The sequence below is a fragment of the Rissa tridactyla genome, chromosome 2 (assembly GCF_028500815.1).
Source record: "Rissa tridactyla isolate bRisTri1 chromosome 2, bRisTri1.patW.cur.20221130, whole genome shotgun sequence".
In the NCBI taxonomy this organism is placed as follows: domain Eukaryota; kingdom Metazoa; phylum Chordata; class Aves; order Charadriiformes; family Laridae; genus Rissa; species Rissa tridactyla.
The window spans coordinates 139,950,591-140,094,769 of NC_071467.1; the positions used below are offsets into that span (position 1 = coordinate 139,950,591).

Sequence of the window (144,179 nt, forward strand, 5' to 3'; positions counted from 1 at the left end):
CTATAACCCAGTGACCACACTTCGGCACTTAAGTAACAATTCTGGTCAGAAAATGAAAGAACAGAAATAAATAATGCGAACTTTTCTATGTTTTTATTCCTTGAAAATAAAGGAAACGCTTTACCACAATGCCAGCATTCCTTCCAAAATCCTTGTGCGACTGGATTATAAGGGGAGACACAAACTTGCCCTGTAGCTCAGTTCCCATTAGGCAAGCCCCATCTGTTTCCATCAGTCTGTATTTCAGTAACTGTGCCAAGCCACAGGCAACAGCAGAAAAGCCATGAACATCTCCACTGTCTTCAGCAACTTTCCCATTCTCTGCAGCTTCGGTTCCCTTAGAGCTTCATTAATCAATTAATTTACTTCCCTAGATAAAAGAAATTCCTGGAACCCGTGCAATGGGGGAACTTCCACCTTTGAAGGCATTTTGAGGAAGTTTAGTGTAGCCTTATGCTTTTTTGTTAAAGAGAAACCTCAGAGCATTCTCAATGGAAGTGAGGTGCTTCAGCAGAATGCTTACAAACTGTTTTATAAAAGGGAAAACATTAAAAGTGTAAAATTAAGGAAGAAAAAAAAAGCTGGGGAAAACTGAGCTAAACCCTGGTCCCACTGAAGTCCAGAGAAGACCCGACTGACTCATTTCAGCCAAGTCATGCTCATCAGAAATGTCAAACCTGGCTGTGTAATGAACACCTTAAACAGTTTTATGTTACCATATAAAACTGCATACGGATCTGCTAATGACTCCTTTAGTTCTTTTCATTTCCTCTCTCCCTCATTGTCAAACCCTACATAATAAACTTTGATGCTGGGAATATATGAAGTTATTTCCATAAGGCTACAAATGTCTCCAGTTTGTAACCTGCACCGTTCTCCGCTGCAAAACAGCAGCCTGTAGCCTGTCTTTTGCTTCTGCGTTTGTGCTTTTCAGATCATTTCCTTCTTAGCGTGGGTGTCTCATCACCTTGTGAACGGAAAAGATGTTCTATCGTTTCCAAATTTAAAGTACTCATGCCTCTGTCTGCTGTCATGAGATGGGGTTTGGGGGCACAGGGAGCCCCGAAACCATTTGAAAAATAACATTACAAGAGACTTTGAAAAGCAGCATTTGCAGTAGGACCTTCCAAGAGATGAGGGTGTAGGGCTGTTTTGGGCCGACAGCTGAACCAATACAGGAGTAAACAAGCATTGTCACTGGAATGAAAACTTCTTTGCTCAGTTTTTGCGTGCAAAAACTTTTGCTGGCAGTCTGTCAGAGGACTTCAAGACTATTGTGCAGTATAGGTTGCAAGAGTAGCATGTTTATTACTTTCCACGTTAACAAGTAATTGAGGTGTTGACTAAAACCTTGAATGACACCGTACCAGGATGACTTTGATATCTTCATTAACTCATTGGCTTTTTCTACATGCTGAAGATTAGCTGCTAGCTTTGTCCCTCTATTGCGTGGCTAATCATAGTAAGTTCGTTTGTGCCACGTGGCACATGGTGGGCTCAGCTACTCTTCATCCCCCCCATGAGACATCCCTCTAGGCACAGAGACTCCCAAGGCTCCCAGTGGGACAATGCAAAGGGAAGAGTCTCAGGTCTTCCATTCCCTTTGGAAGAGCCAAGTCATGCCAGTGAAGCACGCCTCTAACTGAGGGCTATATGCAGGTTGTGCACTTTCACTCTAACTGCTCGTATTTTTTCTCTGTTCAGAGAGGCTGTTCAGCAGAGGACAATCCAGCAAAAGTGTGGGACCTGATCACTAGAACTGTTTATATCAACATGGTGACTGTCTCCAGTTGGAACACAGTAATGTGTTTAATAGTTACCAGAACCTAGTGAATGTGTCTCAAAAATTTCCTGCTCTCAAAATATTACCCAGAAAGAAAAATTTTACAGATCAATGACAATTCTGGGTTTTCTCTCTGGTTTTTTTTCCATTCTTTCCTTCCCCTTTCCTCCCAAGAAAATAGATTGTAGTAGATGGTTACATTTTTCTTGTTCATCAAGGCAAGTAAGAAAATGAGACATGAGTTGACAAAGATTGTACAGAAGGGAAGTGATTAGTATTTTGCAACTAAATGTATTTTATGGAAGACATTAATTTACATTGTAGGAGGTGCAAAACTTTCCGGCTTTTAAAGGAAATGAAATAATATACATTTCCAAGCCAGCAGAGATAATTCAGAACCTTTTATTCTGTGTTTAAATTGTGAAGAAAAAGAGGCCATCAAAGAGATTTATGTTAAATATAGAAAACAATCTACATTCCTTGATTAAATCTGACCTTTGACTAACAGGGGGAGAAAACAATAGATTGGTAATACCTTTCAAAGGAGACATCTCCACTCAGGTTTTCTTTTCCTTTCAACGGCTTCATCTACAAACTTTTGAAGGCACAGAAGTCTTAATTCATTGCCATTAAGCAACACAAGAAACTTTAGAAGGACCTAGAGATAAGAAATGAGTCACTGTGTGACGGAGGACAACCTTTTTTACTTAATAGAGAATTTAAGCGTTCATATCTGTTATCTTTAATGAAAACATGGCAAAGGACAGAACAATTTGTATTATATTCCCAGAGTGGTATTTTTTTTCCTGACATATAATTTATTGTAGTTCTCCCAAACTTCCTGGAAAAAAAAAGGCACCTTTCATTAAGTTTTTTGGTTTGTTCTTTGACTTTTGAGTGATTTCTGCAAGGTTTAAAAGACAGGACGCGACCTTGTCACACTGGATATCAGTTCTGATATTGCACTGAGTCCTTTTCAGGACACATGGGAACCAAAACCCAGCCTGCCCTCAAGAAATCATTGTGACTCCTATCTCTGGCGCACACAGTTGGGATGAGGCCTTAATTCTGCCTTGCCGCAGAGTGCTCATGTTTTAGCGCTTCCAGGTCTACTGGCTCTTTACGCATACTGTTGTAACCTCTTACAGCACACAATTTACTATCTTTTTCATCGCCATCTTGTATGTGTTGTTCAGCACAAAAGGGATAGTTAAGACCCTGTGTCTTCATGTCACAGTTTGGGCAGGGTTGGCCAATGACAAGACAACAGATGCTCTCCCCCACCTCTTGCTCCCAGGAGAGGAAGAGAGATAGAGAGATTTATGAGTTTAGAAAAAACTAAACTACTTTAATGAAATATTAATAATAAAATAAAAAAGGAAATAACAAAATAGGTACAATACAAATGAATATATACAAAACCAGATCAAGTTCCCAGGAAGATGTCACTGGCAGGCACTGGGAAAGTTCCAGACTGGACTCAATGTCAAATGAGAACTGGAACACACTGACCAGGATCAAAAGGCAGATGAGCTGACAGGGTCCTCCTCAGACATCAGCCATTGAAGAAAGAGAGCCACTGAAGAAAAAAAAAAAACAGACCACTGAAGAAGAGCCATAGAAGAAGACACAACCTGTTCCCTTTGGTCCCTCAGCTTTTATACTGAGCATGGCAGATGGGATGGAATACCCAATCGGTCAGTCTGGGTCACCTGATCTGTCCACTCCTCCCCACAGGTGCAACCCCTCCATGGGAATTAACACCCAAGTCAGCTGACCCTGGTTGCCACAGTAATGAGTAAGAGCAGGAGCCTGAACTGAACAGAAATTGGCTCTGCTCTACCCCAAATCAGGACAGTTCATTATTACTTTGGTGCTCCATTACCTGAATTTTCTTCCCTTTCTCTTGAGCTTTCCATCGCACACCCAGTTGCTGCAATCCTGTGTGGGTTGGGAGCTACCCTTGTAAAAGCTGGAGTGTTGCAATCCTACTTTTCAGCAAGAACTAAGCAGTTCGGGTATAGAAAGGACTCTAGAAAACCTAACTTCAAACTCAGCCTGAGCTTGTTCTGAGGTGTGAAAGGGCTGGGGTCTTTTTATTCTTACAAAATGTTTCCATCTCTGAATTTCCAAGTTCAAATTAAGCCAGGGATAATGTAATCCTTCAAGGCAAGCTGCACTTTCCAGATTCCTAGTATATTGTGAAGGACCAAAAATCTTGAGACAGTTTGGATAAGGATTTGCTGCAGAAAATCATGATTTTGTGACTGTCTCGGCTTATAGTCACTCTAAATGTTTCTTGCCAGGGGCAGGAACCATCTCGTAGACCCTAAATCTGAAATATTTCCTCGGTGAGAAAAGGTCTTGACCTATTGAGTGGAGACATTTCTGTCATGTGAAGAATGTTCTCAGAGGCTGCCTTAACCCACCAGGATTCTGTGTGTTCAACAAGGATGGTTAGCCTCTTAGGTTCAAGTCAATGAGCTGTAACAAAAAAATGTCGTGGAAACCGGTGGCACCACGGGAGAAAATAAGCAGCATTCCTCAGGTGGAAGAGTGTCTTTCTCAGACCATTAGGTAGGTAGAAATGCTCAAGTAAACCTCACTACATCACTTGGTGATGAAATCCCTGTGCCTCACAGAATGTTTCAGTGGTGATTTAGAGGTAATCGAACTACATTAATTGGGACTTTACTTGTTATGTGATATCTTCACGTAATTTTAGTGTACAGTGGTAAGAAAACAGAAATTTGCCCACACACAATGTAATGATGCTTATTAGCTGTAATCACAACTACTTATGAATGCAAACTATAGTGCATTAATGAATACTCGAGGAAAATACCAAAAGCCAGACAATTTGCAGTTACGGAAACATCCTGTTTTACAGTGAGGCAATAACAATTCATACAGCACTTTTCCATGCTGCACAGTAGAAGAAGGCGCTGTTATTCAATTGACATGCAATGACCTATATGGGATTTTGTCTGTTTATGTTCAGTACCTCCTCCCAGAGGAAACATATTTCTGGAGAGATTTACATCCACAGATCTTAGCCTCTCATCTTTGGGGAGGAGCCCTCTGAAGGTGCCTGTCTCTTCTCAAAGACCACGTTGAGAGTGGAGATAACTGACATGCTAGATGCCCTACTTACAGGACGAAGTCAGGCAACAGGAATCCCTCTCTGACATTCCCTCAAGCACTTCGTTCCCACGTCTTCCCTTCTCCACGCTCTAGATAATTGTAATGAGGAATGTTGTGAATGAGGTACAGTTGTTTAACCTGCAAATGGTGCTGTGTTACTTTGTGGAAACAATTTCCCCGTTTCTTTGAAATGCAACCAAAATCTTAGGCAAAAAATCCTTTCCTTCTCTAGGAATGACAGTGACAACCCTTCGAAAAGTTTCATAAAAGATCTGTTAAACAATTTCACTTATAGTTCACACTCTAGGGATCCCACACTGTGAGCATCTATGTATGGGGAAAGTCATTTACCACATGCCTGCACCAGAAAAAAAAGAAATAAATAAAAGAGCTTGGAAAAGAGAGAGATTGTAATTTGCAGTGGATACTGTGATCAAGATGTGGACTGTATTGGAACTTCTTTTCTATTGCTGTTTTCTTGCTCTTTGCTCTCAGCATTTATTTTTAATCAACTCTTAATAATATGTATTTAGTGTCACTTTATTGGGGCGGTTGTCTGAAAAAAGAAACTTGGCTGTGAATGTTGCTGAAAGCTGATCTGCTTAAGCAAAGAATTTATCCCGTGCCTTTTTCTTAAACTTTCATGAAAGAAAGATACGAGTGAATTGCAAACTCTATGCACTCTTAAGGTTTCCTAGCACTAGTTTATAGGGAGCACAGAACAGGTTGCACTGAGATGTCATCTGTTTGTAGAACATAATAATTTCCTCCCCACCATGCTTGCACTTTTGGTTGTCACCAAACAGTTTATTAAAGGTCAAGCTCCCGAGTAGTTTCGGCTCTGCATTTTGTTATGTGAGCTAGATCCCTAATGTTGCTGAAGAAAGATGCATCTCTCTGGCGTTTGGCAGAGTACTCCTGTTCAGTCCCTTCCCCTGCCTGCGGAGATGTCAATGTGCATCTTCCCTCAGGGCGCTCCTGGGTGGCTGCAGGAGAAAGGAGGAGCTCTGAGTTCTTCCTTTTAATGTTTGACTTTGGGTAAATAGCTGGGTGGTGAATGAGACAACACATGGAATCACATTTCCAAACATGATGCCCAGCCTGGAGAACTTTTCCTTTGTCCTCACTCAAAATGACACTGTTTCAGGCCACCCTTTGCCTTTCAGTGAGGGCACTCCCTTCAGTGTTGGGAGATCGGGTGTACTCTGCTTAGCTCAGGCAAGGATCTTAACCAGGAGCAACTGCTTCTCAGCCACTGTTCTGTGGGGAGGAGAGCCTTCTCAACTAGCCTTTCTCTTGAGCTTGGCCTGCATTAAGTAAGTCGTCACTGAGACATAGAGTGAGAACAACCCTTTAGGTTGCTGGCTTGGGCAGTCACTTGGAAGAGGGGAGCACCTGGTTTTCACCCCGGGTACGCAAGTGCTGCTGTTACACAAGGACAGTCAGGACAGAGGGTGATGATACATTTCTCAGCACCTCAGCTAGCCTTTCATGAATGGCTACGGATCTCTTCTTCATGATATGAGATGTGAATTCAAATGTCTCTATAAAAGCAAATTAGTCTCCCAAGGTTTGGGTGAGTGTTATAACCACCTTTACTCTGCGGTCTCTTTGGGTTTGCTCTGTTAAGAAACAAAGTGGAAGACTTCATTTGAAAAAAAATAGAGAGTAAAATAAATAATATTTTTGGTTTTTTTGAAAAATAAATAATTTTGCTTTGAACTGAGGAACAGAAGGCAAAGAGTTCTTCATAGCACCATAGCTGTAAGCTGAATGTGACTTATTTTATCATGTACTACTGTAATTACAGTTGCGTCAGTGCTAGATGTTTCACCCCAGAGTTTTAGGTTGTTGCTCTCAGTGAACTCGCTCATACAAAAGTTGAACTTATCGCCTGCTGCCATGCCATTAGTGTTACTGCTTGGCTTTTTCTCTCTGCTGCTCTGTTACCTTGCAAGGTGATAATTATAGATACTTCTCCTTCTGTGAGCCCCAATCAACAAGGACTTTCTTGCTGAAGACAGAGCTGTTTTCAGGGTGCTTCTTGTGCTTCACCAGAATAAAAGCTTCCTGCCCCAGTATGGGGGAGAAAAGTGAATTGCATAAAGGTCTGCTTCAAAATTTGTTCAGACCTCTAAGATTGCAATGCAAGTCCCACAGACCGTAAATCAGGCCTTTCAATATGAGTGTTTCTTTTATTTGTTTTAAAGGCAGTTGAATTTGCTGGTCTGAAAAAATCTTTAAAAATACGTCTCCTGAGAGACTCAAGCTGATGCTTGCTCAGTGGCTAATGATCTGGAAAACTGCTGGTTCAGAACCAGTCACTCCCTGCATACCAGCGAAAGAGGTGCTTGGCCAGGCTGGTGAGAGAGGGGCATACGCTGGTTCATAGCAGAGAGAAGGGCTCTCCAGGTGCACCCTTGGCTTCTTTGGTGTGAAATACATTTTATTGTCACACTTCCCCTGACACGTACAAATGGACTCCTAGGTCTCCCAAATTATTCTGTTATGCTGATATTTAATCTATATAACACATTGGATCGAAGGGATTGCCTTTCGCTTCTGATTCTTAGAAGTTGCACAAAGATGGTTTTTTTCCCTCACTTAAGTGTTTTGGTCTAGCTTTACTTTCACTGGATTTGCTTACAGAGAGCTGACATCTCAGGAAAGGGTGGGTGGGGATGATCTGAATCTGTGGCAATGATACTAACAAAATCTGCCCCTGATTTGAAGTAAGCAAGGGGGAGACAGGTGAAGTGAAAGTAGGTTCATACAGATGACCGAGATTCAGGATACGCTGGTTTTGCTGTCAGCTTAACCCCAAAATTCATACCTGACTTGAGGTACTTTTCCTCATCACCTTTTTCCCCATTTATGCAAGATATTAATTCTAATAATTGTTCCATACCAGAAGAAACGACAAAAATATTGTTTCAGAAACTGGACTAATGAATACCAAGGAATCACCTGCTATTAAAATAAATGTAAATTAGGATATCAGAGTCGGGAGAACTACTTCCAGCAGGAATCAAAATTACACACCAGTACCACAGTCATACCCAAGGGAGTTACCTAAGGATGGGCTGCAAACCATCCCTATTCAGATTAAATGCACGTTTTACATGAAGCATGGATTTTAATGCCATTTAATTTGATGGGTCTTCACCTGAATGAGCTCTTACAGGTAGAAATTGGTACTTGCCAGTGATTAATATTCTGTGCTTATTGATACCAGCTTAAGTATGTGCAATTAAGGATCCTAATATATAGCAGCCTCCTGTCCATGCCTGTAAATCTTGCCTGGAGTCATCTAAAAGGTAGCTGTCTATTAAAGACTAAGGTAATGCTGTTTCTCATGATGGCATAAACCACCATTTCCCATGGAAAATCTGAGTGGAAGAGTCTGGGTGCAGGAACGCCAACAAAATACCAGAAAGATTTTGTAACTAAGAGCATAATATTTCAAAAAAATTTTTATTAAAGCCTTTTTTCCTGTTGTTTTTAAGTCGGTTATATAGCACTGTCTGGCAGTAGAAAATATAACACTCTTATGCTTGTAAAGTATCAAAATGCATTAGGTTAAAAGGGTATGTTCCATTTTCAGTAGCTACCATTTGTTTAGAAATTGGATAAAGAAATCATTTCTTTACTCGAGTAACCTCTCCTAAAAGGTCTATTATTTACTCCTTCAGACTTTATTAAATATACTGCATTGCTTGCATCCTGCAGGTTACTTACTTCAGCTCATGATTAGCGAGAAATGCAATTATCTTAAAAAAAATTTGATACACGTATACATTTTTGGAGGATATAACCATTGCCGTTATACTGGAAAACAGAATTAATCTCAGATTCTTCAAAACAGAACTGCCCAGAGATAATCACCAAAACTGATGATTGACTTCACTTACTGACTTTAAGCAAGTAAACAAATGTAGCTAGAACTGTCTGTTTACATACACCTTTGGGTGGCGGGCATGAATGACCGTGTTGCAAGGACTTTGGGATTTTTGGCCTCCTGTGTTATTAAGAAAATAAAAAAAAAAAAAACAAGACTGAAAAAAACCTGGGTCAAACTGTGAATCAGCAAAAAAATTAATAAGGTTTTCTAGGTATTGCTTAAATGATCAATATTTAAAACTGTAAGTAACTGACTCATCTCTCTAGATGAGAGCAAGGCTGTTCTTGAGCATTCTGGTATCGGATGCCTGGCTCTGCACACCAGTTTTCCAAGGATCATTACATGCCTGCAAAGGTTACAAGTAGTTTCCTCACTGGGGTAATTTTTTCACTCTTATGCCAGTGATGTATTTCCTGAAATACCTGTTCCTGTAAAACTCTAATTTAGTGAAGTAATTTATCAATGGCAGATGAGGTCTCTCTATATCAGATTTTGCTATGAGCAGTGTGCACACAGTGCTGCCTCACCAGGAGGAGAAGCCCTGCCCTTGAACCCCGCAGCTACAACCAGGTCTACATCCCTTGGCCTTTTCATGTCTTGGCCTTCATGTCCTCCAGAGCTGCATGCGTTTTTTTTTTTATTGAGAAAACTTTTCAATCTTTTCTCTCTCTTTCAAGCAAATCTCCAGGCTAAGGCCCTGCAAGTACTACATCTGTTTCTCACTGCTGCCCACAACTCCCCTTACCTTCCGCTTATTTCCCCACCTTCTGGCTCTGACAGAGGCTGGGATTTGTTTAAGAAATTCAGTGAGACACAGATGATTGTTTACTGCTCCCAGTCATCTGGTTCCCCTGTATTTGAGCTTTTATCTGCTCCCGATTTTGTGTACACAGTCTCGTCCCTCCTCCTTGTTTGTGCCGAGCAAGGTAGCTTTCATTGCCTCTGCGGTCGTGCGCTTCTGTTGCCCCCTGAGGATGCTTTCACCCATGAAGCTGCATGGCACGTCACACCCAAAAAGCACAGATTCCTTCCAAATTTAGGCTTCAACTCCCTCAGCCACCTATCTCCTCCACAACGTGGGTGAATGAAACACAGTCCAAAGCGCTGGGAAGGGCCTCAACACGTGAGGATAAGGAGTCAGCCCGTCCCCAGGCAGCACTGGAATGCAGCTGACCAGGCGCTCCGCTCCCTGCGGCCCCAGCAGTCGCATCCCCGGCTGCACCGGCACCAGCCCAGGCTGCTCACTTGCTCCCCAGCACTTCTCTGAGAAAGACAAGTCACTGCTGTAAAGATCAGTGGCAATGAGAAAAGCAAAAATGATAAACTTGCAGACCTTAACATTTTACATCCAAATCTTGGCCTATTTTTCAGTGGCGGGACTGAGATTACAGCCACTTTTCTGTGCTCTTTTCTTGCTCTTTTCTTTGCTCTACTGTCTATCATATGCACACGTAATCATTTGATCACAGCTTGCCTATAAGAACAAGTTTCTGTGTTATAAATAAGAGGGTATAATAACCAAGAAAAGGAGTTAAAGTATATTATTTCTAGTATCTGAGGAATATTTGATTACTTGTATAAGTGAACCTTGCAATCTTACCCACTTGGAAAACCTATCCGTATGGTGCTTATAGACAACATACCCCTGTGGGATAATAGTGCTGCTTACAAGATGTACTTACACATAACATACCTAGCACAAATGTTTGCTACCCTAAGATAACCTGACAGCAATTAGAGCATCAGAGTGTGGCAGCTATGGTAAAATTATTCAGAGAGTGTTTGCATTAAGAAAAGCTTGATAACACTGCTTCCATCCCTCCTGCTTTGCTGTCATCTCACTGTTCTGCAGGTGGAGTCCCTCGCTCACCCACACAGTTAGAATGAGCCTGGACCCGGCTCTACCTCTGTCCTTTTATCTTTCCCGATACCCTTTTTCTCTAGTTTACAGGTTTGCAACAAATGGTTTTCCTGCCCTCCGCTAATCCCCTCTCCCATCCTTGAAAGTGCATCAAGCTAAGCTGACAACAAGACATTTTCAATTTGGAGAAAAAAAAATGTCCACGCGTGATGTTATCCAGCAATAGCCGGGTGGCCCTACACGTTCAGAGGCTTCACCACAACCCCCGGGTGACTAGCTGGGATGAAGCTATCGGACAGACTCTCATCTAATCCGATTATTTTCCTGGAACACCCTCCAACACATAAAAAGTGCAGAATTCCCACATACTGGGAAGAAGCCAGAAAAGAGAAACAGCTTTGTAGACTTTTTAATGTCTTGTTTGTAAAAGTATTCTAGATTTCCACACCTAGATGAAATGAAGCAAGTAAATATGTATTTCATATATAAGAGAAAAGCTAAGCATTTAAATGTCATATTTTTTGTTAACTGATGGGGTAATCTGTTTGCAAATAAGGGGCGCTATAATTAAGATATCTGGCCAAAAGTGATTGGTGTAGTTTAATTAATCCTCACATAAGCTATTAGCTAGCACCTGTAGATGTATTTCTAATTGTACTGAAGCCGATATTTATATCTGTGATCCCAGTGTTCCTGTATGGTGGTACATTACCTATGAATTATTATTTTATAGATTCTGATAAAAAAAATTGCAATTAGTTAATTTGAAATTAAGTACATTGTATTTAGTTTTATGAACAGATAACACAATCCACTGAAAATCCCATCTCATTTGAAATTATGTACTCAGCGTGTAGGACACACTAGTTGCTGCACGAGCACAGCTACTACTAACCGGGTGAATTTGTATAATGTTCCCCATTTCTATTGCCAGGTGTCCCTTGGATAAGTTAGAACAGACTAAAACATGACGCTTAAAATCAGACATTAGAGATGTATCTTGCAAGCATTCACCCTGGCTGTCATTAGCAGAAACACACAGGCTTGATAAAGCCTGTTAAGCATCTCCAGTATGTCCTGTACGTGGTTTTAGATCACTGACTGAAATGCAAAAAACCAAAATCAAACAAGTTTTTGGGTAATCTGATATGCAGGTACTTTGTTTGACCCAAAAGTGAAATGTCCTGTTTGATTTTCAGAAATGATTCCCTTAAAAAATATAAGTTAAGTAAATTATGAAATGAAAGTCTGAATATGTTTTATTTATCTAAGAATTCACCAAAATGGATTAGACAAAGGAAACTTTAAACGTTTGTTTCTTCAAAGGAGTTGCTGTGCAAGCAAACTATCAGAAAAGTAGGTGGAGACTTTTTCCTATAAGAAATTCAAATAGCACTGGGCATGATTTTGTCTCTTCCACACTCCTTTATCTCCTCATGTGCCTGTTCAAAACATAGACATCAGTTCAAAATCAAAATCAATTTGCAGACCAAAGCTAACTACGAGACAGGAACAGCCACGGTGCAGAGAGGAAAGCCGGGGCACCAGTGGGGATATAAATGACTGAGCCGTGAAAGCCCCAGTGCCGGAGGGCTCCCCCCATCCCCTCCCCGCAGAGGAGCAGCCTGAGCCGCAGCAGCGCTGCTGGGGCGAGCGTGGAGACGGGCGTTCTTCCTTCTTCCCTTGAAGGGTCACCCCCAGCCCTGGGCACCCACACCAGCGCTCCCGGCAGCTCAATCCGGCACGTCTTTGGTCCGGGGATTCGGCCACCCCTTAGCACTTCTCCATGTAAGTTAAACGTCGAGGGTGACTTTACAAGAGGTTAGCAAATGATGAAAGACTGGAGGAGGAGATGACAGGATGGGTATTTCAGAATTTCAGAAGGCTTTTCTACAGCTAGTTAAGCTGTAAGGGGGCATGCAGAGAGCCCCACTGTTTCCCAGCCCTTCTTGCCAGAGCTTCTGTTCCACTGTCTCAAAAGATTAGTAAAACTATGGATAAAAAGCAGTGCAAGACCTATAGGGGCATATGCTGACGGATACTGAAAAGCAACAGAAAGAACAAATACGACACCTACTTAACTAGCAGATTTCCAGAATTTCTGAGGCATAGGTTGAAAATGGAAGTGTTACGAGAGCCGGATCCTTCAGAGCTGCTCTTGGACTGAGAAAACACAGTGCTTTCCGCCATGAAAAACTAGTACACTTATAAAAAACTGATTAACAAGGCATGTTGTGTGCATTCATCTGTCTGAACAAACTCAAATGAAATCTGGGGAGGAAAGTAATCAATTATTCCATGTTTTTATACATCTCAGTATCCTACCAATACTAGGTTCCCTGTGGAAGCCAGCCCACCCTGCCTGACAAACACTGGCACACGGTGGTCTAGAGCAGCAGCGAGAGCACTTCCCAAAAGAAATGAAATTGTGATGAATCACTATGATGAATAGCCTGGGGCAACAGCTCATCCTGTGAAGGACAGTTTTAAAAATGTTTTTCTTTTCCGTCAATGAAATATTGTCCCGTCAGAAAGCGCTGATGGATGGGTTACGCGGGATATGACCCATCACTGCAGCAAGATGAATCTGCCTTTTCCCAGGGAACGCAACGTGAGGCTCAGCAAGCTGATCCGTGACCCAGGGTGCTTCTGAAGCACTTTGATCCAGGCAAGCACGCAGAGCAGCCTCTGGCCAGCATGGCTTCAGAAGAGCCGAGCCACCAGCTCCCCGTGCAGTGAGCTGCAAGAGCCATCAGAACCATCGGGTGCAAAAAAAATGTGTTCATATAAGGAAAAACATCGGGAGGCTGGGGCTGTGAAACAAAGCAAAGGGCTGTAAACCTGTTCCTAAGTGAACTAACCAATACAAAATCAGGATCATGTTTTCCAAGGGCATGACGAGGCCTCGCAACGGAAATTAGGTCAGATCCGCATTCCTCATCTTAAGCAGAGCTGATATCTGCTTACCAGGGACCTTTGCAGAACATATATGCCTTTGTCATACATTTAATAAGTAACGCGGTTTTTGGAAAGTAGATCGAAACGGGGAAAAACACGATGCTTTTAAAGACTGGGGCACGTTTCAGACAGATCAGGTGCCCTTCAGCTCACAGCAAGAAAAACAGGATGAAACGTAGTCTGCTCATGTTGCAAAGATGGCTGCGCTTTTGGAGAACTTTCTTTATCTAATTTGAGCTAGACTGGATCCTAGGAATGTATAATAGGTTGGGGGAATTACCCTCATGTCTCTGAGACGCTAAAATTTAGAAAGAAATCATTGGGCATTGCTAGAAAATGGGAAAGGATGGGGCCTGTGTCTGCCTCAGGACAGCAATATTGGACAAGCCCTGGACTGTAATACCTGCACTAGGGCTAACTCTGTGACTAACGGTCAGTCACCACTGACTTCAGGGACAATTTCACAGCGCAAGGTCCTTTTCTATTTCTCTTGTAACTTAACAAAATGTTAACGCTTCGTTAATGTTAATCTGCATTTCACAGCAAATTTTTCATGTTCTTCCACTTCTCCTGACAGTCCATACTCCATTGTTTCTGGGTGTCCTGGCCAGGATCCTGGAGCTAAGAAGTAATTAGTATTTTCCGTGTCTGGAAAGATGGAGGTTTGGAGAACTTGGCATCCTTCACACTGCAGCTTTGGCAAAGGAGAAGGAGCTCAAACCACCTGCCCACCTTCTGTGCACCTACTCCAGCGCCATCCACACGGCTTCTGCCCAGGGCATCCTAATGGCACGGTGGCATCCATGGTGGCATCCCAAATGGCATCCCTAAAATTCACTGGATGGGGCAGAAAATATCCAGCCTGTCTTTTCTGGTGAAGCAGCGGAATTTTTAGATGCAATTCAAAATGACTATTTTCTCCTTTTTCAGAGACTTAGTCCAGAAAGAATCAGATGTACAGTGGCACCTTCATACCAACCACATAAAAATACCACTTTATGGTTCAGTTACCCGCAGAGATGTAAGGGGTTTGGATGTAAATTTGGACTCAAAGGGTTAGGATTACTAGGGATTTTTAAAAGGTACTATGCAGGTGAGCTACTTTTGTGGCAATATTGACAAGAAGCTATTATCAAAGGTAATTACAATTTTGCTGCTAAGAGCCTTCCTCATATGTTTTTATGAGCAAATGATGACAAAATTTCTTCCCTAAGAAGACAGGTTTGGGACTCCAAGCGTTCCTGCACCGAAGGAGCTCACCTGGCCTTGCTGCCACTGGGGAAGCCGTGCCGACTCCGAGGGGGGTTGTGCATAGGAGTGTTGGCAAGGGCAGAGATGCTGGTGTCTTCCGTGTGATTAATGCAAGCCATGCTTGCGAAAGCAGGTGGCAAACCCTGACCCGCATTAATCACATTAGGAAGGGCAATTATTTTGCCTGTCACCACGATCAGGCTGTGTCGGAAGGCAACTTTTTCCACGTTTGCAATTATTAATATTTGCTGAAATGCTTTAAAGCGTTATTTAATGAAGCTTCTTTTGACTATGAATAAGGCCCTCTCTTGGTCTTCTCACCCAGTTGTCTGTATCATGCTGATAAGGGTGCTTTTGTCCCACCAGCCTTTGTGAGGTTTGGGGGATTTTTTTGCTAGTTGTGGAATTTTTAGTGTTTTTTGATGAAACTGAATCGTGAGCTCTTCTAGTCTCTGAATTGTTTCGCCCTGTCATACAAACAGGAGGTAACAATGACACCTAAGGGATATTTGCCTTCACAGGGAGGAGCTCACGGCTGGCCAGAAAACAAGAATGCTCTTTCACACACAAAAAAAATTCACACGTGATCTGGTTCCATGCAGAAATTACAGAGATATATTTTCTAGAAAGGAAAAAAAAAGAAAAAAGACACATCAGGGAAAGCTTAGACAAGCCAGTGAAGACTGAGATATGCAGCATCAGCAGGAGTTTGAACCTGGGTCTGCTGCATTTCGGTCCTCAGCTCCCTCCCTCTCTCTGACCCCACCAAAATTAAAGCAAAAGATCGTATCTGAAGGGATGCCCTTCTGCAGGGATCTTCATCTTCAGCCAATCTACATTTTGCAATGGGAAAATGTTTCATACACCAAACCTTCAGTTAATTGTAATATTTCTAGGAAACAGAAGTTTTAAAATCCAAAACTAAACTGAATCAAGCTGGAGACTTTGCTTCCAAAGAAGACTTTCTTTAATTATTTTTTTGAATTTCAGCACTGATCCATTAACTTATCAGGGATAATGGAGAGCATGTTGCTTCTTGTGTTACAGTGCTAATGTATAGCATTTGTCAGATATGGCAATTTTCTCTTTACAGGAAGCCAACATTTACCAGTCATCAGCCTTTATCCTTTTCATCTTCTTGCAGCAAGGAGTGATCTGTATTTTGTCCAGTGGAGTCATTGAGATTTGCAAGCCTTGGATCTGATATTATTCACAATGGGAACACTCTCTCAAATTAACTTATTGGAGAAAAAATGTAAATCAATTATATTTACAGCTCTCAACAAACAGAATTAAAATCTTCCACCAGTCTGCTTCGAGTTCCTAATCATTTGCGTGATTAACCCAGTCTCTGGGATTTGCAAGAGAGCATGAGATGAATTGGTTTCTCTTCATTATCTGACATGGTTCAGTTATTCCTGAGGTGTCCTACAACGCCCAGCAAGCAAACAAACCCCCCGTTAAAATCATTACCATTTAGAAAGGGATAACACCCACTGCCGTTCCTCAGGACCGTTGCACAGCATATATGCAAGTTGGAAGGTCACGCTCTTGAGACGGCAAATGAAGCAAAATCAATCACAGGCCAAGGATAAAGGTCTGCCCAGCCTGGCTGAGGTCAGCCTGCCCGTGAGGGAGTGTGAGAGAGCGAAAGAGCGTTTGGCATCTGTTATATAGAAATGGAATTCTTGAAAATAATGAGGAACAGATGAAAAGGTGAAGCTCAAAGTGCCGCTCACCTCCCCACTACAACATTTTAATATTGTCCCCCTGCAGTAGCCGTTTCCCATTGATTCCACTTCTTTTGGACCAGTACAGCAAGGAGGCTTTGCTGATCCCCAGGGTCTGTCTGCTTTTGCAATCACGTTAAAAGACAATCCCTATCCCATATGTGTGATTTGGTTCCCGGCTCTGAAGAACCCTGGAGGGGTCTGCCCCACGCCACCCCACAGGTCCTGCTCCCAGGCTGACAGCCATGGGGGTCGCATCCGGGCTCCCCACCCCTCTCCTCTGGAGAGGAGGGATGTCTTTGGGCAGGTCTGAAAGCCAGTGCATGGGGATTTGCCAGGATACCAGGCTGGAGCTCTTTACCCTTCTCTACGGTGATGTATCACCGTTTTTAACACTACCACCACTTTTGTCTTCCCAGCGCTCGTGTGAGGCAGAAGTTGCCCCATCATACAGATGGGAGATTGAGGCACAGCCCAAGGCCTAAGGGAGCGCAGGCTCCCAAGGTAACTAGCTTCCACAGAATTGCATTATTTCAGGAGAATCTGGTGTCCAGGTAGCGCCTGAGTGCCTACACAGCTTTTCTGAGATGCAATGGCTGGGCCAACCCCACCTGAGAAGTCAGGAGGAGCTGCTGGGCAGGCTGTGCTTGCTCCACTGCAGGAAGAGTTCGACCAGACAGGAGCAAAAGGACCAAACCTTCACCCAGAGAAGAGATGAGCCCCCACCCAGCAGGGAGCAAAGGGACGAGCCTCCATCTCTGTGAGAACCCCAGCACACCCCACTCTGCCTACACCCAGGCTGCCATGGGACATGCGCTTGCAAATCATAGAATCATGGAATGGTTCAGGCTGGAAGGGACCTTAAAGATCACCTCGTTCCAACCCCCTGCCATGGGCAGGGATACCTCCCACTAGACCATGCTGCTCAAAGCCCCATCCAGCCTGGCCTTGAACACTCACAGGGATGGGGCATCCACAGCTTCTCTGGGCAACCTGTTCCACTGTCTCACCACCCTCACAATAAATAATTTCTTCCTAATATCTAATCTAAATCTACCTTCTTTCAGTTTGAAGCCATTACCCCCTGTCTTATCACTACATGCCCTTGTAAAAAGTCCCTCTTCAGCCTTCAGCTCAGTCTCCCCGGAGCCTTCTCTTCTCCAGGCTGAACAACCCCAGCTCTCTCAGCCTGTCCCCACGGGAGAGGTGCTCCAGCCCTCTGATCATCTTCATAGCCTTCCTCTGGACCCACTCCAACAGGTCCACATCCTTCCCTGCAGCAAAAGGCAGTTGCAGGCAGCAGGAGCATGATGTTCTTAGAAAGAGGAGTGTGCTGTTCTCAGCGGCCTTCAACCACTTCTGAATTTCAACAGCCCAGATCCTTCACATCCTTATGCAAATCACCGTTCATTCTAGAGTTTGACAAAATACATACCTTACGCACAGCCTGTACCAATATCTATAAATCCAGCATTTAATAGCTTGACACACTGATGAAATATCACATTATTTATGCCAACCTTATAATCAGAAAGTCAGAATTACAGTAAATGGAATCTTTTCTATCCTCTGTTTTAAAAGGTCTAATTATTTTATTACTCAATGTATGTACATGCAGATAAGTAATAATTATTCTGAGTATTATCCTGCATAATAGAGCTAGTTAATGCTCAGAGATAATAGCACAGAGACAGCTCATTATACCAATTTGTGCAAAAATAACAGAATTATTTTTTCTTCTGAACAAACTTGGTCTGCTTTGATAATAGCAAGTTTCATCGCTTCTTTATTTGCTGAAAGATTAAACTATGTGCATCATAGTGATTATTATTTCAATAATGAATCACCACGTGCTGGATTTATACTGGATTCAAAGAGGAATTTGAAGACAAATTTGTGTAAGGCGACACTAAAAGAAGGATGATCCTGAAATTATTGCACATCTGTTTAAAAACAGCCTTCTTACAGGAAGTGTCACTTATACGTTCATGCTGCTAACAGCTGAGAAAACTCGGATGAGCGTGGAGAGGAGGAAACGGTGATGTTTCCCAGTATCTCAGAACCACGCAAGTTCGAGGTGTAGAAAATCAGTTCAGCCACGGAGTGCGTTTGGTTTCGCCAAGGCTGAACTTGAAGCAGAACAACTGCAACACAGGGGGTGGCTTCCCTGCAAAAAGAAGACAGCTTTATTTCCTGATGAGCCATCTGCCCGGAATACCCCGTACTCTCTGGTGGACCTAGCACATGGAAGGGAAGTCCTGTGACAAAGCACGTGTTTTGTTTTTCCAGCCCTTTTTTCTTTCACCTCCCTTGATCCAAGCTCGCTTCATTCAGCTCCTCCTTACTTAATCCCTTACTCCTCTGTCACCCTGAAATAAAAAAACTCTGAAAAAAACCACCAGAAAATATAAAACTTTCACTTGCCACTCTTGGCTTCTTTCTCTCTTACTCTTGTTTGGTTTTTCCTGCCTGGAGGCCACAGGGGTGACATGGCCTGAGGCCGCAGCCAGGGCCACCGTGAGACCAGACAACCAAGCCCAGGGGACACGAAGCATCGGCCACCCCTGTGCTGCACAAGCCGTGGCACTGCTGGTGAGGGACGGAGAGGAGCTGGGTTTTCCCAGCCCCAGGAATTCCTCTTACTCCAAAAAATAGTCTGTGGCAGGGGGGCTCAGGGTGTGAGTACGGAGGGAGGCTGCCCGCCAGTGCCCAGGGGAGGCCAGGACGGAGCGGGACAGCCCGTCCGACGCTGCTAACGAGAGGGGTTGTGTTTCCCAGCAGGGACCTCCGGGTCACCGTCGGACAAATGTGATGAAACTGCAGAGAGTGGGTTTCCAAGGAAAGGATCAGGCGGGGAAATCGAACCAGAGGAGTGGCTGCAGGTCCTGGGGGTCACCGTCTGCGCCAGCAGCTGACACGTGTTTCTGATGAATCCCCGTGTCTGTCTGTCCGTCTGCTTAAAGGCATGATGCCACTGTCTCACATTTAGCCACCGCCTCCTCCTCATTAATCCTGTTTAGGAAGAGCTACAAATCTTTGCCATAGCCATTGTTGCATTCCTCGAGGGAGTCATTTATGGCTCTAAATTTATAAGTTCATAATCATTGCTAATTTTGAATAATTATTGAGGCATTTGTTTCTTCTTTAATACCAGCTTGATTCAGAGAGGGAGTTTGTAACGGGATTCTGGTTGGAAGTAAAAGCTGCTGTTAATGCTAAGCCAGCCAATGTCGCTGCCATGAGTTACCAGCAGGTTGGAAGGCACGCAAGAGGTCATGGAAGCGCTCGTTTGGCCCCTGCTGTATTACCAGTAATGCCCTCCCAGTCCCGCAGGCAGGTGTGGAAGCAAGCAGGACACCACAGCAGAGCTCCCGGGTGGAAACACCCCACCGCCTGCCCTTCTTCCAGCTGTCACCTCCCTGGGCTGGCAACACCAAAGCCATGCCCCATTCAGGAGCAGGGTCCCAGGAGGACTCAGGAGCCATAGCCACCTCAGTGACACCCACAGGTCACGGTGCATGGCCTACAGCAGAAGAAGAGCCTGGTCAACATTACCAACAGACAACCACCTTCATCCCACACCGTGTGCTGCATTACCAGTACACAGAGATTCCTACCAAACTCCCAAAACCCAACCTCACCTGCCAGCCCCTTGCCTAAATCCCCATGGATGGAGAGATCCCCACAGACAGAGCTGGGCTCACCCATCCCCTCCAGATGATGGGTTGGCATCTAATCTGGATAGTTGTATCAGAAACTGGCTAAACTTGGCTATTTGAGACTTTGTACAAGTACCTGATTTATTTTCAGTTTGCATAAAAATATTTTAAAAACCTCCAAACCCAGCAAATGTACCTGTGGGAAGAGCTTGGTCTTCTTCCAACTGAGGAGCACATGCATCTTTGGCTCTTGAGGGCAGTTTTGACCGGAAGATCACCAACCGCAGCATCCCCGCGAGGTCCCCTGGGATATCGCCTCAAAAGGGAGGCAGCTCACCCCCCACCTCACAGACCGCCATGGGGGTGGCTGGGGCTGCAGCTGGCATCTCCCCCAAAGCCAGCTCTGCCCCACAGCTGTGTCCGGGGAGCAGGGCATGGCCGGGCTGAGCAGCAAGGAGGAGACTGACCCGCCGCCACCTCCTTTTCTTGTGGGATGGGGGCTGCCAGGGCAGTGCCAGGGGCTGCTGGCACAATGACTTTCAAGGAAGAAAACTAACGCCCAGAGGAAGGACTAAAAATCTCCATGGAAAAGGAAAAATTTCATTTAAAGCCTTTCTGTCTTACATCCCTTGGAGTCCTGTCCTGCAGCGAAAAGAGAAAATCATGGCTATATTGAACACAATTTCATAGCTCAGTTCTGCTTTTGATGAACACTCATTCCTGTTTTGTTTTCTGCACCAATGTTTATGTGTGTGCCCAGGGAATGGGAAGGTTCCCTTTAACCAAATGAAATACTGTTCCTGCCTCTGGACAGACATTACGGATCCATGCAATTTCTATCTTCCAGCAGGGGAGGCTGAGACTCTGAATTTATTTGTCTATGGATTTGGGGTTTTTTTCTACTCTGGCTGCATGAGGGTGCATGAGTGATGCTGCTGCTCGGCCACAATCTGTCTCTGCTTTGACTGGAATTCCAGGCACAAGTGGTACCAGCCTGGTGGACCCAGTGAACTTTGCCACCTTCTCCCCTGAATCCGGGATTTATCGGAGGAACGGTGCTTGCCCATGTCCTGGATTCCAGCTAGTCGATGACGCTGATGGTTGCAAATCTTATTTCTACAGCGCTGATGGGTTCCTTTTCCGTAGATTACAAAGGGCATTTTTATCATCCGAATTGCATGAGTCAGCAATACAACTCACTAGAATATAGTACCTCTATAAATATTTCATAGAAAGATGCCAAGTACTATAAATTGTCTCATACAGCCACTCCCGAACGCCACTGGAGCACGGTGCACAGCAGAGGCATTGCAAAGCCTGTGGTCCGAAGCCTAGAGGAGGAGCTGCCCGTCCCTCCCATCTGTTGGCAAGGGGAAGAAAATACACTTAAAACCTTTCTCAGACAAAGTATTCACCAGCACACCACCCTCTGTGACAGCTCTGAATTGTCATGGCACACAATCTGGGCAGAATGTCATGGAAAGATTAGGAAAAAAACCTTAATAATTATGGCAGAGACTATGAGCCTAGTGATGAGCCCCATTCCTGGGGCTCGGGAAGCCTTCTCCTCCATGCTGAAGGAGGCTGACCAGGGACGGCATGGGGCAGGGGAGCGGTGTGTGCCCAGAGAGCAGCTGTACCAGGTGCCTCTTAACACCCTTTACAACCTCTTATATCTGTTTATCCCTCTTATATCTGTACATCGCTCTCCAAGGGCAATCTCGGTGCCTGCCCCCTCTCCCCCTGCTGAGCAGATATGCTTTTTACGCAGCAGATGTTGGTACTTGCTCTGAGGTAAGTAATAGATCTTTCCATTGGCACGAGGAGGGAGAAACGTTTCTAAAAAAAAAATAGAATAACCGGCCTGTTTTGGGGCTTATTGCCAATGTTCATTAAAAAGTTTATGTTATGTTTTTTTTAAATGTGGCATTTTAAGGGTATTCTGTTTAAAAAGTTGGTGCTACGGGCCTTATGTGGTGCCCTGAGGCTGAAAAAACCAGCCTGGAAATGCTCTGATCTCTGATGTGTGAATGCCGGAGGGGAGGCAGCGATAGCACATGGGCTCCTGAGTTGATGGACAAACAGTTCACAGGAACCCAACATCTGAGCAGCCTGTCCACAGCAGAAACTTCGAGTAATTTCCAGAAAGGCTCACCGGCAGTCCAGGACAGAGAAAAGGTACAAAGTTTCCTTTCTAATCCCCTCTGTGGCATGGTAAAAATAAGTCAGAAAGGCAACACGGATCCCTTGGAGAGATGCTGGAGGCCCCTGCTCGTCTTGACAGAGAGGACCTTTTGTGCGGATCCCGGTGCACTGAGTCACGAGTTTTCTGAAGCTTCAGACATTGCTGTAAAATTGCATCAATTTTAATAATCTTAACCAGGTTTGCAAACCTTAAGCAGGTTTGCTTATCTGCAAAGGGGCAGAGGAAAGGACTCTGTTTCTAGTCTAGTCTTTCAGTTTTTTCAGCTGAAAAGCAAATAGTTCTGAAAAGCAAATAGAAATGCCACCTTGGGACTGGAATAACCGTAGTCAGAACAAACACAGTTGGGACTGCGTTTGGTTTGATGCAATTTTCGGTTTCTTCCATTTTTTTCCCCCTGAGCAAAAGGTAGGGGTTAGCTGTGGGCACACCACCGCAGGCAGGAGGTGCTTCGCTGGTGTGTTGCATGGGGAAGACGCAAACCCTTTGCAGTCCAAACCTCAGCCCCCTGCAGGCAATGGGCAGATCCCTGCAGGATAACATTAGGATTTCCCTCAGCGGCTTTCTGTGCCATGACGGAAGTGTCCTTTCTTGCCATGCAGAGGATGGAGGTGGCTGCCCCGAGCCCCCTGAAGCTGGTCACACTGGCTGGGGAGGTACCAGGAGTGGGGACCGCGGGAAATGGCCCTGGGGATGGGTCACCCTTTCCCATATGGGGACACTCCCCGGCTCCCACCAGCACCAGCACTCTTTTGGGCCCCGGAGGATGCTGCAAGGGTGTGCCATCCAGTGAAACCTGATTTAGAAAGAAGCCAAATGAAAGCCTGAGAGTGGGGTTTAGCTTTTAATCACGGCTACGCATCACGCCTCGCGTTCCCAAAGCATCTGTGCTACAGCCATACGCCATTAATCATCACAGCTATTGGATCGCAGCAATCGAATCCCACAGGTAGCACTGATATTTCATGTTTATAGCTCTCCCCAGCTCCCTTTAGGCAGGGAACAAAGTTTTGCTCTTACAAATGACTACACCATAACTAATTACATAGTGATCCGTTTGTTTTAATAGAAGGGGTTATGTGGTAATGATGAGACCCAGAAGCGATCATAAATCACACGTAAGGTTCATGTGACGCATGCACAGAGCTGCCCAGAGATCTTGCTACATATATTATGTTCAAGAGTAAGCAATAACATTATTCATTTTCTAAGCCTTTTTTTTTTTTTTTCTGGAGTATAGCCTAGGCATTTTCAGATTTCTAACAGTTTAGGTACTTGTAGGAACTTTTTTGTAGTGGTCTTAAGAACCCTTACCATTAGTTTTTGTAACTATTCCTGAACTTGTAAAGAAATTGCTACAATTTTTAACTTACCAAGTAATTCTTATGGTAATAAAAAGCTGAATTAAGCAGAGTGAAATATGAAGAACAGCAAAGCTGGTCATCTGGGATCCCATACCAGAGGGTAATTTCAACTTTGTAGAATTAAACAAAATCACCACCACCACCCCAACTTTATAGGAATAACCAAGGAAACAAGCTGGGGCAAGATAAAGTTACTTACGTGGAAATTCATGCCACAGCTTAACTATCACAATGCACAGAAAGTTAGCAAAGCAAATCCTGCAAAGTTTGGGATTTGCTCTGAGAAGCCCCTTTGACTCCTCGGTCACTGTGAGCTAAAGATTTGTCGCAGGTAAGAGCAGCAGAGACAGCAGCTCCAGCCTGCGTGTGTGACCTGCTCTGCCCGGATCGCGCCACAGAGGAAAAGCACCGTACGTCACAGCAAGACAGAAGAACAACTGACTTTGAGATAGTATCAATGTCTTAACTTGCACTCGGCATTTGAAGACACTCGGGGGTTTGAAGGACCTGCTGCACATCTCCCACCTCCCTCTTCCAGTTCTCTAGATGTTTTCTCAGGAGCTGCTTTACTCTCCTTTCATTGAAAATTGATTTTTACATGGACTTTCGGAGCACATCCAGTTTTTGAGATGGGGGGAATTATATTGTGGCCTATAAACTTGTTGAATATTGGTTTCAAAATAACTACCTACATTGTAGGGTGTCAATAACATCTAAATAGCTTTTATGGGATTGCCTCTAACTCCAAGTACACCCTTGGCATACCAGGTCGATATTCCTTCCTTGCTTTGTCTCGCTGTATAGCTTTTAGTGAGCTTTTATTGTGATACCTAGTAAAATCACTACCACAGTTAGGGATTAGGAATCAAACTAGTAAATTCCTATAACATGTCCCCTGGCATCTCACTTCTGTTTGTTTTTTTTGATTCTGAAAGCCAATTAGACAGGCTTTGAATCACTGCCAGTCAGCAGAGAGGTTCTTACACCCTCAGCCGGGCTGCTTTTAATGCAAGGAGGCTATAGAAGATGTTTACGAACAGCCAGGAGGGGACCTCTTGCTTTGGGAGCCAGCTGTGGCTTTGCAGAGCCAAATGTGAACAGAGAAGAAAAGAAAATGGAGAAGCCGATTCCATCTGATTTATTTGTGCTGGAGCATCTCCATTGGGTGGGCTGCTGTTTCTGGACTAACACACACATCCCTGTGGGAAAGCACAGGGATTCATGTATGTCCCGCATCATGACAACCAGAAGAGGCTGCTGATGGATCCAAATGGTTTGGGATGGGGCTGTGCAGCTGCTGCCTTTGCTTCTTCAGCACGGGACTTCAATGCTCATAAACCAAAAGGGGTATTGCTCCACGACCCTCTGAAACCTGTTTGACCGCTGTGTTAGGGATGCCTTGTGCCTCCGCTCCAGGGCTTAAATCCTGTGACATCAAAATAGCTGTAGTCTGGCAGAGTCTCACTTTTTGGTGTGGATATGGTTTGTTTTTTTTTAAAGGGCAACCTATTATGCCTAAGAAGTGTCATTTTTTGATGTTTCAGAGCTACTTTCAAAACTGTGCCTAAGGAAATACTGCAATAATCTATTTATTGTAGCAATGTGACCAGACACGCTTCATGCTTTGATCTGCAATGGAGCAGGGTACAGACCTCATGCAGTGTCATCACACCATTACTGATCATGTGCCCACAAGGAACAGGTATGTCTTTGTGCCTCACTGCACTGCCGTGCAGTTCCTGCAGCGGGTTTTGCCTCAGGCAGTGGACTAGCAAGGGAAGGCCTCATCCACAACCATTTAGGAGAAGGTAAACTCCCTGAATCCATATCCCTCTTGTCCAAAAACAGAGATTATAGAGAAAATGTGGGTAGGTCTTATTGTTAGAAAGCATCATGCTGTTCTCTGAGCATCAGACTGTGACCAGTGCACGCGCTGAGGGGCTGGAGCAGTGGCTCTGGACGGGGAACACTGGATCCTCCAAAGGACATGCAACAGGTGGTTGCCCTTGTGTCCACTAAGGCCCTGGCTCCTTCTCTAGCCTCTTCCTAATTCCTTCTCTGCAAAAAGAGACTGTCTTACCACAAAGACTTTTTTTTTTTTCTTTTCCCGTCAACATTGTTTTCCTTTGTGATACTGCTGAGAGGTCACTCGAGTTGTCATCTCATGTACCAAAAAATCATGTCAGTGATTTTTTGTGTTCTTTTGTTGGGGGAGGGTGTAAGATGAAGGAGACGGGAAACAGAACAAGTCATTACTACATAAACTCCAGTCTCCATAGCAACAATGAGAAGAGTTTTCCTTCCTCAATTTTACAATTCCAAACCTATAGTCTCACCTGAGGCTTGGGTGAGCAGCGAGAGGTTAAAACATTTCCTACCTTACTTGCTCATTGCGGAGGGGAAGTACAAGGAGGGAATCCCTCTGCGAGCAAGAAACGTGAACTGTGATCAGCTGAATTAGCCTGCAGCTCCTTATTGCCTCTCCACAGCACCCAAAAAGGGACAATTCAGGCTCTTTCTGTTTGGGTTCCTCACCGATTCCCAATGTGGGTGATATTCAGGATGATACTCATCCTATTTTTGATGTGGGTTTTTCGTAGAAGGGAAGAGCGTGGCCCGTTCCCATTGCTCTGGCAGACCTTCTGTGCTATAGATTCTGTACATTATTCCACCACTGTAAAGCTCAGTGATATCCTCCCTCTGGTACAACCCCAACAGAGTACTGCCAGCTTACTTTCCTCTACATATTTTACTGGTTTTGCTGTTAATCTCTCAGGATAAACATAACCACTATTTTGGATTCTGTACTAGTTGGTTTTCCAGTCAAAACCAGAAATAGGGACCTTTGGGGAAAAAATGGTAAATATGTTAGCTCACTTAACAAATGATTTAAATTTCACTTCATCCCTCAAGGAGCATAATTGGCATAAACCAGCAGGCTCATCTGTGCTGGAAATGGTGTTGCAAATGGTGGGATATCAACAAACTACTTATTAAGGGCTTTGTAGCAGTCATACACACTTGTCTGGATGTTCCTCAGCATTTATAACAAGTTGACAGACATTCAGTAACTAAAGGTCATTTTATTAAATATGGGATTCTTGTTTTATAGTCTCAAGTACTAGCTTTGAAATTTTTAGAGAGCAGATTAAACACTGAACTCCCCCGACACAAGGATCCGTTGCGCAGCACCATGTATCACATAAACGGGCTTGTTGAAACACCTGACATGTACTCACGACACACACTGCTACAAGCGGCAAAACCACTCAGTTCTTAGTCATTTATACGTTCAATTTATACATTGACTTCTCGCTCTCAGTTTCAATGAATGAAGAATACTTTGTGCGAATGAAGAATATAATGGTTGCATCCAAATAAAATTTAATTCTCTGATCTTCACGTGCCTTAATCAGTAGACACAAACCACTGGAAAAGCTGGGAGGACTCAGTACTGTCGAGCCTGTTCCCAGGGCAGAGCCGTGGCCACTGAAACCGCTGAAAACGTTCCTGCCGAAGCCAGTGCTTTTGCAGCAGGTATGTAACCTCCATGAACAGCAGCACATCATTTACAATGCCATTATTGTCACTTCTAACACCAGCCATTCCATTCGCATCAGTCTTTACAGTGAACTTCCTGCTGTGGTTCAAAGGGGAGGATTCCCCAGTAGCACCACTCCTCACGGTGAGGCTCTTGGGTACCAAACGCTGGCAGGTGCAACCAAGGCTGGTCCAGCATCGGGACATGGATGGGTAGGAGGAGGTGGTCAGGCAGTTCTTATTATCCAACAAGCCCTGCAAAACCTCTGTGGCTGCACCTATACCCTCCAGCAGGAACAATTTACCTTGAAACCCTTTCCAAGAGGTCTGAAAATCAACAGTTAAGCAGGACGGCCCGTAGAGACATCTTTTGCCCTAGGATGGGAGATGCCTTTTACAGTGATTCAGCTTTCACCCTTCCTCAAAGGTACGTGGGCCTGCTGTGTTCACGCTTGGAGTAAATCTGTCTGCTGAGAGTCAGCCCTCCCTCTGCTAGTAGTTTGGCTACAGAGAGTAAAAATTAAAATAGATGATAACAGGCAGGGAAAGGCACAGTATTGCTCCTTCATTAATTTTCAATATTTTTACCTAGAAGCCAATGAAAACTTGGCCACTGACTCATCGGTGAATAACCAGCCTCTCATAAATACATATCCAAGACGAAGAAACAGAAAGTCCACTGATGATTCAAAAAGATTAAAGTAAGTCCAAATAGCTGAGAAATGAAACTCCTTCATAAATCCTACCTTCACTATGTTAAATTATTAATTTATTTTTAAGCGAGAAATAGCACATTATAATAGCTCTTGCTGGACAGCCAGTTAAAAAAGCATAAACCCACATGACAGAAACAGTAAAACACTGAAAGAATGACATTTTTAGTTGTTCTTTTTAAGATGTATAGCTTTGTATTTTGTATATCAAAACTGGTAATTTTTAATGAGACAGATTTCTGAAAATTGTTTGCTCGTTGATAAGACTTCAGCTCCTGCCTTTTCCAGTTTCAGCTCCCTCTAACTCCTACCGGCTGCCAGGCGATCACATTAAGTATTACCACAGATGAGGTTTAGCCAAATTAACCAGCAAATTTTATCACTCTCTTTTAGTTCTAGAAGAGCCAAACAGATTTAAGGCCAACAAAATACAAAGGATCTTTCTTAATGGATAAGCTGAATGGAGAGAGGTCTTTTAAGGGTGGCAAGAGCTTTTCAGTGTTTAATTGTACAACAGCAACCCATACCAACACGCACAGAACACAGCTTAAAACTTTGTACTCATTTCTAAAGAGATCATAGCTATTTTTCATTATAAGGTGATTAGTATCTTTTTTTCTAAGCAACTCTTTTGCCATTTGAAGTAGCACACTGCTTGTAGTTTTGAAGTGATTTTGATAGATGCTTTCATTTGCTCATTATCCATCAAACCCTGTGTAAAATTCCCCACAAAAAGTGTCCTATACCTTAAAAAAAAAAAAAAATAAAGACAAAGCATCTTTGTCACCCTACCTTTTAGTGGACAGGATGAGAAGCCCGTTGTCTGCCGTTAACACTTGTAAATCAAAGAATTTCACTCATGCACGGTGGTGTTGGCATTACAAAACTTCTGTGGAGCCACCTGTGCTCATCATTTGTGTAAGCGCTGCTTGGACCAGAGCATGACTTACAATTAGCACCAGCTGCCTGAAAGCCAGCAATCTTTAAAGATGTTTCATTCCTATTGTGGAATTTTGGCTTTAGGAAGAGTTGTTTTAAACAAGAATACAAACATTGTACGAAAGACAAGCTACCATGAAAGAAAAAGTTGTCGGATTTACTAGAAAAGGGGCCATGGATATAAAGATGTTTACCCTCACCTCCATCTCATTTTAGGTCTTATTATAAGTTTAATTTTTTCATACCAAATAGCAATTTTTCATTAGAAATTAATTTAGCATCTAGAAATGTGCATTATCTAGGTATATATACGAGTAGGCAGATGCAAAACAAGTATTCCAACTAGTTTCACTGAATGAACGACGAAGTTTCATTATACATGTTGATAAAAATAACTGTGCTCTAAATTGCAGTATATGAAATCAACTGGAAGCAATTTGGATATTGACTGGAAAGTAGGCACAGGTGTCCTAGCAATTTTACTGTCAAACACTGGTTTTCACATTAAATCTGAGTAGTGACAAAAATTAGTGGTTACTGTACATCTGATGGAAGTGCAACAGAATACATGCCCTAAAACTGGGGAGTTGAACAACATTTCTACAGCCTTCGGAGTTTAAAAAGAAAAAAAAAAAAGATTTAGGTATGTGCCAATGGCAGCATCAGCGACAATTTTCAAGCTTCCTGCATGCCCCCCCCAGTCTGCTCCCCACTTTGATGCTGGGGCAAGACCTCAGTACACAGCAGGCTACAAAGGAGCCACATTCTCTCCAACCATGCCCTTGAAGGGCCAAGAACCAGGACTTGTGAACCTCAGCCCTGCAGCCTCAATCTTCATCTCCACCCTTCTACCTCTGTTTTGGATCAGGCCCTTGAGGCTAAAGGATGTTCCTGCTGCTCAGGCAGCAGAGGTTGCAGCAGAGGAAGACGGAGCAAAGCAACCCTACGTTGCAAAGGAGTCTTGCAATCGATATTTTAATAGAAATGAACAACCTGCAACCCAAAATCCTAGCAAAGAACTGGGAAGAGAGGTAAGGGTTGCTCCCCAAATTGCCCCCAGTCAGGATCCAGGAGAGCAGCTATGGCAAACAGCATGTTGTTACAACTCGAGACAGATGGAAACGTGCTTACTTGTCAAAGCTGTTATCCCCCAAGAGGAAGGAAATTATGTTGTCTTGAACACGCTGTGGGCAACAGACAGGGAAAGGTCCAGAAATAGAAAGCAACTAATAAGATTAGTTTTTGGAATATGAAATGAAAGCTGTCTTTTGCACAGAAAGGGGGTGTTTCTTCTTAGCAGATAAAAAAGTAGGACTTTTTTTAGTCACAATGGTATGAGCATTGCAATAGGCACGCACTGTCCTGATGAAGACTTAACCTATTACCTATAAATTACAGAAGTTTGTTATACAGTATTATCAACAGGATAATTTCTGTGATTGAGGAGTTTACACATTCTGGTCTACATAAAATACTGAATAATATGACATACCGAGCTTTAAAGAACCTTTGAATCCCAACTACAGTACAACCAGCTCGTGAATGTTGGTTTTTTTTAAATTTTCGGTACTAACAGTAATCTGAGTCTAGCTTTGAAAAAAGTGCAGAATTTTCTTCATCAGCCAGTGATTCCTTCAAGGTCCATTTAATGATGAACTAGATCTTTTATTTCAAAGCACATTTCACAATAAAGCTTAAGAAGAAAACGAACTTCCAATTTCAACAGCAATATGTGTTTCTAGTACTGCTCATTTCTTTCCATTGAAGTAAGCCCACTCTAATACCACACTTTTGTTCTTCCTCTACTGAATCTACATCAGAAAACAGATGCTAATTGCATCTTTTCCATTAAGGCAGAGGATGATACACAAACAGAAAGCTGTTTTGCCCTATGGGTGCTAAGATTAAAAAAAATAAAACTCTATTTTTAAAATGTTGATTTACTTTTAGCGAATTCTTGAAGTCTCCACCTTCCATTATGTATCGGGTCTGACTGAGATGGAGTTAATTTTCCCCAGAGCAGCCCTCACAGCGCTGTGCTTTGTATTGGCAGCTGGAAAGGCGTTGGTAACACACCAGTGTTTCGGCTGCTGCTGAGCAGGGCTGGCACAGCATCAAGGCCCTCTCCAAAATCCCCCCTCACCAGTAGGCTGGGAGTGGGCAAGGTTTTGGGAGGGTGACATAGCCGGGACAACTGACCCAAACTGCCAAAGGGATATTCCGTACCATACTGACGTCTGCTGAGCAATAAAAGCTAAGAGAAAGGCGGGGGGGTGCATGCATTCATTATTAAGGAAGTTTGTCTTCCCGAGCAACTGCTACACACACTGAAGCCCGGCCTCCCGGGAAGTGGTTGGACATCGCCTGCTCATGGGAAGTAGAGAATAAATCTTTTGTTTTCCTTCACCTCCATGTGCAACTTTTGCTTTTGCTTTATTAAATTGTCATTATCTTGACCCACAAGGTTTTTTCCACCTTATTTTCTCCCAACCCTGTCCTGCTGAGGTGGAGAATGGTAGAGCGGCTTGGTGGGCACTTGGTATGCAGCCAAGGTCAACACACCACACATTAGGAGAAAAAAATATTGCAATTAACATAAAATTACCATGATTATTCCATTTTAACATTTATTCTTGCATAGAAAGCCAAATAGCCAGAGACATCCGTTTCAGACAAGTTATGACATCAGCAGCACCCATTATTCTACAGAAACCACATTTAAGTGTAACTGGAAAAGGAAGCCTCAAAATGCTTCTGTATGCATTAAAACAATTTTAAAATCCTTTTAGTTATTCTGTTCCGAGTCCTTAGAAATGGTGATTTTTTTATTAGGTTTGGTAGCCTCATCCATCAGTTCCTTCAGCTGCCCAATCTGTTCATCACGGAAGTCATTAAGTTTTTCTTCTGTGAGCTGGATTCCATACACAGTCTTTTCTCTCAAGTTTTGTTTGTCCTCATTAATTTGTTGCTGTATCAGTGCTGCATAGTTCTAATGAGGAAGGAATACAAAGGTCACAAAAACGACAAATGCAGGATTCAGGTCAACCTTTTTTAATGCCATTTTACCGTAATAACATACTCTTACTCAACCTTCTACAACAGTCTATTAACCAACACCAAATGACAAAAAAAAAATACACTTTTTATAAGAAAGAAAAAGTTATTAAGACATTTCTAGTATCTACGGTCAGTTTTAAGTAGATAGTTTAAAATGCATATCATATATGTACAGATTAATTTAATTCTGTCATCTCATGTACTACTACTGAAAACAAAACAAAATTTAATTATAGATCAGATACATCTACATAGTTTTAACTATTAGAACACGTTTTCTATCTACCAGGCTATCAATAGGATTCACTTTGTAAACTTATAAATCTGGAAAAGTATTATTCTTGAAGATATGTGTTAGAAAAAGCGATCTATAATTATACAATGTCCTTAAGCCTTTCTGCCTAACCACTCTCTGCATTTCTGGGAACTAATAAGGTTGTTTGCATCCAGCCCTGGACTGCTCCAAAGGTGGTAGGAATTCAGCAACTGTGAGACTTCTGTCGCTCCATCAGCTTTGGAAGAAATTAGGTATCGAAATTAAAAGTTAGGGGAGAATAAGAAGGACAGATACCTGCACATTGCATACTCATTCCCTGAAGGAAAAAAAAAGGATAACCACTTTTCTGTACTGTTTTGAACATAAGTAAATTTGTTCTGACTTACTTTCAATCCTGTTCTAAGAGAAAGCATTTGGACCACGTTTACTTAAATAACAGCACTTACATCAGTGGACAGGCAAAACGGTCGGTATGTTTTACATCAATACCAGGCTGGGGACCATTATAAAAGCAAAACTTTCTCAAGGGCAGAAATGGAAGTGGCCAACAGGTCAGAGCAGCAATGTGAGCATAGTTGGAAAATTGCATTCTCACCACTTTGGAGCAACCTTTGACCTTTACGACTTCTCTGAACTACACCACTTGAAAGTTTTGCAAATTTAATTCGGCTACCGGTGGTACCGCTGACACGGCTGTGTTCAAAGCCCATCCAGGGGCTCCTGTGCACTCCCCGGCCCCCTCTGCCCAGCGCCTGCCTCGCTGCAGCCGCTCTCAAAGAAGTTGCGATGAGTGAATTTGTCAAAAGCCTCACGGCATGCGTACTCACTGAAGTCACTGAACCTACTCGCATGTTTAAAAGTTAAGCCCACATTCAAGCACTGGGTTGGAAGGGAGTCTGAACTTTTATTGTTCCTACAAGGAACTTAAAAACAAACTCCACAATTAAGAAATCAATTTCAAAGCTTAATTTTTATTTGAAAAAATACAGGTTTCCTTCCTATTTTAGTAAGGCATCCTTTAAAGTATCCTTAAAGTTTCAGTTGCAGCTCTGAATATAGTATGAGAAATTGAACTAAAAAATCCATTCTGAATAAATAAGAATGATGACTGTGTTACGTGATAACATCTTTTTTTTTTTTTTTAAATAAAGGATTAAATACCATGAGTATTCAAAAGCATGGGATTTTGGCAACGAGATATAAGCATTATTTTAATTTCAAATTTTCAGCTGGAAGGAGCCTCATTATGGAATACTGAATTGTTAATCCAATTACCAGCAAAGTTACTAAAGCCACTGCTTCAGCTGTACGTCTAATAATTCCAGAGAAGTAGGCGAGAAGGAAGAATGTTATTCATAAGTACGTGATAAATTTCAAAATGATGTTTACTAACACAAATACACTACATTGTTTATAGACCATGCCAAGTCTCACTAAAGTCAGCAGGATCTTACCAGTCCTGCTGCAAAGCTTAATTCATGGCTATTTAAAGAAAATACATAGATAAAACAAACCCAGCCAACAAAGGCAAGTTTATATTAATACAGACTCTGAACTAAACTGATTCCTCATCTCTTTTAGAGAGATCTGTAGCAACAGAACTTTGCATTAAAGTTACCTAATAAGAAAAATAACGATTTTTATAATACCAAGATTCTTCCCCACATCACCTCTCCCTTTTTTACATTAAATATGCATTCAGGAACAGTGACACTACTGTCAATCCCTGCAGTAACTCTACACCTCAGTGGTATTGCCTTATGGTAGAGTTGGTCCAAGGTTTAGGAGGAACTAAACACAGTTTTTTCCCAATGACTGAACAATAGACAAGAGGAAAAGGGATAATGGGTTAAAAACTCTTCAACTTCGTGATTTACAGAACTTCTCATCAAGGCAGATGGACAAATGCGACCTCTGAAGCAAACTGCAGACCAGCAGCACACTGACATCTTGCGTAACTACTATTCCACCTAATTCTATCTTCAAATTTCTACACAGAACAGTACTGACTCTGGACTCCAAAGAAAGAAATTCTCATTCTACCAAACAAAAACATTCACAGCATATAATTCAGAAATAATAGCGAAAGCAAGCAACGTGAAACTCTCCATGTCTTATCAAGAGACCTGACTAAGTGTACAAACCCCGAGAACCCCTCCGTGAGATGTCCTACCACTGCAGGTTCCTCTATGGGACAAAATACCTCCCCACCGCTGTTGATCAACCACCTGGGAGCAGGTTGGGGCTACTGCTGCAGGCATGGGCTACGGTACCTAAAAATAACTGAAGTCCATTTTAAAGACTAGTTACAATTTTACAAACTTTGTTAACTAGAAGATCATCTTTCCCCAAAATATCAAATTAATTACTGGTAAAGAGTCTGCAATATTTTTTATTCTTTTTTAATCAAGTCATCACCTTTCACAAAGCATCAGCTTTAGAGAATTAAGATCTCAGAGCAGTGGTCCTCAACAAAGCCACAACACCCACTCTCACGGATGCCCCCCATCCAGACAACACAGCGATGGACTGTATTTCCCCACTCCTTGATGCCAGGTGTTCCACTTTACAGCATTCCGTGCTCCCATCTGGACATGTCACCACTGGCTCTTTCTCCCCTCACTCATTTTCTAGCTGAACAAATGTTTTGTACATGCCAGAAAGCCTCAATAGTTGTGGGTTCACATCGATTTGTAGCGTGAACAAAAATTCAAAATTGGAGCCTGAAAACATGCTGGGTTTTGGCTGGCTCATGACAGAAAATTGAACTTTCTCACCTCGTTTTACCAAAAGGCAGTGATGCACCAAAGAAAACATGTTTCAGCCTTTACGAAAGCGCTGGGAAAAGACCAAATATATGGCATATCCCATTTTCTCCGCCTGTGATGCCAGATGAGGAATGAACAAAGCCTGGGGTATTTAAATGTTTAACACATTACTGTTCCCTCAAAAATTCATACTGTTATTCCATGATCAGTGATTTGTGGAAAGGTACTACATAATTTGCTGGTACATAGTTCTGTAATGTAAGATTCTATACAGAAAATGCACCATTTTGCTAACTGCACACGAAATTTAATATGTTGAACTCCAAAGTTCAGTAATAGGTTAAAAAGCATAATGGGGGGGGGGGGGGAAACACCACCCAAACAACCAAACAAAACAAGTTAACATTTGTTCTTTCAATAATATACCTCTGGCCATGAAATATGATGATCAAAGTCCCTCTCAGGCAATAAGGAGGAGCAGCATGTTTGCGTGTGCTCTAGTTTGCAGTAGAACTTAACAGACACAGAATTTAACTATTTATGACTGCCATCTTCCCTACCAGCAGAACGTTTCAGTTCAAACCCCCATCTTAGCTTTCCCAAACAAGGAAAATTACTTTGCTTCTGCCTTTCATTTTATTTTACATATAACTACATCTTCCAAATGTAACAAAACTCCTTTTTCAGTCATGACACAAATCCCTGGTGGATATTTCAAGGGCATCTTATTCCAATTACGGTTCGCATTCTGCTCACAGAAACCAGCAACAGGGGACACGAAACGGGAGACAAGCAAACCTGCACCCTCGCAGAGCCAGGCTCAGCATACACACGGCTGGCAGAGGCACACAGGCGCTCTCCTGCCTTGCATGGATGGTCAAGTGTGACAGGTCAGGCAGGGACAACCTCTGCACCTCTGGGGTTTTTTTGGGTTGGTTGGTTGGCTCTTTGCAAGTAGCTCTTCGTGCAATGATCCACTGCCTGCCCCAGCTGTACATTTTCTAGGCACCCACATGAAAAAAAAAACCAAACAAAACCCAAACCACCAGCTGAATGGTAAAAGTCTTTGCCCCCTTGTATACGACTACCACAAAAAGCAAAGAGGATCAGAATCAAGCCCAAGTCAAGACAACCTCTCCTGAGCATTTACTGTCAAAAGATGGCAGATTTATCCTGTATTCAATCCCAGCATGCTGGCCATTCAAATCACAGACACCCTCAGAGTCCCGCTCCTCCCAGCATCCGTCCCAGTCCAAAAGGAGGTGCAGACTGGCCAGGTCCCTGCATTGCCACCTGTACGTGCAACCACAGAGACACGCCAAAACTCCCCGTATCGTCAGTGCAGAGAGGCAGATGCCTCACCTGAATGCCCTGACGAACGCCTTAGACGTGCTGGTTCTGCCCACAGGTCACGTTAGCATCTACAGCACACAAGCCAAATCTACCCAACAGGCTCTCTTAAAATCCTATGACATGATTAAATACTTGAACCTCTAAGTGAATCCTACAAAAAAAAAAAAAAAAAGTGAGTATTTGCTGTAATCAATAGCCACAGGGTTTTTTTATTTAAATTCATTAACTGAAGCAAAATACACGGTTTTCTTCTACTCTCTGATTCATAAGCATTCACAGAATGCACAAATTCATCAAAAGGGCAAGGGGATGGGTGACATTTGAGGTTTTAAATACCACACATTACAGAAAGGGTGTAAGCTTTGTTGTTTTCCAAGTTAAGAAAGGAGTAAATGCAAAAAAAAAAAAAGCAAAAGCCACACAACCAAAAGCCCCACTCCCTCTTTGCCAGATATATAGACTCCTACCTGGTCCAGTGCATGCTGACAGACATTTATCTCAGATGCAAATACAAAATGCTGATAGACATTTATGATTTAACTGTAAGATTAAATGGGTTAAGAGCTCATTTGCCCATTTTCACTGGGAAGAACAGTAATCATCATTTCTATTTAATCTGGCATCCTCCTCAACATGTACAATGCTACATTTTGGACAATTGCTCAAAAAAAATCTAAGATTCATTTAGATAGAAAAAGTCAGCATACATATGTCTGTTCACAGTAACTACCTGTATGATTCGCTTGCTTGCTAGATTTTCTCTTAAAAAGAGATCTAAAACGTTAATCTCCCTTAAACAGTTGAAGTATAAGGCCAATGTATTTATCCGTTGCAAAAGACTACCCCCACTTGCAGTCAAATTAATAATACTGATAAACAACAACATTACTGGGGCCAGATCAGAAACAACTACCCTGAGACATGTTAAACAAACAGGGCACAGTCAGGCACTGAAAAACACTATCAAATTATTTTTCCCCAGGGTCACATCAAAAAAACAAGGACAGCCTGACAGGCCACCCTCATCTCCCTGTGGAAGTTAACTTAAAATTGCAGCATTTCAAATTCTTCTGCTGCTACTAGGAGCAAAAATCAAACACATGCTGCGAGGATGGTAGCGCGAAGAAACAACTGTGAACGAACAGCACAGCAAGGAACAACCTGTTCTTGTTATTGTGGAGAGATATGTTGAATTAATTATTTTTCTACAACTGATTTTACTGTATTTTTTACTACAAAACTGGTCGGTCTGTTAAACTAATTGAGTATCATCAAAAGAGGAATTTTTTATAGACGTGATTCTTAAATGGGAGCTATACCTCATGAAATTCCAGAGCATCTTCATATATTTTACCTGAAGCTGTAAGTATAGTTAGAAATGTAGTAACAAACCCAAGAAAATTCTACCACACTTAAGATCAGCTTAATACACAATTTCAGTGGTACTTTCATACACTTGTGTACACATTAAGCTATAACAAGCTATAATTCACCCTACAAGACAACTTAAAATAGCCCACAAGCATTTTTAAAATTGCATAAAATACAATTACTGTAAAATGAATTACCCAATCTGAATAAACACCTATATGAAGTGACACATCCTCTAACAGGAACAATGTATTATCAGACCATTTCAAATCACTTTTGTTTTCGTAAAGGACACACCACAATCATTTTAAAAAAAAAAAAAGTCAATATACTATAAAGGGTGGTGTGTAAGCCTTCCTCCTGCTTTGGAAAATACCCATCAAATGGTATTTGAATGATACCAGGTAATGACATATGGCTGGCATTATCAGAGCTTCTTACATGGAAAATCCAAATAGTAATTGCTGGGAAAAGGGCAACAGGAGGAGGATGGGAATTTTGCTCTGAGGTACCCAGCACACCAGGGAATCTCTGAGGAATAAAGATGTCCAGCTCCTACTGCAAGTCTTGACAGAAGGTGAAAACACAACTTTCTCTTCTGGAATTTACATCACCTAAGCATACATCATATGCGTAACAGCAAACCAGGGCAACTACTAGTGAGAAGAACTCGCATGAACCTTCAGAGTTTTCTTAACATTTACGGGTCCTACAAAAGCTTGAATGATGCAGGACAAGTCGTTACTGCTGGGTGGCTCTGCAAAAAAAAAATTATTAACTGTAGTGTGAGTATGAGAGGGAAATCTCGAAGATTATTCTCTCAACTTTCCGAAAACACTATAGGACTTTATGTGCGACCCTGGAAAACACCAACATCCAGAGATATGAGGCCAAACTTTTCATTCACGGATGCTCCAGCTCTGGTGCAGCAACCAATGCTCGCATTCTGAGGCAACAGTCAGGCCTCTAAAACAGCATCGTGCTCCAGTTAAATAAAGCATGAGAAACAAACTCATCTTCATAAAAATAGGGTTAATCTGTAAAAAAAAAAAAAAAATCAACAAGCTTATTTATCATAGAAATCAGTGGTTTTTCTCATGTTTTCTTGTTCTAGCATCTCCTTCATTACCAATACCATAGCACAGAATCCATCAACAAGATGCTTAATATCTACTAAGAGACAGAGAGTTGTGCAAAGTAACAGTGAGTTTTCTGGTTTCGAAACCAGGGAGATTTTCCCAGCACGGAGATGTTAAAGAAAGCCACAGCACGGCCCTTCAACAGGGTGGTTTGGGCTAAGGTAGCCACAGCTGCAATGTCAGAGACCAGACACGGCGCCTATCTTGATGTATCGCTAAAATAATATTCTAATCCTCCTCGCATTCACACACAAACCTCTGTCACTCAAACTAAACACACTGTAAACTCAAGCTGTTTGGCTTGAGTGAAGCACCACGGTTGCTAACGGATGGGATACCAGCGACTATGCTATAGGCTACAGATGTAATTAGCTGTTCTGTTGCATGATTTATTTATATTTCATGAGAGCAATTTGGTTATAAGTGCCGCTGTTCTGAGATCTGTTTACCACCTTCTGACAGCTCTTAGACATAAAGAATAAGACACCTTAAACAAGCTAAAAAATCTATTTCTTTTTCATTTCAAATTCCAGCCACCCTTGACATTTTCTGTTAGTAACAGAAGAGTTCAGTTAAGCAGACGTTAGGATGTAACATTAAATAGGTACGTTTTACTCAGAGGTTTGCTATGTATAAAAGCATGAACAGTTAAAAAAATGCACTGAGTAGCTTATATGACCAGTCATAAGAACACTAGGTTGAAACTTTAAGCACACATAAGTAAGAGTCGAAAGTGTATCAGAAAGAGTGCCTTATTTTTATTGAAGCTGAAACACTATTATTTTTTTTTTAAGAAAAAAAAAGCATTCTTCTCAGAAATTAAAGGAAAGCACATTTTCATACATATTTCTGAAAAATTCAGACTATGTGAGAAAAAAAAATTTTTTTAAAGCATTTTTTTCTAATTCAGCAACAGTGCAAAATGCATTCCTCCCAGGACAAGACCCCTGTTCTTCCCTTGTGCATCGCTACCTCTTGAGCAGGGGAAAAAAAGTCCCAGAGCGGGGCTAAACCAGAGTAGGCAACTCATGGCCACTGTCCCTGTGCCTCTTCTGATGCGGCCACTACAATGGCACTCCAGAAAGGGAAGGAAAAATGAGGACTGCAGAGCAGCAGATAAACAGAGTCCGTTTAAGCACAAATGGAAAACACGAAAAGTACAAAAATAGTTTGCCACAAGTCAAACTGGCTCCTCAAGCACCCTTCAAGATCACAAATCCGGAGAACCCATCTCACTATGGAATGGAATACACGTCCTATCCCCGAAGAAAAACACTGCAGGTGAAATAAAACCCTCCCTTTTCTAACAAATATATCAAATTGTAATTACGGAGGTGCTCTAAAAGCAAGTTGTGTGAAGAGCAAGCAGCTAGGGTAAGCTATTTTGTATTTCGGTCCATTATTAGACGGAGAGATTTGCAGAGGCCATTTCAAGCCAAGAGAGGATAGCCTAGCACTTGCGATGGGATTGTCCATATCTAAATGCTACACGTCTAAGTGAAGCTAGAGACGCAGGTTGTCTTTGTGCTGAGCGTCAGAGAGAGACACTTCTGTCTTAGACATGACGTGATGACTGAATACAGGGTCCTCCAGAGATGTGAGTCTCATCACTGTGAAAGAAACTACATCTCTCTCTCGCTGGCTGTAGGTGACTGGCTTCAATCAACTTCTTCCTTTCTTACGGTAAAAGGAAAGTTTCAATTAGTTGTTTTGTTTCGCTGTTTTTAATTACGAAAGGCAACAAAAGTACCATTTCTCCTTTAATGAATCTACAATTCCTCCCCTGGAGTTTGTTTTCTCTTTGGGTAACCCTGCTGAAGTCAGACTGAGCAACATCCTGACGTGAAACACATGAAGGGAAAAAAAACCCTGCAGTTCCTTTTTATCCTTAGAAAACTTTGAATTACATGTATTTTAATTTCTGAGGACGAAAGACCATGTCACCATTTCTAATTACAACACAAAGAGGTAAAACAGATTTCTCCAGGACAAAGTCACTGGGTCATAAAAATGGGAACAACCAGAAAACTTCAAAGTTTTCTAAAAGTTGATCTGAAAGGAAAAGTCACAAGAACTTTAACAGTATCATGGTTTTTTCCAGGAGATTCAGGAAGACTGCTAGAATATGCAATTATCAACCAAATTTCAGGGTAGCGATCACAGTAACACAATGATGCACACACTACTACTACACAGAACTGTTACCGTGTAAGGGGTTTGGGTTTTTGGTGACTTGCTTGTTTGCACTTTGGGAGGAGAGAATAAAAAATTGTTCAGCTAAAATGGAGCCAGGTAATACAATTATGTAATACTTAGTAATCAGCACGGAGAATTATTATTTGATCAGGAAGGTATAAATGGACTACTTTTTTTGAACACAGTTTACTAATATTGTTAAACTGGAAGAAATGACATTTATTTAGAGGAATGTGAAAAAAGCTCAAGAACTAACTCAGCTTTGTTTATAGATTAAATAACATGTTATTTTACTGTCCTATTCTCATGTAGGATTTATGAGATCATAATTTGAGGTGAAAGTGGGAAGTTTGTGGCCTGATTGTCAAAGTAACAATATATCAATGCTATGAAGACCAAAATGGATCACATCGGCATTACAGTACATCAGAGTGACTTTACTGTCATTTGTGGAAAAACAAGCTGTGATTAATTATTTCTTTCTGGATGCACAATACTTAGATCAGTATTGTACATCAGGACCAAAATCTAGGTCACTAAAAGCTTTTTGCACCATCTGATAACAACCATAATCTTTAAGATCCTCTCCATTTATGTTAATAAACTTCATCTCAGGCCTTAAATAGAAAGCTTGAGCTCGTTCTAGGGAAGAAGAAAGGAAAAAAGAAATCATAACATACTTGAAGGAAAAACAACATTTAAGAAAGAAATAAAATTACCAACTAAGATCTGAAAAAGAGAGATCAATCTGAAATGTAGATGCACACAGGAAACGGGGCAGGAGGAAGAGATGGGAGGTAGAACAAAAGAGATGGTCACATGAATGGGTTCCAATGGCTCAGCAAGATCCTACGATGGTCCTCTTCCCTGGGACAGGCTGTATCATCCAAAGCGTGAGCTTTCTCCACTGAAAAAAAACTTCTTTTATGAAAGAATGAAAAAAAATATTCTCCTCTGAAGTACATATGAGTATTTGAGGGTCTTTTAAATTGGTACTGGAGACAAAATTCTTGGAAGAGAAATATATTTTTTAAAAAAAGATTAGGACTTAATATAGTTAACAATTTAAGAACAAAACATGAAAAATTATTCAGTCTGGACTTTTATCTGTAAAAACTATCACGAAATTACACTGTTTCTAATACCAAACTCTAAGACTACTGTGACTAGACAAATAAGCTACAGACCAGAAAAGTTAAACTTCTTTCAAGAACGTTGTTTCATAATTTCATACAAATCCTAATAAGTCCTCAGCAATTTGAAAGATGGTTATTTCTTGACTCAGTTTCTGTTTTGCTTTGACATTTTATGTTGTGCATGGCAGCTCTTTGGCTAATAAAAAAGTTGTCCTGTGCCCTTTTGTCTACTGCTGATGTTTTGTCTGGCAAACGTTATGCTACAATCTAACAGAAAATTCTAGGTTTTATCACGTGCTGTTAAAGCAGGGCAAGGGAAAAGACTAGAAGTGATAGTATCAGTTTGTTTTTAGGAACTTAACCTCCTCAATGCATTAGTTATATTTTAATATTTCTATTTAAATATTAAGCTAGGAAATCTTGGCGAAGTGCTTCACTGCAGACAATTCCCAGACAAATACTAAGTACAGACATTTTACCTAAAAAAACCTAAAGACTGTTTTAGCAACGTAATTACACAACTATAATTAAAGCTGACAATGCAAACATCACTTACAGACTCCCGCACCAATTCTCTAAATAGAGGACAAGCATCTTAAATTTGTGGTTATTTCTTTCATAAGTATTGCTTCCAGATTTTCAAGGAAGACAATGATTTCACATCTAGATATTCGCAAAAGGAAAATAGAGACTGTTTCCAAGACAACCACATTAGTTTCCAGACTGCTAGAGACTAACCAAGAACATGCAAAAGATTACATATCCCAGATGATGACACTTGAAAGACTTTCCATGCATGTTCTTCTACTCAATTTATACTCAATGAAGCATTTCAAGCATACATATATATCCAAAAGAGATTCAGTATTCTTATTTTTCCATTACTCATATTTCTACAGGCTCATTAGAGCCAAAACCTTAAACTAATTCAGTATACAGTAATGAAGAAAACCTCAAGTACAAACAAAAATTTAATCTGCAAATAGGCATCTTGCATTGATTTCACTGATACCACAAATAACCCTTCTGCTGAGGGTACACTGAATTTTTTACTTTAATGGACCTGTAGAAGAATAATGTGCTTGAATGAATTAAGTAAAAAGTCATGGGCAATATTTAATAAGCAGACCAGGAGATCATTACTGTAAAAGTCAGACCTGTCCCTCAGGACAAACAGACAGAAACTTCCCCAGTTTTAAGTGAACATATTCTGCGTTCCCTGTTCCAATACAATACATGGGACACTAATTTAGCAAAGCAAATTTGGCAGCAGAAAATACTGTCAAAGGCCGATTTTCTTGGCCATTCTTACCACAGTTCCCCTAGTAACACGGGAGGGAGACAAGCCCTACCTGCGTGTTTGTGGAGACGTTTAAAACAGACGAGCAAGAAGTCATTAAAGCTTATCTACCTGCTGCTTCAACATGGCATTAACATTTTGAGGTGTGTTCTTCACAGAGACTGTGAAGGAGATTGGTCATCAATAAAAGAAAGCCCACATACAGGTGGACTCGTATGATTTCAAAAATAATTTAAAAATATTACCACTGGGAAACACAGGTGAGTTCTTATAAGAGTGTTATTTAGATATCCAAGTATGGTGTTCAGTCTGGTACTTTTGATAGTCGTACTTTACAGAAATAACTCAGTGTATTTGACCACAATCATTTGTTTACAATTCAGTCCTTCTTGCTTTTCAATAGCAGCAATAGGGCATCTCTGTGAAAATAAATACATACTGATGTAACTGACATTTTCCTTAAGACAACTAACAACATATTGGTTTATATTTGTAAACTCATTCTATGGAAAGAAGGCTTATTACTGCAATTAACATGTACTTCATAGTACCTAATAAAAGGCAAAAAAAGATTAATTCATTTGTCTCTGTGCTACACCCAGTGCAAATGTTTAAAGTTCTTGTTGCTGCATCAAAAGACATTCAAGTTTTAGACCAGACATACACTTGGTATACGCATAAACATATCTCTGTCAAATAAAGTTAATAATATATATCGTTTAAAAAGTCTTCCATATCCTCAAAGAAGTAGAAGAAATCACAGCATTTCCTTCTTCTTTAGTTTTATTGCTCTCAAAATTACAACATAAAGTTCTTTACTCTGTTTTATTTTCCTAAAATATTGTGATATAACATATATGCAGCCAGCAAGTCCTCTGATAGAACGGTGCAGACAAAAAAGGTCAGAGAAATTAGAAGTTCCCATCCTGAACATAATTCTAAAATTGTGTTTTTAGCAGTTTCTTAAGGTCAAAAAACTTTAAAGCCTACAAAACTATGTATCTTACAAAGGGTTTTTAAACTGCAGATTTTTATACAATCTCAGAGCTACTTCAGAAGTAGCCACAGAAGTTAACTGAAGAAAACAAATGTGTCATTGGTATGTTCAAGAGCTGCTATAAAGGAGCGTGCATCTCTACTGACTACATCAGAGCCCCCAAATCTGAAAAACCAAAAAAAAATTCTGTAATCATCTGCAAGTCACTATCTATTTATCCCTTTATGCAATTGCTCTGACATTTAAGAGGATTTTTATAGCATCTGTCACAATACAGCAGGTATGGGCTGGGCTGTCACATAAAACTGGAGGGATTAGGTTGAAAAAAGAAAATTCACTGATCTGCTGAACAAGCTTCAAAATTCAATAAAGTACTGTAGAGACAGCTAATTTGAAAGCACTTCTGAAAAACTCCATAAAATATTCTGTACTGTTCTTGGGGAGATCAAATACATATCAAACTCACGCCTGAACACGTTCTCCTGTAATCTCTCTACAGCAAATACTTCAAAATTAACTCACCTAAATCTTATTCTATTCCTTCTTTTTTGTTTCTGCTATTACAGGAGGTTTTCCAACTATTAAAGGGGGCTTGCTTTGAATTAGCAAATGACAAGGAAAACAGGGTAGGGGAGTAATAAAGGGATGGAAATCAAGTAAGTCAAATAGCTTAGAGTTGTACATACTTCATTTTGAAATGAACACTCAGTTAATAGAAACTTAAGCTCTTGCAACAAAAATCCAGACTGCCTGCTTATTCCTAAAAATTCTCACCCACCTAGAACCTCTCCTTTTTCTCTGTGCAACCACAGGCTGTCTGGTCCCAAGCAAAAATGCATGTGGAACTGAAACAGAAAGTAATTTACCTCAATAATTTAAAGGAAAGCATCTTAAAAAGATGAGCCAGGAAAATACCAAAGCAACCTTTCAGAAACACTAACGCACCACATTAAGTTTGGTCAAGCTGGCTTAGCTCTGCACTCTGGCTGCCAACCTCCCAGGTGCTTTCCCAGCTGAGAACCACGGTCTTCAGCTTTGGGTAAAGCATTAACATTTGGAGCGGAAGCAGCCTGCCTGTATAGAAGATATCAAGAATGGAAAGCGCAGCATATTAGTTCTACTTGTATGTCAAACAACCCTGAGATAAACTACCTCTGCTCTGAGCTAAGCAGTACCATTTAATCATTTTGGTATGGTACATCCCACCCGCTCAGATGCTCTCTCCACACTAATACAATGATACTTTGATTATTAGCGTCAATGACAAACTGCTCCACTGTTTGTTTATACTGTATTAAGAAACAAGTCCTTTTTCTACTGTATATGATCAGGAAGAGAAAAGAGTTTTACAAACTGATTATATAGTAAGTTCTAGAAAAAACTCGGCTTGCTGTCCATTGATGATGCGAATAAATAGGTTGCCTCCAGGTTTCTACCAGTCAGAGAATACTAAAACTATTCAAAAGGTTTCATTTATGTTTCAAGACTTTTCAACATTAAGGAATTATCTGAACTTACATTTGCATGGCTTTAAAATGACTCTGGACTTGCCTAAAGCAATGCAATGCCATATGAACAATAACAACTTGAATTATTTCTGAGTTGTTTATATGTCTTAACGACTTTTCCTTGCTAGCCAAGAAACATATGGAAAAGAAAGTCTTGGGTACATCTGCCCACAAGCAGGCAGTTACATGAGAATCAGGATGACTTCTTGTCTCACTCTCCATTCTGCAGGATGGCTTTTAGAGCTACCTAATTAAGGTAAACTCCCCATTAAGCTACTCTGCTTTTTAATGTAGTCACAAGATTCCCTATAGAGTTAGGCCAAAATAGCAAACAGGAAAAATCTCTCAAATAAGTTGCCTGAAGACACCAGCAGAACAATCCTGAATAACATTTACATCACGTAGCAGCCAGCAATGCTTCACCTTGAACCGTACTGATGGTAAATTATGGGGTCTTTGTGAGCAGGGGTTTATTTCAGTCTTAAGGGGGGGATGAATATTATGCTTTGCTGTTCTGCAGAATCTTTCATGTGCCTCTGAAAAAAAAAAAAAAAAAAAAAAAAGAAAAATCATGCTCACTAAATGGGGAAAAAAAAAAATAGTAATCCTCCAAGTAACATCAATCCCATTGCGTTTGTGAAGCCACCAGTCCAGGGGAGAGCTTAAACTAGTCAAACTAAAACTGCTTGGTGATGTCGTGAAAACTTCTCCCACTCTCCAGTATCATGAAGATGAAGGTGGTGAGCACGGCACACAGAGGCAGCAGGTCACAGCTCTGAGCACAAGAAGGCATTGGATGGCAAGGGTTCTTCTACCACCGCAGTACATGCCCCATTTCTATCACAGAAAAGATGGGCAGATTAGAATAAACAGTTGTTTACACCAAAACCCACTTGTGGGCTGCCCCTACGGGCTAGACATTGAAGGCATCTGGATGGCTGGTCCACGGGCCATGGCCCAGTATCGCTTCGGTGTCCTGACTGTACTGCGCTTCCCAGCTCACCCCAGCTCCCGGTGCATCTCTGACCCACAGGCACGTGCACTACTGTAAATTCAACCATAAGTTGAGTCCACCTGCTGATATAGTGCAGGACTAGCCTTTACTATTGACTGCTGCCCTAGAAAACCAGAACAAAACATAACTCATCTCCTCTGTGTCAAAACATAACGTTCTAACATGAATTTTTAATTTCTTAAAAGAGGAAAACACTGAAAACAAGACCATACACCAATGGGAGGGGGGGATCAATGGGATCATTTGTATTCTACTGTATTTATTTATGAGAAAAATACAACAGATCTCCTCATCTTCAGTGAGCTGCTTGCTATATTCACTATGGCAGTGCAAAACATCCTCCTTTGCAGAACCCAGCTTAGTAATGCTTTATTTCATCAGGTGGGTGGAGAATTTCCCTGGGAAAGTTCTGCCACAATTGCTGTCAAAATTATCATACCTATTTGATATACCTTTAGGATCCTATCTTCCCTCAAAACCACTGCCTACAAGCAATCTAATCACAAATGAAAACAAACCAAAAAGTCCCATTGCTCGTGAAAAAGGAAACCTTTAGCAAGTAATCTGGTAACACGTGCCAGCGATAGATGCATCGCTCTACCAAAAGCTTTAATCAACAAATGGGATATGCTAAATAGTACAAGGGGTCATGAGAACTTCATCTCACACAACAGAAGTGAACATCTGAAGGTGAAAAAAAAGACAATGCCAAACAAAACAAATTAAAAGTGCTCATTCACACTGCAATTAAACCCATTACACACCGTTTCGTGCTTTCTGCTAGACTACTAAATAAATTCCAGTGAAGTACTGTTAGGTATCAATCTAGCTAATGCATCCTAAAATTGTAATGCCATGAAAGACTGGAACTAAGTCTTTTGGATGCCATGGAATTGATTTTCAAAAGAAAGATCTGCACAAACTCATACACTTAATTTATTCCTACCTATACATGTTACCATGCATTAAAAGTGTATATTTGTGTAAATAAGTGCACAAACAGTCCATTAAAACCAATACAATAAAAATTAATAATGATGTAGACAGCATTTGCACCCAGTATACTACTAGTCTCCAACTAACTTCTAACTAACTTCTGTCTCAATGTGAAAATCAGATAAACTAAACCAAAGCATACTGAACATATTGTTGAAATGTCAACACACAGCCAACATCACACCTACATAGTTACATTTATATATAAACTAAACAAATTATTAGGCAAAACACAACTCTGTGATTTACAGTTCTTTGGGACGTATTACTCCTGGATTGAAAACAAGTTATTACATATACCACAAAGGATATCAGTGTGTGTCAGTGATCACATATTTTCAGAGTACTCAGCACTTGTACTTCAGTCCCATTTAGTTGTGAATGCTGATTTAAAATATGACTTTCTGACTTCTGTCATTGTAATTTTTGAATTTTGAAAAATTTGTTCAAGTTTCACTTGAACACCAAAAACTTCGTGAATTTTCTCAGCTAGCATTTGAAAACTATACTGTAAGTCAAATCTTTTATCCACATCCTCTACACCAAACAGCAAAAATCAGAAGGATTTGTGACTGGACGAGGCCCTGAGCAACCCGACGTAAGATGGCCTGACTCTCAGTAGGGGGCTGGACCTCCCGAGGTCCCTTCCAGCCACAGTCTTCCAGGCTACCTCTGCTTTATTACTCTACTCATTAAAACGCCGAGATTAGTCCACGTTATATTTTGATGACTATCCCTAAGTAAAAAAAAAAATATTTAAAACACAAATCTCAGGCTACAGATAAAATCGGACGTTATGTTTTGAGGATTACCATATTTTTAATTTTTTTATATTTTCCAATACTAAATATATTATACTACAGCAAATGGCTGTTTCCACCCCACCCCCCAAGGCAAATGTATAAAAGTAACTAAAGCAACTACAAATTTCGCTTTAAGACAGACAAGTTCACGTACTTAAGAGATTAGTAGCAGAATATTATGGCCATTCAATATTTAGCTGATTTATTCAAACTGTATCTTTTGCTGAATGCATGCATAAGCTAGTTTCCATCCTATTCTTTTGTAACAAACTCAGAACTTCATTGGCAGCTGTTTCTCAGAAAAGAAACACAAACTGCATTTATTTTCCTTACTAAATTGAACAGTCTTTGAAGCATTAGTTGTACAATATGCAAGTGAAAAGAAGAACAAAAACTCCTTTCCACTTGAAACCAAACACACATTATGCAACAGCAACCAAAAAATATCCAATCAAAACTCATATGCAATACATCTTACAGATACCAGTTCATCCAATTAGGCTCAACACCAACAATAAAGCATAAATTAGAAATGCCCTAATCTACAAACTGGCATTACCCAAAGAGAAACAAAGTTTATTTTCCGTCTGCTTTTCCTTGGGTTGCTGTATAAGATGACAGTAGCTCTAGTTTTTCCAGGGAACTTGGGAGTTCCCCTATATCCATCATTACCCAAGCAAATTTAACCAGGCTTCTTCAGGTTGCTCGTCAGTCATACAACACCCTCTTACAGGCACTGCACACAATAAACTTCACAATGTCACAGTCTTGGCCATTGTGGCCTATGAAATCTTGAACTTGGCCCATGCCATTTCAGAAGTGGGTCAGTAGAAGGGAATGACGAGAAAGTGGGCTTAGCTCACTTATCAGTGCAAAGGGCAAGTATAAACGACAGCTGAAACTATTTTCTCAAGGGGACACTGAAAGGGTTAATATAAGTGAACGATCTCATTGCATTGAAGCAGAAATGAAATTTTAAAGAAATAGGAGAATTCAAATAACATTTTTCAGTTCTAGCATGCAGAGTAACAAGACACATGTCTGGCAATCCCTCCTGGTTAGAAAGACAGCAAGGGCTGGATTTGGGTTTGGGGTTTTTTTTGCTTTCTTTTCCTTCCAGGAATATATTTTCCACTTATTCAGAGCAGAACATTCACAATTGCTGCTGTACAGACACAGTGCCCAGGTTTGAGATGCTATTTCATAAAGGCCTAGTCTCCCCTTACGTTACCAGACCAGAACCAGAATAACATTAAACAATTCAGAACTTGCTCCTTGAAACAGCTCAGATCTGCACGCGGGTTCCAGAGATTTGGAGCAGCTTAGGTAAATCTAATGATTGAAGAGAATCTGATACTGCAAGAGAAAAAGAATCCAGGGGGAAGCAGCACTTGCACTTGACAGCAGAGGAGTCAGAGCTCTGTCTGCAGTTAATGCCTTAAAACGGTGCCAGGGAATGCTTTGAGAGGCTACCAGACCTCAGCCACCCACCCTGGGAGCTTGGTGCCACGCTCCCTGGCACAGGTTTGGATGAAGGGTAACTAGCTTTCTCCCAGACAACTCCCAGGCCCAGCCAGAGAGCTGGCACAGGTTGTGGACTGCTCCCAGCAGGCATTTTGGATGTGGCCACCCTGCTTTGGGGGGTAAAAGTGTAACAGCAGGGACAGGGGCTGCTCCACTGCCAGCTGCAGAGCAGCCCCAGGTACATCCCATCCAGCCGTACAGACACAGCTCTAGCCCAGCAGTGCTGGGGCCAAATGGTTAAACTGACAGATCCCACCACGCTCTGCAAGAGGTGTCTTCCCAAGTCAAATGCTCATCTCACACACTGCTTGGTTTTGGCTTAGAGTCTCCTCTGTGATGTGCAGTTTTTGTATTAGGATCGTTCTTTCCAAAACCTTATCACTCAGCCTGTGAAGAGTCCGGGTGGCGGAGTACGCAATCTGAAAGGGACAGGATTTAGCAGTATGTTATAATAGGTTATCAAGCAGAATTAATAAAAAGGTTTGCTTCGATGCAAACAGGTAAATGCTTAAGTTCTTCAACCGCAAAATTCAGACTCCCTTCCCTTAACCAAGTGCTCTGATACATGTATGACTTTATCTTTATAATTCAGTAAAAGAGTTGAAAGGAACATCATCTTCTCCTACAGCAAGCTCTCCACACTTCCTAGCAAGGTAAGCAATAGCTAGAGATTGCTGAGCACATTAATCCTTACTATTTTCTTCCTAACTACTGGTACCACAATGCCTCAACTTAATTCCAGTTAAAAATCCACTATTTTCTTTTTTCTGTTTTCCTTGTCTTTTCTTATCTAGTTTCATGTCTCATCCCTAAGTGTCACTTATGAGTAGTTTAGATAAAAGCTACTGTCTAAAACTGTGCTGTGTTGAATACAACAGCAACAAAAAGTATTTATTTACTTCCTTAAGCAAGATACAAATTGGTCTTCTATTTGAAAATTTTCAATTCTACTTAGTAAATAAACAAAAAATGCATACCATACCAAGTATTCCTTATATTTTACTGTATGTATTTATTTTATAAACAGAATAAACACATTCCAAGTACCAGTGACAAAACGGCAACAAAATTCCTCAAGTTTGTTCTCTGTAGAATATCTTGCAAAAAATAGGCGGTCTTCAAAAATGCCAGTCACTGTGAAATCAAGCACACTTCCAATAACAGAGTTTGAAAGTTCAATGTATGTCAATTTAGCAAAGTGAAAACAAAACAGCAAGAAACCTATAAAGTATTTCACAGACCCCCTGCAGACTTCTGTCTTTGTTTCAGCCAGCAGCGTCACAAACTGCAGCATGTTGGAAAGCTGATTATTTTGTCCAACATACTTTGTTCTACAAGAACAGCAATTTCAAGATTGTTTTCTTTCTTACTAACCTAAAAGCTCTTCAGACGGATCTCAGTTTCCTTCGGGAACTATTCCATAATCCGGGCAGACAACATCTCGTTACACTTAATTTTACTCCTTCGAATTTCACTGGCTACCCCTCTACTGGCATCACCACTGAACTGGCCACCTTCCAACCTAAAGGAATCATCAACGTTCTCAATGACAGACAATTCTGCCAGCATGAACACAGGTAAAAAAGGGGAAAATTTTCCAATTTTTTGTCACTGATACTACCAACCAGGTTGCTGTGACTCAATCACAACTGTGCTACTGTCCATTGAGAAGACCGTCTCGCACATCTGCAGTTTCAGAAGAACTCACTGAAATCATCTTATGATTTCAACATGCTTTGCTGCAGGTCATAACCATTAAATACTCAATGAAGTAGATTGTGCCAAATGCCTGAAATACACCATATACATAGAATGTGTATCTATCTATCTATATATATATACAAAAAACAAAACAAAAAAAACAATCCTAAAGGGTTGGAAGTAGTTAACATCTAGGAAATTGAGCTTGTGAAACACCTGTTAACACTGGATAGTTGATACTAGTCAATGCTTCAGAAAACGTCCTTAGGAGAAGCAAGTTTGTTGTAATGTCAAATGAAGTCAGAAAAACTTTTTCCTGAAAGTGATATGAATAACACGAAATGCAGACTACAAGATTTCCTAGGAAGAGCTGATGAATATAAGAGCAAGATCCAGAACCCTGAATAATTCCATATTACCCTTTATGAAAAAAGGTAAAGTAATTATTAAACAAATACTAATAAAAAATTCTCAAATATCTTTTGAGGCCAGACACACACAAAATTTCTATTTTAATTGGCTTGCCATTCTGCACTGGACTAAAACATTTTTAAGCGTCCCTTTATATTTTTTCAGTCGGAATAAGTTGAATATAAATGACCACAGGAATGAGTCTGTACCACTGGAAAAACATTCACTCATGACAATTAAAACATCCTAGTTTTAATTCATTAAAAAATACTATTTTTGAAACATCTCAGCAACAGTGTTACATTTACAAATAAAAAATAAGCAAAACAAACTGTTTTCATCTTACAATTACTGCTTTTCCAGAAAATAAAGTGCTATCAAGGTTGTAAAACCAGCAGCAAGGACCAGACAGCGGCAAACAGGAAAGGGCCGTATCTAAATCGACACATGGTCTGCTCCGATCCTGCAAGGTCTTGGGCTGCCTTTCTAGCAAAACCCAAACTATAGAACCCAAAATAGAATTTAAAGGAGCTCTTTCCCAGGAAACATGGAGGAATGCAATGATACTGGCACAGACGACTTTTTTCACAGTTAATTCTCCAGGGTTCAAATGGCATCCCCATATCACCACAGGTTTCCCACCAGCAACAAGAAAGTGATCCCCGTTATTTTTAAGGGGTAAGGGGGGAGAAACATATGTATACATAGAGAGAGAGATTGCTTGCTAATAGATCTTCTCCCACCAGGAACACAAAACTAAACCCTTTAGAACAAGACACACAGGTGAACACGTGTAAAAAAAAAAATATCAACAACTCGTTAGCCATCCCAGGAAGCCTTCCAATACTGGCAGAATGGATCCATACATATGGAAGGCGTTGGGTTTGGAAAGACGGCATCCATCACCTGAGTCCAGGGTCTGCTGGTCCAACCGTATTTACCAATTACCAAAATAGTCTTCCACTGCAGATGTCTGCAGAGGCCAAGACAGGCCTCATCCACATCCAAAACATCAGCTGTTAAAAAGATAGTGTGTTCATCTTTTTTAAAGTTTGGAGACAGCAATATGCCATTATTCATGGCCCAGGACATCTAATCACAGGACAATGTCTTTCCAAAATTTAGAAAAGCAAAACAACAGAATATTCTTGCACAGGATTCCCTTGTCTATTTTCATTGCATGGCTTCTTAGTTCTTCCTTGGCAGATGCACTTACAACTTGGCCAGCTGCTTTTCAATATGCCTAAGGGTTTTATAACGACTTGTCCTAGTGCAAGTCATTGAGACTTGAGCTTCTAAGTCATCCTCCTCATTATAGTTTTTCAGCAACCCTGATACAGACACCCTTCCACCACCCAAAATCCTTCCATAATGAAGCTTCCTGAGTCCTGAAAGATTTCTGGGTCATCCTCTATTCAACTAAAATACTGCTCTACACAACATTTTGAAGAACAAAGGCACCTTACTCTACATACTGCTGGTTTTCCAGCCCTGAGGTTTAATGCATCAGCAGGAAACAAAACTTCAAACAACTCCATCGTAAAAAATAAATATTTAATTGTTTATAGCACAGGTTGTTCTTATCAAAGAAAACAAAGACAATCCCAGGCAAACTGTCACTAATGTTTCTAAAAACAAAGGTCTACCACAACTGTTTTCCTCTATCTGGTCAAGTTTGGGAAACTAGTCTGCTGCTGAGGAGTGGCACCTGCTGGCAGGCAGGCACTCCACAAAAATCACAATCACAAATAAAATTTTTAAAAAATAAAGGAAAAAATAGAAAAAATCAGAGTTCACATTATTCACAAAGCAACTTTCACCTGCGGCTTGACTGATAGGATCATGATGTTTTTCTTAACAACGTAACTCCATTAAGTTACAGCGATGGTACTGAATTGCCTGTGAACCAGAACGACACTGCTAGCGCTGCCTATGAAATTTCTTTTCACTAGTCAAACAGCAGCAGAACTAGTGAACAAAACCATCAGTTATACAAGATCTCATCTTTGTAAAACACTAAGGACATAATACATGTTTGCTATCTAATTAAAACTCTTCACATTATGGATCTCTTAAATAAATTCTTACAATGACTCACTGTAACAGATGTTAAAAAGCTCGCTAGCATGCTTCACTGCGAACAATCAACTGAATTTAAAAATTCAAGAGCCCCAGAAAACAACTGAATATTCCGACTTGCTGTATACCTTAAAATTAATTCTAAGCATGAAACCAAATTTAAACTACTGTAAATGAAGTACATACACAGAACAAGTCAAGCCACTTCAACATGAATCAGAATATCCTTAATTTTAGAGCAACCTGCTTGTACCACAGCCTAAAGCTGATCTACAGTTTCCACCTGATGCTATTCTTTTAAGACACAGTTCCCATAACTGTCAGACTATAGCTTTTTGGCCTAAAATATCATGGTGATGACTGACATATGCCATATTCATTTTGGAAGGGAGAGAAAAAAAGAGATTCATTTTAAATGTTTCAGCCATTTCCAGGAATGAAAGTAAGAATAAATATGTTTTTATTATATTATATTTTCCTTTTTAAAGAAAACTTCCTACTCTCAAAAACACTATGCAATACCAATGTACTTTGCAACAGTATCTAAAATATGGCATTATTAACAATAAAGCTTTTATTTTGGTGAACAAAATATGCATATTGGGCATCTCCCCTGATACCACAGTAGCAAAGGTGCGCTTTTATGTCACTGAAGTATGACATCTGACATCAGATCTGCAAAGAACTGGCTGGTTATCCAACTACCATTATCCAATGGTATCTATCTGAAACATCAACAATCGTTCAATTGTCAGACTTAGAAATTAAGGGAGTCTGCTGTTGGTAAACACAAGCCATGCTCACAGACTTAGTCTCCAACTGAGCGCTGGTGTCCTTGTCACTCCACTGGGGATCTGGTCACAGCACGTCTGAACTCTCTTCAGCCCCACAACACTAGATGCCTACAGGTGGAAGCCATGCAGCTGCTGTGCATGTGATTCTCATCTCTGTGCTGAGTCCAGGATGTAGCCTAGGTACGTTCACCGACAGAGGTATGATGGGTCTTTCACGGCGCCAAGAATGCTTGCTGGAAAGTTTATTTTACTGATGTAGATTACAAGACATGAACTTGTAAAGAAAGACTGCAATGAGGAAAAATAAAGAACAAAATACTACATGGTATTTCAAGAATACGTATCTATTAGGGAGCACAGAAAGAAGACAGTAAGTTACTAAAAGTGCCAGAGAAAAGCTTGAAGAGGAACAAAAGAAGTAAAACTATCCTGTTGGACCATTTAATCACAAGACAATGGGAAAAAACACTCTGAAGAACTCCCAGACCTTGCCAACTGCAAGAAAAAAGGAACTTTTACCATGTCAATGTCTGTTGGAAAAAGTATAGTCATATGCTGATGAAGTTCCTAGAATGTCATTAGGATTTTTTCTTTAATTTTTTTTTTTAATATTGTGAAGGCTAGTGCAGGGTATTTATCTTAGACTGGTTCTCCATCACAGGTTTGATTCAGCTACAAATCCAATTGTGAAAAGCGATTTGAGTAAAAATCATCACAAAAGGAGAGATCACCACTCTAAAAATGGAAGAGCGAAAGAGGAATGTATGAGATCCTTTTGCAGAGAGATCAGAAATATTTCTCAAATAGAAAAAAGAAATAACGGGCTTTAGAAAAGCAAACTTCAGCACAACTGGGGAATGTGAAGTGCCAGCGAAACACCTAAAAGGATAACAGAATGTCACAGGTGCCCTTTTCCCTGCAAACTACTGGGGTACCTACTGGGTTTTGCTGCTGAGTTAGCAAACTACCCCAATGCAAATCAAAACCAGAAAGCACATCAAGAAATCATTATGGCTAAACCAGATGGAAACCACAGTAAAGTTTTTGAATTAAAAACGCTTTCTTAAAATCTGCAGCAGTACATTAATAAATCTATGTGTTTTAATAAATAATTTAAAAAGAACAGAATCTGAAAATTCTTATTTATATAAAAGTCAATATCCTACTTGGTTCTAGTCTAGAAGGAAGCCCTCTCAATTTAAGCATTTGCTGCCATCATGTGTACACTTCAAAAACTGCAGTCTTATGAAGGATATTTTCAGTCAAAAATCCACTATCGGACTACGCATGAGGGCATTACAGACTTCACATAGAAGGTGATGAAGTTTGAAAGGCTGCTCATGTAACAGAAATTCTTCCCTCAGTACAGATTGCAGAGCTGATAATATTACACATCAAACAACATACAAACTCAATTCAATTGCACAGACTATGCGCCTTCCGCTGTGATCGTAAAAAGCAAGAAACTGGTTAGGAACTAAATGGTATTTGGTGGCCTACAGAAAATAAACAATTTCTCTGGTTCATTCTATGCAGATATTAACACCACCAACACAATTCAATGCATTCAGTCATGACATCTCCAAAGAAGCAATGGTGATGGGGACGTGTCTAAAGTTCTCACCCTTCCACCAGGCTGCTTCTGATTCAGATTTAGAAAAAGAAGAAAAAAAAAAAAGGAAGAAAAAAAAATGTTGCAGTGACCTAATCATCTGTTCATTTCCTCTAAATTATGGAATAGAATAGTTCAGGAAGAAGAAAAAAATAGCATAAACAGCATAGAACTAGTGCATCAATTTTATATCATTCAGGAATTTCTGCAGAGCAAGGGAATGGGCATCTATGTTTTAAGGATCAGTTGCTACCACTCATGAAAGATGGGTGCAAGATCAGTTTAGAAGATATTCTACAGATTTAGGTAGTTACTGCAGGGGAAAAAAAGCTCATCCTGCTCTCTCTCATCTCAGTCTGCTCTGTCTCCCACTAATACTCCTGCAACAACAACAAAGGAGAATATTAACAGGACTCAAACTCCCCACGTATCATTAAGCTTAAAAACCAACACTCGGTAACTATTTCTAATAACACTTCTAACTCGCTTCTAATATAATGAACATTTCATTAAAAACATCTCATCAACGTTACTTCTGGAAGTGACCTTTAAAAACCTATAAATTCAAACACTTTATCAGACACTATGATTAACGAAGTTTTCCAAATCACATCCTTCAAAAAACACAGTTTGAAATTAGCAGTTTCAAGACACAGAAATAAAAATATTTCAGCAGAAATTTTCTGCTCAGTGTATTCCCAGGAGTGAGCTGCATAAACGGCAGGAAAACAATTAGAAGATGTATGGCTGTAGATACAGTCAGCTTCAGCGTTAAAACAGCCAAAGCACTTGGCATTATGAAAGACAGCTAAAACAACATAAAGATTGATAGAGATGCCACTACATAAGAGATTATCAAGTCGAAATCTGAGGTTCAGCTTCTTGCAAAAAACCATATTTGATTAACTGACTTTAACGTTAGTGAACTGTATAAAAAAGCCTTCATCTCTTAATCGGTCCAAATACATCAGTGTCTCCTAACTACAGGTCTATATTCAGATGTGATACACACATCTGGGGCTTTAAAAATCCTCCAATTTCTATAATGCCACTTGTGCAGACACCTCACATTAAGCTTAAAAAAGAAAAAAAAAAAAACAATTCTGAAACAATTATCCAGATGTGCTCCAGATTCCATTTTAACTTGCAGAAAATATCAATTTTGTGTCTACACAGGACAGAAAAGCACATCTATACAGTATGCACAATTACAGCACTCATAATATTATTGCAGTAATTACAAAATATGGTACTTGACAGCACTTGTGGAAAGTTGGCGGTGTTTATAGTGTTGATAGTGGAAATGCATTGAAGACATAGTAAAATCTACCACGCTTACAAAACACTACAAGCTGACAATATTCACACAAGTACCAAACAAATGCTAGAAGGAAGGTGTCAATAAAATACAAATAAGCAGAAATCCTTATAAATTCTCAGTTCCAATTTGTACTCAGTTTGTCTGTTTGCCCTACTACGTTGTCTTAAAATATGACACAGTTCAAAAGATTTGTGGATCAGTTACCTCAATATTATCTTCATCTGACAACCAAACCTGGTACGGTTCTCCAAATTCCACTATAAAATAATTTAAATAATAAAAATAGACAGTGCTGGAACATCAAGATGGGGGCAAAGCAATCGGAATACTCATCTCCTCTTTTTTTTTTTTTTTTTTTTTTTTAATTCTAGGAAGAAACAAGAAATCTAACAAGACTCATACTTGCACACATACAACTTCAAGACAACTTTTTAAGACATCATTTCTCTTTCTGTAACCTGTACCGAGCTAAATTCTTTGAAATGGCTGTCAAGGAACACTGAAAAAGCTGAATCAGGCTAAACTGCAGCAAATAAAATAAACTGTTAGATTCAAAGAGTCCTCGGGAATCTGGATGCACACCACCAAAATAACAGATTCCTGATCATTACAGCTCTAACTTGAAAAAATCTGAAGGCCCTGAGAATTATGTACTATTGTGTATATAATTTATACATAGTAAAGGCTTTTGATTTCCTAAGTTTCACGCACATATATAAGTAGTACAGTATGTTAGCTAGCATAGCTATGCATATGCTGTGTCTCATATGGCTTGGACAAAATTTTATACCACCACTAGATGGAAACCTGAATTACCTTTTAAACACAATTCTGTAAATGCTCCATTGCTCGTTCTGCTTCTACGGTGTCTGACCATTCCCATTTTCTTATTTAGAGATCTAATCACACGCTGGCAGTCTCAAACTTGTACTCATTAGAAAAGCATCCATGAGCAGGAATGCACAAAACTTCTATGGTGCCTTTGAATGTGAGAGCATCAACATAAATACTGGCCCTGTTTTACCTCACACCAGGACACCTGCTCATTTCCCAAGTCAGTGCTACTCAATGCAAGGAATAAACTGTTATGTTTATTAGAGATTTACCCCATTTCTACAACGATTTAAACTTCTCAATCTAAGTTATAACTAATAAAAATTGCTGTACTCTACCAACAAACTTCAGTTGGGATTTAATTAATGGCACACTTTAAATATCAAAGGCATGTTATATACTTTACAAATACATGCAACAATCAAATAGTCTGAAATTTATAAACCTATTTGCACACCATGTATTTATACAAAGTTACATCACTTTAATGGAATTTATCATGTGACGTATTATAAACCCAAGGTGACTGGCACATGCAAGTGACTGACGTTACTGCCTGATGTGACCCCAGTGACTCAGGTTTTATTTCCTGCTGTGTTAAAACAGTTGTAAATAAAAACCTCAACTAGCAGACAGGCACAGTTAACAGGACAGCCATCTGACTAGCTACATGCAATCACTGATATGATAATATAGAGATAATTGGCATAGTAACATGACAGAAGCATTGACAGTAATGATGCCACAGCTTATGAAATTTTGAATTTGGAGAATACGGTAAAGGTCTAAAGCAAAATCTCACATTTGACTTTTAAGTCCTACTTCCATCAACCCCAGACCATACCATTGTTGAAACAGAAAAAAAAAATGCAGTCTATTTACACATAACAAAATTAAACAAAATAAGTTAATCAAATGCTATCCCACACCAGTATGTACACAGAAAAAAAAAAAAAAAAAAAACACCAAACACCAACAAATCACTGGCCTAAGCAGTGAGCAGATGAATCTGGAAGAGAATGACACTGATTTCCGGATGAGAAGTACCAAATGCCTCTTCCCGTCGTGGTCGTGCGCCACACACAAGCCAGCAGGTATCCACCAGGTTACCCCAAGTCTCTCTGCATCAGGAAGCTCCCAGACCACCTGGATTCTCCATGGAAAAGAAGTTCCTCCTTCTAAACCCAAATTTGAAGGAGCACTGAAAGGGCAGAAGTGATGCCATAATATGAAAACGATCTTATTACCGTGAAAATTTGCTATAGGGATCCATGTGGTCAACCTTTGCCTTTATTTTTTTCATCAAAGGGACAATTGCATATGAATGCTGGTTCAGGAAACTCACCAAATCATGGGCGCACCAAGGCAAAATTGCCATCTTATACAGATAGACTTCAAATCTTATAGCAAAGCAGGCCACCATGAACGCCAGGTCAGAGCAGAAGGCTGATTTCCTGCGGCTAGTCATACCTGAATCCCACATGCTCTTCAATTTATGAGCCACAACTCCACAGCTCTCAGGAAAGTGAGAAATTCTTTCCTGCCTTTTGAGAAATATCGAAGAAAATAGAGGAAATTGCCTCCAATTTAGTTCTTACAAATTAATACCCAGTGAACACCCTAAGTGGGGGCTAAATACGTAAGTCTCAGTAGGAATTTGCTCTTAATAAGAAGGTTTTCATCCAGATAGCCATAAAAATCACTAAAAGCAAATTCCAATGTATCCGGTAATGTTACAATGAAATACTACTCTTAAATCCTATTTCACAACTTTTATTAAAGTCATAAAATGGCAAAAACCTTAAAGTCGTATTTCACTTCAAAAAAAAAAAAATCTATTTCTTTGTCAGGCAAAGAAGAGATCACTTATATAATGCACTTCACTGAAACTGAGAGCAGAATACAGAAAGTCAGTAGCAGTTTTAGACTTACGCAACCTATACATTTGCTGTAAGACAGTACAAAGGGCAACCCACACGTCCCATTCCTGTCCCAGTCCAACTCCAGCACTGGCTACAGCTTCCTCTTCCACCCATCCAACTTTCTTTAGTTATTTGCTCTTCAAATTCGCCTTTCAACACCTCAACGTTGAGTGCCAGAAGCTTAAAAATAAATCAAGAAGGGGAAGGAAGATCACACTAGCCCAAAGAATTAAGAAGTCAAAAAAATCTGTAAGCGTATCCACTCACGAGCAGAAAAAGATATATCAGGACAACTATGTCCTGGGAAATATCATGAGACCATCCCACAATCATCCCAGCAAACTAAACACTGCAAGTGACACGGGCAATTGAAAACAAGTTTGATGAATGACAATTATTTGTATCACATCAAATATCATACTGATTCAAAAAATTAGCCATTCTTGAGAGCCTACGTGACGAGGTTCCCCAGACAGAGAGATACAGCTCTGCCTTAATTTTACCAATATAATGCCTAGACTTGTTAAGAGGAATTAAAAAAGTGTCACCTCTCTTCTGAGCATACAATAGCTGATACCAGCTCCCAGGTCAGTTCATTTGAAAGCTTATAAAAAGGCTTGCAGAGTCAAGAGCGGCCAAAGCATTTCAAAGGCAATTTATTCAATCTATTCGATGTGAGAAAATGTCATGTAATTCTGCTCATCTCAAGATAGTCCAGACCTTCCCATCTACAGGGTCAGGCTTTTTAAACAAACTAAGTACAAAATGATCATTTTCAAAATTAAAAGAAGAATTAACTTAAATGATGTAAACCAAATGATTACTGAAATTACTTAGCTGAATATTCTGCATTATATCACTTGTAACCTGGAATAAAGTAATCGATATTATCTTAATATTACCTATTCTTAAGTAGGCATTCTCATCAGCTACCATATGATTTAGAAGATTCTTGAACTAATTCACTTGTATCCTTCAACATTAATTTGATAGCATTCCAAGGTAATAATCACTATCAATCTAATTATATCAGCCATCTCCTGTAAATAAGTACCAATTATTTCAATTACAATATTAAACATTTAGAAAATAGAAAGGAACACATATTAATAATTTATATACTTAATTTGAATCTACCTGAATAACCCTAATTCCTGAACAACAAAACTTGCTTTCTTTCTATCGCCCTCTAATACTTTCCAGAGGGTTTCAAGGCTCAAACCATCGATCCAACACCAATGATAGGAAAAACGCAAAATTTACTTTGTTCTACTTTTATATAGAAGTATATGTGCTTGCTGACTATTTCTATCAGTCTCATTCACTTATGAACTCTTCCAAGAATATTCAAAGGATAGTTTTCCTATTTTGTAAACGCAAACAGGTCAGTTCAGAGTTCCCATAAAAATGACATCAGCCATCTACACAGCTGGGTTCTAACACAAAACTGCTCAATTCCTGTACGTGGCAAACAAGGGGCAATGTTAGAAGCTACAGTTGCTTGAATGCCCTGTAAAATTAAGACTCCTGTAACAGTTCTTTTTAAAGCTTTTAACAGTAAAATCCTACAGGTTTTTCCCCATGTTTCTGAAGAAATAAAGGGAATTTGCTCAGCTTATTCTCCTTGATAAACAGTCAATGTGCCCAGTTCCCTTGAATCAGCATGATTTAAATACCAAGGGGAAAAAAAGAAAAAACTATAATGCAGTTAAAATGCCAAGCCTGTTAACTAAACAATTAGCAAATACGAAGCAAGCTGGAGGATAAGAAAGCATACCACAAACGCAGACTATGAACTAGTATATTCAAGCACACACAGAAGGTTTGAATATCCTAAAAAAGCCTGAAGAGTTTTAACAAAAGTCAAGCAGTCTCATATTAAAATAAGTCATCCTTGCAAATTTTCATTCAAAAAGCATGCAGGGTGGCTTATTAAGATTACACTTCATAGTGAAGTCCTTATTCAAAGTCAAGAAACATTGATGCAATCATCATAACCATAATCTTTACCCTCTGGTGAATAAACACTAAGATACACTATTTTAATATAAAATAATGAATAATATTTTTCTGTAATATGAGACATCATGCCATTCTATACCAAACACCCTGCATGAAATGCAAGAGATGAGGAAAGAACTTTTGCAGATATAAGTTGAATATTGACAACACTGAAGTGCATACAGTAAGGTACACACATACCTTAATGAACAAGCAAATCGGGAAGAAAACCGGCTGGCATGTGCAACATGCCGAAATACTATTAACAGAGCTGTAACTTTGCATTTTTCCCTACAAAATGGCTAAAACTTAACAGGGAATATAAACATCATTTTGTATTAATGTTGTAGTGATTTCTTTGGGGTTTTTTTTTGTTTGGTTTGGAGGGGTTTTTTTTATAAAAATAGATATAGAGGCTAGAAGTACAGTTATGGTTCACGTATGTAAGGCAGCATACCCCAGCTTCGTGCATTCCTAACTGTGCGATTCATACGCCCTTCAAGAACTGGTGTATGCTGTGTTCTGCAAGAACCATTCTAGAGCCTCCAGCCTATTTCTGATTAGAAGAGTGCCCTGCTGCCCAGGAAGGTGCAAAGAGGACTCCAACATGAATTGGAGCATCTTTCTCTGTTACCTAGTGCAAGTCATCTACAGTCCACCTTCCTCAGTTACCTAGTTCAAGCCGTCAAGGGGCTGGGAACCACAGCAGAGCGTAAGATGCAGAGTGAGTCCCACAAACCAAAAATGCAAAAGTCGGATTTAAATTCCACCCTTGAAACAGATTACTATTTGGAGGAGAAAAAAAATCCCAGAACAAAACAAAAATTAAAGATGAAAAGAGACATATTAACTATGTGCTAATACCTCCCAGCATCTAGTTAGAAGACAGACATATTTGCAAGGTTCTTTATATGCACACACTCAAAACAGTTATTAAATTAGTTTCCTTTCCTTGAACATATCATAGCTAATGGCACTAAATGTCAGGTTTCAAAATTCAACTTCTGTTCCTTGTAGTCTAATTTTTTTCCCAGTTTTCGCTATAATCTACTTTTAAAACATTTTAAAAATGAGAAACATTTTCACTATTTGTTTGCTTCACAGAAATGGCTAAAAATATTTCAATGTAAATATCTTCTTCCTTTTCTAAAACTATTTTAAGGAAGATTTTAGCACTGAAAATAGCAACCTGTAACTTGTCTTTTTAGCTCATGTTAAAATTGGAAGCAGCGATGTGGAAACATTTTGGCAATATCAAGTAAACGGCAATTGAGAATTACAATAGCATGAGGCATTTGAGAGGTAGATACAAATTTTCCCGACTTCAGGATCTATTAGTTGGCAAGAGGCAATTAAAATACACTTATTCCTTTCCTCAGAAGGGAATACCAGGCAGTGTTCTCCCTGCTGGTTCCTGATGCTCTGGCGCAAGGGTAATGGAGCTGTTTTACCCCCAAGATCTCAGCTACACTGGGTGGAAGGGATGGGTCAGATCTCACCGCATTACCCTTCCATTGACAACCTGGGAAGGCACTGGGCGCTGCCTATACTAACCAGCTTCCAGGACAGAGCAGAATACTATTTTCTTCCACAGAAAGGAAAACAGGTTTGATATTCAAAAATAATACCGAACCAGTAGTCCAATGAGCATGAAAGCTAATGGGAAGCTTGTCTACAGATGTCTCTTGCAGTTGTTTTAATGCTTTAATTGAAGTTTTTCCCCTATGAAATGTCTGTAACATTTATCTATCGCGTGGATTTTCGGGGTCTATTAATACGCTGGCACCTGCTGGAATTCAGGCATGTGGGGAAATCACCTCAGGAGTCTCCCTCCTTCTGCTGCTCCTGAAACTTCTTACATCCTAATGACTGGTGAGCCGTCTGCTCTGCTGTCCCTGGGGAATCCAGCCACTGAGCTCAGGGGGAGAGGACACGATGTCCACGCGAGACTCGCCTCCTCAGGAAACACTCTGGAAACACATCACTCAGAAACGAAATACAAGTTCACAGGGAAGCTATTTACACCTATGTGTGTAGCTAATTATAATTAATACAATTAGCTGTGCGTGCAGTTATAAATCTATATATACACATTTATATAATGTATTATTTTAAGTTATACAGATAATTTTGTGTGTGTACTTTTACATATGTATATATAGCTAATTGTATAACTGTTGCCATTCTGTTATATATACTTGTGCGTGCCTAGTTAATAATCACATCCAGATGAGGCAAGGAAATAAGAACCCTAAAAAGATAAGCTGCCCAAAGACGCAGAATTACAAGGAATTTCCTAACTCTGCCACAACTCGTGGGTCAGCGGAAGCCAGTCGACACCTGGGCCAACAAGCATGTTCTGTCTCCCTTTCTATGACACATTTCCTTCAACAACGGGTAAGGGCAGGGCTGGCGAGGCTACGGCCGCAGAGGCCGAGCCCCCCTTCCCGAGGTGGCCTCCTGGGCCACCGCCGGCCGGGGGAGGAGGCAGGCGGCGGCCACCGGCAGCGAGGGCCGGGCCCGCCACCCCCCGCCGGGCCCGCCGCCCCCGCGGCTCGGGAGGCGCCCCCCCCGCCCCGTCACTTGCCTCCCATTCCCGCAGGAAGCGCTGGGCCTCGGCGGGGCCGGCGGCCTTGTGCTTCCTGAACTCCTCCTTCACGTAGCGGTCCCCCAGCGCCCGCAGGGCGGGCGGCAGCGCCCGGTGCAGCAGCAGGATCCGCCGGTACAGGCCCCGCGCACCGCCCAGCATGGCGGCTGCCGAGCGGGGCCCGGCGGAGGCCTGAGGCGGCAGCGCCGGGGGCGGGGCGAGGGGGCCGAGCTGCGGGCAGGGCCCGGGGCGGGCCGCAGCACCTTAAAAATCTAAAATCAGTTAATTTTTCATTTCTGTTCTCACCGTGAGAAGAAAGAGCTGTGCACTGTGTCCAGCTTTGGAGGCCTCAGCACAAGAAGGACATGGCCCTGTTGGAGCGGGTCCAGAGGAGGCCACAAAAATGATTAGAGGGCTGGAGCACCTCTCCTGTGGGGACAGGCTGAGAGAGTTGGGGTTGTTCAGCCTGGAGAAGAGAAGGTGCCGGGGAGACTTTATAGCCCCTTCCAGTATCTGAAGGGGGCCTACAGGAAAGCTGAAGAGGGACACGTCCTTTTTACAAGGACATGTAGTGATAAGGCAAGGGGTAGTGGCTTCAAACTGGAAGAGGGTAGATTTAGATTAGATATCAGGAAGAAATTTTTCACTATGAGGGTGGTGAGGCACTGGAGCAGGTTGCCCAGAGAAGCTGTGGATGCCCCATCCCTGGGAGTGTTCAAGGCCAGGCTGGATGGGGCTTTGAGCAGCCTGGTCTAGTGGGAGGTGTCTCTGCCCATGGCAGGGGGTTAGAACCAGATGATCTTTAAGGTCCCTTCCAGCTCAAACCATTCTATGATTCTATGACTTTATACCTGGATAGAATGTGGTGCAAATTAATTAGTCCATTAAACCCAAGCTTCATAAGCTTAAATTTGATTTATCTGCATTTTTAAGCATGGGTGAGAAATGAGAGAAGACATAGCAAGAAATACGTGGGGCTCCTTGGGACTTTGTGCCACCACCTTGTTACCACTGAGCTCCTGCTTTCTGATACCTCCCACCTATACAGCCCCAGCTGCAACTCCCCAGCTCTCCATGAAGTTTTTTTCATCACATCGAACCCACCCACATGGAAATATCCTCAAATGTCAACAGTTGTGGATATTTTGAAGGAAGAAAAGAGTCTGAAAATCAGGTGGTGCTGGCAGTGGCGATGAAAGTCCTGCCTCATCGTGGGTGCTTGTTAAGTTCCTTCCAGCCAGTCAAATCATTGACACTTCCAAGCAAACGGAAATATTTCCATAGTCCCAGTGAGTATTAAGCTTTCCCAGGATACTCAGAAATGTCATAATAATGTATTGCCACATCAAAAGCCCCAGTTGTTGTATGTGAGCAACAGAGGAAGGAGCAAACTACAGACTATTTCACTCAGTACCATTTCTTTACGTTTGTTCATTCTCCCAAGCACTTTGGTGATGGAATACTGAAGTTCCCAGTAACACAGAAGTTACTGAAATAAATGAAAATGGTTATAGTTTCACTTTTTCTCACTGGCAGTTCCCAGTTCTCTTTGTGCCTGTAATGCGCTTGGGATGGGCCCTGGCAGGGGCCTGATCCTCAAATTGATTGATCTCAGTATGTTTTCAAACTGGATTTTCTGCAGATGTTTCTTTGACGAAGGATTTCTGGACCTAATGCATTTTGTTTACCCCTGTGCCCTTCAACATGTTCAATTTTTTAAGACTGAGGTTAAAAAAATGATTTGCTTTATCAGTTTTATTTGCAGTGATGCAATTCCACACTGAATCATCTCAGGGTGCATTCATTTAAAGAATTTATTTAAATCTTTTTTTGCATAATGACCACCGTACTTAAGTTCCATGTTGACAGCTTTCTCCTTGCTACATCCACCCTGTGTGGTTTTTAGGAGCCCTCTTCCTTTTGTGGCCTGCTTAAACCCTCTGCTGGGCGCTTGCTTTGTGGCTGAAAAAGGCTAACCAGGCTGCATCAGCCAGATCTATGACCTTCAACATTTTTTACACCTTCTCTTTCTGCCCACAGAGACCAAAAGCCATTTTGCCCATCCCGGTGGTTCCTGCCCGACAGAAGAGGAGGATTCCCTCAGCATCTGTGCACCTCCTGGGCTGCTTCAGCTGCGGCTCTTGAGCCTCCTCCTTGCACCTTCCCTAGGCACTGACAGAGGAGCGAGGGATTTGCCAGTAAATTCCCCATGGAGCAGAAGATAGAACTGTAAGCTCAGCAAGCTGTTTGACAACGTGCTAAGTTGTCAGCCTTTGCCCATTAACAATTTTTATATCCCAAAGTCCTCAAAGGGCTCTGCACTATCAGGGAATGTGGAGACGCTTCAGAGGCAATTGAATGCCATATTACTTGTGTATGGGCACAAAAGGACTCACCATGAGAACTCTTTAAGATATAATAAGATATTAGAGGTATTATTTCCATATAATGACCTCTCAATCATCAGTACTCAAAATATCCATGCCACTACTTGAGTCCAGACATAATTTTAGCTAACGTACCTGAGTTGAACTGCTCTGCTTGCCTCTTGCAGACACCTGCCCGTGCTTCCAGGCAGTGCTGCCTCTGTTGGGGACCCTGGGGCATCTGTGCTGCAGCCCCTGGTGCTCCACAGCCTGGGAGCACTTCTTGGCTTGCATCAAAGAAAGAGGCACCTCAGGAGAGGGATTTGTCCCACCCTTTTTGGGCAAGTGGTGGCGATTTATCCCTACTTCTTTTCAGCTGTCCACAGAAGGATGTACTGGGGTATATGTGATTTAGATACCCCATAAAGGGTTCTTCTGTATCCAGCTGAGCTTTTGAGCTCTGGTCAGTGTTAGTTATGCTAAAATCAGAGAGGATCCTACAAAGACACCAGAGTATCTCTGTCCCGTACTCCATACTGCCTTTGGAGCTGGGGAGGCAGCATCAGCTCTGCCATAGAGCAGCACAAAGTCAGGCAGAGTGGCTTAGACAATATACTACATCTTTATTTACATGGCTAGGACTCTGTGAGTAGCACCTCAGCCTTTTCCCAAGGATACACAAGAAATCTGTGATAAAGCATAGGTGCAAAGTGCTGTAGTTGCTTAGCCATCCCTCTGAGCTAGCAGCAAATCAATAAAAAATAGAAGACAGATTTTGGCGCTGTGAATCTGACAGAGTGGCCATGTTGTTTGATACGGTCCTAACTCCAAATGTAGAAAGACTGGAGGAACATTTCCATGTTTATTTTTCCTTTTATCGGTGATGTGTTGACTAAAGAAGATGAAGCTGAAGTATTTATTGAGCTGTTATAATTGCTATAATTTTTAAAATTATCAAGAGCATCCTGAGAGGAATTCTTTTTGTGAATCAAAATAAATTTTTAAATACAGAATGCAAGGACGTGATATTCCTTTCCAGAACTGTTGGTAGTCCTGACAAAGCTAAATTATAATGTTGTCTGTTAAAAAACAGGATCATCTGCAATCTTCCTCTCTAAACTGTGGGTAAATGTTAAAGTACAGTCTAATTTCCTTCTATTAAAAAAAAGGAGCATATAGTCCTGTCCCATGTTTCCTGTCCCATCTTTCTGCATGTGCAGATCACAACAAAATTGCATCTCGTACTGCAGAACTATGAAGTTTTTAATAAACTCCATAAATATTCAAATATATTCAAGACAGTTCCTTTTTGCATACTATTCCAGACCAGGGCAGACTTTTCTGAATCAGAAGCCAAGCCAAAGATTCGTTATGACGGCACAAATTGCCTGCTAAATATTCTGCGGCATCTTCCAGTGTGCCTCGTAAACTAAAAAGATGCAGAATTATCCCTTCTTTGTGGGAAACAACTGCAAAATGAATAGTTTCGTAAATGACTTAGAAAACACTACGGATAATTGGAGATTCACAGGATGCTTCTGCCTCTGTCGATGTGGAGTAGAGCTTTGTGCTTGATTCAACGGGAGCAAAATTAGTCCTAGCATGGGACAGTCTGCTTCAAAACCCACCAAAATGTTGGACATGCAAACTGTTATACATGGATGCTGTTGAAAAATGGACCAGCTCTTTCCCCAAGGCTTGGGGAAATACAAGTTGATGAAGATACCAGCCATGTTTGTTGTAGAGACAGCAGCCTGTTCCATGCCTGGCCCAGGTGAAACCGGCGTTCTTCACACAGGCTGTGCTTGGTGTGCCCCAGGCTGGTCAGCAGGGCATGGTAGTGAGAGCAGGACAGATGGTTTGCATTCAAAAGCTCCATTTCGGCGAGGAAAAAAGGTGCCATAATAAGTGCTGTTTGGTGTAACTCACCAGGATGTCTTCAGGTACTCATGTATGCATCTCATAGTAAGATGAAACCAAATAATAGAAAGTATTTCTTATGAAATAAATAAAGCACATGACAATTTTGAAAGGGAGAGACAGCCAGCTGTTTCTGGGCTTCAGTCAGTTGCATGCTTGGCGCGTTGATAGCTTTTGGATGTTAAAAGGAAGTTCTGCTTTGGTTCAGCTTATGCTTGAGCAGCTCATTCATTGCAGGATTTCGTGTTCTTTCATCTGAAGCGTATGATCTGTATCATCCAAACCACATTTTTTTGACAGTCAAAAGAAGCAATTCCTGAGGAAGCTCTGCTTGCCTCCTGCAGACTTGGAAGATGCCAAGAGTATTGGAAATCTTCTGAGAATCTAGCTGCCAAACTCTATCAAGTTTCTGCTTGAACATGTGTGAGCAGAGCTTTGCAGCGAGCCAAATATAGGCAGCTTGACGCCAGCGGAGTGCTAGGCTTGTATGTAGACCCCCCTGCTCACCATCTCCCCACCTTCCTCTCTCTACTCCAGTGCCAGATTGCGAAGCAGGGAGGCACCAGCACTTCTCAGGTAAGGGGTTGTGAAAGAAAGGGAGAAGGATTGCCAAGAACCTGTGGGGGTTTTCTCTCAGATCGTTCTTTATCTACTATTCAGCTGAAATTTTCTAAAAGAGTTCAACTCGGTGAACTGATCCAAAACTAAAATTTTGGGGTAGAATGATTAAAGAGCATCAAAACTCTTTTTTGAGTTTTTCCCCTAAAAATATTTTTAGGGGAAAATTCCTACACATTCCCTTATAGGCAACGGTGCCAAATCAGAGTGTGAGCTGGAAAAATCATTTTTGTCCTTAAGCTTTTATTGTTTTCAGCATTCAAAGAAAACACCCAAAAGATTGCCTGTATTACAGAATAATTTTTCTGGGTTTGAAAATTCAAACAGAAACGGAAAATGTCAATATTTAGAATCACTGTGTGTCTTCTCCTTTTATGAACAACTTTTTTGGTAAATACGCTGCTCATCCACTGGGTTACTCTGCCACATGTGCTGTTCTGTTCAACCGCATTAAAATTCTATAGAAGATGCAATATTCTCCTGTTAATTCACATAAGAAGAGTTTGAAAGAGCATGTTTTGTTATTTCAAACGTAATATAAAGAGTGCACCATTCATGGGTAAAGCTTTGTTTTCCTGGTCTACTTAGTCAGTCATCGTAAAACTTAAAGCCATACAAAGATGCTTCCACAAATCCATTAAAATTCCTTCCAGAAGAACACAAAAAGAGCACAGAAATTGTTATGTTGATGGTTGGAACAGAGGGGGAAAACAGAACAAGGGAGAAGATGGCCAAACTAAATAAATTAATGTTTTGAAAAGCTGCAGAAAAGACCGTATGTGTGTGTGTGAATGCAAAACCATAGCTCAGCCTCGGGGCGTCAGGAGGGGAGCACAAGCGAGACCCTTCTGAACAGCAGCGTCCATGGATGCTGGGAGCTCCAGATGACACGCCGTTGGGCCCCGGAGTCTAAGCTCAGGGAATAAAACTAGCTAGGCTACATCACTTCTAAGCTTTCAGCCCAGCTTCACATTAACCCAAGGGGAATTTAAAACACAACATAAACATGTGTTTAAATGAAGTTAGAAGAAAGCTTGTTGTCCTGTCTCCTGTTTTAATTAAATATGTTTTATATGAAAAGCATAGCTTACAAATGCAAGCTATGTGGTTTCTCTGGCAGCATTGCAGCTCTAAGTAAACACACTATAGTATTATTTTGTTTGCTTTCTTCCCTAATTAAGTTTTAAAAGTTTCCTCAGCTCTCTGTGTGGCTGCTTCAGTTTTGGCAGCAGTACTGTGGCAAAGGGGACTGGGAAGAAGACCATGCTTTCCCTTTCTCCTTCCCTCCACCAAGTAAACCAATTGCAGATCAATTGGAAATCCCTTCTGGGTTTTTTTTAAGATATATAGGTGACAGAATACGTGCCCTATGGGTCATACCAGCAGGAGAGCCCATACCCTCTCAGTGGGAGAGCAATGAAGCAGTTGGCTGCACTGGTCATGGGAGGCACAGCTGTGAGCGCCCAGACAGTGCTGCATGTTTCAGAGCAGAAATCAGAGCTGAGCCGCAAAATTTGAAAACAAACAATGAATTTTGTCATCCTTTGAAGGTGTTTGGATCCCTCCTTTTACCTTTCTCAGAGGCTATGGGTTTTCAGGTTCAAAGCTTTGCTATAAAACTGTTAGCGTTTCACAAATCTGGATCATTGACCTCTGTTTAAAAAGAAGCATGCGTAATCCAATGTCATTCATCATTTTGGCATAAACAATATGCTATCAGCAAAGCACATTTCCCATCTCGGGTTCTTCCTAGCCCTTTGATAGCCCTCTGAATGCATCCGCTCTGTCCAGGACAATATAAGAGACTGGCCAACTATTGGAATACTTAACTGGCCTTGCATTAAAACACTTGGCATCACCTGTGATGTGAAGCGCTGGATAGGCATCTCTTGTCTCTATCCAGTTTCTGATGTTGTAATCAATCAGGAAAATGAATCCAACACGAAACTGTGCAGCTCTGTAACTTTTTGTGTCTGCTTGTGTCTGTCCCCTACCCCTAAATTCAGCACCACATTGCAGGCTGTGGGGTATCTGGGTGGTTACTCATCCCGGCTGTATTATTCACTGGATCTGGTAATATTTGAGGTTACCTTTCTCAGTAGTCAGGATTTTCCTTTGTGGTTTCTTGATATAACATCACATATTAATGGTTAGGATTCAGGATGGAACTATAGGATACCACATGAAAAAAAGGTAGCTTTAACATAAATATTCGAGGTTCCTTAAACCTGTTTCATCCAACAGCACTATCACAGTTCATCAATTCCTCCCTCCGCCCCCTTCCCAAACCACCTGAAGGCAGGATCGGTAGTGATCAAAAGACGAGCTGCATTTCTTAGTATTGAAATGATCGCATCTGTGAAATATGGTTTTTAATAATGAGTTTATTGCTGTTTGCTCTGTGAATTATGGCTTTGCACTTCTCCTAAACCATAACAAAAGTTATTTACAAGGTACCACAGGAATAGTTTTTGGACTGAAAGACAAGTAAGTTAGTGATCATAAACTCCTCGTTGTTCTGTGAAAGTGGCATTTGGTTTTTTACATCTTTGAGATTTAATTTTACACTGAGATGTTGAATGATAATTTGTTCTTGTATGCTATAGAGCAGTAGCAGCTCCAGCTGCTTAGAGAGCACAAAGCCCTTCAATTGCAAAAACAAGCTGTAGGAAAAAAAATATTATCAACTGTTTCAATCTAATGTGTTAGAGGGTAGGATAGTGACAATCTCTTCAAAAGAAAAGAGATGGAGACTTTCCACTGATGGGAGATAGCAACTACAAAGTGCCATAGCATCGTTTAGTCTCCTTTTTCCTTTTTTTTTCACCGTATTATATCATTTTTATATTAATTAATAGGGTACCAAAAAAATCATGTATATTCTAAAATCCTTGACAATGAGTCTTGAAAGCAAAGTGTTTAATGGTTCAATGATGTACTTCTGGAGCCTGTGGAGAAAACAGCATTCTGTAGGACAGCTGATTTTTCTGTGAGCTCTAAAATTGAAACATTTGCTGCATCATGTTGAGAAATTGGGGAATGCCGTCCAGGTCTAGGGTATAGTCTGTATGTCAAATGTCAGGTTGTTTAAGAAATAGATACCCAAAATGAAACACCACCTTTAAAAAATATCCTGGCATTAATATCTGACAAGTCTTACTGTGTTTAAGGGATCGTTTTTTCTTCATGGAGGAGCACAAGCATACCATGAGCTGTACTGGAGGGGATCAATACTTCAGTAACTCTTCAAAAGGACAAGAATTGTATCCCTCTGTTGTTCATCTTCATATATCAGCTCTTCACAGCTTCCAGAGGGCTTTGCTGTGACTCATTTACTGTCTTCCTGCACTCTGTTTTCAAAGTTATGCCCTGGGAGCAAAACTTCTCATTTAAGACCTGGATTTCAAAGTGCTCTAAAATCCACAGGCATCTCCAACATGTTTTGAAAATTGTTATACCTCATCAGAGCCAGGGGCAGCATTATCCATGCAGGTCTGAAGTCAGTTGGTCTAGCAGGTCTTCAAATAATACCCTTCTTTTCAACCTTCCTAGGAGGATTTCATTTACTACGATCTGAAATCCACTGGGATATGATGATTGTCTTGAAAACTCAGTCGTGACAATGACTGCAGGACACTCCACAGTGGAAATCTGGGGTCATTCCTCCATCCCTGTGGAACTCCTTATAGCATTTTTTGATTCTTGCTTTTTCATTAACAGCTCTGAGAAATCTGAAGGTATGAATCCCATGGAATGTGTATATATTACAGTCTGATGCTGAGGTCAGTTCTTCATCTGACCAAACCGACGTTACTGAAATTTGGTAAACAGACAGCTTAGAAATATTTAACACTACTGATTGATTAGAAAAAGAGTAAAACAAAGTAAAAAATTGCTTTTGTGATTCTAGAACACAAATCATTTTTCTTGCTGTCAGTAAATGCTTTCGATTCCTGCTCAGCTATTGTCTTTATGATACATGTGCGGTTGTACAAGCAAAAGAATAGATATGCCATAGATATGCTACAGCAGTAGTGTGTGCATATATATGCGTGTACCTATTTTTATATGAATGTATATACATACACATACACCCACATGCCCCTCCAAGCACACATGTGTATGCCTATACACACACGCACACACACGCACACAGAGGAGTGCACACAAAACTGTTTTGTTATTGTAGCGGCCTGAAGTAATGTACCAAAACCATATTTCCCCGGTTTACTTTGTAATCAGGTTTTTTAAGGTTTTTAATACGATGACTCTTTCTTTCTGGTAACTCATCCCAGTACTTCCCACAATATAAACTGTACCCTGTGCATGTGTACTTGACACTCACCAACTGCTCTGCATGCTTGCATTTCAAAATGAGCCTCCAGCTACATTAGGATTGCCTGTGAGTGCTACCTCCCCATTCAACAGGTGGGAAACTTGGGAAACGGAGATATCCGGCAAACCTAACATTCAGTAAGACAGTGGCAGAGGTGGTAAAATAAGACTTTCCTAGGTCTCAATGCAGCGCTTTAGCCAATAGCTCATATTGTCTTTGAGGTTTGCACAGCTTTGTATTAATCCACATTGTGTCAATGTGACGGCTTTTACTAAAATCTTCTTGGACAATACCTAGTCATTGCATGATAAGTTATCCACACAAAACCAATGTAAACTCTATGGGAAGTTTAGTACAATCTTTCTATATACACTGTAGAGGCTCACTCGACAAAGGGAGCACGCAGTTATCGAGGTTTGAAGTCTTAACCCTAAAATGAACTGAAAGATGTTCCCGCAGCAGAGTTGCAAATGCCCCTAGCAGCAAAAGACTTGAAAGATACTGATTGTCTCTGATTGATGTTGAGTAACAGAAATATGTCTTAAGGCAAGATTAAAACACTCATTAAAGAGGGAAAATAAAACAGCATTACAAAAAAATGAGGTTTCCCCCTTGCACTTCGGTAGTTACAAAATATTCTTCAGGCTCTTTAATTGCAGCTTGCAAAGGCTCTATACTGAGTCATTTAGTTTGTGTAAGTAACAACCCTGTCCTAGCCTTCTTATTGGCATTTACTCCTATGCCACCCACATTGAACTCCAAATCTGGATCCAAGGATTGCTGAGCTGTGAAGACTGTATTTGTATAATTCTGCCAGTAACCACCCATATAACCTCAGAAGAATCAAAGAGAAGTAAAGATATGCTGAAACATTCAAAAGTCATTTAAACACCACTACCGGGAGATGCTCACAGGTTTAAGGATATTTTCTATGCATCCTATTCCGTTCTCTGGCTGTTTTTTTCAGGGCAGAAAGGGATGGGAAAGGGCCAAAGATGGCTGTTTGTATTTGCTCATTTAGCAAAAAAGGAGTTTTGTATTCCATCCATCTCACCTCCAGATGGTGGTAAGTCAAAATCTCAGCACAGTGCCACACTGCAGGACCAAAGGAAGGCAGCGGAGCATTGCCACAGGGCGAAAAAGCGTTTTTAAAAGGAGATGAGGACTAAAAGCTGCTAAGAATAATTGGCATGGCTACGCTGTTTACCCATTCCACAGTTTGCTCGTTCACTACCTAGTAGTCACCCCTTCCTCAGTGGGTAAACGTCTCCTTTTTGCCTGCTTTCTAAAGAAAATGAAGAGATTTACCCAGGGCCAACCAGAGGTCAAAGCAAGAGCAGAGCAGCCTCAGCATCCTCTCCTCCCTCTCCTGGCTTCACCCCTTACCCGAGGAGTTCCCACGTCCAGTTTTGCATGTCCCAGAAGACTTCTGACTTTGGGCTTGACAGAAGTTGCTGTAAGGCTGGAAACAAAGTCTTCATCACTTCCAGTGTCTGAATTAAGTGACCTGGAGATGGCACAGGCTGTGTGATCCCGAAAAGCAGATTCTTCCAGGATGTCTCAAAGTGAGCGCCCAAAGGTGAATAACGCCAGCTCGCTCGTGAAATGTGCCCCGGGGGAGACTGCAGCTCTGTGTGCAAAGCTCTCCGGTTTGTCTCTACACACGAATGTGAAGAACACACACCTTCATGCATCCACATACACAAGCAGACCACTGTATTGAAAACGAGACAAAAATTGACATAAAAGGCCTTTCCCCATTCTGTTTAACTGGCAATAGCAGAGATCTGGCTCACCTGAGGACAAATGTTCTTCCATCTGTGTTTTTAACGAGGGTGCTTAACCCTCCCACCTTTATTTTCTGAGACTTTATAAACATTTTTCAAGTATTTAACTGCCTTTCTGTATTTCCTCATTCTCCCAACTCGGACAAACAAAATGGGTTGATTGGTTTCAGGTTTAAGTAATGAATTTCTCGTCATTTTCTCTCCCTGACTCCCATGCAGGAGCATAAAGCTGCATTGTCTGGGATGCGCTGGCCTGCTGGAAGATGTTTATTTGTAATAAAGATATACCAAAATCCCCTCTATCCACTGGAAATGATAAACATACGAATATCTCCACAAGTCTTTGGTTTGTTAAAACCCCCTATGTTTACAATTACTATCTTTAGGTCCCAGTTTGACATCACAGTGTCTCTTTAAACAAATAACTCAGGCGATGCAATGCTTTTTGGAGGGGGGGCAAAGGTTACCACTGACTGTCTTCTTGCTGGTCAAGAGATTCAGCAGATTTTTGGGGTTTGGATGGAAAAAAAACCCAAACCCCAACTTTTATTATCTGAACAAATGTTTTTTTCTTAACAGTTCCTATGTAACCAAGTTCATGGGAGATGTAAGTCAAAGTCAAACGAGGGAAGAGAATAACTGGGTGGACTCTGGAAAGTGTTTGATTGTTTGATTATTACCCAGAATTGTTGTGGAACGCACCTGTGGACACATACACATGTGCACACACCTGCCAGCGTAGAAGGCAGAAGGTTTGTATTAGCACTAAACAAGGACACGAGTGTCACATTTATAGTTTTCAGGCCGCATCTCAGTTGGTTACTGCAGTAAGAGAACCATTAACATACATGACCACTTGCAGAAGTCACGGATGGCGTGGTAATGCAGGACAGCAGCCCGGAAATCTGCATCTGATCTATTTTTTTAATCATTATTAGGTGTCACGGTGTTTAACATGAAAGTTCACATCCCGCAAGAGCTCTGTTTAAAGAAGTTACACATATCAGCAAATATGGAAGACATTTTCTTGCTCTTAAAATTTTTTTTCCCCAATACAATACAGCCATTCAGAACCAGAACCCAGGATGTCATATCCAAACAAGCAGCTTTGCAGACGCACACATTCCTGTTTTGTCCTGCATCCTGAATGCTGCCAGTCAGGAATCAAATGCCAATTCTGACGCTCTGAAATTATTTGAGGAGGGAAATCCAGCCCACAGTTGTTCCATTGCTAGCATCCCTGCATCCTCTTCAGGGGATGTCTAAATCCAATGTATAGAAGGATACATCTGCTATATATGGTCTGGTAAGGACTTTCTGTAATATTTTGACTGACAGATCATTTTTATCACAGATTTCTGGTTTTTTTGCTACAAGGAAGACCACTTTTAGATCATTATAATCACAGAAAACTATAACACCTTATCATTTTTTTCTTTTCCGTGTTTTGCCTCTTCTCCTCCCATTTCCTCCTTCTCCCCCTTTCCCCTTTTCTTTTCTTCCTTGCAACCAGCACTGTGAAAAGCCCATTGTCAAGCAGTGGGGTTGTGGCATTAGGGTCAATTCCCTACCCCTTTGCTCATATTCCCTCTTCTGCTCTCCAAGGGATGAAATCTAAGTGAGAGAGTAACGCACGAAATTGTACAGAGATTTGGACTTGCTTATGTTATACCCAGAGCCTACAAGATGATGCTTCACTTTGAGTGACTCCCGCTAAAATCAACGTGCAACAGTTGATTGGACTCAAGTCTCCGTGGGTTAGGGTGACTGCCTTTAATGCAGAGCTTTATAGCGATGCGTTGCTCATATCTGCTGCACTTGCTTCCATGCACAATATTGGCCCTTTTTGGACAGCCTGCATTTTGTTCTCACCACCTAGAAACCTGTAAAACCCTGGACTAGATCTAGTCCATGCTGTATCCCTCAGCTCTGGATTGATTTGCTTCCATGAACTGGAGCCAAAGCTTTCCTTTCAGCACAGCATATTCCTCTTCTGGATGCTACGCTGATACTGGAGTTGTGTAACATTTCCAACCCAGTGTCGCTCACTGAATAAATTGGCACAGCCTACCCGTTTTAGAAAGCAAATATGATGATTTTTGGAGGTGCCGGTTCTGCTGAACTGCATCATCTTGTTGAGGCAACAGAACTAAAAATTATAGGAGCGGAGCTGATGGAAGACAAGGGATTTCAAAATGATACACTTGGAACATAAGAAGTGTGAGCTGGTAGGAAATTTATTCTCTTTGCTATCGTTAGCATTTACATTTTCAGAAACAGACATGTTTTGATTGCCTCCTTTATTTATTTTTAATAACACTATTTGCAAGAGAAATACCTTTCTGCTGGAGCACCGTGTGTTTGGGGTTGATTATGTATAATTTTCTGCAAAAGACTTATAGATATTGCATCATGCTAAGAGAAAAATGCACTAATAGCAGTGCGGTGCAGAAATCAGAACTGTGTCATTTTAGGATATCAGAAACCCCTGCTTACACATCTCTTTCAAGACCAGAGGAGACACGCTTGTGCATTTTGGGGTCTTGTTTGTGGATTTCAGCTGGTTACACCCAGTGTAAGTTGCTTTAACTCCTTTTTTTCATCTGACAGCCATTACTGAAGACAATAGGGGAGCTTTGCACCATCAGAGGACTTGGCCAGTGTTTTGCTTGTTTGTTTGTTTTTCAACAATAAACAAGTGGTACATAAGTAAAATACCTTATATTCTGTTTTGCAACTTCCATTGTATTACTTGAGATGACTGTGGATGTTCTGATTTATCATCCCGCCTTTCAGAAGGATGACATCCCCTTTCCTCGCAGAGCCGTTTTCTGCATGTAATCCTCCTGCAAACACTCCTACAGCCATCTGCATTGACCAGTAGATGTCATTGTGTTTCCACCGCAGGAGCACATCGAACATATTCATCTGGCTGCAAATGCATGTCCAGTCCTGCAAACAATGCTGTTGACTATTTAGGACTTTTTCTACCCTGCAGCAAAATATTTGTTAAAGATGCTTAGCCAGAAGAGTGAAAATTAAGTTCCAAGCATTTGATAGCTGTGACTAACTAGCCAGAATAGCCTTGGTCTCAGCTAATACAGTGCCAATGGTGTTATACAAACACAGCTTACTCAACAGGACATAAATCATTGTTAATAAACTATTACAAAAGATGCCAACAGAAGAGGACAGAAATAATGTCTCATGGAATAGTCAGCTTCTTTAAGTAACCAGCTTGCTTTGCTGTGAGGTAATCTGCACTTCAGTACTTGAAGAGGTAGAATTGAGGATTTATACTTCAGAACTTTTTAGACCTTCAGAGTGTAATGAAAAGTGGCTGCAGCCTGTTATTTTTCAGCTATTTTATCCTGGACTATGTTAACAGCTTCCTAATTTGCATGATATAATAATATTTGTGATGTAATTAGAAAGTTCCATTTGAGGTCAAAATATGGTAGCAATAGAGAAGCAAACACTTGGCAGTCATCCCAGAGGTAGGGTTTTCCAGAAAGTCTGACATATTTTTTATCAGCAAAAACTCAAGAGACATCATTTTAGGTTTTATTTTTAGCCGTCGTTTCATAAACTTAATGAATGTAAATGGGCTTTGATATCTAAAAAGCTACATTCTCAATTGCAGCTCATTTCCCAAGCTAAAGAAGAAGCACAAGATGAACAGAGGGTGAAGTCTGCTTGCGACATCCACGCCAGAAATGGCATGTAGGGCCAAATTCCTCGCTGGCAGCAACCAGCGAGGCTCCGCTGGCTCGAACAACACAGGAGACCCTTGACAGATTCAGCAGAGAGCTGGCCTTTTGCAATGTGTTTTGAGTCCCAGGGGCCGGCCACAAAAGTGAGTGAAGTCAACGGAAATCTTTTGCTTGCCGCAATGGGCCGCGGACGAAGGCATGAATCAGGTTTTCTGGAGGCCGGGCGCAGCACATCTGTGTTGGGGTGAGGCAGCCGAGAGGCGCAGGTTTGGATTTGAAAGGACGAGCTCCATCTCACGAGGGCTCTGCTCGAGCTTAACTAGCTCAGGAATAACCTGAGATGATAAATGACCTTCTTCCCCTGCAATGCCTATGGGAGCTATAAGGAAAGTGGCTCATCCTCCTGCTTGCTCATGGAAACACCAAAGCCCCTTTCTGGCCTGGGAGACTTTTGCATGGGGAGGAATCACAGAATGGTTTGAGTTGGAACAGAACCTTTGAAGATCAACACCTCCAACCCCCTGCTATTGGCAGGGACATCTTTCACTAGATCAGGTTGCTCAAAGCCCCGTCCGACCTGACATTGAACACTTCCAGGGATGGAGCATCCACAACTATGGATGGGAACTGTGGCTGTTTCCAAGTTCAGATATGAGGCATACGCTGTAGGTAGAGAGACCCTGTAACTGAGGAGCCCTTTGGCTGTCTAGACCACCAAACCTTTCCACTGGACGAGCAGAAGGGTGCCCAGTGGGGGCCCATAGGTACTGCTGCAGTTTCCTCTGGGCTGTAAGATGCGTGGGGCAAGAACAAGGATCAGAGCAGCATCACCTGCAAATACAGGAGCGATCCACAGCATAGAACTTGTCTTTACTAATATTGCAATGACATCCCTCATAAAAAAAATAATTGTGTGACAAAATATAAGCCTAACACTATTAATGATTCCGGCTACAGGTGACATACCCATTTCCCACACACGACTCCACACTCTTGTCATACATCCTACTGCTGCTCACTCTCCGAAGCACGCGGAGAAAATTCCGCGCTCCTCAGCTGAGGCTGGGCTCGGGCTGCTGAGCTCCCAGTGCTATGCTTCCAGGCTTTCACATTTACCTGGGATTTCTCATCGGAATAAGATAATTTAGAACTGCCCTCGGGTAACTTTTTAGATCTACATCAGCTGAGCCATAAATAAGAAACATGCAGCTGCTGTCTCAAAAAGCTGTATTCCCAGCTTAGTGCTTCCCCATCTGATTCCTCTCACTCCTCCTCCCTGTCCCACGCAGCCAGGGCTTGCTGGCACATTGAGGATTTAACCGACTAAAAGCACATCAGGGACTTTTTTACTTCCAGGTACACACAGTTTTCAAGCAACCTACGACTTCATTACAGTGTGATGCTGTCAAACATACACAAAATGTAAAGGAGAAGAAAATAGAGCCCTGTTTTTCCATCTGCCTGAGGACATCCACATGCAGGCAGAGACGGTGGCATGTACGTTGCTGGATTGGATGTGGGAGCCCAAAGAGCTGGCTTTAATCTGGACTCCAGCAAGTCTCCTCTGTGCCATTTTTCCGTCTCAAACAGGGGAGGTAATGCTATTCATTATCTCATTTCACCTGAGGAAAAATGTTATCAAGGTTAGTAAGGCACTTCCATACTACAGAGACTAGAAAATTCCCACGCCTGCAGAAGATCATGAAGAAGCGACTGACTCTACTTGTTGTACCAAGTGCAGAAGCTAAGGGAGAGGATCACTAATTTAAAAATTACAGTAAAAATACTGACCTATCTCACTTCCTAAGCATGCCTTGGGTATCCTCGCCAACACAAATGTTCCAATTAAAAAAAAAAAATTAGCAGTTGATGATGTAATTAGAGCCTGCGTTAGAACACACTTCCATATGGGAGGTGAATGAAGACTTTTTGAATATTGCACATTTGGATAAATCCAAGGTTTGCTGTATTTGGAGCTGCCACTATCTTAATATTCTATAATTTTGAATGTAATCATGCACGAGCTTGAGTTATCTTTCCTCGCTTAGAGCAGATCTGAGCATGGGAACGGTCAGGTGGAGGTGGAGGTTTTGCAGCAGGGTTCGGGGAACCAGGGCTGCCCTCCGCAGTGGCCGGGGAGATGTGTGATCCTGGGGTGGCTGCGCTGCTGGCCTGTGTGGATGGCACTGCAGGAGCATCTCCAGTGGGGTTGATTCCCCCTCATCGCAGAGGCCCCAGAGAAGTACAGACCCTCTGAGGAACTCAGGGATTTCCTGAGTCTAATCCAGGAATCCCTGGCTTTAGACTCATCACCTGGGATTCCTCTGCACACCACGGAGGCAGCTCACGCACTGCACACCCTGCCTTGCACAGCCATGAGTCTATAAGACATAGCACTGAGAGGCATAAAAAGAGGTGTACTGGAGGGTTGGGGATTTTTATTTTTTTTTCTTCCATGGTATTTTGTTTCAGTTGCCTTTCTTTACCCCTCTGGGTGCAACTAGGCTCTCCTAACTTTAGCTGCCATAAAGTTGGGCAGGGAGGCTAATTCACTTCTCTAGGCTCCCTCTGCAGTTGGGACCACCATGTCCCAACAAAATCTCATCACGTCTTAAGAGACGAGTCTAACACTGATGGTTTAACCCCCCTTTGGCCCCTTGAGGCATCTGGTCATGTCACTGCCCAGCTCAGGCACTTGACTTCTGAGGGACCAAAGACAACGGAGTGACTCCTGACTCCTGGTGGGTGCTGTGCCCACCTTTGTGAGCCATAACGGCAGGCTGTGCACTCACCAGGCTCTGCATCCTCCAGCCTCGGGGTAGCTTTACCTACACCTTGAATCTCTTGGCCATTTTTAAAAGAAAGAAAATATCGAACTTTGCAACAGCTGAAAATTTAAGCAAGAAAACCTGGTCGTGTTCATGCATAATAATTACTCTTCAGCAGGGTTATTTTGCATTCTACCTGTTCTTAGTACAGTATCATCGCAAAACTCTTGGTGTGCTCAGTGTGGAAAGTCAGTTGAGATGCTATAATGATGTCGAAATGAAATGCTGTCAGTGCAAATCCATAAAATGACATAACGGTGTCAGAAATGAAAGGGAATCATATCAGAGTGTGTTCCAGCACCACTCAAAAATTTGTGAGAGGAAAGGGTGCCACAATTTGGGGACAATGTTTGTTATGACAGAAATGCTCAAACAGCTTAAAAGGGAAACTGCGTTTGCCAGCCGCATCACTTTTTAATCCAACAGATTTATCAAGAAGTTCTGCTAATTTCCTCTATAAATATCTCTGTGAGAGGAACGGTGCTTTGTGTTGCACAAAGTGGTTTTTAAGTAGTCGCAACTCCGGGTCTCTTCTGAAATGGAACAGGAAGGTTCATTGCATTGTTCACTTAAATAGATGGTCATTTCTCTTCTGAGAGAAGGAAAAAGAAAACACCTCTCATCCAGTTATCCTTCTTGAGGAAACCCACATCGCCATGTCTGTCACACCCACACCATCCTAAAGAAAGGATTCTCTAAGCATCACAGGTAGGACAAACCCAAGCCTGTTTTTTCTACTTTGTCATGGTTACAAGTGCCTAGAAATTCCCACACCCTTTGGGGAAGGGTCTGTATTTTTCAGCTGTTCACCTCCCTACCATGTAACATCATGCTCGGAAACAAAGACTGGGGCAGAAGAAGAAGAAGGGGGGATGGGGAGCTGGCTTCCAAGGTGACCCGTGTTCGGCGACTGGCTGGGCATCAATCTGCCGGTGGGAGGTGGTGAGCAGTTGCCTTTGCTTTGCTTGCTGTTTTTTTTTCTCTTTCCTTCACCCATTAAACTGCCTTTATCTTGACCCGCGAGTTTTCTTGCTTTTGCTCTTGCTATTTCTCCCACTGTCCCACTGGGTGGGGGGAGTGAGTGAGGGGCAGCGAGGGGGTTTACATGCTGGCCGGAGCCAACCCAGCAGGGAGGTGAACTGACCGGCACCGCCGAGTAAAACACAGACCTCACAAGCTTTGGTAATACTTTGTATTTGCCTTATTAAGTCTGCCTCGTAGGCTTTGCTAAGCTATCTCATAACCAAAACTATTTCTAAATACTTCTAAAGTCATCCTTAAGGCCAAGCGCTGCGGGAGGACCTAGCAAAGGGTGTAATAGCGTGCTGCAAGGGCAAGCAGCCAGCCTCATCTGCTGCAGCACAGGCACAAAAATTCGGCTGGTGGCTCCTGTCCCTGCCCCGTCCAACAACTGATCTACAGCACATCACCGCAAGATGAGAATTTGCAACGGCTCAGCGCTGACCTGACTTTGCTTCTGGGGAAGCCCGTGGTAAACCTCCTCTGGCACCAGTGGGAGCAGCCTGACTCCAAAACGCTTTTGACTTGGTTTGCTGATGGTAATGACTTTTACTATGGCGTCTGAGGCTTGATTACCTTCATTATTAAAAAGAAGCGGTATCATTTCTCTTTGGAGCACTCAGACTTCAGCTTCTCCTGCCTAAAATCTGGGACCACATCACGTTTGTCCCTGTGTTTGAACAGCCAGCCATAGTGGTTGGAGCAGCAGACGTGCCAGGGGATGCTCTGGTTACCTAGCAGTTTAAAGAGTCAAACATTAAACTCACGGCGTATGCGCACACAGAGCAAAACCCCCTCTATCTGCTGGTTCTCAGTGGATCTCCTGGATTATATGCAGCTACAGTGCTAAATACTCAGACTGTATTAGAGACGGTCTGCAAAGTACTCCTGACAAGTCAAATTAATGCAGCTTGCAGTGCTTATATCAGCGTCCACAAGTATCCTAAATACTTGGGTTTGACAATGTTCTTGGTAGAAGCAACAGATCAGGTATGTAGCGACACAGCTGTCTCGTGATATCTCTCCTAGGAGAGAGTGACCCCTCCTTGAGACACATCCATCCTTCTCCACCTCAGCAATGGAAGCTGAGGGTGCTGGCCTGGATTTGAGAGACCTGGATTTTAGGTGGCTAAAATAAGGCAAGCTGCAAAGACCATGTTAATGAAGCTTACTGGCCAGATTGCGTCCGACGTTTGCTGGTAGAACCTTCAAAAAAGACAAAAGAGGTTGTCTTGTTCAGCTGATTTAAGAAATCTCAACTGATGAGAAGAATTTTTCTAAGTGCCTATCCACTGTAGGGGCTTACACTGCCTTTGCCAGTGCTTGATTTCAACAACAAAGTAGGTTCTGATTACTTTTTTTCAGCCAAAGTTGTCTTTCAATAAAAACTGTAAATTTGCTTACTCAAAAAATGTTCCGTGACTTGATTTAAGAGGGTTTTCTCTTCAACTGCTCATACTGAAAAAAAAAGACAAAATAGTATGGAAGCCTAAAAAGTCCACACTGATGTTTTACAACACATTTTCATTCTGTGATTACAAAGTTTCTTTCGTTTCCTTTATACAGAACCAAAGACCTTAAAGAAACACTCAAAGCTGAAGTAAAATGTTTAATTTCAAGTCAAGAAAAATGTTTTACATGACTTGAAAAATTGGTCAGAATTTCTGATTTCTGCAACATTCAGAATAATTATTGAATGATCATTCAAAATAAGTTTTTTAAAAGATCCATCAGACTTTCCAATGAAATAAAATCCTGCCTAAAATGCCTGGACTTTTTGAAAAGTGATTACCTCATATTAGCAATATTGCTAATTTCAAGGGAAAGATATTTTTCTGCAATGATTTTGCAACTTATTTCTTCAATAGAAATAGTGGTAGGAAAATTTCAATTTCATTTCTAAATAGGTATTCAAGCAGATTAAAACTCCTCAGGAAATCTCTGAAGGTGCTGCTGATTTCAACTAAATAACGTTCTTCAGATATTTGCAATTTTGACAAAATCTTTCCATTTGACTAGGACTAGCTCATTAGGCTTTCATTTGTGTAAAATATGCTCCCCAAAGTGGTAAAAAAAAGAGGAAAAACATGTTTCACATTATGGTAAAATGGGGATGTGTTCTAAAGCACTTCAATTAAAATTTGAATTTCTTCAAGGAAGGTTGAATATTCTTTTTTCCCCTGTATAAACAGGATTTTCACTCAAAGGAACTCTCCAAGTTCTTCTGTACATTCATATATTTAAAAAGTAAGTCTATTACTATGGCAAATGTGTCTCCGTGGAAAAAGCTATTGCCTTTTCCATTCTATTGCTTTAATTTTCCACTACTCTCGTACGTTGGAATACTCCAGGTGGGTGCTGCGTATGCTTCTGATTATGCTGTGTTACACAGCAGGGAAACCTCTTATCTCAGACGGGTTGCCTGGTTGAGAAAAAAACACATTTAAGGTAGTAAACACAGCTGTGGAAGAAGTATTTTCTATTTCCTAGCTGTTTGTTTTAATGTACGAAAATGACATAATTATGGAAGTTTGCAAAAATGCCAAAATGTAAAACACAATAATAATTTGGTCTATGTGTTTCTATTATAGCCTATATGTCTTCAGATATAGCTTTGAACAGTCCAAGAAAATCTTTAGAAATGTCTTTTCTGCTTTGCGCTCTATTTTGCCCTGATAAATAAAATACAGAATTTCAGAGAAAAGGAATTTAGAAGTAATCTCATGGTTACACTGCTATTAAGAAGTTTTCAAATCTTGTTCTTGTCGTTTTTCATGCCAGCTTGGAACTTTTGGCTTGAAGATTTGTGTTTCTATTGTTTCCTTTTTGACTCTGTGCAAACACTTTAAAGATAGGAAATTTGCAGATCTGTGAATAAAATAAAAAAAAATAAGAATAGAGGTTTTGTAAATCTAACCACCGCAACTTCATTTGAAGAAAATGAAATGTGAACTCTGAAAGAGGACAATGACTTTTTTTTTTCCAGCTTGCAAAGAAACAGAGTAATGCAATCCCTTTTATTTCCTATTTAAATGAGGCTGAAGCGTTTTCATCTGTGGTGTGTAAAGTCTGCTTTGCAAAGAATAAATTCGGAGCGCACACTTTGTAAGTATTTGCTGAGAGCACCGGGCTTATATTGGTTGAGTAAACAGCACAATACTATTACAATTATAAAAACAAAATGTGGAGAAATATGATTGTCACCTTTTTTTTTTTTAACACTCTATTACTTTCTGAAGTCCTAGTGGGGAAAGATTGAATGTGAAGCCCTCAAAAAGGAGCTCTGCTCCATTCGAGCTGCAACTGTTCTCCATCACCTATTATTTCACAAAAGAAGAACCAGATTTTGATAGAGATCCTCAGTCCAAACTCTGCCCGCAGACACCCAAAGCCATCTCCCCTGAAATCCTATGTAAGATAACACTAACGATGTCCTGCCTGCTTCAGCCTATGGAAGATTTCATCTTTTATATCACGACATGTAAGAACACAAAGGACTGCATAAAGTTCGTTTGACTGTGGCTGGAAAGACTCGCGCTGGCACCAGCACGCCCTTGGATCACACTGTACCGTCCTTTCGCTCCCTCCACAACTATTATTTCGCTGCCCAGAATTGTTGTAATACGACTGCCTCCCTTCACAATCTCTGCATTTTATCTAGCTTCTTTTCCAAAGCCAGGGAGCACAATTGTCATCTCTTGTATAACACAGCAAAAAGGCCGAGGACAGGCTTTGGAGCAATGGCTTTCTCTGCTCGTCAGTCCACTCGTACCTTCTCCAGACCATAAGTACATTGAGGCAAAGAACAACAGCAAGCACGACGAGGATTTCTGAGCTGCCTACAACCAGTAACGAGTGCCAGAGGAAGAAAATATTTCATGTCCAACTCATCACAGCAGAATCCTCCAGCAAAGTGGGATGGAGAAGAAAGAGGGCAGGTGGGAGCCTCTAAAGCATGGGTATGGAAACAGGTAGGATAAGGCAGAAGCTACAGCTCTGTGGTTCAAGGTATTGAACCAGAAGAGGGAGCGTGGGCACACAAAACATCCATCTACCTCCACTGAAGCCAGCAGGAACCCTTTCTATTGTTTTTAGCAGGACCTGGGTCGTCTTGGTGGGTTATATCAGGTGGGTTCCCCATGGAGATGAGGAAAAAGGAAGAGGCAGCCGTGCCCACCTTGTAAAGAGCTGTAGGATTGACTGCTGGTCCTTCAAGTGATGAAAAGTCCCAAGCACAAATCCAGGCATCATCACGCACCCACCATTTCTAACAAAGAGGGATTCTGAAGTCAGGGTGGTGGCACACTAACCATGAGGACTTTATTTGGCAGCACATGAGAAAAAAAACAAAGTGTTTTTTATGAAACTGACAAAAAGATTACTGAAGATATACAGATTTGAAGGCCAGAAGGGACCACAGTGATCATTTGCTCTGATTTCCTGCATGGCACAAGTCATACAACTTAATTTGGTCACGTCTGCATCATTCGTTCATCCTCTGCTTGATCCAAAGATCTCACTTGGAAAGGGAGGCATCTTCTTTAAAAAGTACAGGTCATGCAGAAGCCACCACAACCTCTTTTTTCCAAAGTTTAATTTACACTTTTGAGAAAGGAGAACAACGAAAAAAGATAAAACATGTCTTATTTCTAATCCAAATATATTTTCAGCTAAATATCTTTAATGAAAATTCTTCTCCTTCTGTAGGTGTTCGCCCAGGTGGTACTTTACCTCAAAATACATGCCTGTCTCAAAGTCTCTTAAGAAAAACACCTTATTTCTCATTCCCAAACCAAGGCATTTTCCTAATAATAAAAGAACTAGCAGGCTCGCAGAAGCACAAATGATACAGCCCTAAGAGCTATTTTTCAGTCACTGACTAGAGAACACCCTGATGAAGAAATCTGAGCTGAAGAAGAAAATAACCTCTATTTTTCCAATAAATGAAGATCTTCACAGGAATGTAAAATGAATCTTAAAGCAGAGCATCTTGATGCTTCTTGCAGCAGGGCCTCTTTCCAGGACAAAGATGTAATTCAAACATGGAGACCAGGAAAAGAAGAAAAGTCTTTTCCTCCACGCTTATGAATATGACAGTGACCTTACAGAGCCCCTTGAAGAGACAGCACTGACAACGCAGCCAGTGACATCCAGCTTCCCTGCAGGGCTGCTCGCAGCTGCAGGCTGGATTGCGAAAGATGAAGGAGGAGAAGGTTCCCCTGTGCTGCATAGGAAAATTTTTAGGAGGCTGAGTTCGGATTATGGCAGCGTACATTTTAGTGAAGGACACAGAAGCTAAGGCAGAAGGTGAAATACAATTAATACAGCCCTGGAATGCAGTCACAGGGGAAGTCCAGCATATATATATATATTTGAAAAAAAATAATAATAAGGCTAAGCTGTAACATGAAGTGGGTTTTATGACAGAGGCAAGTTATTAAGTCATTTTATAGATATTACCTACTCCTAGCTAGCTTATATACTGTCAGTGAGTACATATCGATAAACTTAAAAGGCGAGGCCAGATAGATCATGTAACATAAGTAATGAGGACAGAACCGTATGACAAGAGACGTGCTTTTGCTATTTTCACCTTTAACCTGCAAGGTGTCCCGGCCCCTTGTTGAACGTGGCTTCTCGCATTCGCTGCTCGAGCAGCCTAATTGCTGTGTTTCATTTCTGCATGGGTTGATATGGCTTAACGTTGCCTGATTCGAGGGGTTGCACAGGCACGCTAAACCCCACACTAACCTTAGCGTTAGCTTAACGGGAGTTTTGGAGAGTTTGTGCTAACGCTGCCATCATCCGCAAATCCTTTGAGGCCCAAATTATAAAAGTTTGGCTGAGCTCTGTCGAATAACAACATATTAGGTCATTATTAAAAGAGTAAAAGGAAAACGGCGAGGTTAATTCCCCAGGTTCGTAGGGGGAAAATCGGCGTTGCCCCCGCGGGCGGGCTTCCTCCAGCCCCTCCGCCAGCAGCCCCAGCCCTGCCCCGCTCCGCTGAAAACACACCAAAGGGCTTGAAGAGCTGCGCCTCAAATTCTTTGACCGGTCATCTTTTAACAGGGATGTCAGAGATCTGGGAAAGCATTCCTGCGGCATTGGGATGCAAAGGGATTTATCTCCCATCTGAAGTCCTGCAGAGAGGCAGCGACCCTGCTCCTATCTGAGAGGCCGAGAAGTGAGTTACGGCTGAAGGAGATGTGACAGGCGGGAGAGAATAAGCAGAGTGAAAGGCTCAACTGGAGACGAATCAACCCTCTTCCTTGAGGAGCAACTGCGCTTGGCTACTCGGAGCTAAAAGCCGCAGTAATAAATTTTGAGGCCTGAAAAGATCATTACAGTCATCCAGCCCAGCTGCCCACTCATCCGGGATGCTGGGTTTCCTCAAGTCATTCCCTCCTGCCCCTCCCGCCACCACAGCCAAGGTCGTTTCCTCCTCTGCTCTTGGTCGGAGGCCCTCCCCCATGTGCCAGCTCCACCACCGCTCCGACTGCTATGCCAGACCTCTGCAGTGCCCTCCCCGCAGTGGCACCGCAGTCAGGCAGCAAGGGCAGCCAGTGCGAATCCCTAGAGGTATTTAAAAGAGGGGTAGACATAGTGCTTAGGGAGAGGACTTAGTGATGTTTTTTGTCAGAGTTAGGTTGATGGTTGGACTAGATGATCTGAAAGGTCCCTTCCAACCTAGCCGATTCTATGATTCCATGAAATATTTTCCTGGAGTATTTCTGGCAAAGAGACCTCTTACACCTGGCTCTCCAGACATGCTGGCTCACACTCTGCATCAGAGCAGCACCTCCAGCAGCAGTTTTGCCCATGGGGCTCCATGTCCATGCTCAAACATCTGTTGTGGACACCTCAGGCAACTGCATGGGGAGCCATGATCCTGTAGCTCTTGCTGCGGACCCACACTGCTGATCTGAAGGTGGCTCCATCTGATTTGTGTCTTGTCTTTCTTGGAAACCACAGGGCCTCACATCAGTCGAAAAACCTACAGCTTCTGGAATAACAACGCCCAGCTACCCGGGAAGAAGGCAGGCAGAAGAACAACTCAGTTGGGAGAAGCTGGGTATACTGATGATGTTTCTCTGCTGGCCTCCATGACCTCAGAAAGTAGCTGGTGTTACACCACAATGGAAGCACATGGGCTGGAAAGGGGAAGAAACCCACAGACAGGATTTTGCTTGTACATCCTGCCCATCCCTGGGCAGGTCTCCTTGTTCATAAAGATGGGTCACGTCCATGCTGAGCTCTTGAATCGAAGAACATTGGGAGATCCCCGTCTGCCCTATGAGCTCATGTGGGCAGAACTCCGAAAGAGAAGGGAATGGGTGAGTCCATTGAGTACTTCCCATTCTGGAGGGGCAGGCCACGGTGGCTGGACTGTGACTGCCAGGCAATGCCTTGCCTTGGGAAAGTTATGATGCATCAAGAAACAGCTAAGTAACCCCACAGTGACCCTGGCAGGTGCATCCCAAGAGAGGAGGGAAGGGGTGCTGCAGGCAGGAGTCTTGCATCTCTTAACATCATCTCGTCCCGCACATTTGGCTCAGTCTGCTACAGCTGATGCTAACAGGGAGCCCTGGCTCCTCCCTTCAGTCAGGTCGGTGCAATTTGGGGGAAATAGGTGCAAGTGTAAGCTCCTCATGTCAGCTCTTTGGCAAGTAAAAGAGACAGCCACAATTTGCCCTAAAAGGCAAATTCTAATTCTTAACATTGTACGTCATGGTTTTTATGCGCAGTGCAATTTACAGGCCAGACGAGCGAGGCCAGCGGAGCCCAGGCTGCGGCCAACCCAACAGTGAGTCCATCAGCCGTGGAAATGCCGAAGTGACAGGTTTCCTTCGTTAACTAGAGGCCCAGTGTTTCCTGGGCACGCGCAAGCAACTGGAAGAGAAAAGGTTGTTCCAGGGGTGGGGGACAACCGGAGCCTAGTGAACACTTCAGGATGGAGGGCAAAAACAATGCCTGCCCCAGTGCTTGAGAGACCAGGCAGGCTTCCACCTAAGGTCACATGTGCATCCTTCCATGAACACAGATGGTGACCTTCACAGGAACACAAAACCTCCTTTTCTTTTGGAGGGACCTAAGTTCTCCAAAGCAGGGCATGTCATGCCTAGGTGGAGAAATGCCCATTTTCCTCTCCCTGAACCAGCTGTACCTGGAGGCTCTGCAGAAAGCTACTGAAATATGAGCAAAAAGTCCTAGGCTCTTTCCCTGGGTTTTCTGTTGGGTTTATTTCTCCTCTCCTGCTCCCATTTGGGTTTTTTCCAAAATTCTTTCCTGCGTTTTTCCCCTTTATCCCTGCCCTGTGAACATCCTTCTGGGTAGTTCACTAGTGCTCTCCACTGGATTCCTGCTAGCTTTTGCCCAGACTGAACATGACAAGTTTTATACTTTGAAGCAGATGTATTACTATTTTTTGCCCAGCCTTTCAGTCCCTTTGCCTCTTCGTTCTGAAAATACTCCCCAAGGTAAACAAGTTCTAAGCCTGAGACGATGTAATGGAGCACCAGGAAAGCTCTCAGTTGTTGAAGTTTTTTGGGAATCACCATTTTCTGCTGCTGTAAAACAAGAGTTAATCCATGTTTCCACTGTGGAGGGCTGTTTGGGTTTGTTTGTTTTTTTTTTAAAAAAGAAGGGAAAAAAATTCCTTTCATTCTTTGCCAGCAATTTCCATGGAAATAAGGTTTCCAGCAAAAAAACTCGGTGCCCAAACGAGAATATTTTATCCAAAAAAGTGAAAGATTTTTCTCTGAACAATTGCAAGATTTCATCCAAAAGTCTGAGAGGCTTCATCCGAAATATTTCGCTCGTTGGCTGGAAACAAAAGCGCTGCCGAGCGAGAGCGGCCGGAGAACCCTCTGCAAAGCGCCCCCCCACCACCACCCCCCGCCCCGCTTCTCCAAGGCCGGCCAAGCACCGAGGGAGGCTTCGGGCCGCGGGGACGCTCCCGAGCCAGGACCGGGTCCGGGGAGACAGCGCCCCGTCCCGCCGTGGGGCTCGGTCGGGGGCCGCCTCCGCGGCATCTCCCCGGCGCTGGGCGGGCGGGAACAATCGCCGCCTTGTCCGCCCCGGCGGCTCCCGCGCCCCCGTTTCCCCGTGCCCTGCGGGGACAGCGCTGGCGGGGCCGCCCGGCTCCGCGCCCGCCGCCGCCGCTCAGTCTGGCCCCGGCGGCGGCGGCGGCGGCGGCGGCGGCGGCGGGGCGGGGGGGGGCGGATGAGCGGGAGGCGCGCAGGTAGCGCGGCAGCGCTGCGCCGCCGCGGCCACGCCGTGGCGCTCTTGTCACGGGCACGGCCGCTGCGCACCTCCGCCGTGGCCGCGGCCCTGCGCGCCCCGACCGGCCGCAACCGCGGGTACACCCCCCCCTACCACCTTCCCCCCCTTCCACCGATTTAGCGGGGTTTGAGCCCGAAAAGGCCGCGGCTGGGCGCGGGGGGCCCCGGGCAGGCGCTGCGGCGGGGCGGCGGGCATGTGCCGGTAAACAATGACCGTATTGTGAAATAGAAAACAGACTCCGGCTCCCTCGGAAAGGCTCGCTCCCCACCGGATGTGTTAAATAAAAACCGCTGGGGGAAAAAGAAAAAGAAAAAGAAAAAAAAAGACCAACAAAAAAAATCCAGCAGAAAGTCAAGAAAATCGGGTTCGGGCTGGGGAAGGACGGGGGGCAGGAAACCCGCAAACAGCCGGATTTGTGTGCCCTCGGCTCGGTAATCCTCGCACGGACTGCAACGGCTGCGGATGTCTCCAAAAAAAATCAGCTTGGGGGTTTTGCGGTTGTATCTGGTGGATTTCTGTCTTTTTTTTTTTTCTTTTAATATCGAAACTTTTTTTTTTCCTTTCCCTGCTTTGCCTCTGAATAAAACAAGAGCGAACTTTCTCTGCTGCAGGAAACCGACCCAGATTTCCCCGGTGAGCTGCAAAAACAGCTTGTCAGAACGGCGTGGCCGGGACCCGCCGCGGCTCCGGACGCTGCCGGGGCTGGGTGCGACACCAGCGCCCAGGTCCTCTCCTGTTTTCTCCCTTCAAACGGCACCTTCCTGCCCGGACGTGTTGAAGTACAGTACCCTGGAATTTATGACACAAATGGGCTTACCCCCACCACCACCCTCTCCCCCTCTTCATCTGTTTAAAATCTCTACCGTCCCTTCCAACTGGACGCAAATTGGGAGCTTTAACAAACTTACTTCCCCCCTCCCCAGTCGTAAACATATATCCCCCTCCGGTTCCTCTCTTTAGGAAAAAAAAAAAAATAAAGGGGGGGGGAGAGATATTCCAATGGATTTAAGTAAGTGATTCATATAATGAAATGCTTAGGGATTTGTTTAATGTGATTTTATATGAGCTGTGGACATTTCCAAAGCAAACAATAAGTTCAAGTACAACATGCATGGTTGTGTTACAAGTGTTACCCAGCTGGCTAGGAGATCTTCGGTGAGCAAACAGGCTAAATCTGGAGAGTAAACAACTTCAGAAAAATCTACAACTCCAGGTCACTGAAAACAGCCTTTTATTTGTTTTCCTTAGTGTCTAGTAAAATCTGATCCTTTTTCTTTTTTTCTTTTTTTCTTTTTTTTTTTTTTTTTGCAATGCTGCTGTAAAATCACCAGGGACGGGCATCACCAGCCCGGCCGCCGGAGCCCATCGCCTGGGACCTGGGCGCGGAAAAGCGGGTGCTGGCGAAGGAGGGTACTGCTGGTCGGGGTGCAGCGGGAGGGGACACCCCCGCAGAGCCTCGGCCACTTTAGGGGAGGGGGGGGCTGTCACCTGGTAAGCGGGGTCTTCCGACGGCCTTCAAGAGGAGAAGCCCGCGGCGGCCTCCCAGTGGTCCTGCCCACGCGTGAGGGTGGTTTGAGCTCCCCCCCGACGAGCATCCGACCCTGGGCCGGGGCCGGGGCCGGACTAGAAGGCGAGCATCGCCACGGGGCGGCGAGGAAAGGCCACGCGTGGGTCCGAGGGGCCGGGGGCTGTCCGCCCACGGGCACCGTGCCACAGCCAGGTCGCCTTTCGCGAAACTCGCGGGGTGGGTGCCCCTAGGCCCTATGGTGTCACCAGTGTCCCCCCAGCGGCTCCCCCACACCCCCACAGCAGGGCGTCCTGCCGGGAGACTCCCGCCTGGCTCCGGGCCGTGCTAGGGTCTTCCACGCAGGAAATGATGTAACTAAAATTCAAGATTTTTTGGGGGGTGAGGGGTGTAATATGATTTACTTTCTTTAACGCGGAGGTCCCGGACGGCGTGTCCCCCCCTCCAGAGCGGGAGGACGATGGGAGTGAAACAACCCTGGTTAGACGCCACCAGGTCAGAAATCGCGTTGGGAACCAGGAGCGCCCGGTGCGTTGTTCCCAAGCCATCAACGCAGCCAAGAGGGACCGGACGGGCACATCCGAGCGGCGTGGCCGCGGCCCTCCCCCGGGCGCTGCGGGCGGGAGCTGCGGGGGCACCGGGCTGCGGCCCGGGGGCGGCGGGACCGGCCGAGCCCCCGCACCGGCTGCGGGCGGGGATCCAAGGGGGGAGGCCCGGAAACCTCCCGATCGCGACGCTCCGGCTGGGAGATTGCTGTTGGTATTCACTTTAAAAGAGCTTGAATGGGACTTTTTTTTTTTTTTGGACTTTTTTTTTTTTTTTTTTAAGCCAAAGCTTTGTTGTGCTAAACTAGTTGGACGAGTTAGGGTGTCGCTGCTCCCGATTGCTCTGGCCAATGGAACCCGATCCACCCTGCTGTGCGTAAGAGCGCAATTAAGGATTTAACCAAGCCTATGCTGCGCCCCAGCCAGCAGTCTGCCGGAGACAGACAGAGCGCCGCAGCCTCCTCCCCCAGACATGTCTGCTTAGACCCGAGCAGCCCCGGCAGCCAGCCCCAGCCCGCCGCCGGCCCCGAGCTATGACAGGAGTATTTGACAGAAGGGTCCCCAACATCAGATCCGGCGACTTCCAGGCTCCTTTCCAGACGGCCGCAGCCATGCACCACCCGTCCCAGGAATCTCCCACTTTACCCGAGTCCTCGGCTACGGATTCCGACTACTACAGCCCGACGGGGGGAGCCCCGCACGGCTACTGCTCGCCTACCTCGGCTTCCTACGGCAAAGCGCTCAACCCTTACCAGTATCAGTACCACGGCATGAACGGATCTGCTGGGAACTATCCTGCCAAAGCCTATGCAGACTACAGCTACGCCAGCCCCTACCACCAGTACAGCGGGGCTTACAACCGCGTACAGAGCTCCGCCAGCCAGCCAGGTGAGAGCCGGGGGCCGGGGGCGTGCGGGGGACGGCCGCGGCCGTGGGGAGGCTGGGGGAGCGCGCCCCGGCAGATCCTTGCCCCGTGGACCGCGGGGATGCAGCTTTCCCTGAACCACAGGGAGGAACAAATAAATACATTTAAAAAATTAAGAAGGGGGAGGGGGAAGGAAAATTAAAGAAAGTTAAAAAGAAAAAAAAAAGTGGACAGCTGTGTCTAGTTTTCCTGACCAGCCGGCACGGTCTAAAACACAAATCCTAGGACTAGGGATTTAAAGAAGCAAACACCGGGCAGCTGCGTCCGGGCCCCACGGCTGCCTCCCTCCTCCTTTTCCCCCCGCAGGAAAAGGGGGGAAAATAGCCGAGCCTTGTTGCGCGTCTCAAACTCAGGTTCGCGGTGGCAAAGAAAGTTTTCCTTCCCCCTGTGCTGGAGGGGCGGGGGAGGAGACTGGAAGGGGGAGCCCAGCCGTGGCGGGGCTGCGAAGCCGGGGGGTGGGGGGGGGTTTACCAGAAAGCGCTGCGTTTTTAGCTCTTTCCATTTACTTCTTTGAAAGTTGTTGTGGGGAAGAAAGAAAACAAATTTAAACAAAAATTTTTAAAAAAAGAAAAAAACCAAAAACACCAAGAAGAAGGGGACAGAAAGAAAATAAAGCGAGCCCGTAGAAAACCGAGCGGCTGGGGCTTGGCTGGGACGAGCGCGGCCGCGGCGGCGCTTGGGGACACGCCGGCGGCGGCGGGGGAAGGCGCGGGGGGAAGCGGTGGGTGCCCTGGGTAGGTCTCCGCCGCGGGCCGGCCTCTTCCCAGCAGGGCACCGATAATCCTCCTAATTCCCACGGCGAGCGCGCAGGGCCCCGCGCTCCCGCCCGCGCAGCGCTGCGCGCCCTCCGCGCAGAACGCCCGGGGCGGCGGCGGGAGGCGGAGGAGGGCCGGGGATGGCCGAGGATGGCCGAGGCCCTGCGCGGAGGGAGCCCCCCGCCCCCCCCCCCAAGTCTCTCCGCGGGGAGCCGGCGGAGGTTGCGCGGGGCCGCCGCCCGGCGGCGGGAGCCCCGGGGGGAGCCGCGGGGGCCCGTCGGGACGGCGCCGTTGCCCTGCCCTGCCCGGCCCGCGGGCGGGAGGCCGGCGGCGCGGGCTGCGCGGGCGCGGAGCGGAGCCGTGTCCCGCGCCTTAACGTCTGCGTCTGTGTCTCTCTCCCGCCCTTGCGCCCGTGCAGAGAAGGAGGTGGCGGAGCCCGAGGTGAGGATGGTGAACGGCAAACCAAAGAAAGTGCGCAAACCCCGGACTATTTATTCCAGCTTTCAGCTGGCGGCGTTGCAGAGGAGGTTTCAGAAGACCCAGTACCTCGCCCTGCCCGAGCGGGCCGAGCTGGCCGCCTCCCTGGGGCTCACGCAGACGCAGGTACCGCGCTCGGATCGGCCCGGCGGGGCGCGGAGCTCCGGCTCCCTTCGGGGAACGGGCCGGATCGGGCCCCGCGGAGGGTCCGGGAGGGCGGCGGGGAGCGGGTCCCTCGCAGCCGCGGAGCGCCGGTTCGCCAGGCGGGCATTAATGGTGTCGGTTTCCCTCCCCCCTCCTTCTTTCCTCCTCTCTCCTCTCCTCCCGCCCCCCCCCCCCCCCCAGGTGAAAATTTGGTTTCAGAATAAAAGATCCAAGATCAAGAAGATCATGAAGAACGGGGAGATGCCACCGGAGCACAGCCCCAGCTCCAGCGACCCCATGGCCTGCAACTCTCCACAGTCGCCTGCGGTTTGGGAACCTCAGGGCTCGTCCCGCTCCCTCAGCCACCATGCCCACGCACACGCTCACCCTCCAAACTCCAACCCTTCCCCCGCATCCAGCTACCTGGAGAGCTCCGCTTCCTGGTACCCTGCTGCCAACTCCATCAACTCCCACCTCCAACCCCACGGCTCCCTACAGCACCCGTTAGCGCTGGCCTCTGGGACAATTTATTAGAGTCTGACCCTTATTATTTTATTTTTTTAATATTTTTTGTTGTTGTTGTTCCTTGGACTCCTGTGTTTTGCTGTTAAGGAATAATATCGAAAGGAATGCATATGTGGGATTTTTAAAAGGGAAAAGAAACAAACAAAAAGATTAAAATGTGTAAAGCTTGTGCATGTAATTTATTGCATTTCAAAGGAACCCCTTTTTTATACAATACGGACATTTTTTGGCTCAGCTGTGGACACTATCAATGGTGCCTTGAAATCTATGACCTCAACTTTTCCAGAGACTTTTTTTCAATGTTATTTTAACCCTGTAAATAATTGTAGATAGAGGAATTAAACTGTATATTCTGAATAAAATAAAATTATTTCGACCACGAGAAACGTTTCCAAATTACCCCTTCTTCTATTAATAATAAGAGGGGGGAAAAATAAAAATAACAATGCCAATTTGCTTGCAGAGACCGACTGAGGAAAGAGGGATTTTGAGGGGCCAGATCCTGGGAGCTCACGCTCGGTCGCCGTGCCGTGTCGTGCCACCGCAGCCCGGGCGTGTTGGCAGGATCTGGCCCTTGTAGGTCCCCACGGGCGAGCCGAGGCGCGACGATGCTCCGTTCCCGCTGGGAAAGGTTTTTTTTTGCAACACCGTGTAGACCTTATCGCACCGTGATTTAAGCTGAAGCGAAAGCTGCCCATCCTAACGCTAGAAAGCAAATCTCTCGCCTTAAGCCGCCCTGAATCCTTTCCTGAGAGCAATTAGCGTCGAGAGCTGCACACTCCACAGCCCATCAGTCGCCCGTGTGCGCTCGGCTAATTATACAAATTACGTTTCCGTCAAAAGGAGCCACTAAATATGAGAAAAGGATAAAATGAGGGCCCCGCTCCCCTTGCTCCTGGTAAAAGCCTGAGGCGGCTCCGGCTGAAGGAGGGACTTTGCGGAGGTACTTTTGTTTTGGTTTTCTTACCTCTATCTACACGATTTAGGGGAAAAGCCGGGCGGCGGAGCCATGGCTAGCGCTGCCCCGTGCGCCGGGGAGGGGATGGGGCTTCAGCGAGGTGGCCGGAGCGGTGCCCACGGGCGCGGAGCCCTGGCGGGGCGACAAGCACCGAGCGCAGGCCCCTCTCCCAGCAGAAACCCCGGGTTCTCCCCGCCAGCAACCGGCCCGCGGGGCCCCCACGGCGGCACACGTTCCCCCGGCCCCCCCTCTCTCTCCCCACCGCTCTCCCCGGCCGTCACGGGGAGGGGGAGAGAGAAGCCGCGCTGGGAATTCACGGCCGTGCGGGGTGAGGCAGCAGCAGTGAATGTGACAAAGGCGTCGCTTGAAGGATCCCCCAGATAAAAAAATTACCCCCTGTCACCCGTGGATGGCGGGGAGAGGGATGGCAGGGCTGGGAGAGGAGGCCTGAAAAGGCACGCTCCTGCCCTGGGGCGCACTTACCTGTCTCCAGTCTTCCTCCCCGCTGCCCTCCCCCTCCTTTCTTCTCCCTCCGCTCCTGCCTGCCATGTTTTCTGCGTGTGTGTGAGTGCGTGTGCGTGTGAGTGTGCGTGTTTTCTCCCCAAAGAAAGCAGCCCCGGGTTGCTGTTTTGTAACAGGTTTGGGGGTTGGTAAATGGCTTGCAGTACAATAGACCAGTTTGTTCGGTGAAGCTGTTCCCTGCACGCCGGGGAGGGGTGCGTGGGTGCCGGAGACAGGGCGGCGGGGGCCGCCGGCGGCTGCCCACCCCTGCCCGCTGCCGGGCCGGCGCTGCCGGCCAGCGGGCCGCCTTGCCGCCGCGTCCTCCCAGCGGCTGCGGGGACCGGCTCCTTCTCATTTCACTCGCAAGGTTTCGGGGACTTTCCGCGACTCTGGGGCTGCTGAAAAGCTCGGCTTTGTCTCTCCTGATAACTTCCACCCCGTGCAAAACAAAACAAAACAAAACAAAAGCCCGACCTTTTAATTTTCTTCCATTCTTTCGTTCGCCTCTAGACAAGCATTAATATTTTTTTTTTAACCTGCAGTACGAGATTCTCCCCCTCTCCGAGGTCCCTTTCCTTTGCAGACAGGCTTGGACACAAGAGGTGGAAGTCTATTTCCCAGGTCGGTCCACTCCCCCTTTTCTTTGAGGAGCTGCCGTGGGGCTGTTCGGTGACGGTAACCTGCAGGGGCCGGGAGGGCTTGGGCGGACAGCGCAGGAACAGCTCCGGGGAGGCGGGATGCCGGCAGGCAGGATGCCGGGCAGGGATGGGAATTCGCATTGCCAGCGCTGGCCGGGCTCTGGCACCGCTCCCCTCTCCGAGCCAGCTCGGTTTCCCGGTTTCCATGCCGGTCCCTCTCCCTGCTTAATTTCTTCTGCCAGCTCAGGCTGGTGTTGGGCAGGTCGGGGAGAGTCTGGCACCCCTTCCCGGGAGAGGGTGGCCAGGCCAGGTTAGGAAATGCCCCTCGCCGGAGCTCCCCGTCGCCGTGGCCCGTCCCCAACGCACACACAGGGTCTACAGCCGCCCGCCCCTTCGTGACAGCCCCGGGCCGAGGGCGATGCTCCTGTCCCCGCTGTCCCCGTACACACAGGCAGGCACACCCCGGCGCCTCTCCCCGCCCGGGCGCACCCCCGGGGCTCCGGCGGCGGCCGGAGAGAGCCTGGCTTGTCCGGGCCTCCCCCCTTGCCTCCCCGGGAAAGGGATGGGATGAACTGTCCTTTGTCTGACGCTGGGTTTCGGCTCGGCGGATTGCTGGCTCGGGGCTTTTTCTTCCCCCCCCCCCCCCCCTCTTCCCCTCCCTTCTCTTTTCCTGGCGGCCACTTCCATGTGGAGCCGGGGCAGCTCGGGGAGCCGAGAGGAGCCACATTCCTGTGGGTGCCGAGCGGCTCCAGGGCTGAGCCACAGGGCCTGACACACACACAGACACACAGACACACACACAGAGCAGCCTGCAGCCCCAGCTGCCCCAGATCGAGAGCTCCTGAACACTGCCTGCACCTCTGGGGCTCCCCCACCCACAGCAGATCCACCCCCCCACCGCGCTCCCCCCCCGGATGGAGCGAACACCCACAACACCCAGACACACGCAGATGACTGTCTGCCACCCCCCACCGACGGACACCGGGGGAACACCTTGCCCTCTTCCCCCCAAGACCCCCCCGCTGCTCCCTGCCCGGGTATCGGTCGGCGGGGCAGAGCCTCCGTCCGGGGGAGCGCTGCCTCCTCCCCAAGCCCCTCGCTTTCCCTCCCCCTCCTCCCTGAAGCGGAGTTGGGGGGGGAATACCCAAAAAACCCACCCCCTCCAACCTGTCACCGCGTCAAGGCCGCCCGCTCGTCAGGCATTTCTGTCGCCCTCTCGCTCCCCTCCGTCTCCCCCATAAATTCATGTCCCCGCCGCGCGCGCTGCCTGCGCCGTCCCCCCCCGCCGGTATCCCCCCCTTCCCCCCGGGCGCTGCCCGCTCCGCCGCCGGCAGCGCTGTATCCCAAACGTGCATCGCACATGTGGCATCGATTAAAGATTTCTACGACGCAATTTTGCGACTGACAGACTTTAGGTGGTTCGGTTGTGGATTACGGAAAGGAGATCTATTGCTTCAGGAAAGTCGGGGCGGGGAGGGGGGGGGGAGGAAGAGAAGCCCCTCTTCTTGCTTTCAGTCATTTGAGCGGTTGCCTGCAGTAACGCAATAACCTGTTTTATAGGTCAGACAAGAACCGTGAAAATGGGAACCGCGGAGTTTACATTAAACCTCCCTTTCTCTCTCTCTTTTTTTTTTTTTTTTTTTAGGGAGAATCTGTGCTACATCAATTAAATATTTCTGCTCTTTATTCGGCTGTTTACATGCGACTTGGGAGGATAAGCAATGGTTTATCTGCCAGGAATACGGACCCGAGCAATCCCGACACGCACCCCCGCTCCGGGTGTCTGTGGGAACACCTTCCACGGACACGACCTTCAAGGCCGCGGGAAAATCTCCCAGGCCCCCTCTCCTCCCTATTTCCCTTTAGGTGAGGGCCCGGGGAGCCCGGCCCGGACAGAAGCTGCGACAGATTCAGCACTTGGGCAAGGAGGAGCTTGGGAATGGCTCCTCACTCTCCTCCCGCGGCCGCCTGCCCCTCGGCAGCCCCGGGGAGGTTGCCTAAACCTCATCCCGGGCTCCGCAGCAGGGATCAGCCAGCCTCGCCGGGCCGGATCCTGACTTGGCTCCCTGCTCTGCAGCGGCATCGTCTGCCTGCCTGCGGAGCTGGCCCTCCATCCCGGGAAATCTTTACGGTCTCCACGATACACACCATATAACGCGTTTTATAGGGCTTTCGCCTGGCGGTACGCACTGAGCTTTCCTTCCCCTTTCTTCGCGTTATTTTTATTAATTCCCGTGGAGGAAAGCTCGCAGAGGAAGGCTGCGGGCTGCCAGGCGCGGCTGCAGCCGGGGGAGGCCAGCAAGGGCCGGGGCCGGGAGCCCTCCCGCCCCTCGAGCCAGCCCCGGCCGCCGCCCCCTCGCACCCGGACCCTGCCGGTACCTGCCGGCGGCGCAGCAACGGCGCTTTGATGATTTGGCCCATTAAAAAAAGAAACGGGTTTGTGTATTTCGTGTCCAGGGTTAATAAAAGCTAATCAGGAGTCGAAAGCGAACTAGCCCAATGAGTTAACCTCGCTAGCTGCAGGTAGTCCTGTTAGCCAGGCTCTTTTGGTTAATTAATTACCATTGAGTCGGTTCTGTGATAATTTCCTTAAGGACCCCTGACGACTGGTCCAGCGGGTGCGCGGGAGCGCAAAAGGCCGCCGGCTCCGCATCCTCCCGCAGAGGGTGCCCGGCCCCGGCGTCCCGCACCCCGCACTCTTCCCCCCCCGCGTCTTCCCCCCCACCCCCACCCCGCGGTTAGGAGGCTCCCGAGGCTTCTTGCCCGAAAGTGACGTTCAGTCACCTGAGAGGAGGCACACGGCAAGGGCGAGCCCGCTTTTGGGGATGGGTGGGGAGCCCGGGGATCCTTCGGGTACCGGGGAGAGACCGCCGGGAAGAGCCGAGCCGGGAGGCGGACGGATGCGGGCGGGAGCCCGAAGCATCAGCCCCTGTCTGCACATCAGGCTCGCTCTCCTTGAGATTTGGACACGTAACGCTGCAGACCACTGATTTGCTATTTTCTTAATTCCCGCTCTTCTCATTCCCTATGAATCAAACAGTCTTTTGTCCTTCAGAGTTTGATTTGATCGCTACTGTTCACATTTCACTTTTGTATTTTTCTCTCCCTATACCATTACTCATTGAGTGCCCCGTGAAATTACAATCGTACATTTTCAACTCAGCAACCCATTTGCAGTGCGAAAATAGGGTCTAAATAATGGCTGAATTAGCCCTACTGGACAGTTTCAGATGTAACACTCTGTAATAATTATATTGCAGGCTGGATTAGGATGCTATTATCATAATCTGGACGTTTACAATTATCTGTAATTTGCAAAGATGCGCCAGGTCTTGATTACAGCAGTTTTTTTTTATCAAGCTAACCATCACTAAACAGTGACAGTAATAACAGCTAATTTTGCTGGCAATATAAGAGGTGCTGGGGTGTGCAAACAATTTCACACCTGGATGTGCTCACTCAACCAAGAATATAGAGAAAGAGCTTCTGCCCTGAGACTCAGAAAAATATTCTCCACTGCTTCTGTTCAGTATAGATTTCTAGACCCCGATCCTTGCTTAGCAGATTTGCACAGGGGGTAAGTTTCGGGGCTCGCTTGGGTTTTGGGGGTCGGTCCGTGGCTGCTTCGTGCCTTCCCCTGCGAGACACGCTCCTTTTTTCCTCGTTCCCCCACTTTTCGCGGTCACTCTTGCGTCGGTGCTTTCCCTCACCGGGCCGGACCCCGACGCCTCCGCGCCCCCTTTTCCCCCCTCCCCGGTGCTGCCGGGAGCGGCGGGGGTTGGGGGGGCGGCGGGGGTCCCGCCGGGCTACCGGAGGGGCGTCGCGGGGCTCGGCGACCGACGGCGAAACCGTGCGAGCCCCCGGGGTCGGGCCGCGGCCGCCCGGCCCCGCAGCGGGGGCGGCTGCAGCGCGCCTTTCCGCGGCTCTCCGCGGCGCCCCGGCGGCCCGGCGGCCCCGGGGCGGCGGCGGCAGGTTGGGCGGCCGGCGTGGGGAGCTGCCGCCGCTCCATCCATCCATAGATGACGCTGTTTCACGAGAGTCTCCCGGGGCGGCAGCCCCGCGAGTGGGAGCCCATCCGCTCCCACCCTGCCCTCTGGAAGGCCTGCCTCTCGCACCTTCTATTAAGCTATCGGGTTTTTTTATTGTTATTATTATTATTATGATCATTTATTTGTTTGCTTGCTTGCTTGCTTGCTTGTTGCCTGGGCTTTATTTACGCCTATCTGAGAAATCACTCGTGGGGGAGGAGGGCACGGCGTACCGAGAGGCTTTCCGCGCCGGCACCCACGCTGGCACCGGCGAGGCGAGGACGAGCCCCCCGAAAGCCCACGGGAAGCAGCGAGCTCCCCTCTCACACACCTCCGGGCCCGCCAGCGGCGGGGGAAGGGACACACACACACCACACACCTTCCGTCCCCACTCGTGGGCTGCAGCGAAAGGGTTAAGGCGGCTGCGGGGGCCATGGGGGCCGGGACCCGCCGGGCCGGGCCGGGCTCCCCGGGCTGCGGGGGTCCTTTCTGCGGGGGGCGAGGGTGAGCCCGCACAGGGGCCAAGCTTGGGGGGCAAAAAGCGGGGTTTTCTGAAAGATGCACACACACACACAATGCTGTTGGTTTAAATGTATGGTAGCTTTCTCCCCAGTGTCATTTGAATAATTCAGTGAGCCCCACTACCAGCTGTACTTCTGAAGCCTCTTCCATTCTTTTCAGCATTATAATTTTGGTTAATTTTCAATTTTAGGCCCTACGTCTCTGCAATTTGTGTATGAATAACAGAATAATTTTCCTCTTTTGTTTCGCCTTTCCTGTTCCTGAATCTAAATAAAGATGGCTTTTTAGTATTAAAAGTGGAAGAAAATTACAGGTAATTATCTTTGACGGTAAAAACGCTGTAATCAGCGGGCTACATGAAAAATTACTCTAATTATGGCTGCATTTAAGAGAATGGAAAAAAACCTTCTTGTGGATAAAAACCTTAAATTGTCCCCAATGTCTGCTTCAAATTGGATGGCACTGCAGCTGGAGGCTTTGTTCAGAATTGATCCTGGGGAGCTCTGAACCCAAAGTTTCACAGTGGGAAGGGGAAAAAAAGAAAAGAAAACATTTTTCCTAATGTAACAATACGAATGGTAGAAAATGACAAGACTGATCGGTTTTAAACCACTCTGAAGACTGACTGAGCGTGGAAGTTGCTCAAAAAAAAACAAAAAAACACCCCCCAAAAAACTGGTATGTTGGTAAGTAGTCTTTGCTTTGTGTCTAATTATAGTGACTGTCCTTTTGCACGACTGTATGTAGCTGTCATTATATGGAGCACTCTGAGGATCTCTATTGACTTCTGATAAATGGCTCAGTGGTTTCAAGGTTCATAATTTGAAGGATGCCCAGGTCTCTAGCCATTAATTCTCGCAGTATGGGGCACCCAGCTTGGATGAGGAAAGGGCTTTTCATTTGCAGTAGTCGCTGTGCTTTCCACAAGCTGGTGAGGCTGGAGCTGGCTGGACAGCGTGGTGTGTGCCTGGGCACCTCTCAGGGCTTTGCAAAACATTCCTCAGCTTGCATTGTCTGCTCTTTAAAAACAAAGGAGGGCGCCTCCTTTCTTAATAATTTGGAGTCTCCAACATTTGGGAAGAAAGGCAGGGCTCTCAGCTTTGCCTCGGCGAGAAAGCTCAGCTCAGCTGAGCAGCGGAGCAGTGAAATCGCAGCAGAAATGGCCGGGTGATTAGAAGCGTCTTCTTAGGATTATCTTTGCTGTCTCGATATCTCCTTGTCTTAGTCGTAGCCTTAAAGCTAACCAAACCACCATACCCCCCCCAACATCTCTTCGCCCCCCCCTCACCCCCCCCCGCCCATCTTTTCTGTCTTTGCTCGCAGATGTATGCTCAGGTCGCGGTGTCTGTGCAAGGAGGGGGGGACAGTGTCCAGCTGCCTCGGCTGAACTGGAGGGTGGGGGGGGGCAGGTCGGGGGGAGGTGGGGGTCCGCTAAGGCTGGGAGAAATAGGAGCCAGGCGGGCGTTTTGTGGCTTTTACTCTATATATGAAAGAAGACAAAAACATACAAAGTATATGTACAACTAAAATTCAACAATATATACAGAAAGGTTGCTCGGGGGAAAGGTCCCTCTCGCTCAGCGGGTGAGGCTGCCGTCAGGCAGCGCTGAACCTTCCTTCCCCAGACGGCGGCGGCGGGTGTCGCCGCCGATCCCTCGCTCTGTCGTTCCTGCTCGTCTCCGGGAGTCTGTCCGGCTGTGTGCGGGTGTGTGCGGGTGCGGGTGAGGGGGCTCTTCGCGGGAGAGACGATGGTTTCTTCTGAGCCGCAGCCCATTGCATTTTGAGAAAGCATGCAGGTTTTGCTTCGTGGTAATGTTCTAATCTTACAGTATATTTTCATTTTTCAACCAGTTCTCCTTTTTTCCCCCTCTTCTTTTTTTTTTTTTTCTTTTTTTTTTTAAAATCCATTCTTCTGTCTTTTAATTTTTTTCCCCAGTCCGGATTTAGTGAATAAAAATGAAGGAGCTTTGACTAGTCTCTCTTTCATCATGTAATGTCTTTAGCTCATTAAACAAGTAAAAACGGCTGCCATGGTAGATTCAGGTTCTTCTTGTGGGCAAAGTCAGTAAAAAGTTTGTTTTGACGTATACTCCACAGAGAAAGAGGCTGGTGCCTTGGAGTCCAAAGGAAAATATCCTAAAGAGAAGTGTCTTCTGTGCGCCAGAATGAAAATTGTGTCTTTCTGTTCAAGATCAATCGCTGAGGTTACTTAAAAAAAATAAAATAAAATAAAGCCACTCTGTCTCTTTGCCGCATCTACAAGTTCACACAGAGCCTGTTAGCTGGCACGGCTTGGCAAAGCAGGGGAACTTTTTTGCCATGTCGAGACGAGGCGTTCTTGGGAGATTATTTCTCTTGGACAATTCACATCATTTGTGGTCTCTGCATTGTGTCTTGATGTGGAGAAGAATACCAGTGAGAATAGCCAGGCATGTAGCTGTTGGGAGGCATATTGACTCCCTTGGCAGAAGCTGAAACGTCCCAGACTGGAGGCAGAGCTGGCGAGCGAGGGGAGAGGGCGGCGGAGCCGGGCAGAGGGTCGCTCTCGTGGGGGTTGCTGCCCTGCTTCAGCAGCTTCTTGAATTTGGAGCGCTTGTTCTGAAACCAGATCTTCACCTGTGAACCAAACCAGCAGCAGATATTGGTTAGATTGCCGTCAGCACCCCGGGCGCGGCAGGGGAGACCCCCGGGGGCCGTGGGTTTGCTCTAGGGAAGGTGGCGAGAGCCCACGCCAGCCGGGTACGGAGCTGGGGATGGGGAGAGGGGAAGGAGGGGTGGCTACGGCCGCTCTCGGGCTCTGGATGCAGCTGGAGAGAACAGGAGAGGCAGAGCGGAGCTGGAAAGCGACAGGGATGCAGGTTTTAACCCGGAAGGTTCTTTTCCCTGGGCAGGCCAGATTGATGGAGCTGAAAGAGAGTACGTGCTCTGAGCTCTCTTGCTTTAGCGCCTCATTCAGAATTTTGGAGGTCATTTGATCATTTGGGCAAACTGTTGCCAAACACTGGCAATCATATGATTTTGTGCCAGGATAGAAGAGCCAATAGACAAAGGGCATCTTACAAAGAAATCGCGCAGCCGAAAACATGCATGATCAAGCGGTCCTTGGTGATGTGACGGGGCAGGAGGCACAATGAAACCAGGATTGTGGCTTTATTTTAAAAGTTGTCTTTAAAGAAAGGAAAATTCTCTTTTCTCGGCGAGTAATTGGCTATCGAGATTGCTTTGGGTCTCATCCTGCTCCTAATCCAGCAGAACTCCCGAGTAAGGAGCCTGCACTCGATGAGGTGTGCAGGGATCCGGCCCACTCTGGCTGACCGGAATTATTATAAAAATTACATACATGTAAGACATACATACAAACATATTTCTTAAAAATCAATCAAACAAAGAAAACAACTCCCACATGTGTATTTGACCTTGCAAACTTTGCAGACGTAATGTCAGGGCATAAGCAGGGGTGCTTGTCTAGCTGCATGCTCAGGATCGGGCCCCTGAACCTATGTGTGTGAGAGAGAAAGCGAGACAGCAGAGAGACAGAGCATGCATGCTGAGGGTACCAAAATCCCATTTGTAAAACCATCAGGTCTATTCCCATGATTAATGTTTGCTGAGTATTTAAAAATCGCTGGCTGGCAGCGACTGTTATCAATGACAATGATAAAATCCTGAGGTTATTTGTTAAGCTCATAAATTCACATGATTACATTTCACTCGAATTGATCCCATCTATCCATGCACTTCTCCGCAAACCCCAGCCTAGGAAGCCTGTGATGCCTCATGTGTCTTTCAAGCTTAAATTAGCAGAATGGCACAGCTACTCCAACCACACTTAACTATGGCTTAACCTGCCATAATTTTGTACACGGCTGTCTTTGATCTTCAGATCTATTATCACCTTTCGTACATATTGCCCAAGGGTAACCACTGCATTTGCGTTAGTCATCCAGGCTGAATTAACTATTGATTTTACAGGTATTTCCTAACGTGTTCCTGCTTCCCCTCTACCTATAGGTTGCTGCGAGGCAGCTTTGCTTTGCTTTTAGCTCTACCTCAGGCCCAGCGATCCCTTGCCTTTGTTTTGTTCTCCTTTCCACAGCTGGGCGTTTGCATCTCGGTGCTGGAATGATCCGAAAATACAGGCAATTTTAAACTGTTACGCGTGGCATCAAAGGGAGCGTTCGCTCGCCAGACGGCGGAGGGAAGGGCGCGTTCAGCCCCTTCTGCGGTAGCCCGGTCTCTCTGTCGTGCATTAGATAAGTCCTATCGCATATAGATGGGGGGGGGACCGTGTGCGTTACCTTTTCTACCGTTCCCACACAGAGGCCAAAACGTTTAGGGAGCATCGTACTTTGCTTGGCCTTTATTGCTTGAGCAGGATTTCAGTGATTTGGGATTCCCAGTAATTACCTGTGTCTGGGTAAGTCCTAATGAAGCTGCCAGTTCAGCTCTCTCTGGAAGTGCCAGGTACTGAGTCTGCTGAAAGCGATGATTTAAAGCCTGGAGTTGTAGACTAGAGTAAATGGTTCGAGGCTTCCGAATCTTTTTCCCTTTTCCATTGAATCTGATTTCACCGTTTTCAATCACTGTGGTTTTTTGCTGATCTGCAATCAAAACAACACAGCTGAAACATCACCCTCCATAGCTGCTTAACGCGGGCATTTTGGCTACCACGGCTCCTAAAAAATCCAGCCGCTTGCCCCGACGCCTGTTCGGCACCGTCGCCTGCACACAGGCTCCGGCTCCTTAAGGGCACGTCGTGACACACGCTGCTGCTTGGGAGCTACCGGAGGGAAAAACAACTGTCCGGGCATAGTGGGCACGCTGCCTTTCCCCAGGGGGCGGGGGGGGGGAAATAATATGAAAAAAAAAATAATTAAAATAAAGTGCAGCACCGGCTTTGTGAAGGGATGCCTGGTTCCAGAGTCATCCAGGTTTTACCCAGCTAATTGACTTCGCGTCGCCGGTTTGGTGGTCAGTGAATCACCAGTCCGAGACTTTTAACAATGCTTTTCTCGCCCCCCCGCACCCTCCCCCCCCCCCCGCCGTGCCCCTCCGGATGAATACGTACAAATGAGCGGCTCCCTGCAAAAAAAAAAAAAAAAAAAAAAAAAAGAAAACCCCCAAAACCATAAATCAGACGGCCCCCGAGCGGAATGCGACCCGCTCGCCTGGAAACTTTCACTCCTCAGGTGTTAGCAGGAATTTTGCTTAAAGCCGGTACCGCCGTAACAAAGGAGCGCCGAGCGCAGCCCCCTGCTCGCCGGCCGCGGGGCGAACGGGGAAGGCGCCGGTGCCCGGCACAGCCGCGGTACCGGCGGGGGGGGAGAACATCGCAGCGGCCCCGCCGCCGGGTACCGCGGCTGTAGGCCCGCGGAACTAGCGACCCCGGTTCTCTTCCCGCCGCTCCGCGCACCCTGGGGCACGGCGGGGGTCGTTCTGCAGATGCCCCGGGGGGTGTCCGGGAAGAGGCCCGGGGATGGAAGGATGGGGAGGGGAAGGGGGGAGAAGCTGGCAGCGGGTTAGGGAAGCGGTGCCGGGCTCACCTGCATCGTCCGCCCGCGTCTGGCTGGCCGCGCTGCTGTTGTGGTAGGACTGGAGGTAAGGGCTGTGCTGCGAGTGGCTCACGTAGGGGTAGGCGGCCAGCGAGCGGTGGTTGTAGGAGCCGGCGCTGCCGGAGTAGGGCGAGCTGTGGTGGTGATGCTGGTGGTGCGGGTGGGAGCCGGCGGCGGAGTGCAGGCAGTGCAGCGGGTAGTGGGCGCCGGCCATGGCCGGCGAGCTCTGCTGGGAGTGGGGCGGCGGCGGCGGCTGCGGCGGCGGCGGCTGCTGCTGCCCGAACTCCATGAAGGCGGATTTGGAGGAGTCTTGCGCGTCCAGCCCGTCAGCCATCGTAGTCATGGTCATCATCAAAGTTTGGGAGGGAGAGCGCGGCGCTCCCCGGCTCGCCCCCCGCGCTCTGCCTCCTCTCTGCCCAGCCACCGCCGCTCCCCTTACCCGCCGCGGCACCGCTGGAGAGGCGGCGGTGATTTAATTTAATTTCTTTTCTTTTTTTTTTCCCCCCCCTCTCTTTTTTTTTTTCTTTCCCTTTCCGCCTTTTTTTTTTTCCTTCCCCCCCCCCTCCTCTCCGAGGAGCCGTTGTGCGAGGGGCCCTCGATCGCTGAGGGAGGGGAGGAAGGGGAGGGCGGTGTGCGGGGTGTGTGGAGGGGGAGGGCGGGCTACTCCCGGCGCTTTTTTGCGCCGCTCTTTTCCTTCATCCCCCCCACCCCACCACCCCCGCCATCCCCCCCCGCGCTCGGAGCGTGGGGTGGGTTTTTTTGTTTTTTTTCTTTTTTTTGGGGGGGTGGGATGGGGGGAGAGGCCAGGCGTTAGGGGGGGGGGGTGGGGTGTTTTAAGGTGGGAGCCGGGAAAGTTGGGGCTCCGGCGCTTCGACTTGAAGGGCAGGGACGCGCACAAGTCGAATGGTTCGTCTCCGGAGGGCAGCGCCTCCCTATTGGTCACTCAACCCCCTGACGTCACCGCCCCGCCGGCAGCGCGCGCGCTGCCCGTGCCCGCCCCCATCCCCCCTTCCCCCCCCCCCAAATCACGCATCCCCCCCTCCCTCACTGCACGACCCCCTCCGTTCTTCCCCCCCCGCCCCTTCCTTGCGCGGTATTTTCGCCGCGGCGAAGCGACGCGCAGCGCATTTTTTTTTTTTTTTTTTTTTTTTTTTTTCCCCCCGCTGAAAAGCGGCGGCGGCGGCGGCAGCTCCCGTAATCGCTTTCAAATATATGCAAATGGCTACGTGCGGTTGGCGGTTTTGGCAAAAGCTTGATTAGGATATAAACGACCCAAGCAGGGGAAAAAAAAAAAAGTGCCTGCGCCCTAAATTTGTCTTTAGATTACAATTCCAGTTGATTTTATTTTATTGTCAACATTGTTAATGATAAAAATAGAGTCGTTTTACAGTTATTTTTACTTTCTGGAAGGAGGCAATTAGACTTCTAATCAGGAATACACAAAAATCTCCCATGATTAACTGCAGTACTTTGTTCAAATTGCTGCTATAAAATTCAGAACAATTTGCCTGTAATGATTATGGACTGGGTTTATTTTGGGAGGTGGAATAAAAGTGGATATAGCATAAATTATCCTCTAATTATACACCAGTGTCGCCTCAATTATCCTCTTATCAAAATGGTTGTCTAACTGCCGCATTTAGTTTCAATTCTCTCCTTTTTTCTATAAAAAGAACTTCATACCTTGTTATTATTAATCCATTTATTATTTGCAAGGGGATTTATATCCGAACATCCAGGTGGTATTACCACTTCTCTTTCAAAGATGGACTGGGGAAAGACATTAAGTTTGATCCAGCACGGCGGAGGATCTCTCTCTCTCCCCTCTCCTCTCTCTCCCCTCTCTCTCTCTCACTCCCTCTCTCTTTTTTTCCCCCCCTTTCCCTCGCTTAAATCTCCTGGCGTCCAGCTAAGCATGAACTCCAGAGACAGACCCCACCGGAGAGGACTGAGGTAGGAAGGACCCGGCGGAACTCGCTAAGCCTAGAGAAATCCGAAAGTTGCTCTGGATGGGGAAACGGGCTGGAGGTTGCGGGCTTTGAAAGCCAACACCGGCACCAGCAGCCGCCGCTTGCAAAACCCCGCACAGCCCAGAGACATCCCCAGACCAAGCACAGGTCCTGACACTGCCTCTCACAGCGACATTGCCTGAGGACTGGTTTCTAGATTTTGCAGATTTTTATATTTTTTTTCCTTAACGCGTCGCTTTTGGAAATATTTAGAGGGTTTTAAGTTTTCTTTCTGGGATTTTTTTTTCCTTTAGCTTTCTTTATTTATTTTGGGTTTTTCTTCTCCAAAGCCCGGTCATTAGCTCTGGGAAGACGGGGGATGCGAGCCCCCTGTTTGCATACTGCACGGTCCGGGGGGGGGGAGGGGGGGAAGGGGGATGCGAGGCGATGCTCGATCGGTGGCAGGGCATAACCCATAGCCTCTCGGCGCTTATAATTCATCTGGCTTATTTCAGGGGCTGTGGGGTGTGTGCGTGTCTTTTTTCCTGGGCGGCTGGGATGTTTTGTGCCCACTTCCCCACCCTCTCATCGTTGTTTCACTTCTTGAGCCCTTGGAGTCGGTTCAGTAACTCTGAATGCAGTTGTAAGTGTCTTGCCTTGTTCTCCTGCTTTTAACAAGAGTTCCACTTTAACACGCGAATAGGTAACCCGATCCAGGCGTTTACAAATCTACAATGAATAAAAATATAGAGAAAGGGGAAGACAAGGGAAAGAATTCCTACTGGGACTGTTTATTCATAGGTGTAGGTAATGTACTCAATAGGAACAGGTACATTTGGCAGTTTTATTGCTTTATACCCTCCAGCTTGCTGTTAACATCATGAAGGCGTTTTTCGCAGGTGCACATACTAGCATTTTCTCCAGCAGCAAGAGCATGCATAACAAAAGGTGTCAGAAAGTGGTCTGGGGAGTGTTTGCAACACGTTGCTTTCTTATTTCGAAATAATTCCTGCCGCATAATAGACGCTAACCCGGGAACGGGGGAAAAGTGGGGCAGGAGAGAAGACCGGTCTGAAATGATACCTAGATGCCGCCTTAGCGAAGGGAATAAGGCGTCTGTGTCAGGCACCATGAAACAAAAAGGAGGAGAAGAAAAGGCAGGGAGAGCCTGCAGGAGCTGCTCCCTTCGATAGGCAACAAGCGGAGTTAATGTCCATCCCTCTCTCAGCCTCGCTGAGGGACCAGCTGCGGTGGTCGCACCCACGGGGGGGGGGGCAGCGGCTGCGGGCTGGGGGGGGCGGCGGTGCCGGGGGGGGGCGGGAGCCCCCGCCGAGCCCTCGGTGGGCGCCAGCGGGAGGGAAGTGCTGGGTACCCGGCGCTGCTCAGACATCCTCGCCTGTCGTGAGGACAGTTGAATCCATCCAGCCTCACACCGATAATTTTCCCCAATTTAATTAGGCAAATCTCTCCGTATGGAGCTGACGGTGATTGGTCGATGTTAATGACTCGGCTGCAAGGAGTCACGCTTCTTGTCAATATTTATTGTTTTCTTTTCTTTTTCTCCCCCCCCTCCACCTCATCCCCCTTTTCCCCGTAGCCTCTGGTACGAAGGATCCGCACCCGCGGGGAGGGCGAATGCGGCAGGACTGGGACACGGCGGGTGGCGGGGACGGGCTGCGCGGCTCGGCACGGCTCGGCACGGCTCCGCTGCCCGCCCGGCGCCCCGTTGCCCCACCGCCCTGCCCCCTCTCCCGTTACCTGCACCCGGGGGCGGGGGGCAAAGGGGGACAGGGGTGGGGGAACTAGGGGCCGGAGCCGTGCCCTGGGGTATTTCTTCTCCGAGGGGCAGACAGGCACCGGGTCCCAGACCGGGGCGGGGTGTGCCGGTGCGGCCGGGAGGTACCTGCCCGCCGGGAGCCCGCGCTGCCGAGCACTGGCCCTCCCCCGCTCCGGCTTGTGTGTAAGCCGAGCTCCGTTACCGGCCTCCTTTTGACGAAATTAGACCTAAATCTATAGCTCCGGACGCACCAGACCAGTGGGGTGCTCGTTGCCAGGGTGGGTGACTCATGAAAGGGGGGGCGGACACCCCGCACCTCCTAGTGCCCTCGCACTGAAGTGCCTCCGAAAGCCTGCTCGGTAGCAGTCACGAGTGGGGTGCGTACCTGCGGGGGAGGGAGCCCACAGGGGGAGCTGCCTGGCCTCGACCGAGCTCCCCGGGAGCCGGGCGGGCTGGGGCAAGGTGCCAGTTAGGGGGCGGCGGGGACTGCCCTGGGGCGGGAGCCCCCTCATCGCCGCCTGGGAGCACCCGCCCCTCCCCGGGGAAAGGCAGTAGGAGCTCATCGCCTCTGATACCCCCCTGCCTGGCTTCTCTGCTCCTTCCGCGGCCGAACCCGAGCTCCCGGAGGGGGAGGCTGCAGCCCTGGCCGAGGGCGATAAGGATGCGCCTTGCGCGGTGCTCCGCGCCCTTCCCGCGCATCCCCGGCCGGGCTTCTCCTCTCCTCACCCCCCCGGTTTAATCTTCCCTGGAGATGCGCTCCGCAAGTCACCTTCGCTCGCCTGGAGGACAGGGAGGCCTTGGCATCCCGAACGGGTTTAGGGCCGATCCCTCTCCTCCCCCCAGGCTGTCTGAGAGCCGCGGGGGCAGAGCGGCCTTCTCCCCGCCACGCCGGTACTCGCCCGCAGCCGCGGTGACGGGCGGAGAGTGTGGCACCGCGCACCGGGCTCCCTGTGCCCCAGGACTGAGTGACTTCGTGCTACCAGTCCTCTGTGTCACCTTAAACCCCGTCGCTTTAATGATGTTTGCGGGTAATACTTTCAAAAGACCAAAGCGTGTGTGCGTGGTTTAAAGTCACATTTGTGAGTCGAAAGATATCGCACAACAGACACAACAGTCAGAAGGAGCTGACGAACAACAGGAAACGGGGTTCTATTTTTAGGGTATAATAGGAAGTTAATATAAGCGGCCAGAGGCTTCCTATATGCCTCCGAGCACCTTCTGTTCCATTCATTCATTCATTCATTCATGCGTTCAACAATAACAACAGGGGAAAACAAACATTCCCGTTTCAATTCTCGTCCCCTCCTTCGCGGGAAGTCCTGCTCTGGTGTTTGCACGGGTGGGCTCTGCAAGCGGAGTCCCTCTTTCGGGTGGCTTTCCGTGTTTGTTGGTTCGTTGCGGGGGTGTGTGTGATAGCTGCTGGCGTTCATCAGGCGAGGCTCCCCCCAGGATGCTCTCGTTGGGGGGTTCCTGCCCGCAGAAGGAGTGCGCAGGGGCTGAGGGCTGCTCTCTGGGAGGGTATATCCCTCCTCCCCAATTCACACCAGGGTCCGGGAGAGTGTTTTTCTGTCCCACTCCGACCAGGGTGGCTGGGAAAGTCCGAGAGAAGCTTATTTCAGGAATGATGTTAGTGCCTGTGTTTTTTTCCGCGGGAAGCCCGTGTACACGCACGAAGCGGATCTCGCAATAGGATTTTTTTAAAGGGGCAGAGAAATGTTGGGGGAGGGAGATGCAAAGGTTAGTGTGGGATCCCCTGGGGTTTTTTTTAGCAACAGAAAGGAACGCACAAAGCAGTCGAAAAGGGCTCTGGAGAGAGTGGGGGTCTCCTGCAGAGCGGCGGTGGGAAAATCTCGAGAGAAGTGGAAACCCGGAGAATATTCCCGCCGGCGGCGATCCGCTCCAGACGCATTTTTGCGGAGAGGTTCCCTCCGCAGAGGCACGGAGCTTTCCCCGCCCGGAGGGCGGCTTCGCCGGTCGCCGAACTTGGGCCCCCGCCCCGCGCGGCCGTGGCGCTCCGCGGGTGTCCGCGGCCGCACGACGCGGGTGTTGCAAGGATGCTGCCCGGTACGGCACGGTCCTGCCCTGGCAGCGCGTCTCTGCCCGCGTTATTTACAGCTCCCGGAGGGGCTACAACAAAATATCTCGCCTTGCAACCGCCGATGGCATTCCCCCCGCCCCCCCACGGTCTCTCAAGCCTGTTTACCCCAAAACACATGGCCTCTTTTCCTTCTGCCAGCATGTCATATTGCCATGGTCTTAACAGCAGCTGAGTGGCGAGCAAAGGCTCCCGCAAAAGGAGGTCACCTCCTCAAGCTGGAAGCGAGCTATTTTAAGGAGAGACTGGGGAATTTGAGCGCTGCCAGTGCGAGAGCAAGAGCGGAGCGGAGGCTCCTCTGGATTTCAACCCACCAACATTATAACAGACAGGCAGGCGTCAATGGCTTTCCATACCGCGAGTGTGAAGGAAGTGGCAGGGAGGCGGAGGAGGGGGGGTAAACCCCAGCCCAGCCTCTCAGATGGATCACACACGCCGCTCTCTGTGTTGTAGCGTGGGTCAAAATAATAGGACTCAGAAGGGGAAAGATCCAGAGGGAACCAGCCACTGTCTCTTGTACAGATTTGTAGCGAAGCCTTCGCTGTAATTAAAACCTTACAGCCAGATTCATTCAATGTGTGGCTCTGCAGAGAGTCGGGGCTTTTTGTTTGGTTAGTTTTGTCGTGTTGTTGTCGTTGGTTGTTTTCTCTGGTGGGGGGGTGGGGGGGTGGGGGTGGTCCGGAGGCTGAATATCTGCTTTAAAACGGAATTAGGCTTCAGGCGAGCGGCTGCTCGGCGGGGGGACGGGGACCCCCGCGGGAGGCCCGTCCGCCCGCCTCGCCCCGCACCTGGCCAGGTGTGCATCCACACCGCCTGCACCGAACCTCCTCCCCCCGAACGGGTCTCTCCCGCTCTGCTCACACGGCGAACCAGGCTCCGGCGTGCGGGATCCCCGTAAAGAGCCTGAGCGGGTGGGTTTGCCCTCCTCGCCCCTCCTCTGGGAGCCTTGCGCGGGGGGACCTTCCCCTCCGTGGGTCAGGGGGAGCCTCCCCGAAGGCGGCCGCAGGTTTGCAGACCTCCGCCTGGGAGGCTTTCGCTTGGCAGGCGTCCCCGCCTGCTCGGGTGCAGCTGAAATAGAGATGTTGGTTTTAGCGGGGACTTTTGTTGTTTTGTTTTCTTTTCAAATGAAAGAAAAAACAACAACAATTAAAAAAAAAAAACAACAACCAAAACCAAACCCTTCTTCTGGCAGAAGAAGAAGACGCCATCCAATTAAAAAAACAACAAAAAAAAAACCCCAGCGCTCCTAAGTGCCCATCTTGAAGGGCTCGGAGGCGAATGGAAACTCGAGGCTCTTTTAAGTCGGAGGAGAGGATGCAATTTCTCCTGCGGCAGCGGCCAGCGGCTCCCCGGAGCTGGGCGCCGCGCCGAGCCCTCCCTAGCCCGCCCGCCACCGGCCGGGCCCCGGCTCCCCACGGCCACTCGCGTCCTGTCCCTGTGACACCGCTGGGAACGCGTCACCCCGCCTGCGCTCGGGAAGCCTCCGATTCCGGCAAGCGAAAGCTGAGGCTTTAATTGCGGCAAACGAGTGCGATTGTCCCCTCTCTTCAGTCTGTTTCGCCTTCGTTTATTTTTAGTACACTTCAAATGCCTACACATTTCCCTTGTTGAGATCAGTGCAATTATTTACTCTACCTTTAGGGATGCATTTACCCAAGCATTGAATGGAAATGTAGTAAACACTGCGCAAAGTCAATGCAGTTATTGAGGTTTATTTAATAGGAAAAGAAGTAAATATCTCGGCTTTACTTGTTTCTTCAGGCAGCCTCGTTATCTAGAGTAGATTGCAGGGAGAGTTCTTCACTCGTTCCCGTGTAATGAGATTGCTTTATATGTTTATCTCGTATCTGTATCTAGCTACAGCCTCTTTTGCCAGGGTCTCAACGGACTATACAAACAAACCTAAAAGTTGATTTAGAAAGGTAATCCAGAGGGATCCATTATCTGATCTCTCTATAGAAACTCAGCTAGGCGAGGTCCCGTGTCTGAGGGCGTAAAAAGAAACAGACAAACAGAGCATCGCCTCCAGCAACGCGAATCCCGCCTGCATCCACCGTCCGGAGCGGGAAAGCTCTTGACACCGAGCGCGATTTCACTGGCGGAGTGAAACCGCTTTGCCCTATTAACTGGTCCCAGTCTCACCACGACGCTCTCCTCCACCCCGCCAAGAATTATTTTTATTTTTCGCCAGTGGAGATGGTCACCTTTCTCCACCTGTTTGCCCTGACCCCTCTTCCCCCTCCCCGAGCATCCTTCGCAGGGAATAAACGCAGGAGGAAGGGACGGGGTGGGGGAGGCGGTAAGAGCACATTAAATATCTGCAGCATAAGACGCGGGAGGTATCCCGGGGTTCTGACAGCTGGATCTGAAACAAATCAGATCTGGATTAACTTGCCTGTTTTGCGAATTGTCTGAATTTGAGCAAGCAGCCCTCACCCACTCCGCTTCTGGCAGGTTTTGTTGCACGTGCCTCTATAAATATATTATCCCAACCCTCTTTCCTCGTTGGAGCTCTCTGTTCAAGAAAACAGAAACCAGAACGAGGAAAAGCGATTTTCTTTTTTAAATGAAGACATTTATAAGTAACCTAATTTCGTATCGTGGAAGTAAATTTCATGCTAGGATATATTTTGCACAACATGTAATCTTTTAGAGCCGGAAGACATTTAATTAAAGCCATATTCGGAGAAGTACAGCTTAAAAGCAGTCATACGACCACATACCTCATTCATATTCAGGATCCGTCCGCGAATTCATATTGTTTTAATGTGGGACATCGCCTTTACGGCATAACTCTGCGAGGCCTGGGCAGCATGAGAGATAACACAAAGGAGAGCAGACAAGGAACGGCACGGGGGGGGGGGGAATTTACCAGGCGGAGAGGTGCCCGTTTAACCTAAAGACCCCCGCCTTTTCCTTCCCAGCTCCCGGCTTTCGATCGGAGGAACTTCCAGTAACGCACATGCCGCAGCTGGGGGATCGGGGTGGGGGGAGAGGGAAAAGCCCACCGAGGATGGGCCGGGGTGAAGCGTCCCGAGCTGGGTGCTCCCGCTTCTTTCTCGCACCCTGCTCGCCCACTTCGCCTCGCCTCGGGAAACACGTGCGTGGGGGCAAGGTTTGATCACGCCCTTTGGAATGTCCCCCCAGGAGAAGGTCGGGGATTGCTTGGCAGCCCCATTTCCCAGCAATTCGGGCAGGTCTGGAAGCCGGGACACAGCCCCACACACCCTATGGCTGAAAGGGGATTTTTGGAGAGAGAGGGGACTGCTGGCACCGCTCAGGGGCAGCTGTGAACTTTTGATCGCACCCGTGCCACGCTTGAACGGAAAACACGCTTTCTGTCCAAGTTTTTGCCCCGTCTCCTGCTCGGCCGTTCGATTATTCGAATGGAGACCAGGGACCCCCGAGGAAATGGGGGTGCAGGGAGGGAAGAGCCCAGCCCCGACGGGAGCGCGGAGCTCCCGCCCGGCGCCCGGCTCTCCGTCCCGCCGCCGGCAGGGCTGGGGTGCCGCCTGCCCCCGGTCCGCCCGGCCCCGCCGGCGGGACACTCGCTCTTTCGTTGAAATAACTCGTAGAAACTGTCCTGAACTCGGTGCCACTCGGATCGGCCTCCCCCCCCTCGCCCCGGGGAATTAATTCTCCCTATGGTAACTTTGGTCTGAGCGGCTCCTTGCTCCCTCCAGCCTTTCTCGCGCCGTCCCCGGGGCCGCCGATGACAGCGGCTGGTTTTGAGGGGAACGGGGGACTTGTACGCTCCGGGGTCCTGTCAGCAAGCGCTTTTATTTCCCCCTTCTCCAAAGGGATGGCAAAATACTTCCAAAGGCGCAGGGAAACGCGAAGCGAAATAAACCGAAAACAATTTTTTTTTGATCCCCAAAAAACCAAATAACGCCCCCGTCCAGCCCAAGGTAAAATAAACCTGCAGCAAAACCAGCCCCCCCCGGCCCGGCTGCTTCCCTTCAGAGGGGATAAAATTCAGCGGCCAAATCAAATCAGAAAGGTTCTGGTTAGTTTCCTTGTAGTGGTAATTAAAAGTATTAATTGGTTGTGTCGACAGCTTAAAAAGACAGGTGTTGCTAAAAAAGCCTCATTAATCTTCCAGTCGTTACCAAGCGGCGGTGGGAACCGGGCTGGGAGAAGGAGCCGATTGTTTACGAGGGTCTTTCAAGGTTTAAGAATGGAGATTATAATAATACCACTGCTAATCGGACGACTTTCTCCATTCCTTTGAAAAATGGAAATAAATCAAATGGTCTGCCCGCAGCCCTCAGCTAGAGCAGGGCAAGAAGTCTTTCACGCACTTCGCCGCCTTCAACATAAAGTTCAAAGGCTGCGCCTGATTTTACACCTGTATATATAAAAACTGAGGAAAATGATTAATCCTTAGTGTCCTCGGACGTTTTTTTTTTTGTCAGGTGGCCTGCGGCCCGTGGATAACATAAGTTTTCCACAAGTTTTCGGGACACCGATCTAAACGCTTCAGAGTTGCTCACGGACCGGGCGGGGACTGGCCGCGCTGCCTCCTCCACCGCGCAAAGCCGGCGCCGGTGTAGCCCCGGCGTGCGAGAACGAGACGAGGAGAGAAACCAGGCCCCCGGCGTGAGACCCGACCCCGCTTTTTAAATGGGTGATTTGTTTTGTTTTGTTTTTTTTTTTTTTTTTTTTTTTGGTGTGTTTTTCGGGAGCGCCGCCTGGGCCTGCCCGGCCAGCAGAACCCCGCAGCGGCCGAGCGGGTGCGGACACGCCGCGGGCAGGGGAGGGCCCCGGGAAGCCCACAGCCGCTCTCTGAAGGCGATGCCCGGATTCCCCCCGCGGGAGGGGAAACTCGGCCCCCGCTGCCACCGGACGTCTCAGGGCCGGGTCCCCTCCCTCCGCTCCGGGCAGCGCGGCCGGGCCGGGGCTGCTGCGAGGGCCTGCCGGGTGGGCGCGGCGGGGACCGGCAGCCTCCCCTCAGCGCCGTTACCGCCGCCCGCGCGGCACGTGACGGCGGCGCAGGGCATGCGCGCGGCGGCGGCGGGCCTCAACGGTCCTAACCGTCCCTAACGGCCGCGCGGCAGGGGTGGCTGTGGCGGGCGAAGGGCCTCGGAGATGGCCGCCGGCTGGACGTGCCCGTCCCCATCCCGGGGGAAGGGCGCGGTGGGGAGCCTGCCGCCGGCCTGCAGCCTGCCCGCCGAGGCATTCGGTTTCTACGCTGGGAAAAGCCCCGAAACGGTGAAGCGCGCTACGAAGTCATCCCGGGGCAGGTGCCGGGGGGGTACGGGCGCCCGGAAACAGGCCTGGCTCCTTCCCTTCGGGCAGGCGGGAGGGGGCCGGGGCTGCCCGCCCGCTGCCCGGGCGGTGAGGGGCTCTGCCGTCTCCTGCCTCTCCTCGGCCTGTAACACCTCACGGTGTGTCCGCCTCGGGCTGCCCTGCCGTCCCCGGGCCTGGGACAGGGCGGGCGGGGGATGCTCGCCACAGTTCCGTACGCTGTAATCCCCCCGCTCCCTCCCCAAAATCGCAGGTCCGCTCGGAGGGACTGTTCCCGCGGCTTCATTTATTATCGAGGGTTCTTTCGCAGCCGGAGAGCGTCAGCTGCCGGCGCTGGCACCCAGCGGGAAGGCACCGGCTCCCGGGCTGCGTGTCGGGGTGCCGCCGGGGCGAGGAGCGGGAGCCGGGCGGCACTGAGAGAATCCCGCGACCCCAGCGATGCCTCCCATTGCCAGGGCAGCCCCCTCCCCGACAGGCTTCTTATGAGTCCTGGGGCTTCCTTCCCCATGCGGAACCGCAAAGACAGCACACGCACAGCCTCTTCCTACTGCATCTCAGTAATGGCTTTTTTTCCACCCCTCCTTGCTCTAAAACAACAAAACACAGACTTACCTGAAGTGGTTTTTATTTTCACAACAAGGGATATTCCCTGCGTTACATACATACGCACAACGCATGCACACGCACATGCACACACACATATATATTAACCAATAGAAAAGCAAAATATGAGGGTTTGATGCTCTGCTGTGACATGAATAATTGTTGCATCGTGTAACTTCCTACATCTTGGTTTTAATTTGCAGTGAACCAAACAAAGATATTTGCAATTTTTAAATAAGCACTCTATGTAATAAATGGGAACATTGTGCGTGAATGCTGTTTCTTCCCCTTTTCTTTGGAAGACATTATTAGCTCTGACAGCATGCAGCTCAGGTTTGGAGGAGAGGATTTTGTAAAGGGATGACAGACAGGAAGGGCAGCAATCATGGGCTTCTTGGGCTAAAGCTTTTTTTCTTTTTTATCAGAATGTTCTGTTCGATGCCATTTATCCTTGATGATAGAAAATTGCTCTGTTGCCAGGACGCTGCTGCTGAAATAGAGGGCAGGAGCCACATTTCCATTTTGCAGCTTGAAAGCTATTCAAATGAATTTGCAGAAAGGGGGAAAAATCTAGAGATAAACAAATGAGAATAAACCGAGTTCCACTTTCCTCTCCTTTCTTTCTCTCTCTCTCTCTCTTTTACTCCCTTTCTCCTTATTTTTGGGGGCTGTGTGTGTGTGTCTGTGTGAGGGAACTATTCATTTTCTACATAAGGATTTTGGTTCATCAGTGTTTGCAGTACCTGGGAAGTGCTCTAAATCAGGGAACACTTATTTTGCTGCTGTTCTAGCCACCTAACGTATAAATATATTAGAGAAATTTACGTGTGTGTGCAGATATGCAGCCACCTACGGTTTCCTTACATGTGCCTGTACATACAGACAGACCCGGAGGTGCAGTGCCACCCGTCCCTCTGCCTGCGGGGTGGGGGGGACACCACAGACACGCACCGTCACCTTTCCGCAAGCGTGATTTCCCCCAGCATTTACGCGTTGATTCCGGTGAAATACTTCGTCGTTTCGAGAACAATTAAAACCCGAAATGCTTAAGCCATAGCACTGTCCTTCCATCATAACTAATTGAGTGGGAAATCTTTATTTTCCCTCCCAGTCCATCTAGATATTTCCGGAGTCCCAAGGAGAAGTAATAACGCATCTGGCTATAATCCAACACGTAGCCCAAGGGCTAATTTTTAATCATTATTTTTAAATTAAGCATTGAATAAAATAAAGCCAGAAACATTATTTATAAATCGGAATGAATATAATGACAAGTAATTATGCTCTTCCTTCGCTGGTGATTCAAGGCTCGGCTCAGCTCCTCAGTTCAAATCCAAATAAATGAAACGTGTGAAGCCTGTTAAACACTTCCATTTCACTTACTCGTTCCGTCTGTCGGCTGCTGCTGTGTCAGCCTGGAAATATCGGACATACCTCGGCTGGGGCTGTAAAAACTCTCAGAGGTCTGAGAGCCCGGTTACCACAAAATAACTTTAAACGAATTCTAACTTCACTTCTCCGAGCAAAAGCGGGTGCCAGTGAGTCATGGGGTTTAGAAGATTACGCAGCGTCCTCTCAAACATAGGATTTTAAGACACCATAATATATTTGATGACATTCTAAATTTGATCAGCTTGGAATTTTTTTCACTATGTCATTTCAACCGAGTTTTACCTCTTATTAATCTATAATTAGCACGTTGGCTTCAAACGTGATGTATTTCAAAGTGGCACCTTGTGGGATGGGGTTCCCTTCTGCAAGGAAGAAAATTCCGGAGGCGGAAAAGAAACAAACACGACAGAGAAAGAAGAAGGAGGTATTGATTTATCGGCCTTGGCCAACAGCTTTTCCATAAATGCCCAAGCAGTCAGGCATGAGACTTTACTATTGATTTTTAAATCTCCCTTCAGCCGAAAAGATCAGCGCGCAAATGATAATAAAGCCTAATCACCGCTGCTATTAGATTAGGCTAAACGCGGGCATCCGAGGGTTCGGCCGTGCCCGGCTCTCCCTCCCCCCGCCGGGGGGACCGGCCCCGCCGCCCGAAGCCCCGCTGCGGGGACCAGGGCAGCGCCGGGCGCCGGTGGGGCTGCACCCCGGGGAGGGAGAAGAGAGCGGAGCCGGGCGGCTCCCGGGGGACCCGCGGCCTCGCTCCCTCCCTTCCCGCTTCCCCAGCCGCGCTCCGGAGGCGGCCCGGCCCCCGGCGGGGGCGCGGCGGCCGGAGGCGGGCCCCGGTCGGCGGCGCGGAGCCGGCCCTCTCGCCCCTCCGCCCGGGCTGCGGCCCCCCCCCCCGGCAGCGGCGCACCTGGGGGCGCTTCCCGGGCCCCGCGGGCCTGGCGCCGGGCGGGCGGCGGGAACCCGCCAGGCCGGGGAAAGTGCCGCCTCCCCCGCCCGCGGCGGCGGCCGGGCTGCGACGCCGCGCTGGGCCTCCTGCGGCCGGCCCCGGCGCTGCCCCAGGGGGCCATTGGGGGCCCGGCCCGCCCGCGGCGGTCGGCCGCCTGTGGCTGAAGCCTGCTCCGGTCTCTGCAGCCCGCCTGTTTACCGTGGGTCCCCGGGTTCTATCGAGCCCGGAGCGAGCGGCGGGGAATGACATGAGTCCTGCTTCGATGCCTGGTGGGCGATCCCAGCAGAAATCGGGTCGCCCCGGCTAGGCGAGTACCGCCAGGGAGAGGAGCTCCCTCGGGGGAGTCCGGGGTTCCATTGCCAGGTGCCTCACTGGCAATAGAAAGGGATAAATTATGATTCGAGAGGCGAGATGAAAGCCGCTCCGGCCCAGTCTCCTGCTATTATCTGTGAGATGAGAGCCTCTGTCTGGGCTTCCCAGCCCCCCCCATCCTTAATGTGGTGACTTGACTTGGGCTCAAGGAAGCCAGCGCCTGCACATTGAAGTGATTGTGGAAGTCAAACCAAATATCTGTAATACCCCGTGCGGTTCAGAGAGTGCCAGCGTATTTTCAGGCGGCAGATGATTAGAGTCGTGACAATTATTTGGGGGTCTTTTGTTTAGCAAAACTTCAGGCCTAGATGAGTCCACGCTTGCTTACAAGATAGTGACTACTTTGTTCGGAGGGCTAGAAAAGCAAAGAAAACTAGACCTGGGTATAAAGTTTCAAAGGCACAAGGCTGAACAAAGAAATATTTAGAGAAGAGGTGACAAAAGCCACGGAACTGCCAGCAAATGCCAGAACAACCAAAAAAAAAAAAAACGCAAAAAACCCACCCCAACTTTGTCAGTACTGTAGTTGTAATGTGAACCAGATTGACACGGAAAACAAAACGGGTCATAGGCAAGAGAACAACCTTGGCTGCAGTCTGCCCCTTTTTGTCAGCGATTCCCTTGGTGGTGCATAGTGTGCCACACTGCTGCAGTCCTAGCCTGCTGCCTCCTTTTCTCCCCACGTCTCAGTGCGGGAGGCCACTGGCCCAGCGGAGGGAAGGAACCTGTTGATGTGGCAGCAGGGCATTTCACAGCCTCTCACCTCCACCGTCCAGGGCAGAGCTAGGTCGCTCGTCTCCCCGTTTCTTGCCATGCAGACCTGGTAATTCTGTCTTTCGTCAGGACTGTCCAGCACAGCATATGACATTACTCCTTGCTCCTCTAATAAGTCAAACTCACACTATCTTTGTCCTGTGAAAAAAGTGTATGTGGCCATGTAATTAAAGCATGTCTAATCATGAGCTCACATAAGGAACTGAATTTGGGTTGCATATGTAACCTCACGTCTGGTACTTTATACCTTTTGAGTGACTAACTTCACAACCTTATTGTTCTTTTAGCTTTGAGGTATATGTGTGTGAGAAAGATCTTTATGTAAACCAAAGCAAAATAAGTAAGCACGACTTTTTTTAGAAAGTTTTATTTGAAACTGAGGTTGTCCATAGTTTGGATTTGTGCCACGAGAGCAGAAGTATGTCTGCTGTTTGGCAGACGCAGTACCCAAAAAATCTCTTCTCTCCAATTTGCGTTCAAACACAGCCAAAGTCTCATGAGAATGGCTTGAGACACAGCCTGGTTATCACTTGATCTCTGGCGCCTTCTCTTCCCCACAAGAGAATTAGAATGCCTCTTTTCTGATTACGCTCATTTAAGAGATTAGGTGTTGGAAAATTAAAGAGATAAACATTTGAATATGCATCTGTCTCCTTAATACCACTTTCAAATGGCTAGGTTTTAATGGTACATTCCATCAGGAAACCATCGACTTTAGTTTAAAACTGTAAAGTTCTTGCTGTATAACAATCTTTTTAACAGACTTACATTGTTCCTGCAAGGGGTAAGAAATCCATTAAATCTTTACTTTACAGATCCCACAAACTATGTGAGGCTTCTGTCACTGAGAAAACTACAGGCCCATTTGGTTCTCCAAAGTAACGCTTGTTCAAGGGCTTGAACAAGCTAGATTTTAATATCTCAGCAGGTTCTTTTGCCTTGTCAAGTTCCAGGCAATTCTAGATTCAGGCTGGCCAGATCTAATACCAGCACACTAGTTTATTGCAGCTCCCTCTGGGCATGTTTGCAGCTCCCTTTGGGCATCTTCTTCCCCAAGCGGCAGGAATGCTTGGGAGATCAACTCTTAGCCTGGTATGGCATCAAGGTAAGGGCAGGGCATGTGCTTATGAGCTTGAAGGACATTCTGGATCCATCAAATGTACAGTTTTTACTTCTACTTGAACCAGATTCGTAAGGTCACTTTTGCAGAAGGCCTGTTGTATGAATTTCCCATTTTTACATAAATGGTAAAGCTTCTGGTCTGTAAACATATCTGTTTTATACTAAGTGATTCCAGAGAACTTTCTAAGGTGCTTTTATAGCCACCCGTCACCTAACTTTCCAAACACAGCTCTGTGGTAATCAGCTGTATCTAAAGACTCATCGTTTACAATCAAGTCATGTATGGCTCAGGTGGACCTTAAGCAAGGTCAGACAACAGAGAAAATTTCATAATAGTTTTATTTGAAAGCATCCGTGGCAGAAAGTAGTCAGATTGGCTGCCTCGAGAGGGTCCAAGGTCATGCCTGTGTTTCCTAGCTATTTAAAAACTGTGGAGTTAAAGAAAATTAACCCACCTCTTGTTATTAAAACCTTTTTCTCTGAGGTACGCAGTAACTCAATCAACTAAGTAATTTTTCCTAGCCTGTTAAAGAAGAACTCCCCCCAACCGCCAAGTGAAATTTTAATCATATAGTACAGAAAAAAAGCATATGGGTACATTTTGCAAAGGCGGATTGCAACACGGAACGGAATTACTGTACCAGCTCCACAAAAGTGAGAGCTCCTCATACTTGAGGTTAAAAACCTAAAGATTTTTATCACTTGACTTAAAAGGAAGATTCCTCTGCTGAAGACAGTAGGAAAACCTTTTGTTGTCTGTGCAGGTATTTTCACATGCTTCCAGATGACCGAGCATGTCCTACCCCACAGCCGAATGTTCCCACCTCTTGGTGAAGACACATTCGCTCACCATCCACAGTGTCCTCTTCCGTTGCAAATGCGAAAGAAAGCGTGAGGTGGCTTTGCTTAAGCCAAACACTGTTGACTATTGGAGGATAAATTACATCTGTTCATTCTACAGATACTATAAATTAGATACAAATTGTAATAATTATGCTTAATTGCTACTTAATTACTGATTAAAAGAAATCTTTTCATTTTTCTTTGTTACAATCCCATGCATTTTTTTTTCAAGGATGTTTAATCAGGCAGACGTTCTGAAGAACAGCCACAAATCATCTTTTAGTGGAAGGATTAGAAAGATAGTATTCCGTACACCATTTTGAATAAGAGCAATTTGCATATGACCTAGACTTCAATATTGTTGGATTATTTTTGTCCAAGTGTAGCCCAAAGTGTAGCGGCTTTTCAGAACAAAGATGTTTTAGATGTCCAGACCATGCAAGTACACTAAAGTAGTGGCAGATTTCCCCTCCCCCCTGTATCATAGCCCTTTGTTAAACAGATAAACTTGCAAGCAGCTATGAGGGAAAAGAAAATAACTTTTTAAATACACCTGGGATTTTTGCTTTTCACAGTAAAGTCCTTATGTCAATGAATCGAGAGGAAGAGGTGGAGGAATCTTCTCGTGCTCTGTTGTAGAGTAGGGAAGATGGAGATGTTGTAGAGACACAGAACAATAGTCTGCTTGAATTCAAAGAAGGGCCAGGTGAGTCATTAATCAAGATCATGTCTAGATAATTGGCTGAAGGGCAACAGCAGGGTTGACCCTACTTTTATGGCTTTGAGAGAACAGCTCATGGATATCAAAATAATTTTGACTGTGCAGCCAAGTGCTGGTTTGGGCCAGTTCTTCTATAGGCATGAATTTACTATCCTTTTTGAAGTCAGTGCAGATATGCTGGTAACAGCTGCTGAGATCTGACGCTAGGTATTTACAACCTAAAAAAATCCTATTTTGTAGATACAAAGTCTGTTTAAAATAATTTTCTAAGCATTAGAGAGACCAACCACTGCTAGATGTTTAGAGGGTTGGAATAATTATGCCCATGAACTGCACAATATAAAGCACTTATGACTACTGTATGGATTGTTTTACTGGGAGGGGCTCATCATTTGGAAAGGAAAAATAATCACCTATTCTTTTCTCTTTTTGCTTGTTACAAAGACCATTGAAGTCAACGGGAGTGTTGCCATTGATTTGTGTGGGCTTTTGTCAGGCCCTGTATATGCTGCTGCAAACTGGGGCGGGGGGGAAAGGAGTACGGTTAAAGGGAAGAGAAGCAAAAGTGGGGCAGGGGGAGTTAAACACAGGTGAAGAATAGAGCCCTTTGTCTATTAGTTAGGGTTTACATGGCCTGTGGAAAGCAGCGTTCCTCCAACACTGGATTCCCCTGCACCGCTATTTCATTTTTACATTTCCCATGTTAGTTGCTTCTCAGATCAAGATAATGCCAATAAACTATGCGCTGCGTAGCACTAACCATAGCGCTCTGCCACCCCGATGCATAGGAAAGGAAGGCATTGAATCGAACAAGCTTCTCTAGAGTCAAAAATGCTTTTTATTTTTGCGACAGATGCCCACTCTCCCTGGAATGTGTTGTCTGGCAACAACACCTACACATAGCACAAGAACTTTTCTCTGAGTTACTCAACGGTATCTAATCATTTGCTGTCTTTGGAGAGACAGGACCTGGTGGAACCATGGAATCTTTCTGACGAGGCCTTGCCAACATACCTCAGATGAAGCTGGAAGGGCTCACTGGACAGTCCCAGTTATCCCCGTGTCCATTTTCTCCTGGTTACACCCATCAGAAGACAGTGACAATTGGTCACAATTAGAGAGGCAAAGTGCCATTGTATTTGACACTCGGCTGGACTCCGGAGATGTTGTTCAGTCACTGGGTGTGTCTCAAACTGCTGGGTGACCTCGGGTAAGCCTTTTGGGACTCAGACTTATGATAAGTTTATGACAATTTAACAAGCTATTGTGTCTCAGTTGAACAGCAGTGACTGTCCTTGCGTGCACTCTTACCCAGGGCAAACACAGGCTGATGTGATCCAAAGTGTAGTTATATGAGCAAATTAAGGCAGTGCAACCAACTCCACTGCCATGAGATTGTACCCCTGAGAAGTCAACTAACATCTGGTTTAAAATATGGGAGGTTTTTCTGTTTTGCTTTTTTTCTGGGTTATTCTTAACCTTCACCAGTTCTCCAGTGCAGGAATACAATACACACACACCCTTCCTACTGTTAGGGCAATGTTTTAGTCCAGTTTTCCATCTGTTTTGGTGGACAGACAAAATAACACATGTGTATTTGCCTGTGTGAGTTAAGGATGACGTAGGACCTCCTCGAGAGCACTGAAGGATGAAGTCAAAAAAGAGCTTATGGAGCAGAAGACAGGTATCTACTACCACAAAGAGGAGCCTGCCCCTCAGGGGCTGCAAGGTTGTGTCTCAGAGAATGGCAAAGATAGACCCCAGCCAGCACTGGGTTGTGAGAGTAAACTGCTTTTTGCAGAAGAAGCTATACATCAATTTTACTACATAGATTTAATTTCATGTTTGTAAGTCTGCTGAATTAATATGCATTAACTCTAGAGAAATTGTTCTTTGCTGAGCTGGTTTGCACTCAAGAGCAGAGTATATACGGTTTGTTCTTAGGTGCTGAGTAATGACAGCTATGTGTTGGTTCTTATAATTATGATCACATTTTATCATGACAGTAAATATTGGAGATAAAAAGAATGTGCAAAGAGAGGAATCTGGATGGGTGTCAGTCAGGCTACCACCCAACTCCTCTAACAAGGACTTCACACCAGCATGTTCCAGGTCTCAGAAATGATTTTTCTTCTAATGTAGTAACTACTAGTTAGTAATTAAGTTTCTCTCTATAGAAAATGAGTCCAGCTGGCTCTGCTTCCTCTCCCTTGAGAAACTCTTCAAGGTTCTAGGTTCCCACAGCCAGGCTTCCATGGCTTCAAAGGCATAATTTTGCACATGCCCACTGGGCATGCGTTTGTCAAAGTACACATACAAAAATTCACTGTTGAAGACTTGTGCCCCAGGGAAACTTCCACTCTGAGGTGAAATTACTTCTTTCCAAATGCCATACTTGGACTATGTAAGCATACACCCTTTAACATAATAATAGTGACTTCCAAATGCAAAGACACAGCCTCTGATTTACAGCAAGCATACCCACCGCAGATTGCCTCTTAAGATATCTGAAGGCAAAGTGTTATATCAAGAGCTATTTACTCTAGATTCTGCCTCATTACAAATCATCCTTGTATATTATGCTGGAGGAACAATAAAACAACTTTCTATTACCCCTTACAGAGTGGCAGAGGGATCAAAATGCTCTCCTTTCCTGCTGCTGTTCGTTGAGACAACCATGGTGCTTGAGTCTAACCTCCTAAACAAGCCACACCTTTCAGAAACAACACAAGTACTTTTATTTATTTTTTTTTCCCACCACACACAACTTTTTATGAGGGAGGAATATTGAATGACAAGTAGTGCTCCTTCATGGAAAGATGCCACGTGAGGTTTTTTCATCAGGTGAGACACCCAAGCAGCCTGCCCAGTGGCTTTCCTCTGAGAGCTCTTCTCAGATCTTCTGTTCTCATAAGCTCGCTCCATTTGGCAGTGTCATCTTTGGCACACACAAGAAAGGTTACATGAGTAACCACAGATGCCCTTGAGAAAGATTTGATAATGCACCATGTCTCAATACACAAGAACTAGTGTTTGTCTCACTTGACTTCTGCTGTCCCAAAGTAGTGTGTTTAGATTGACTAGTTGTCTAGACTCCACTTCAGTCAATGGAGAAAGACAGACTGTTCTACTTTTCAGAGATATCTAACTTAGATTTCTTCGTTAGGGTATGGTGACGTGTTTCTGGAAATGAACATCTACCTCCAGAACTGTAAAGGAGGCATAGACAACTGAGTTATCCTAGATGCCCAATTCTTAGGCAGCTAAATCGAAGGAAGTGGATCTCATCTAAGTGGATGAAACAAGATGCCCAGAGAACAACTACACAGGGAGAGTAAAGACGTATAAAAAAATCCAGCCATGACTGGATGTTTGGCGTCTTACAGATTTGCTTCCATGCCTAGTTTATGAAGGATCAGAATAGCTTTCAATCAGACCAATTTTGCTTTTCAGTTACAGCTGTGGAACTGCAGTACAGTTTTAGCACTAGAGATCCAAATTAACTGCTAATCAGGAAGGTGACATGTACTGCCTGATGCCACAGGAAGAGCAGAACATGTACACTTCAGGTTACTGCAGAGGTCACCCCTGTGCTCATCTCTCCAACTAGTTTTCGTCTCATCTGACAGCGTCAGCAGAAAGGCTTGTGCAGGAAGGGTTGAAACCAGCAAAATAGGTAGACCCTGTCTGCCATCTTAAGTACAATTTGGTACCTAAAATTGTTCTTGATTGTTTCAGGGAAAGGAGGGGATAGGACCTTAGGCATGTAATTAGGGCTTCATCTGTCTAATCCAGCTTTGAGGATGATGCCCAAGCACCTACGTATTGAGCCTGGAGGGACTTTGTTCTCACAGAAGGACACTGCTCTGGAACTCACCTCCAACTTTGGTCTCACCAAACCTGAACCTCTTGTCCTGCAGAGCACCAGTATCTTCTCAGGCACATTCCTGAGGGCTGGTTTAAACTTCAGAAGAGTTCCTTTCAATAAAAGTGGCTAGTGTCAGTGTTGATATCTGTTAAAGCTTTTTGCACTTGCAATAATTTCTGTACATGTGGCTTTTGATTCATTACAACATAATGAATTTAATTCATTACAGAAAGATTTAACTCATTACAACATCCTTAGCTTTCTCAGGACAGCGTAGGTTTGTCTGTAGTCTTCCCTTTAGTCTGTTTTATTACCAGTAATACTCCTTCCTTTGACACAGATGGCCACAAATCAGAGTTTGCTCTGGTTAGGAAGCTAAACCATTGATGGAGTCAGGCCTTTCTTGGATGCAGTTCTCCCTATTTACAAAGAACATGCAAACTCCCCTTTCTCTGACTGCAGATGCAATCAAACCACCAAAGACAGTATCTTTGCTTATAGCATCACATTTTTTTGTTGCGTGCCCCCGATAAGCTCTCCCTTTAGGCATTTATGCCTAGATAGCTTCCTTTTAGCTGTTGTGCTTAGAGCTTATTTCTCTCTGTTTAGCTAGCTTTTTTTCTTGTACACGCAAACACGCAAATACACCCTTACCCAAAGCAATAAGCAGCAGCACCATCTGCCCACATTATTCAAGATTTAGAGTGTACTTTTGCCTTGTCTTGGAAACCTGTATTACCTCATCAAAGAACTTACTTGGCTCTGTTATCTCAAATGAAGGGTGGTGGTTACTGCCATCAGCTTCAATGACTCTTCTCCCAGTTTTCAACAATATTACATCAAGTTCACCCTGCCTTTGCCCTTACGGGATTTTCTTCTTGCTTATCTTTCATTTATCTCCGTATTGCTTTATTTGGCATTAAAATACAGAATGGAGGTTCTGGGGCTAGATTCCCCTCCCATTGACACAGTTCCACTATCTCCACAGATACTAGAGAGAGGAGATACTTTTGATGCACCTCTATAACGAATGAAGGGATAGAGCCTTGGTTTTTCATTACTTTTGTCAACTCCTGCTATTTTTTTTTTCCTTTGTTTTGATTTGGTTTTGGTTTACTTTTTGCTTCTCTGATACCTCAGCTTTTTTTAGTTGACTTTTAAAGATAGCTGGTAACTTTAAGCATCAGTAAGGGAGAAGACAGAGCTATCTGAGAACCACAAGGAAATTACATCTAAATTAAAAGAAGTGAAAGCCAGGTTTTTGTCTATCAAAGAATCATCTCTGGAATTAGGCAAATAATGCTCTCACAGTTAGGAAGATATTAACCGCTAAAGCTTTTAGCTGTTTCCCCTGTCAAACAACATTTGATGTCCAACAGCCACACTGACAGGGATTCACTTATGTCATAGACTTTCTTATACAAAGGAACATATGGGTCAGTGTGACCCACCTCTTCATTACAACTGTGGAAATGCAGTGTTGTTTTTTTTTTTTTACAACGGAATAACATCTCTGTGATACCTTGGCTGTCAAAAACCACAATTATAGTCATTGTTTATGCATTAGGGAAACCTCATCCTAAATCTGGCACCATATGGGGGTGAAAAGAGCAGCTGCTGACATTTCAGGATAATCATTATGATCTAGCTGCAGATATGACTCAGCATGATGAGCCTGACAACAAGAAAGAGGAGGGGGAAAAAGCAAAGCAGCATTGCCAGGTTTCAAATGTCACTTCAAGGCACCGGCCCAAGCGTGTGTCCAAGGGGAGAGACTTTCAACGCACACAGAGTGGGACGGCTCCTTACGAGCTCCACACGGAAAGCCTGGACAGGACTCCGGAGCAACATAGACAATAGTGTTGTTTATGTTTCTGTGTGTTGTAATCCAAGGGAGAAAAATAATTAGTAACTGCCCAGGAAGAGTTTTGGAATGTTATTTTTTCTCTCCATCTTTGTGAAAAGTGAAAGTACGCCAAGCAAAACTATGCAAGCAGCCCTGCCTCCCTGTTTTCAACCCCTCTCTGAAGCACTAGCTCATCACTTTTCAGTGAGTTTGGAGTTCAACAGACTCCTTTTGATCAGAAAATAACAGACATTTGCCTTCTTCCATGTAGCCCCACTGGTATTATTCAGCATCCCTGAATTCTTGTACCAGGCCACTACCTTTTCCACTTTCAATCTACCTATTGCCTTCCTGTGTCTGCAGAAAATCTCTAATGACCCTCAGAACGTTTTGCTCTCTGGACCTTTTTTGCCCCTCTGTTCTTGGCATGTTGATTTCCCAAGGCAGGGGTGCTCTTTTTCTGCATACATCTGAAACACAGATATAATTTCACTGTCATGGATGAATCGGTGTGACAGAAGGACTTCAGGAAAATGCTAGACTGCTGCTACATATGTCCAAAGCCAAGTTCTGCTGCATTAGATCTGGTAACAAATAATAGTCGCTCCATAAATATGCTCTCCAGATATCTTGTATCAGTTTCAACCTTTTGGTCTGGAGATCGTGCCATTTTTAAGGAATAATCCGTATGCTCTAACCTCTGACTTGGTGAGAGGCATATCCATTAGAAAACCAAAATGCAAGTGCTTCCTTCAGAAAATGCTCATTTTGGCAATAGACGAGGAGGTTCAAGGAGTGCCTGTCTCAAGGCTGAGATTCACTCATGCTTTTATCACAGGGCTGTTCACATCACCTGTTCTTCATGTGGTGGGGGCAGGCCTGAGTTAGGATGGATGCAATTCCTGGTTTGTAGTGGTGTAGAGGCCACAGGGCCCTGGGCAAAAATGATGCTAAGACCAAGCTTCTGGCCACCTTTTTGCCAATTTAGCAGCTTGCAATTCATTGCCTCCGTGTGACTGAGGGCCTCAGTGAAGGATGTGACAGCAAAGTGTGGCTATTGGTTGGGTAAGTTATTCTGGCCTTTGGAAGCTGTCCCAGAGGCCATAGGTTGGGCATTTCTCCTTTATTTTTAGAAGAAAAAAAAAAGTCATGTATAGAATCAATTGAATTGAGACCCCCAGTTGATTTGTAGGTACGTGCTAAGTTTTTCAAAACACTGCAGGGAATTTAGATGTGTGTCACAAATCTCTTCCTGTCCCATTTTGAAAGAAAGTCTCTGCTGTTTTGGCAATTTTTGTAGATTCTTCCACAGCTCAAATACTCTGTTTGCTTCTAATATTATATGCATTCTCAGATACACATTGGGATCTCAATGGGCCTAATTTCCTGTTGTGCCAATTCGAAAATATACTGTTTACCAACTAATAAATATGTTTCAATAATTTTCCTGCCTACTTTTGACTGTGTAGGAGGGAAATGAAGCTAAAGAGTCTATGACCTGTGCTCTTATAGTAGACAACTGAATATTTATGTGTTTATAATGGATACATGTTCAAGGTTCAGCATTGCTATCTGTACCTATTATTACTGTTGTGTTATCATCATTATTATTTTGCACTGAAGTAGAGATCCCCTTAAAGATCAAAGTCCCTTTGTATTAGAGTCTGCGTGAAGAAAACGAGAGGCCCTGCTCCTGTGCTAATCACCTCTGCTCACGCTTCAGCCTCACAAGCATTTTACATATGAAGTAGCCTCTGAACGCACAGTGTTGGACATCAGGGATGGAAAATACATATCACCTGAGCTAGCTCTGTCATACTGTTCACCCAGGGTTTTTTTGAGAATATGGCTATGGCTACATCTTTTTGTATGCATGGCTACATCTGTTTTTGTATAATTTGACTCGTTTACACACTCTTGATTGCTCTACTGATGGTTCTTTTATGACTTGGACATTTTGTCTAACGTATTCTTGTACAACATTGAGATTTCGTCTCTGTAAAGTCTCAGTATTATGTGACTTGATTGACATCAGTGATTTTCTGGAGAGGGTTCTCTGCAGTTCAGGACAAGGGATGTGATTGTTTGATTGGTGCTGACGGTTTAGAGCTATATGGATATGGAGCGTTTTCATAACATATGGTGCACTGCAATGAATTGGTGCTTCACTATTCTTCTGAAGAACCTGGTCTCTTGTGATGCTAGCCAGTTTTGGTGCATAAATACAACAAGTGTAATTTTTCTTGCAGAGAAGCAATATTTGGTTCTAATTAAACATGGACCCTCTAGATAATTCCTCTCTTACTGTTATTTGAAACCCAATATACTTCCTTCACAGGAAGATGACATCCATTGTGCAATAAAAGACCGTTGCTTACTGGAAAGGCCACTTAGATAAAGCTGCGGCATACGTTGGAGAACTGTTAGCTCAGGATAGAAACGTGTTTATGACTGAGGTGTCAAGAATAAATGCTGAGTTGCACTGCCTGTTCATGAGTTTTACTGCCTCATATTTTTCTCGATCTTTAGTGTTATAAAGAATGGGAAAAATTACAACGCATTGGTTATAAAACCCCACATATGTATAATACAGGCAGGATCTTGCATTGTGGCTGGATAATGTACTCTGTCAGACTGGTGAAACTGATGTGAATAACACATAAGATTTTTGCTCACCTTCAACAACGCTGACAAAACTGTTGCAATATCTTAACTGAACCTTCGTTCTCGATGTGCTCTTGACTCCACAGCCTACAGTGGGAGAACTGTGCTCATGGCAGCCACAGTTAGAAGAGACAGCTGTTTTTCCAGCTGCGATGTTGCAATTGTCATTTAGATGCCAAAGCAGAAAAAGTTGTTTTTTTAAAACAACAATGGTAGCAAAAACTGTCCTTCTAACAAATGTATGGTATTATTCCTCAATTCGTTTTTAAGACATTATGTTTCTCTTCCTACTTAACAGTATACAGAAGGAAACAATAAAACTTGCATCACAGATCTGAAGAGTAGTTTTCGGGCTGTGCCCTCATGCTGGTCTAGAGGAAAATAAGGAGCAGGAGGCTAAGCCAAGAACATGTGTGGAGACTGGCACCATGAAAATACTCCAAATTCCTGGTCCCATCCCTGCTGCTTTTTGTATGCCCATTCTAGGCAATGTGACAATGTGTTTGCTTACTGGTTATATCACCACTGGAGACAGACTGTCCTCTGGGGCTCCTCCAATAGGAGGATGATTTGTTGGTTTAGCAATCATTAACTCATCCCTATTTTTTTTTTTAACACAAATTAAAGTCGGCAGTAGAGTAGGCTCATGCTGCTCAGTGGCAGCTCCTTGGCAGCTCCTTTATGCTCTCTGGTTAAGTCCCCTATGCCAACCAACACATGGACTTCAGCAATTGTTTGGAGAGCTTCAGCTGGTTTGTAATCAGACATATCTTCCCAGAGCTGTACTGGCAGGTAACCGAAAGACCTCTCAGAAAACCTCTAGGGTTTTGACTCAAACCACTAATGCATATATTAGCTAAGTTATTTACAACTGGAAGTAAGCTGCTGGACACCACGTATGCGTTTATCTAATCACCTAGTAAAACAAGAATTTGAGGTTACTGATCAGTTAGAACCAGAGCATTTAGGTACATGCAAATAGTTTCAGTTTAGGATGAGGTCAGTAGTTTCTGCTGATTTCTGGGGCATCGATGGGAAGGTATCTGTAACATTCAAAAGGCTGCTGACAACATCCATCAAAACCTATTATGTGACACTTTATTTGCTTGGAGATCTGCTGTATTAAGATGCCATGTGGTTGGAATCAGATAATTTTAATTGTTATCATATGTAATTGTCAGCCACATAATCGTATCTGACCAGTCTTTAGCAGTGTTTGTTTTTCAGACTTCTTTCCTGAGGCCTGAGCTCTTTGTGGATTACTTCAGTGGTCTTTTTAATATCAAAAGAAAACCTTAAGTTTTCAGAGACCGGACATTGCAGTGATCCTACATCTAAACAATAGAGCGTCTGATGTTAAACCAACATTGTAATCTGACTTTCCCAAAAATTTCAGAGCTTATTATAAAATGCTATTTAGCTGTAAAAGCAGCTCTGGAACCTTTTGTTCTGACCATGCAAAAGCAAGTAGAGAGATTCTGCTTTTAGTCACATTGTTTTGAATGGATTTACTCTCTGGTTTTGCTAATGTAACTGGCTCAGCCAGTTTCCGGGAGATATAATATGCTAGAAAAGGGAAGAGGGGGGAGGATGCTAACAGTTATTAATTATTGTTATTTGGTAGAAGCAGAAAGTATCTGAAGATATATTGTGGTTCTCATTATTTGAAAAATAACACAGAGGCACACTTTAGTGCCACCATGTAGTTCAAAGCGTATGTGGTGTCAGTGTTTTCATATTAGTCTATTAATATTTGCTAAACTAACATGAGCTCCATCTCTTCACTGTGTTTTACCTCAGGTTTGTATCTCACAAATAAGGGCTGTTCTCTCCAGCAACTTGTAGGGTTGCAAGACAAGTTGTATTGTAGACTTTATTACGCTTTCTAAATGTTTGATAAACTTTTTCTTTCATAATATCCCTTAAGGTAAGATTAAACGATGATAATCCACCTCCTTAGAAGACGGTTAATAAGCAATTGTCTTAACAAGACATACCACAGGCAGATGAGGAAATGTTTGCTCTGGTAAATTTGCATACATTCATACTCATAGAATATGATCAATTTGTTTGCTTGTATTTCTTTACACTATCTCCAGTTATTCTTCTGTTAAACAAAAACCTCTGGTTTTGGCTAAAGCATGTCTTCCTCTTGGCCTTGAGAGATCGTAAAATGTATCTCGTATATCCCTGGAAAGTTTTTTTCCAACAGATAAGCATTGTTATTGCTAAAAAGGCACCTTACCTTACTTTCAGTCTGTCTAGCTTAAGTTTCTAGCCCATGGGTCTCCTGCTAGATGGAGGAGCTTGGTATTTCCCCCTCTGCGAATTATTTATGTGTACGGCTCACCTCTTCCCATCTTCTTTCTGATAAACTAATCAGATGGAAATCTTTAGGTTTTTTGGTTTTTTTTTTTTTATTTTTACTGCAAGGAATTCTCCTTTGAATAATTTTGTGGATCTTTCCTGTACCATTCTCAATTTCTGTTTGACTGCCTGGTCTTCATCATTGTATACCGTCCTGCCAAACCCATGTCATTCGCAGATTGCATTTAGGGATATGTTTACATGACCATTGGTGAAACTGCTAAAGAATATTCGGCCTCGTACAGAACCCAAGGGAACATTTGGAACATTCATTCAATCTGAAATCCCAGCTGATGCCTAGTTTTTGAGATCCGCCAGCCAGTTTTTAATCCATTTGATATGTGCTTTATTTCTATTGCACAATGCTAAAATCATAATGGCATGTCACTTGCTGTGGATATTAATTTAACCCTTCCTTTCTCCTTGTTCCTTCTGTACTACTGCAGTGGCTGAGTGCTTTCTGCGTAGAATAAACACCATTAAAGAAGTCCCCTTGAAGACATTTCACAGTATACCTGGCACATTCCCTACATCGGGATTTAACAGCAAATAGTTTATTTGACTATTGTGCACATTTTGTTACTGGTTGAATACCTGCTTGATTAAGCTGATATCAATAGAGGATCTGATGCTGTAAATGCTTAACTGCATACGTTAATTGTGAGCTACCTTCCAGTCTTCACTTTGATTTGAACAAAATATTATAGTATACATCCAGAAAGTATAAAAAGAAAAGCCGTTAATGACACACACAAACAAAGACAATATTACATTTGAAATTGTGGCTCCGAATTTCAAAGCGTGATGAGTTTAGTGTCTCATGCTAAAAGCTGATCCATTGTAAGTGCTAAAACCAGCATATGTACTATTGAAATCGGGAACCTGTGTTGTTGGTGTTCTTGAAGTTACATAATTGAAGTAACCAATTTAACTATAACGCAATGACAGGGAAATTAGCTTCTACAGGCTTTGACTATTCAGTATGTTTAATGTACCTAGAGCCCCAAAATACACGTATTTATTACCAAGCCTTGTGGATAAACAGAAGTAAATCGGGCCTGAGAAAACCTGCTGATAACAGTATTCTGTACTTGGCATTCAAATAAGTTGTTTCAGTGCAACTACCGTAGAGTATTGTACCTAGTCTGAAAGATATTAAATACAAGACTAAGTTAGCAATGCTGAAAAACTCGGTCCTGTAGCTATTATATATTAATACTAACAGTATGTATAACACAAATATGCCTAAATGCAGCCTAATTTATATGTAATTAATATAATAGTGTTAGGTAAGTGCAAAAGGAGTTGAGAGGAGTTAAATGTTCACACGGCAAAGGTCTGTGTATCTTCATGATCTTGCTGAAGCTATTACAGGTTTTCTGACTTCCCCATTCTGCAGAGACAGTGAGGAATCATTATCATGTCTCTGAGTGCAAGACTTCTGCATTTGCATCAGATTTGACTTGCAGGGCACGGAGAGGGGGGTTGTTTTGGTTTTGGGTTTTTTTACATGCGTGTCTCTGGCAGCTCCTCTCTGGTTACTCACCTGAAGAAGACACTTAGGTACGGGACTTTGTCAAAAAATAACGGGGTAAATTAGGACAAAGTCTAGGAAAAACGGTGGTTTAACCTAGAAGGAATTTCAGTTGTGGACGAAAATATTCACTCCGTCCAATAACAGACCCTTTTTTGACTGCAGCCACCTCAAAAGTGGACACAAGGCAGATCAAACGACTCCTGAACTCTGGAGGGTATTGATGGTCTTCAGCTTTGAAAATAAGTAGGGATGTTGTTGCAGTAACTTGGGATATTGACTACAAATCCGATGATGTCTCCATCATTTTCTTTCAGATCACTAGTATGGAAGGGTATTAATAAGAAATAAATGTTTCCACCTCCCTCAAATAGTAATAAAAAAAATCCAGCAAAATAAGCCAGCAGTTGGCTAAATTCAGCATTCACATACATGTGCCATTTCCCATTTGTAATCAATGGGAAACTTCTGTATACACCCCAGGGCAAAAGCTGGCTCATCATATGTAACACTTTAACATTAATTTAGGATGATTAATGATCAAGTCAGTAGCTGTGTAATATTTGTGAATTCTATTCTACCACTGCTTAACTTTATATTATTTTTAAATTTACAGCTGCCATGGAAAATGACCAGAAATCTACAATCTGAGAAAACCCATTCATCATCTTCAGGCAGTCTTCCAATCTGTTAACTTTAGCTGCTACTAATAAGTGTCTCAGTCCAGGAAAAGCAATTATTACGATGTTTCACAGAATAGCTTCCAGATAGCATATGATGTAAACTGCTCTTGGCAACATTTTTTCTAAGGAAGAAGCCTTTTTTTCTTCAGTAAGCAACTTTACCAGTGCCAATGTGATAAAAACAGAGGTAAAGAGGCAGAACTGTTGGAAAAGAGGATTGACCGTAGCTACTGTGCCCATTTACACCTTCCAAAGACTTGGATCACTATGGTTTGTAAAGCCGTTGTTAGGGATTTTATCAGTGTGCAGAGTCTTTGAGTAAGGATGAGAGTTACTACATGTGATTGGGATGTAGTCAGTAACTTGCTACATCACGTAGGGCCAAATCAGGCGTCCTGTTTTGACTGCAGGTTCACTTCCAGAAAACGATATTTCATCTACTGTCTAACGTACATAATCTGCAATACAAACCAAGCCCAAACTCAGTGCATTAGCATCCCTATTTCGTTTCTTGCTATTTTGAGGCCCTTAATAAAAATGCAGCATCATTGCAGGCTGCTGCCTTGATGTGCGTGTACCCGATCGGTACACTTGCACGTGACAGTCACTTGCATTATTTTTTTTTTTCAGTGCTATGTCTCTGCTGCCTGCGCACACGCTGCAGTGGCAGAGGGAGCTGCCACTGGTGAGCATTGCTGTGAAGGTGTTCACTGGCCTGGAGAGACGGAGGCTTCACCAAGGTAATAACGAAGCATTGTTAGGTAACGTAGGTGGATATCCTGCAGATGTAGACAGGCAAGCAGAGGAAATCAACTAAGCTCCAAATACAGAGAGCTTCATTTTAGAGAAGGGGAAACTAAACGTGGAGAGCATCACAGGAGCAGTATATGGTTTATCTAGGACCACCTTCACCTAGGTCTACCTTCATTGCAATATGATTTCTATAATCGAGGGACTGTCGAGGGATTGAGAAGGAAAAATTGATAACTCCTTTATGACAGCAAGCGTACATTGGCAAAGCTCTACTTTAGGACCTTAGAGTCAATGTGTTTAGGATCAGCCGGATAATCATATGGTGGCATCTTGCCAAGCCTCTCAGATTAGTTTTTATTGAAAGTTCCTCGCTACTAGTTCCTGGCTGTTCTTCATCTAACATCTGTAAGCAGATGTTAGCTCATGAGTAACTGTGGAATCAATTCAGCCTGCCCCTGCTAGACTCCTTGATCTTTATGGCTGTTGTTAGCAGATGACATTCAGCATGCTTCCAGGCACCCATCTACCTCATCAGACTGGACGACTTGTCTTTTCAATTCCACTTTTGTAGCATATTATAGATCATCTTGGCGAGTTTGGATTTCTGATTGCAGACTTGCTTTCTGAACCTTGAAGAATTTGACACTAAGAGGAAAGCATGGTCTGGATTTCTTCTGAAAATTTCAGATTAATGAGCTAGATCTTTCTGCATAACATGTAATCCAAACCTAGATACCCATTTACTTTGCAAGCAAAATTTTCATCTTGGATAACATTGTTAAGTTGTTTGCTAGGAGAAATGAGCTGAATGGGACCGTGGTATACACTTATAATCTTTGTTTGGCAATTGGTTCTTGATTAAGGAGATACATATATTGGGAGGTTAGAAACTGTAATTTGCCTGGCTTAAAAGAAGATGTTCAGTATATGAAGATATTTGCTTTAAATCATCAAAGCTGTTTTGTCCAGCAGACGTGCACACACACACACACATATGTATTCTTAAAATATGTGTAGGCATTCGTCCTGATATACATGCATTCCCTATATATATTATTTGCATATGATTTGTACACCATTATTCTTTATAAATATGTAAAATTCCTTCTTATATATACTTCCATATACATATACACATGAGCCTCCTCGATGTGTCCTCTTGCCTTTAGTTGTTGAAGACTGACGGATGCCAGCAAACAATCTGGTTTTGACATCTAATAAGAGGGTAAGATACATTGCTGAAAGGTCAGCAGTTGGGATTTGGGAGTTCTTGGCCCCCCGGACACCCTGAAAATAAGTGCTTGGAAAGGCTGATCTTGCCATAAGGCTTTTGAGCTGATCAGTTTGGCTATAGGAAGGTCAGTATTCTTCACACAAATTATAGGCAGCTTAAAATATTCATCAACTTAGTTATGTGTCCTTTGTTCTCCTGGGCAGTAGTTCTACTGTAGTGAGATGGAAGGTGTTAAAAGTAGTTATTTTCCCTGGGACAGGGGGAATGAGAGCTTCTGCCTTACCAATTTTTTTTTTTTTTGCTTCATGTGAACTGTTTTTGAGCATTAGTAATGAAATGTATTAAAATGTGATGATGAAATTGTGAGCAGAAAAATATTTAATGGTACCTGCTTGATTCCTGACAGCGTTACTCTGTCTGTAGTGACGAGAAAGGTGAAAACAAAAATGACATTTCCTATTTGGCAGATGCTCTGTAGCACTAAAAGAAGTCCAATAATCAGCCAATTTCAAGGCTAGAAATTATTATAGGTCTAGTGAACTGAAAAAGTGCTACTTCTTAATGTGTATTATAGCAGAACATTCTTTTAATTAAATATGTAAATTCAGATGTGTATGAGCAACAAATATCAATTTTAAAGTCATGCTTTGCCATTAGTTTGACACCAGAA

General features: G+C 44.8%; 3 protein-coding genes and 1 long non-coding RNA gene across 4 annotated transcripts; 1 reads left to right on the forward strand and 3 right to left on the reverse strand.

The window, feature by feature from the left end:
- Positions 1-30,690: 30,690 nt before the first annotated feature.
- Positions 30,691-65,957, reverse strand: SDHAF3 (succinate dehydrogenase complex assembly factor 3). The gene is made up of 2 exons (XM_054191774.1): positions 65,749-65,957; positions 30,691-32,035 (listed from the first exon to the last, which is right to left on the reverse strand). Exons 1-2 carry the CDS (start codon positions 65,908-65,910, stop codon positions 31,832-31,834), a joined length of 366 nt encoding a protein of 121 aa, XP_054047749.1. The 5' UTR covers positions 65,911-65,957; the 3' UTR covers positions 30,691-31,831.
- LOC128905548 (uncharacterized) lies at positions 32,082-38,740 on the reverse strand. Its single transcript, XR_008464900.1, has 3 exons — positions 38,314-38,740; positions 36,511-36,652; positions 32,082-32,615 (listed from the first exon to the last, which is right to left on the reverse strand). It is a non-coding gene; the product is annotated as an uncharacterized LOC128905548 (long non-coding RNA).
- Positions 65,958-96,221: 30,264 nt separating the features above from the next.
- Positions 96,222-98,523, forward strand: DLX5 (distal-less homeobox 5). Its single transcript, XM_054192533.1, has 3 exons — positions 96,222-96,576; positions 97,787-97,971; positions 98,191-98,523. Exons 1-3 carry the CDS (start codon positions 96,222-96,224, stop codon positions 98,521-98,523), a joined length of 873 nt encoding a protein of 290 aa, XP_054048508.1.
- A 9,002-nt stretch (positions 98,524-107,525) lies between these two features.
- DLX6 (distal-less homeobox 6) lies at positions 107,526-111,065 on the reverse strand. Its single transcript, XM_054192371.1, has 3 exons — positions 110,705-111,065; positions 109,569-109,762; positions 107,526-107,777 (listed from the first exon to the last, which is right to left on the reverse strand). Exons 1-3 carry the CDS (start codon positions 111,063-111,065, stop codon positions 107,526-107,528), a joined length of 807 nt encoding a protein of 268 aa, XP_054048346.1.
- Positions 111,066-144,179: the final 33,114 nt, after the last annotated feature.

Bases quoted from the DNA above. Each gene is read 5' to 3' on its own strand.
- SDHAF3 (XM_054191774.1), bottom strand. From the start codon at position 65,910: ATGCTGGGCGGTGCGCGGGGCCTGTACCGGCGGATCCTGCTGCTGCAC. The intron at 32,036-65,748 runs GCAAGTGACGGG...CTTCCTCATTAG, and splicing joins GCTTCCTGCGGGAATGGGAG to AACTATGCAGCACTGATACA.
- DLX5 (XM_054192533.1), top strand. From the start codon at position 96,222: ATGACAGGAGTATTTGACAGAAGGGTCCCCAACATCAGATCCGGCGAC. The intron at 96,577-97,786 runs GTGAGAGCCGGG...GCGCCCGTGCAG, and splicing joins GAGCTCCGCCAGCCAGCCAG to AGAAGGAGGTGGCGGAGCCC. The intron at 97,972-98,190 runs GTACCGCGCTCG...CCCCCCCCCCAG, and splicing joins TGGGGCTCACGCAGACGCAG to GTGAAAATTTGGTTTCAGAA.
- DLX6 (XM_054192371.1), bottom strand. From the start codon at position 111,065: ATGATGACCATGACTACGATGGCTGACGGGCTGGACGCGCAAGACTCC. The intron at 109,763-110,704 runs GTGAGCCCGGCA...TTTTGATTGCAG, and splicing joins GACGCGGGCGGACGATGCAG to ATCAGCAAAAAACCACAGTG. The intron at 107,778-109,568 runs GTAATTACTGGG...TTTGGTTCACAG, and splicing joins TAGGACTTACCCAGACACAG to GTGAAGATCTGGTTTCAGAA.